We start from the raw sequence: 128387 nt of genomic DNA, 5'->3' as shown, positions 1-128387 counted from the left end.
AAGAAAGAGATAAAAGTGGTAGAAGAAAAAACTGGCAAAAGAAATGAGAATGATGCAAGAAAACTATGAAAAGAAAGTTAATAACTTGGCAAAAAGAGGCACAAAAATTCACTGAAGAAAAGAACTCCTTAAAAGGCAGACTACATCAAATGGAAAGGAGGTACAAATATTCACTAAAAAAAAGAACTCCTTCAAAAACAGAATCGGCAAAATAGAAGAAGAGGCACAAAATCTCACTGAAGAAAATAATTCCTTAAAAATTAAAATTGGGCAAGTGGAAGCTGATGATGCCATGACACATCAAGAAACAATAAAACAAAATCAAAAGAATGGGAAAAAAAGTAGAAGGAAATATGAAATATCTCATCAGAAAAATAACTAACCTGGAAAACAGAAGTAATTTAAAAATTCTTATACTACCTGAAAGCCATGGTGAAAGAAAGAGCCTAGATATCATATTTCAAGAAACTATCAAGGAAAAGTGTCCCAATATCTTAGATCCAGAAGGTAAAATAGACACTGAAAGAATCTACCAATCATCCCCTGAAACAGATTCCAACATGAAAACTCCCAGAAATATTATAGCCAAGTTCTAGAGCTCCCAGGTCAAAGGGGAAATGCTTCAAGCAGCCAGAAAGGAATAATTCAAGCCATAGTCAGGATCACATAAGATTTACCAGCTTCCGTGTTAAAGGATCAGAAGGCCTGGAATATGATATTCCAGAGGGCGAAAGAACTGGAATTACAACCAAAAATTACCCACCCAACAAAACTGAAATATTCCTTGGGGGAGGGGGAGAGGAAGAACAGATGTTTAAATGAAATAGAGGACTTTCAAATAATCCTGAGCGGAACAGAAAATTTAACAGTCAAACAGAAGACTCAAGAAAAGCATAAAAAAGTAAACATGAAAGAGTAATCATAAGGAACTCAATAATATTAAACTGTTTATAACAGCTAACAATGTTATCAACATTAAGGCAGTTAAAAGTGGGTTACATAGATAAAGGCATGGGTGTGAGTCAGTTATGTTGGAATGATCTCAAAAAAAAAGGGAGGAGAAAGATGGATGTACTAGGAAAAAAGGAAAAGGTGGGGTAGATAGGGGAAATTTTTCTCACATAAAAGATCTGTACAAGGAAAAGCTTTCAAACTGGAGTGGGAAATGAGGGCAGGGGACAGGAGTGGTAGATGATACTTGAACTTTGTTCTCCTTGGAATTGGCTCAAAGAAGGAAAAATATGCACACCTAGTTGTGTATAGAAATGTAACTTAACCAAGAAGGAAACAGGCAGGGAAGGCAATACGAGAAAGATGGGGATGGTAAAGGGGAGGCAGATTAAGGGGCAGTGGTTAGAAGCAAAATAGATTTTTGAGTACGGATAGGATAAAAAGAGTGAGAGAAAGAGGAAGAAACAGAAGATAATGGGATGAAGGGAAATACACAGTAATCATAACTATGAATGTGAATGAGAAGAGCTCATCCATAAAATGGAAGCAGATAGCAGAATGGATTACAAACCAGGATCCAGCAATATGTTGTTTACAAGACACACACTTGAAACAAAAAGCTACATTCAGAGTTAAAATAAAGGGCTGGAGCAGATGCTAATATACTTCAGCTTAGATAAAAAAAAAAAAGGCAGGGGTAGCAATCATGATCTCAGACAAAGCAAAAGCAAAAGTAGACCTAAATAAAAGAGATAAGCAGAGAAACTACATTTTGCTAAAACGTACCATAGGAAATGAAATAATATGAAAAAAATTTGCAAGTTTCTCTGATAAAGGTCTCATTTCTCAAATATATACTAAGTACACAACTGAGTCAATGTTTGAAAAATGACAGCCATTCCTAAATTGATAAATGATCAAAGGATATGAAGAGGTACTTTTCAAAAGAAGAAAACAAAGCTATTTATACTAATATTTTTAAAATGTTCTAAATCACTATTGATTAGAGAAAGGCAAATTAAAACTACTCTGAGGTACCATACACCTCTCACCTATCAGAAATGACAAATGCCGGAGGAGATGAGGGAAAAAGAGGTACACTAATGAACTGTTGGTAGAGTTGTGAACTGGCCCAACCATTCTGGAAAACAATTTGAAACTATGCCTAAAGGCTACAAAACTGTGCATGCCCTTTCACCCAGCAATACCACTACTAGGTCTTTATCCAAAGAGATCAAAGAAAAAGGAAAAGGACCTATATGTACAAAAAATATTTATAGTAGATATTTTCTGTGTGGGCAAAGAATTGGAAATTGAGGGGATGCCAATCAATTGGAGAATGGATGAACAAGTTGTGGCATAGGACTGTGATGGGATACTATTGTGCTGTAGGAAATGAAGAGGGAGGTGGTTTCAGAGAAAAAAATGGCAAGACCTCTATGAACTGCTGCAAAGTGAAGTGAGAAGAAATGGGAGATCATTGTGCACAGGAACAGCAATGTTGTGATGATGATCAACTGTGAAAGACTTGGTTACTTGGATCAGTACCCGATTCAAGGCAATTCCAAAGGATTCATGATGACAAAGTGGAATCAACCTCCAGAGAGAGAACTGGTGAATTCTTGGTACAAATCAAAGTATAATTTTCTCACTTTATTTTTCATGGGTAATATGGAAACATGTTTTGCATGATTTCACATGTATAGTTGGTACCATACTGATTATCTTCTGAGTGAGGGGAGGAGAGTGTGAGAGGGAGGTGGAGAGTTGGGAACACAAAATTTAAAAAGAAAAGAATGCTAAAAAATAAAATAAAAATTTTAAGAAGAGGCAAAAGGCAGTCTCTGCCTTCAAGAAGCTTACAATCTAATGGGGGAGGCAACATGCAAACAAATAATATACAAAGCAAGTTATATGCAAGATATATACACAGATACATAGATACATAGATAGATATGGATATAGATATATACACACACACCCCTATATATATAATATGTATATATTATAAATATATACAGGATGTATATATCATATATATACACACACAGTATATATATTATATACACATATATAAAATCAATAGGGAATGATTAATAGAGGGAAGGCACTGGAATTAGGAGGAGTTGGGAAAGGCTTCCTGTGGAAGGTGGGATATTAGTTAAAACTTAAAAGAAGCCAGGGAAATCAGTAGTTAGAGCAGAGGAGAGAGAGCATTCCAGAGATGGGGGGGGGGCAGCCAGCCAGAGAGAGGTTTGGCCCAGCACTCTACCCACTATGTCTCTGATTCCATGAAATTAAAGCAAAATGGCCCCATAATGTTTGAGGTATGTTCTATCATTTTTTGAGGTTGACATCTTAGAAGACAAATACCCCCCTTTGTCTAAGAGAGACTTCTGGTTTGGTTTTACTTTGAATCCCTCCTAGTGTGTGTTAACAGGCTTGTGACAACATGTATTGACAACATGTGACAGCCTTGATTCCTTCCGAGAATTCCAGGACTCTTTGAGCCAGGCATCCATGCAGAATCAAAAGCATCAAACCTATAGAATGTTTACTGTGGTAGTCACATGGTTGATCATGGTCAGCTCCATATAGCCTTTGAAGTAAAGGTAAGTAAATCAGTGAACAAGCATTTTTAAAGCATTTACCACATTCCAGGCATGGTGCTAAGCCCTGCAGAAACAAAGAAGGCAAGAAAATAGTTTTGCTTTTAAGGAGCTCACAGTCAATCAGGGGAGACAATATACAAGCAATATGTGTAGAAGATGTGTAATGTAAAAGGTGGGGCATCCAGGTGATACAATGGATAGAATGCTGGAGCTTCAGTCTGGAAGACCCAAATTCAGACTTCTTTTGGTTCTGCGACCCTGGACAAATCACTTATCCTTTGCTGCCTCAGTTTCCTCATTTGTAAAACGGGGATAATAATAGCATTTCCTTCCCAGAGTTGTTGAGAGGATCAAATGAGATAATATTTGTGAAGTACTTTGTGAACCTCAAGGCACTATAGAAATACTAATTATAATTATATTATTTATTATTATTATTATTAATCTCAGAGGAAAGGCACTAATGTGGGGGACAAGGGAGAAAACCAGGAAAGGCCTCTTGCAGATGTTAGGATATGATCTGAATCTCAAAGGAAGGCAGGAGGGAGACATGTTCTAGGTATGGGGGACAGCCAGTAGAATGTCAGTGTCAGGAGACGGGGAAAGGGGCCAGGGTGGTGTTCGTTGAGGAACAGCAAGACCAGTGACTCTGAATCAGAGTATGTAGAGAGGAGAAAAGTGTAAGAAGACCAGAGACGGCAAGGGCCCGAGTTGTGGAGGAGTTTAAAGGCCAGACAGAACATTTTCCATTTCATTCTGGAGATAACAGGCAGCCAATGGAGTTGACTGAATGAGGGCAGGGGTCACATAGTAGGACATGTGCAAAACGAAAGATCTTTTTGTCAGCAAAGTGGAAGAAGGACTGGAGTGAGCAGACACTGCAGATAGGGAGACCCACCAGCAGCTGTAGCAGTAGTCCAGGCATGGGCCGCTATGTGGCGCCAGAGTGCACAATGGGCTGGGCCTGCAGTCAAGAAGACTCCTATCTGCATTCAAATTCAGCCTCAGACACTTATTAACTGTGTGACTCTAGGCAGGTCATTTCACCCTGTTTGCCTCAGTTCCTTATTGGTAAAATGAGCTGGAGAAGGAAATGGCAAATCACTCCAGTATCTCTTCCAAGAAAACCCCATATAGAGTCATGAGGAGTCAGACATGATCTGACAACAAAGGCGTGAGGTAATAAGAGACTGCACCAATATGGTGGCAGTGTCAGAGAAAGGAATGCATAGAACATGTTGAAAAGGTAGAGATGACAACACTTGGCTACAGACTGGATTGTGGAGGGAGGGAAAGTGAGGAGTCAAGCATGACCCCTAGGTTTCAAGGCTGGATGACTGGGGGGGATGGTGGGTACCTTCAACAGTAATAAGGAAGTTAGGGAGAGGGGAGAGTTTAAGTGGAAGAAGACAGTAAGTTCAGGTTTGGACATACCGAGTTTCAGATGTTTAGGGAACATCTTATTAGAGATGTCTCATAGGCAGTTGGTGATTCAAGGCCAGGGGTCAGCAGAGAGGTAAGGGCTGAATTTCACCCATAGTTACCCAAGACATTCCCATGCACAAAATGTCATCTCCCACCACTATGCTCTTGCAGGCTGCCTCACCTCCACTTCTTCCTGTTCCTAGCTTCCTTCAAAGCACCAGCTCAGATGCAACCTTCTCGAAAAGGTCTTCCTGATTGCCCCCTCAGTAGTTAGTTCCATCTCCCTCTTTTTTTTTTTATTCAGAGCCATCTTTCTTGTGAATTCAACAATCACAAAGATTTCAAGACATGAAGAAAAGGGAAGAGGCTTGTGCCAGAAACCATGAACTTCTTCATACAGTGTTTTTCTTTAAATATATAAGTTGAAGCAAGCACTAACAAAGTTCTCTAATTGATCCCCCTTCTGCACCTCCCTTCCCTTCCCTCTGTGTACCTTTTATACTGCTTCATTTATATATTTTACATGCCTGTTGCTACCCTCCAACGCCTCCACACACAAGTCCTTCCTTACAACAAAGTAAAACAAATCAATATATTGCCCTCATCTCATTGTGTATGTCTGGTCCTATAGCTCCTGCCCTTCAACCCTTCTCTCTGCCAATAAGCGGTCATCATCAGTCTTCAGAATCCAAGATTGGTCAAGACTTTGGTCAGAGTTCTGAGGTCTTTCAGAGATGTGTTTACATTCTTCTGGTCTTCACATAAATTGTTCTCCTGGTTCCAGTCTCTGCACCTGTTCATACAAGTCTCTCCATTGTCTCTGAATATGTCATATTCCTAATTTCCTCTGAGGAAGAGGAGGGCTCTCTCTCTCTCTCTCTCTCTCTCCCCACTCGGGATAGGTGGGAAGGACACAAGTGTCAGAGCAAGGAGGAAGGTGAGGGACAGTAACTCTATCTCTTCAAGCCACATTGTATTACTTTGTATGTACTTGGTATTTGCTTCTCTGTATGCATGTTGCAAATACCCAGTAGACTACAAGACCTTTGAGGGGAAACACTGTTTTGATTTTTAATTAAGAGGGGAAAGGGATTGTACTGGGAGAAGAGGAAAGGAGGAAGCAGAAGAGAGTTCATGAAGAGGCATAAAGACCTATTACAGTAGAGGGAAAGAAGGGAGGGAGATGAACATTGCTTGAACTTTACTCTCATCGGATTTGGCTCAAGGAGGGAATAACATACTCAGGTATGGAGATCTAACTTGCCCTGTAGGAAGTAGAAGGGGAAAGGGGAAAGAAAAGAGAGAGAGCTGATAGAAGGGAGGGCAGACTGAGGGAGGTGGTGGTCAAAAGCAAAACTCTGGAAAGACAGTAAATACGGATTGGAAACTAAATAGCCTAATGCTAAAGAATGAGTGGGTCAAACAACAAATCATAGAAACAATCAATAACTTCATCTAAGAAACTGACAATAATGAGACAATATACCAAAACTTATGGCATGTAGTGAAAGAAGTTCTTGGGGGAAATTTTATATCTCTAAATGTTTACATGAATAAAATAGAGAAAGAGGAGAACAATGAATTAGACATGCAACTACAAAAAGCTAGGAAAGAAACAAATTTAAAATCTCCAATTAAATGCCATTAGAAATTCTGAAAACCAAAGGAGAGATTAACAAAATTGAAATTGAGAAAACTATTGAAGGAATAAACAAAACTAAGAGCTATTTTTATTTCAAAAAATACAATAAAAGAGATACACCTTTAGTTAATTTGATTTTAAACAAAAAGAAAAAAGAAAATCAAATTACCAGTATCAAAAATGAAAAGGGTGAATTCACCACTAATGAAGAGGAAATTAAAACGATGATTAGGAGCCATTTAGCCCAACTATTTGCCAGTACATTTGACAATCTTAAGGAAATGGATGAATATTTACAAAAATATAAATTGCCCAGATTAACAGAAAAGGAAACAAAATATTTAAATGATCCCATTTCAGAAAAAGAAATTGAACGAGCCATCAATGAACTAGCTAAGAAAAAAATCTCCAGGGCCAGATGGATTTACAAGTCAATTCTATCAAACATTTAAAGAACAATTAAATTCAATACTATATAGACTATTTGGGAAAATAGGCAAAGGAGCCTTACCAAATTCTTTTTATGATACAAATATGGTGCTGATACCTAAACCAGGAAGAGCCAAAACAGAGAAAGAAAATTGTAGACCAATTTCCCTAATGAATATAGATGTAAAAAGTTTAAATGAAATGTTAGCAAAGAGATCACAGCAACTTATCATGAGGATAAAATACACTATGACCAGGTAGGATTTGTACCAGGAATGCAGGGCTGGTGTAATATTAGGAAAGCTATCAGCATAATTAACCATATCAACAACAAAACTAACAGAAATCATAAAATTATATTATCTCAATAGATGCTTTTGACAAAATGTTGACAAATTTTGACAAAATAAAACACCCATTCCTATTTTAAAAAAAAACACTAGAGAACATAGGAATAAAGGGAGTCTTCCTTAAAATGATAAGTAGCACCCATGAAAAACCATCAGCAAGCATTATCTATAATGGAGATAAACTAGAAGCATTTCCAATAAGATCAGGGGTGAAGCAAGGATGTCCATTATCACCACTGTTATTCAATATTGTACTAAAAATGTTAGCTTTAGCAATAAGAGAAGAAAAAGAAATTACAGGAATTAGAATTAAAAGTCACTAAAGTGTGTGTACTCTTACTTATGGACACCATTAGTTGGCTCTGTAACTCAAAGAGATCTAAGAAAAGGGAAAATAACTCAAACATATAAAAGTTTGATAGCAGCTCTTTAGGGGGAGGCAAAGAACTGGAAGCAAAGGGAATGCCCATAAATAGAGGAATGGCCAAATAAGTTATCGTATATGAATGTCATGGAATACTCTATGCCACACAATAAAAAAAAATTATGAAAAGGAAGGTTTCCAAGAAACCTGGGAAGGCTTTTATGAACTAATGCACTGTGAAATACACAGAAAAAGGAGAACAGTTTAATAATAACATTATAAATACAAACAACTTTGAAGGACTTGAGAACGCTGATCAATGCCATAGCCAATTATGATTCTAGAGGACCATTCAAGAAGAACGTTACTTACCTCCTGACACAGAGGTGAAGGCCCGCAGACAACAAATGAGACATACATTTTTTTAACACCACCATTTGAGAATTTGTTTTATTGATTATGCATATCTGTTAGAAGAGAGTTTGCTTTTCTTTTTTAGGATGTATGGGGAGAGGTACAGAAAACAAATATTTGTTAATTTTGTAAAAATTAGTTAACAAAAGTAAATACATGAGTCAACCAACCAACAAGCATTTATTAAGTGCCTACTCTCTACCTGATTGTTTGCTGTGGTTGGGTTATGAATACAAAGAATGAATAGATGTGTAAATTATAAAAGTTTCCTGGGAGCTTGGTTAACATAAATCAGTTGAGTAAGGTCTTATCAATCAAGGAAAGCCAATAAAATAAGTGGTATGATGAGGATGGGATGCCTTCCCCCTCTGGAAGGATGACTCATAATGTGAAGGAAGAAAGAGCTCAGATTTATAAAGAGAGCAAGTGCTTCATTAGGGAGAAATTTTACTGAATTATGTTACCTGGACTTTTGGAACGAAATGGAAGAGAGTTTACATCCGTGGAAGGATACAAAGACCTCAAAGATACAAAAGGAACAATATTTGGGTTTAACAGTAAAAATATGAGCCTTCAAAACCAGCCTTGAAGATAAGTAGGGATTTTTTTGTTTGTTTCTTTATAAAGACTGGGCCTCTCTATCACTCAGGCTGGAAGTTCAGTGGTCACTCATGGGATTGATCTCAATGCTGATCTGTGTGGAAGCTTTAACCTGCCCCATTTTTCCTAACTGAGTCATTTTGCCTCTGTGTAGTCAGCCTGGTGCCCCACCCCTTCCTGGGATATAATACTATTCAATTCAATAGCAGAGTTCCTAAAAAGCTTTGTGCAAACTGAACTTTTACATATTTACTGCTAATAAGTGCCTTAGCTATCATTTCCCCTTTCTTGGCCTCAGCTTCCATAACTGAGACCACATGAATGCTGGAATTTCTTCCACCTCTCAAATTCTTTGGTTCCTCATCTGTTGGATTTAATGGCCTTTTCAATTTCCTTGCAAATCTAAATCTATAATCCACTTTAAGGAAACTGTGTAATAAATCATTTTGGAGTGCAAATAGTCACTCCCTAATGTCCCTGTTCCATAACTTCTAGTTTTATTGACACTGTCATCTGCAAAGGTCCAAAGGTAACAACACCAACCTTGAGTATGCTCTGACTGCAGAATCCTGTGCCACCCACTGCATGGAGAAGCCTAATGGGAGATGAAGATCACTGGCATTTGGTCCAAGAATCTTAGACATGCTTGGAAATTCAAGGTTCAAACTATGGGTTCATAGCCTCATAGAGAAAGGTCATCTGGTCCAAGACCTCCTTCCTCACTTGACTTTCAAATGAGAATACCAAATTCCAGAGACATGTTAGGACCACAGATTTAGAGCTAGAAGGGGATGTAGAGGCCATCTAGTCCACCCCCCCAACTTTTACAGATGGAGAAACTGAGGGCCAGAGAGGTTAAATTACTTTCCCAAGATTACAGAGATAACAAATGTCAGAATCAGGATTTGAACTCAGCTCCTCAGATTCAGAATTTACTATTCCTTCTTATGCACTCTATTGCCCTCATTTGGGCATCTCTGAGAAGGGCACTCCCTTGTGACAGGCTAGGGTTATGGTGTGTCCTAATCATGCAGCAGGTAAGGTGGTGCAACAGGATCTGCTAACACCTAAGTCTCTGAAGACCATAGGTTTTGGTTTCAACTCTGCCTACCAACTTGTTGTATGATATCAAGCAAGCTCTCAGGCCCCCCTGCAATCCCAAATGTCTTGAATAACTTATGGGACCCAGGCTAAGGCCTCCAAGCACTTGGAAGGACTCTGGTTTAGGGGACAGGCAGTACAGTGCAGTAGAGAGAACCCCAGGCTTGCAGTTAGAAAAGCTGGGATGGGTGATTATTAGGGGGGAGAGCCAAGATAGTGGATTAGGGGCGGCCACCCAGCTGACCTCTCCTGACTCCTGCTATTTCTAAACAACTTTCAAATCATGCCCCAAATCAAATTTTGGAGCAGCAAAGCCAACAAAAAGTTGGATGAGGTATTTTTCTGTCTTAAGAAAACTGAAGAGGTTGGCAGGAGAAGACTGTAACATGGGATTGAGGTCCATCCTAAGAATACACACATGGCAGCAGCAATAGTGACTGCAACAGCAGGAGCAGCAGCTTTGGAAGCTCTTGGCACAGAGGTGGTGAGAGTTCAACAGCTGCTCACAAAGAGATTACAGGACACTTTTGCTGGCACTGAGAATAGTGGGTGCTGATGATCAATTTTATTGCCCACACACTGTCCTGGGTCAAAGTTCCAGGGCACAGAGGAGCTCTTGGGGCTGGTCACAAGAGAGCAGGGGTCCTGGTCACAGTTCCAGGGCCAAGAGGAGTACTGGCACTTTTGGCTGCAGGAGACCAGTGACCTTTTCTTGCTAGAGACCAGAACACAGACCAGGAGAGCAGTGACCATGCCTCTCTCAGAATCACACCACCTTGGAAGCACCAAAAAACTTGCAGACCCCCAGAACTACCTCTGAAAATGTCAGCATGAAAAAGCCTAAAGCTTGGCACAGTGCCTCGCCACCCCAAGGTGAGCAGAACCCAACTTTCACATCAAGTTCAAAGTCAAGAAACAGTCTACAAAGATGAGCAAACCACACACACACACACACACACACACACACACACACACACACACACAAGAATTTGACCATTAAAAGTTAATATGGTGACAGGGAAAACCTAGACATAAACTCAGAAGAAGAGAACAATTTAAAAATAGCTACTAAAAAAACTCGAAGAAAAGTGCAAATTGTATGGAAACAAACAAGAGGTCCTAGAAGACTCAAAGAAAGTGATGAGTAGAAGAGGAAAAATTGGGAAAAGAAATGAGAGTAATGCAAGAAAATTATGAAAAGAGAATTAACAGATTAGTAAAAGAGGCACAAAAAATACTAAAAAAAAATACTTTCTAAAACAGAATTGTCCTAATAGTAAAAGAGGCATAAAAACTTACTGAAGAAAAGAACTCCTTAAAAAGCAGAATTGGCCAAAATGGAAAAAGTGGTTCAAAATCTCACTGAAGAAAATAATTGCTTAAAAATGAGACTTGGGGAGCAGCTAGGTGGTGCAGTGGATAGAGCACCAGCCCTGAAGTCAGGAGGAACTGAGTTCACATCCAGCCTCAGACCAAACACTTGACCCTTGCTAGCTGTGTGACCCTGGGCAAGTCACTTAAACCCCAATTGCCTTAAAAAATCCCCCAAATCCCCAAGAAATTAGACATGGGAAAGTCAAAGCTAATGACTCTATAAGATAGTAAGAAATAATAAAACAAAGTCAAAACCATGAAAAAATGGAAGAAAATACGAAATATCTTATCAGAAAAACCTGGAAAATAGATTGTGAGAGAGAATTTAAGAATCATTGGACCGCCTGAAAGCCATAATGAAAGAAAGAGCCCATGGCAAAGAATTGGAAATTGAGGGGATGTCCATCAATTGGGGAATGACTGAACAAGTTGTGGTATATGAATATAATGGAAAATTATTGTTCCATAAGAAATGGTGAGCAGGTGGACTGCAGAAAAACCTGGCATGACTTGCATGAACTGATGTTCAGTGAAGTAAGCAGAACCAGGAGAACACTGTACAGAGTAACAGCAGCATTGTGGGATGACCAGCTTTGTTACACTCAGCTCTTCTGAGCAATGCAATGATCTAAGACAATTCCAAAAGACTCGTGATGGAAAATGTTATCCACATCCAGAGAAAGAACTAAGGAATCTGAATGCAGATTGAAGCATACTATTTTCACTTTTTTGTTGTTATTGTTTTTTATCTTTCTCATGGTTTTCCCCTTTTGTTCTGATTCTTCTTTCACAACATAACGAATGTGAAAGTATGTTTAATATGACATGTATACTCTATATCAGATTGCATGCTGTCTTGCGGAAAAGGGAGTGGAGGGAGGGAGGAGAAATTTAGAACTCAAAATCTTATAAAAGCAAATGTTGAAAACTAAAAATAAATGAATAAATAAATGGATTTTTAAAAAGACTATAAAGCTAAAAATATTTTGTTCAGATATTATATTTTGAGATACCATATCAGATATCATATTTCTCATATCACATCAGAATAACATATCAGATATCATATTTCAAGAAATTATCAAGGAAAACCACCCTCATATCTTAGATCCAGAGGGCAAAAGAGAAATTGATCACCTCCCGAGAAAGATCCCAAAATGAAAACTCCCAGGAATATTATAGCCAAACCCCAGAGCTCCCAGGTCAAAGAGAAAGTGCTTCAAGCAGCAAGAAAGGGACCATTCAAATATCACGGAGCCATAATCAGTACCACACAAGATTTAGTGGCTTTCACGTTAAAGGAGCAGAGGGCTTGGAAAATTATATTCTACAAGGTAAAGGAGCTAGGATTCCAACCAAGAATCACCTACCCAGAAAAACTGAGTATAATCCTGGGGGTGGGGGTGGAAATGGATATTCAATGAAATAGAGGACTTTCAAGCATTCCTGATGAAAAGGGCAGAGCTGAATAGAAAATTTGACATTCCAACAAACAACTCAAGAGAAGCATAAAAAGGTAAACATGAAAGAGTAATCATTAGGGACTCAACAAAGTTAAACTCTTTGCATCCTTATATGGCAAGATGATAGATGTAACTCCTAAGAACTTTATCATTATCAGGGCACTTAAAAGGAGTTTACATAGACAGAGGGCATGGATATGAGTCAATTATCCTGAATGATCTCTAAAAAAAGGTGAAAGGGAGAGAAAAAGGAGAGGGTCCAGTGGGAGAAGGAGGAAAGGAGAGAGACAATAGAGAATTTTTTTTCACATACAAGAGGCATTCAAGGAAGAGGGATTTTTTTTGTTTTTAGTAATTGGGGTTAAGTGACTTGCCCAGGGTCACACAGCTAGTAAGTGTCAAGTGTTTGGTCTGAGGCCAGATTGGAACTCAGGTCCTCCTGACTTCAGGGCTGGTGCTCTATCCACTGTATCACTTCACTGCCCCTCAAGGAAGAGTTTTTACAAAGGAGGGGGAAATGGTTGGGGCACGCAATGCTTAAATCTCATTTTTATCAGAATTGGTTCAAAAAAGAAAGACTATATATACACACTCAGTTGTATTTACAAGTGTCATGTATCCAATAGGGAATAGGAGGGGATAAGGAAGGGGTGGTGGAGGTGATAAATGGGAGGTACCATAAAGGGAGGCAGTAATTAGAAGCAAAATAGACTTTTGAGGAGGGACAGTAGAAAGAGAGAGAGAGAGAGAGAGAGAGAGAGAGAGAGAGAGAGAGAGAGAGAGAGAGAGAGAGAAGAGAATGGAATGGAAGGAAATAACAGTTAGTGATCATTACTGTGAATGTGAATGGGATGAGCTCACCCATAAAATGAAAACAGACAGCAGAATAGATTAGAAATCAGGATTCAACAATATGTTATTTACAAGACACACTTGAAACAGAAAGACACACAAAGGAAAAATAAAGGGATGCAGCCAAATATGCTTGAGCTCAAGTAAAAAAGGCATGGGTAGCAATCTTGATCTCAGACAGTGCAAAAACAAAAATAGACCTAATTAAAAGAGATAAGTAGGGAAAGTACATTTTGCTAAAAGGTACCATAGGGAAGGAAGTAATATAAAAAAAATTACAGCAAGTTTCAAGTGTCTCTTGTAAATAACATTTCTTGAATATATACTGAGTATAGAATTAAGTCAAAATTTTAAAAAATGAGAGCCATTCCTCAATTGATAAATGGTCAAAGAATATTAACAGGCAGTTTTCAGAAAAAGAAATCAAAGCTCTCTGTAGTCATGAAAAAAATGTTCAAATCTCTATTGATTAGAGAAAGGCAAATTAAAACAACTCTGAAGTACCACCTCACATCTATCAGAAATGACAAATTTTGGAGGAGATGAGACAAAAATAGGTACATTAATGAATTGTTGGTAGAGTTGGGAACTGCTCCAACTATTCTGAAAAACAATTTGAAACCATACTAAAGGACTATAAAATAGTGCCTACCCTTTCACCCAGCAATACCACAACTAGGTCTGTATCCCAAAGTGATCAAAGTAGAAGTAAAAGGACTTATATGTACAAAAATGTTTACAGCAGCTCTTTTTGTGGAGGCAAAGAATTGGAAATTGAGGGGATGCCCATCAATTTCAGAATGGCTGAACAAATTGTGGCATTTAGCTGTGATGGAATACTATTGTGCTATGGGAAATGATGAGGGGGAATGGTTTCAGAAAAACATGGCAACACCTATATGAGCTCATGAACGTGAAGTGAGAAGAACCGGTGAGATCGCTGTGCCTAGGACTAAATTTAGGCTTGGTAGAAGAAAAATCTCCCTAACCACCACAGATCTTCCAAAGTAGAATGGGCTGCCTTGGGAAGAGAGCGGCTCCTCTCCCTAGAGATCCACCAGCAAAGACTAGTTGACTGCTTGTGGGTCAACACATAGTATAATATAGTCTGGAGGACTATGCTGCCTTGTTGGTGTACTGGATGGAACGCTGGGCCCAGAGTCAGGAAGAACTAAGTTCAAATCTGGCCTCAGTTGGGACCCTGTGCAAGTCGATTAACCTCAGTTTCCCCAATTGTAAAATGATGGTAATAAAAGCACCGACCTTGAAGGGTTATTGTGAAGTAATATTTGCAAAAAGGGCTTAGCATCGTATCTAACACATAGTAGAGACTTTATAAGTGCTCATTCCCTTCCCTACTTGTTGAGTAAGGACAGCTGGGTGGTACAGTGGATAGAGTGCTGGGCATGGAGTGAGGAAGACCTGAATTCAAATCCGGCCTCAGGAACTTACTAGTTGTGTGACCCTGGGCAAGTCACTCAACCCTGTTTCCCTCATTTTCCTCATCTATAAAATGAGCTGGAGAAGGACATGAGAAACCACTCGAGTATCTTTCCCAAGAAAATCCCAAATGGGATCACAGAGAGTCAGACATGACTGAAAATGACTTCACAACAGCAACTTGTTAAGTTATATTGTAAAGCAAATTCTTGTCCAAGTATGGATTACACAAAGTGGCCTCAGAGAGCTCTTCCAACTTTAGGTTGGGTCATTCAGAGGACTAAGATGGGGGTAGATTTGAGAGTTGGGATTGGTGTGGAGCTTTGGATTGTGGCTGGCATTGAAGTTTGGGTTGAAAATTAGAGGTAAGATGTGGGTGATGAGATTAGGGCTGGGGTTGAGGTTGGCATAAAGGCTGGCCTTGATATTGAATATGACAGTTAGGATTGGATTGGGGATGAAAAAGGAAAGTAGAAAAGGCAATCCACATCTGAAATTGAACCACTGGGGAGAAGGATTATTTTTTAAATTTGAAAGTCACTTCAACTTTGCAAAGAAGATTACATCTATCTCTTCCAGTGTTTGCCCAATTAGTGGGAGGGTGTAATCATTACCCTTGGCTGGCTTCTACTTACAACCACATGCAGACATTTTTATGAATACGTCCTAGGTTCTGTGGTCTCAAGTGGAAGGTTAGTGGAGAGAGAACCAAATTCAAAACCTCTCCATACCATATTGATCTGCCTGAAAGATCAGAGTTGACTTTAAGGTTTAAATCCTGTTTCTCCAGAGTAGCAAACCATTTCAAAGGAAATCAGAAGAGGAAAACTCATTCTCACACAGCAATAAATACCGGGGCTGAAATCAGGTCAATTCAGTTCAACAGATCTTTCATAAGCACCTCCTATGACATGTGTAGAAAGCACTCTATCAGGCTCTCTTTGTATAATGAATGGCCTTGTCCCCAAGAGGAAGGAAAATCTTAGGGTTACTTTTTGACCAAGACCAGCTTCTGCCTTTCCCCTAGTTTATTATCTATCAGGGGATAATGGCTAATACCCAGATAACTAGGGAACAGGGACTGAACTCATTAGAAGGTGAACTCCTTTTGGGCATTTTCTTTTTATCCCCCATTCTTAGCACGGTGACTGGTATAATATAACACATACTTGACTGACTGATTTCATTGATCTAGGGAACTCGCATAAAAGGAAACTTCGTCTAGAAATGTAGGCAGCCACCTGCTCTGAGATAGAGTTATCGGGACAGCTGAGAAATAAAATAACGCTTCCAGGGTCACATAGCAATTAGTGTGTGTCAGAGGTGGGATGTGAACCCAGGTCTTCCTGGCTTGGAGGCTAGCTCTAGCCACTGTACCATACTCCTTCTCTCATAGATAATTCTGATTCCAAAAAATACCCGACTGAGGTTGAAAGAGGTTCATCAATTTGACTAGGGTCACTCAGTGAGGAAGTTTCTGAGGCAGGTTTGAACTCAGCTCTCCCTAACTCCACCTGGCACTGCCTCCTAGGCAAACTAAGGTGAAGTGACTTGCCCAAGGTCACACACTAGTAAGTGTCTGAGGCTGCTTTTGAACTTAGGTCTTCCTGACTCCAGGCCCAGCACTCCATCCATTGATTCACCTTGCTGTGTGAGAAGGGGGAATCGAAACTCAGGTTTCCCTAGCTCTGAGTCTGGCTTACTCTCCACCACTTCTCTCCCTAAAGGAGAATAAAATAAGGCTGGAAAAGAAGATTTCAGACAGACCAGAGGTCCTGAATTTGAGACTCAGATGGGGCCTGGCACCCATCATGACCAACACAATCCTGCTATGTACCATATACCATAAGTGGTATCAAACCAGCCTTTACTTGAAGAGCTTTCGTGATGGGGAACTTACTACCTCTCCTGGGGCTCAGCCTTAATTGCTAGGAAGTTTTCCCTGACATCGGATTGAATTCATCCTCTTCTAACTTCTACCTGTGATTCCTAGTTCTGCCCACCCAGACCAAGGAGAACAAATCGAATTTGTCCTTTACATAAAAACACAATCATCATGCCCTCCCTGAATCTTTTCTCTTCCAGTTAAACACCCACTCATTCTTATTAAACAGGAGCTCATCGTTCTGTTTGGTGCCTTTGGACGCTCCCCCAACTTCTCAATGTCATTCTTAAATTGTGGCACCCAGACCAGAACGTGTTCCTCCAGATGAAGCCTGATGAAGGCAGGGTGCTCCCTGTTCCTGGAAGCCAGCGCCCACTCCATGGAGCCCAAAGACTGCATTAGCGCTTTTGACTGTTTCATCATACGACTGATTTATGTTAAGCTTGTGTCCATTAAAGTCCCCATTACTTTTTCCACAGCAACAGCTGTCTAACTATGCCTTCCCCTTTTATACTTAGGAAATTGAGTTTTGGTATCCAAGTGTAGGGCTTTACATTGATTTCTGTTAGATTTTGTGTCATTAGATTCAGCCCAATGATCTAGCCTATCAAAATCTTTTTAGATTCTGATTCTATCATCCAATATGTTAGTTATCTGCCCCCTTCCTCCCAGGCCAAGCCCCATTTTGTGTCATCTGCAAATTTGATGACATCTCCTCTGTGCATTTATGCAGATCACTGATTAAAATCAGCCCAGGACAAGTCTGGAACCCTGAGGGATTCTACTAAGGCCAGCTAGGGAGCACAGTTGTTAGGGCCCTGAATCTGGGGTCAGGAGGACTTGCATTTGAATCCAGACTCAGACACTTACTATCTGTGTCAAGTCACTTCATCCCTGTTTGCCTCAGTTTACTCAACTGCAAAATGGAAATAATAATAGCACTTCCCTCTCTGTGTTGTTGTATAGGTTGAATGGCATAACATTTGTAGAGTACTTAGCACAGTGCCTGGCACATAGTAGGTGCTATATGAGTCCTTATGGGTCAGTCGGATGGTTGAATGGACAAAGTACTGGGCCCGGAATCAAGAAGACCTGAGTTCAAATTCTACCTCAGACACTTACACTATTTGACCTAGTCACTTAATTCTGTTTGCCTTAATCCATGGAAGAAGGAAATGGCAAACCATTCTACTATCTTTGCCAGGAAAATCCCATGGACATTATTGGTGTGCCATGGCCCATGGGGTCATGAAGAGTTGGCTATGATTGAACAATAACAAATGCTTATGTCCTCCCTCCCCTGGAGATCTGCCTGGTACCATGTTGGTATTGAACCACTAACAGCTAATCTTTGGGTCCAGTCATCCAGTGATTTCTGGATCTAAGTAATTGCTGTTCCACATCTCTCCACCTTCTCCATGATAATAATGAGATTCTTTACTACAAGTTTTGCTAAAACTTAGGAAAATTTGTCCACAGCATTTCCTCCCAAAGAATGAGTAATCCTGTCAAAAGAGACAATGAACTCAATGGGGCCAGTGGTGTTCTGGATGATACCAAGCTGGCTCTTTGTAATTACCACTTCCTTCTCCACATGTTGGCTAATCTTTTATCATCCTCTCTAGAATTTTCCCAGGAATGGAAGCCAAGCTCACCGACCTCTAATTGGAAGACTCTGATGTCATCACTTTCTTGAAAATGTGGACTGCATTGTCCCCTTTCCCACCTTGTAGGCCATTGCCATCTTCCATGATCTTTCAGATATCACTGACGGTGACCTGGCAATCCTATTCACCACTTCTTTCAGCACCAAAGATATTGTTCACCTGGGCTAGATGGCTCAGTGGACACAGCACTGGGTCTGGAGTTAGGAGACCTGAATTCAAATTTGACCTCAGACATTCCCTAGCTGTGTGACTCTGGGCAAATCACTGAACTTCTGTCTGCCTCATCTGTAGAATGTGAACAATAATAATACCAACATTCCAGAGCTGGTCTGAAGATCAAATGAGATCATATTTGTCAAGCACTTAGCACCGTGCTTTGCACATAGTAGGTGTTTCATAGATGCTCTTTTCCTTTCTTAGTATCTCTGTACTTATATTAAACACCAACTTCATGCTAGTCAGAATGGTTCTCTCATTTCTAGTGTGAACCTGAAATGCCTGATTGAAGAGTGTGTTTGCATTTTATCCTGCAGACCACGGGGAGCCACTGAAGAGTTTTGAGTTCAGAAGTGACGTGGTCGTGCCTTGGTCACAGAAAGATTATTTTGGCAGCTAGGTAAGGAATAGATTCAAGAAGAGAGAGCCTTCTTGGAAGAAGAGAGACCACTTAGGAGGCTACTCTGAGAAGTGATACGGACCTGAGAGATGGGTGTTAAAAAAGGGGAGTGATTCGAGAGATGCTGTGGAGTTGAAATCGACAGGACTTGGGGATGAATTGGATATGGGGCTGGAAGGGATGGAGGGAAGAAGACTCTGAGATTCTGAATCAGGTTGGCTGATTGTCTCAAAAAGAAGGGAAGTTTGGAGGAAGGGCAAATTTAGGTGGAGAAGAGGAATTCTGTTTTGGAGGCACTGAATTGGATGCAGCCTGGCAGTGGACTGCAGGGTACGGAACATCGATATGGATTTGAGCTCAACTCCCACATCAGATATTTACTAGCTTGATGAATCTGGGCAAGTCACTTCATACTAAAGAAAGTAGCTAGCATTTAGATAGCATTTTAATGTTTGCAAAGCACTTTATGTCATCTCATTTGGCCCTCATAATAACTCTGTGAGGTAGGTACTATTATTATAGTGCCCATTTTGCAGATCAGGAATCTGAGGCTCAGAGAAATTAAGTCTAGGATTACACAGCTAGTTAATGTCAGGGGCTGTATTTGAACTCAGGTCTTCCTGACTCCAAGTGCACCAATCCACCCATTGTGTTACCTAGCTGTATACTTAATCTCTCTGGACCTCAATTTCCTCATGCATTAAAGGAAAGAGTGGATATAATGCTCCCTAAGGTCTCTTCAAGCCCTACACATGTGATTCTCTGTGCCAGAAGGTCACTGAGAAAGAAATGTCCAAAGGGCAGTTGGAGATGTCAGATAAGAATTCAAGAGAGAATTTAGTGTTAGAAGTATAGACGTGAATATATCGACAATAAAGAGAAGAGTATGAGACACATAATTGATTGGGATCACTGAGATAGAGTGGAGAGAAACAAGGCGAGAAGAAAAGGACCTTGGGGGGAAACCAGCACTTAGGGATTGGAAGATGGTTGATGAGTCAGGAAAACAGCCTGAGAAGGAGGGATCAGAAAGACAGAAGAACCAGGATAAGAACATTGTGGAAGCCAAATAGAGAGAGGAAAGTCTTCATTGGGAGGGTCTGGATAGCAGGGTCAGAAGGCCAAGAGGAACAAAGAAATGTGAGGGCTAACACAAGACCATGACATGGTGTCCAGAGCATGTAGCCTGTACGTAGCATCTCACTCTTGACTTAGCCCTCGAATGACAAATTACATTTATTCCTGCATCCCTCTAGTTCATCTCCCTGTCTCTGTTTTGGTGTGAATGCTCCTGGTCTGCCATAAGACAAGCAAGGGCAGCTTTAAGAATAAAGAGGAACCTTTCATCAGTGATGAAACACACCTCAGGAAACAGGGGACTGACTCTCATGGTGGTATCTAGGTTTTCTACCTCTGACTCCTCTCTATCTTACTCTTTCTGTTCTGGCCAGTGTCTATAAGCCAGTGAGGTTGTGGCCCTTTCACCACTGTCCCTGGTCCTGGTCCAGATTGGCAACATTGCTCCCTCCCCTTTTTCTCTGGGCAGTGGTAAATGCTTATAGGCCCTCACGGGGGATGGGGGGAGGAGGTGGAGGCTGGTGAATGGCTTGTGTTCAGGAGTTCTGAGCTGCTAAGTCTGCCACCAACACCCCCAGCTCCCAAGTTGCCTAACCAGCAGTAAATTGGCCAAGGTCAGAGACACAAAGCAGATTAACTGATTGGGACTGGGGTCCTGAATGAGTGGTTGCTATGCTCCTAGCCTGACAGATATAGGGAGACCCAACCTCAATAAACAAACAAAAATTAACTTTAAGTAAAAAAAAAAAGGTGTTTTCTAGCAGCTAAAGGAACATCACGTGCTTGGTGTTTAATTGATAAACAGTTTACAGTCACACTGCTCTGTCATTTTCCTTTACGATTCTTTCATTGGTCTTAAAAAGGCAAAGTCCTATTTATAGATTCTCACATGTCACTGGCTTTGCAGTTATAGCTCTGAGATAAAATGAAATTTTGTGTGAGTAGGACATAGGGGAGTGTGCAATGTAGTGAAGGACAGTACAGTGTTGCGACTACAGAATTATTGTTTGAAAAATGCCACTAGTGTAGTCATTCGGCAGTTAGGTGGCACCATAGTGCATAGCGCACTGGGCCTCAAATAACACCGCAGATACTTCCAGCTGTGTGACCCTGAGCAAGTCACTTAACACTGTTTGCCTCAGTTTCCTCATCTGTAACATGAGCTGGAGAAGGAAAAGACAAACCATTCCAGTAACTTTGCCAAGAAAACCTTGAATTGGAGTCACAAAGAATTGCACACAACTGAAAATGACCGAATGAAAAAAAGTTCAGTTTAGGGGTCATGTAAACTCTGAGAAAGTGAAAGTGAAAATCCTAAACTATAAGAGAATAACTGAGATTGAATTCCATTTAGCAAATATTTATTAAATGTCTGCTGTGTGATACATACTGAGGACACAGAGATAAAAATGAATACTCCATCCTCCTATACACATACACACACATACACATCAGAGCACATGTGCTTACACACACACACAGTAAAACATAAGCTTCTTGTAGTGAGCTCTGGCTTCAAATTCAGTACCCTGTTTTACAAGTCCTGCAGGTGAGAAATGACAAGATGAGCCTGAGAAATCCCTTGATATCCACCCCAGCTCAGTGTTATACACACTGTGTGACCTTGACAAACTTTGGTTTCCTCATCTGTAAAACTGAAGCAACTATGATTTGATCATCTACCCTACAGGATACTTGTAAGAAACAAATGAGCTAATGCATAAGAAAGCACGATGTAATAAAAAAACAAAAAAGTGCCACATTGATATTTCTTCTTGTTGCCACAAAGGGAAAAGACTTCATTATTTCCCCTTCCTTATGCCAGTGGGCACTGTCCTCCCCTCCCAGCCCCAGACACTCTGGACAGTTGGATAGATCACCCATGCTCCTGTACCAAGTGACCAGGCACTCCAGTTAACTCCCCCTATACCTACCTTATTCTTTTTCGCTGCACACTGCTTCCAAGGAGTTAATAATTCAGCAGAATCATAAAACTTCCAACCAATAACCTCCGACCAACATTTGAAGGGAACGAGCCCCCTATAAAACCAGACTCTCAGGGCCAGGCCAGGCAGTGTTTTGAGAGAACATCCCTCCACCATGAACTTCTCAGGAAAGTACCAGCTCCAGTCCCAAGAGAATTTTGAAGCCTTCTTGAAGGCTGCTGGTAAGTGCTTAGGAAACAGCCTTTGGGCATCAAATGTTGGGATCAAAGGGACAGGGGCATTATACTTGTGGTTGCCAGAAGGGATGAACTTAAAATACTAACAGGGAATCTGCAGCAAGTGAAATAATCCAACTAGTGAGGCTCTGGGCAGGCATTCGGGAGCTTGGGTTGGGTGTCAGGGTGAAGAACAACAGAATGAGGAGTCAGATCTGAATGTGAGCCTTGGCTCTGCTCTTAATTCATTCGGTGACATGGATTGCATCATCTCACTGCTCTCAATGTTGGCTTCCTCATCTGGAAAATGGGGATAATAATACTCCCTACCTCCCAGGGCTGTCAGGAGACCCAAATGAGATCCTTTGGCTCTTAGATGCCTTCTAGGTCTGAATCTCTATTGTATCAACCAGGTCTACCTGATGACCTCATACGGAAGGCAATGGATACCAGGGGAACGTCCGAAATTGTACAAAATGGAAATCACTTCAAGTTCACCTTAACAATGATAACCAAATCCAGGTGATGAGTTCACTGGGGGAGGAGTGTGAGCTGACCTCTCCACTGGAGGAAAAGGTCAAGGTAAGAATATAACTTAATTCAATTTAGGGCATGTATTCATTAAGGTGCCGCGTATTAGCCTCTGGGCTAAGCCCTGGAGGAGATGCAAAGATTAGCTAAAACTTGGTCCATAACCCCCTGGAGTAAGCTTGCAGCCTGCTAGGGAGATAAGACACAAAAATATCTCTGTTAGCCAATGTGTTGCAAGATAGGTAGATTAGATGAAAAGCAGTCTGGTGGAATATGGTATAGAGGACCAGCCAGGAAGCAGTGCCTCCAGCCCATGCTGGCTGTGTTCAGTAGCTGACTTGTTCCTTCATAACCCAGCCCCTCCTACATTTTCAGTCTTCTCACACCTTACTCCCTGATACATACTCTGCCATCCAGTGACCCTGGCTTCCCAGCTGTTCATGAAACGAGACCCTCCATCTCTCAGCTCCAGCATTCTCCCTGTCTATCCCCCATGTCTGGAATGCTCTCACTCCTCCGCTCAGACTGCTGACTCTGCTGGCTTCCTTAAAGTCCCAACTGTAATCTCCCCCCACTCTTCTACAAGAAACCTTCCCCAACAGCAGATTTTCACGATCTAGCCAATAGCCCACAGATGCTCAGATTCCTTAAAAGTAATATGGCCAATCTTCAATCAACCTTGTCTTTGGCTGAAAAACAAAACAAACAACTTTCCCCAACCGCTTAGTTCTAGGGCCTTCCCTCTGTTAATTATTTCTCACTTATCCAGTCTATAACTTGTTTGTACCTGTTTGCTTATTGTTTCCCCCATTAGATTGTAAGCTCCTTGAGGGCAGGGACTGTCTTCAGTACTTAGTACAATGTGATACATCTTAGACGGTTAATAAATATTTATTGACTGACTCACAGACAGCAAAAGGAAGAGAAGAGAAAAGGGGAGAGGAGGAAAAGTAAGGAAAGGGCTAAGAGAACTAGAAAACAATCCAGCCAGTGAAGTATAGAAACAAGAAGTTCTGCAGGGAATCTGGCTTGGCCACTTACTCGAGGGGTGTGCCGGAGCCAGCTGAAACCGGCAGGACAGCGCCAGCCCATTGTTAAATTTTAAGTGTGAGCATTTACCCCTCAGAAAATAGCAAACGCTACAAATCAAGGACTGATTTATTGTTTTATTGATTGCCTACTTTAAAGTGATGAGAAGGTGTTAACACTGCAAATAATACTCAAATGTTAATACTACAGATTATAATGGAAATTTGTGTGTACATTTTTTCCCTCCAGAAAACCAGTTGTTGCACATTTACCAGTGCATCCCTGGCTCACCCCCAATCCCTAGGGCTTGCCAGAGCTAACTCTTCTGTCTCCCTACAGGGTGTAGTGAATCTAGAAGGAGGTAACAAGCTGGTGACAACTTTGAAAGGAATGAAGTCTGTCACTGAACTCAATGGAGATACAATCACCACCGTGAGTGATCAGGTGTTTCTCTTCCTGCTTGGTTGTGGGGGATGGATCCAAAAAGCATTTCGAGAACACGTACTAGGTGTCAAGTACTGGGGCTGCCAATAGAATAAGGGAGGCAGTGCCTGCTCTCAAAGAGGAGGGAAGAGGGGATGAGGGAAAGACAGGTGAGGGGATGGAGGACAGTAGGGAGGAGGGAGAAAAGAGAGGAGAGGGAAAACATGGAGGACAGTAGGGATGGAGGACGGAGAGGGGAGGAGTTATTGCCCAACACCCTGAGTAAAGTAACATGTAGCATTTATGGCAGACTCCCAGGGAGTTGGGTGGGTGACCCCTAAGGCTCCTTTCAGCTAAAAAGCCTTGATCCTATCATCCCTCCACCCCCAGTCACCTAATCCTCTACCCCATTCCTGTTAATCCCCCTTCAGGCATTAAACCCTTTTCCAGCTGGCATCTCTGTCATCCTTACACTGTGAACATTGCTGGGAATATTTATATTTTTTAATGGGGCCCTCGAAGACCCCAAAGACAGCCTCCCCAGGGTTCCCTCAGGAGGCATGGACAATCCAAACAAAAACCCAGAAAGATTGCCAAACCTATCTCTAGTATATCTAACATACTGGGGTCATTGACGGGTATGACATGCTGATATACTGCAAGACATTCCAGGAAAGATTAACACTGGATTTCTTCTTGGCTTTCAGACCTTTACCTTGGGTGATGTTGTCTGCAAGAGAATCAGTAAGAGAATTTAGACATGTCTGCTTTTCATTTATGTTTACTGTGTGAAATTGGTACAATAAAACATGGCTTGTTAAAAAAATACTGTCTTTTGAATGACTTTACAAGCATATGTTTATTCAAGGTTTTAATGATGCCTTTTATTCTTACATCACAACCATTTCTGAATTCACTGCACCTGCCCACCCACCCCCAATGAGCCCCACCCTATAACAAAGAAAAGCAGGCAAGCAAAACCAAACAACAAAGTGACTCCATTTGCTAGTATATACACCCTTCTGCACCCATAGTTACCCACCTCTCCAAGGAATGGAGGGAGCCAGAAAAAGTGAATAGTTTGAAAGATTTTTGCAAATTATCATTCACCTAGAAAGAAATGGTGCTGACTTTGGGCTTGATGGAATAAGTTGTTACCTTGTAGGGTGATTTTAGGGGGGCTTGTGACTCATGTCCCCCCATTCCTCACCAACACCCCCACAAGCACCATTATTTCTATTTCCCTAATTCTGTACCTAAAATGCGTAGGTAAGAATCATACCTTTAGATCAAAGTATTTTGAGTCCAAAAGCTCTTGGTTACAATGTGTGTATGTGTGTGTATGTGTGTATGTGTGTGTGTAGGTGTGTGTGTATGTGTTTTAAATGAGAAGGGTATTTTTTAGACCAGCTATGTAGAATAGGACCTTGAAGACACCAACTGAAGGACCCATTTTTCTAGTAAACAGTGAGGAAGATTTGGGTTATGAAGCTCACATCTGAGAGGGGAAGCCTAATTGAGGAGCACAGCCTTAACTTCGGCAAGGCAAGTGGACCTGTGTCCCAGGATTTAAAAGGACAACATGCAGTCAGCTCTGACAATCCTTTGGCTGCATGAGAACCACAGAGATGTAACCTGACTTACAGAATCACAGAATTTCAGGGGTGGAAGGAATTTCAGAGGCCATCTAGTCCAAACCATAGCTGAAGAAGAAGATTCCCTCTACATCACACCTGATAAATGATCATCCATAATTTGCATGAAGACCTCCAGTGAGAAAGAATCTGCTACCTTCCAAAGCAACCATGTCTCTGTTTCAAGCAGCTGGTGATGTAATGCTTAGGGTACTTGGCCTGGAGTTAGGAAAACCTGAGTACAAATCTTGTCTCAGATACTTCTTAGCTGTGTGACCCTGGGCGAGTCACTTTGCCTCAGTTTCCTCATCTGTAAAGTGGGTTTGATAATAATAGCACCTGCCTCCCAGAATTGCTGTAAGGATCACATCAGACCATATTTGTAAAGTTAGCAAGTGTCTGGCACTATATAAATGCTTATTCCTATCCTCTTTTGGATTGCTCTAACAGGCATTTTTTTCTTACATCAGAAATAAAGAAGAATAATCTGTGAAATTTGGAAGCTATGATATGGTTGGCTTGGGTAACCTCCTTCTCTCTTCTATCTTCCCCACCATCCTATGTGGCAGCTTCCTCAGAGTAACAACAACAATAATAACAACTAATATTTATATTATACTGTGAGGTTTGCAAAACTCTCAGGAGGTAGGTGCTATTACGATCCCCATTTCACAGATGAAGAAACTGAGACACTGAGAGGTTAAGTGAATTGACCAGGGTCATACAGTGTCTGAAGCTAGATTTGAACTCAGTCCTTCCTGACTCCAGGTTCTGCATTCTAAACACTGCACCACTTTGCTTGGGTGCCTCAGTGTCTATTTCTCCCTATACAGGGTTTTGTGCTACTTATCTAAGGTGTAAGAAATTCTAGCTACAACTGTGGTAGGAAGTCACATTTGGGAGCATGGAGGACAGAACAAGGTGAAAAAGCAGGGAAGGAAGGAAATTAGCCAGGAGTGCCTCCCCTGAGGCACCTAAGAAGGCTTCCTCCCAAGGTTGGGAGGAATGTGGTGGGGCAGAAGAGCAGATCATCCCAGCCCACTCTTCATGAACACTCACTTAAGGAACCCTCTGGATTCCCTGTTGCTTGAGCAAGGATGCTGAGGGTGTTGCATCACTGTCCTGACCTCTTAAATCACCCTCCACCCCATGCTTTCTTTCAAAAAATCTTATCTTGATTCTTCCCTACAGAAGAATGAGTGGCCAGGTTGGTGAAATTGGAAAACAAGGCATAGTCCCAGGCTCTGGATTGTAATAAAAAAGCTCACCCTTCCCATGGGAGTGCTGCCAAAAAAGGCAGGTTGCCCACAGGCTACTAGCCAAGTGCCCAACTGCCACCTAAGGAGTCCAAGTCCTGAAAACCCAGCCCCAGGGAGAAGCCTTAGGTCACCTTTCTAAAGCCCTCATACCCACTTCCCTCCCAGATCCAGATGCCTGCTGATCACAGCCTGGAGACAGCTTCCACAAAGGAAGGGGTTTAAAGGATCCAGCCAAGCAATGGATTAAGCTAGGGCTAAGGACTTGCAAAGTATGCAGACTTTCCTTTTGTAAAATGTAAGCCACTTGAGGGCAGGAACCATTTTCATCTTTGCCTTGATGTATCCCAAACTCCTAGCACAGTGCATGGTGGAATATTTTGGAATTTCTCCCCTAACAAAGCTCCAACCTTTCTGCTCATGTGACCCTTCCCTCACTCAGGGAAGCATCTGGATGGTGTTTAGTGGGGAGATGAGAGGGTTATAATTAGAAGGCTCTCAAAGGACATTCACAAGGAGGGGGGCTGGGGAGAGGATGGCATATTTTTTTCCAAGGCAAATCCAGCCAGGTTCTGATAGAATCCATGTCCCCTGGCTCTGCCCTTTCCCAGAGGGCAATCTGTCTCTGGCAAGGGTGGGAGGGGTGCCCTAAAGGAGGAATTTTAGTTTGTAGATGTAGTTTGAATGTTACATTTGGATTTTGTACAGGTATCCCAGGGCCTACAGGCATGAAGCATACTTTAAACTAATTCAAAAAATAGAAAGCCAGACAGCTGCAGATCTTATCAGCTATTTTTACACTCGCCTACTCTATTCCATCCTCCCCACTCACAAGCATCACATTCCTGCCAGAGTGGCCCACTCTTATGGGGGAAGGGGTGCCCAAATGGAGGGAGTCCTCCTGTCTTAGAGAGTGCCCTGTCTTGCAATTTACAAAGGGCCAGTGGGAGACAACCCTCTGGAACTTCAGCCCTGGATCCAATTCAATCCATCAATAATGTAGCAAAGTGTTGGAGATGACCAAGTCCCTGGCTTCAAAGACCCTATATTGTACTTATATTCTGGAACACAGAAAGAGGTTGGTATATATGCAGGGAGAGGGCAGGGGGTTGGGGATGACAGAAAGAGAGAGGGAGAGAGAGAGAGAGAGAGAGAGAGAGAGAGAGAGAGAGAGAGAGAGAGAGAGAGAGAGAGAGAGAGAGAGAGAGAGAGAGGAGGGTTGGGAAAGGTTTTCTGCAGTACTTGAGCTAAGCCTTGATGGGAACTAAGGATTCTTAGAAGGTGAGGGAGGAGTGTATATCAAGCATGGGCACAGTCTGAGGAAAGGCCTGGGGAACATGGGGAACAAGAAGGTCAGGTGGACTGGAAGGTTGGGCATGTGAAGGGGAATCATGGAAAACAAGTCTGAAAAGGGTAGGCTTTGGAGACAGGTTATGAAAGGCTTAATGTCCAACTGAGGAGGCCATAGGTTATCCCTAGAGGCGATAGGGAGCCACTGATTCTCAAGAAGATCTATGATAGGTTCAGATGTGCTTTGGAAAGATGATTTCCCAGAATTTCAAACCATGGCACCATTCGTTACTTAAATTCCTTCACTCTAATCTTAGAGGCAGACTCCTGGCCCCCTCTCAGTGAGGCAAAGTATTTCAGAAAACAGGGAAAGAGGGAAAGAGACCTTATTTAAGGCATGGTCTAGACAAGGAAAAGAGAAAGTCGAGGAAGTATTTGGGTAATCCTGGTAGGTCCTGCTATGGAGGGAAAGGGAGATTTGTTTGTTTGATTGAACAAACCAGGCTATTGTCCTGCCTGTCCAAAAATTAGGTACCATACTTCACCACATTTTTCTCTATTGAGATAATGGCTCTATGAGCAAGTGAGTTACAGGGAATTTTGCTTACCTGAAATCCCTGGAGATTATGAATTAAATGCCCTTTCTATATCCTGGGACAAAACCATCTTTAAGGTAGGTCCATCTTCCACGATCTAATTCCTTACGGATTTAGGAAGCTCAAGAACACTGCATTGCAGTCTGAGGACCTGGATTCAATCCAGGCTTTCCTAGCCATGTAATACCTGTATGTGACCTTGGGTAGGCAAGTGCCTTTGCACCTCAGAAACTCAGTTTCCCCATCTGTAAAATGAGGGGGTTTAACTAGAGATCAAGGGTTCATAGAATCCCAAGGATATAGTTAGATTTTGGGTGGTGGGGAGTCCATAAACTTGGATGGAAAAAATATTCTATCTTTGTTTTCACCAACTTCTAATTGAAATTTAGCATTTCTGTCAAATTTAAAACCATTATTCTGAGAAGGGGTTTCATAGGCTCCACCAGACATCACCAAAGGGGTCTGTGATACAAAAGGATTAAGAATCCGTGGACTGGTGGATCTCTAAGGCCCCAGTCACCTCTAAAGTTGCAATCCTGTGTGGTCCTGTGAAGGTGCAAATTTATCCATTAGATTGTAAGCTCCGTGAGGGCAGGGGCTGTCTTTTGCCTCTTTTCGTATCCCCAGCACTTGGCACAGTACCTGGTATGTAGTAGGCACTTAATAAATGTTTACTGAATTGAAACTGAATTGTACTGAAATCCATGGGAAGTTAAAACAGAAACAGACACCCTTTAAAGAAACTGCTAAGGTAGGCAACCTTCCTGATTCCTACCATACAATCAATAGGCATTTCTTGTCTGTGCACCAAAATTAGTGATGGTGGAGTTCCTTCTGGCTTGTATTACTACCTTGTGTTTTATCGAATGTTTATTTATTTGTATTTCTTTATATTAATTTTGTCTATACACATACAGGTATGTATGCATATGTATAACATTACATTTATATATGTATATATTTCTATAGATGCGTGTATAGAAATATGCATTAATATATACAATATTGCATGCGTAGATGTAGGTGTATTATGTATATATATTTAATGAGGCTATATGTGTGTGTATGTATATGTGTGTGTATATGTATATGTGTGTGTGTGTGTGTGTGTGTGTATACAAGTATGTTGTCTCTCTCATTAGAATGCTCCTTCTTTCAAGTATGGTTGACTGTTGCATGCCCTCCGGTAGTTTCTTATTTTAACTAGTTATTCTTGCTAACTAGGTGATCAGCTGACTTGTTCTTACCTGGCTGGAGGAGTATGTATGTGTTCTCATGACTAAAGGTAGCAAATTTTAAAATTTTAAAATTATGGAATTTCTCAAGTTCATTATTTAGAATTTCTGCCCCCTCTAAAACTCCTTTGCCTCATCCTAGTTACAACTTTGCTAAAAGGGCCCTGAAATAATTGCATGAAATGTCAAGATATAAGTCATTGGAGGCAGGAAACAAACTTTCAGCTAGGGCCTAGGAGTTCCCAGATGGGGTTATATCATTTGGATGACCCAATATGATTACAGCCCTGGATTTTAGGGGGAAAAAAACCCTCAAATTTGCTTGCTCTGAAACACCGATTTTTACTGCTACTGCTTCAGTTAACTACAAAATTATGTGAGCCAGAGACACAGCATAATCCATGTCTCTGGTACTGGCAAATGGTGAGCAGATGGTGTCTTCCCGAAAGGCGGGAATATTGGGGGAGACAGCTCCAGCAGTGAGGCATTCCAATATGTCACGTGTGCTGCACACACACACACACACACACACACACACACACACACACACACACCCCAAAGGGACAGTGAAGAAAAGGCAGACGTCTCCACTTTGGAGAAGCTGCTTTGGGGAGGCTGCCAGGGTTGGAATCCTGGCTCTGCCACTCGTTGGCTATGTGACCTCAGGGAAGTTAATTAACTTCTCTGATCCTCAGTCGCCTCATCTGCAAAATGGGCACAATAGAGAATTGTTTCACAAGATTATCCTGAGGAACAAGGGAGGAAAGATATGCCGAATGCTTTGAACACTTTGAAGTGCCCTGTAAACTCCGGCGTTATCGTTCAGGGTTGAAGTGGTTGGTGAAGCCTGGGCTATCGCCTTCACCAAGAACAACATCATCATCATCTGCAGTGTTGTTTCCTGTCTTGGTCCCTGACCCAGGCTGACCCCCCTTCTCTCAGGATCAGGGACTTGCTCTCCTCTGCCTGGCTGAATCCTCCCCATGAAGGACCCACTCAAATCCTGGTCCCCCTCTGCAGTCGCTCAGCTCCCTGTCTAAGCCTGTGAAATGTGCCATGTTTTCGAATCCAGGAGAGACAGGGAGAAAAGGAAGGGAGCAGAGGGTGAGCCCATTAGAGGAATATCTGAGGAATTTGCCCTGCTGGGTGGAAAACAAGAGAAAACCAGGTCTGGTTTTGCCCTGAGATGTAGATGGGAGGCAGAAAGGCAACTAAAGAGGTGCTGTGGATAAAGCCTTTGGGTCCTGCCTCAGACACTTGCTAGCTGTGACCTCCTGGGTCTATCATTTAACCCTTTGAGCCTCAGCTCCTCATCTGGGAGTGGGGGGAGGGGAGGATGAAGAAGGTAATAAAAGCACCTCCTCCAAAGTCTGTTGTGATGCTTGGATGAAATCACATTATGTAAAGCATTTTGCAAGCCTTATTGCAAGTACTTTAAAGGGCCCTAAATATCTCATTGATTTGTTATCCAAAAAAGAATCTTCTAATCTCATAGGAGCATAGGTTTCTAGCTAGAAGGGGTCTCAGAGATCATTTAGTTCAGCTTGAATTTTACAGATGGGGAAACTGAGGATCAAAGCATGAAGTGATCTGTCCAAAGTTACACTAGCAGTAGTAGAGGCTAGATTTGAACTCAGGTCCTCTGACTCCAAAGTTTTTTCCACTGTACCCTACTCTCTCATTGAGCTCTCACTGAGCTAGTGGAAAAGGTGGGGAGAAGAGGGACATTCATGCTTTCATTCCACAAGTATTCATCAAGCACTTACCATATTCAAAGCACAAAGACAAAAATTAAATCAGTCCCTGCTCTTAAGAGACTTCCACAAACCTATTTCAGTACAGCCACCATTTTCTATAAGGTTCCAGTTCTCAGAGCATAAAATGTCACAGGTCCAACCACACCCACATTCTTCACAATTCCATTGGAACATGTCCACAAATACGGACAAGCCAACATTCTTCAGAATCACACATTGTACTAACAAACAATAGGTGTCACAGCATGCTTGCTAGAAGACTTGTGGAACCTTCGTTCCCACAGCCACCCAGCCCACCATATTCCTTTCTCCCCACCCCACCCCCCTCCCACCCTGCCTTTGGAAGGATGCAGCTGCTCCTTTTCCCTATCCCTTCAGCACCAAATGTCCCCTTTGAGCAAGTTCTCATGGCTTCTTAAGAAAGGTGGGCATGCCTGTGTCTGAGCTTGGCTCTGCCATGACCTGCATCTTCTGGTTGCTCAGGGTGGCCTCTCGCATCTTGTAGTACATGAACTCATTCTGTCGGAACATGCGCAGCTCCATCTCTGACTGGACGCGCATGGCCTGTGAGGAAGCAGACACCCCCAAGGGTAGGGGTTGGGGAGAGAATTTAGGAAAGTCCCAGAGTTGGATTTCACCCAAGAGCTTGTAGGCATCTACCGTATGGCCCTAGAAGCAGGGTCTCCTTTTCCAGAGGGGAGAAGATGAGCACCACCCAGATACTGAACTGGACCACTGCTGGCTCTAATGCTCTATTGATCATAAGCCCCAACCAATAGCCTAGCATTGTGGGAATCTGCTTAGCTTTCTGGGCAGTGAATTCTTTTGTGAGTCTCTAAGGACTATTGCTTTGCCCAGGTTTAAGGGATTCTTCTCAAAGGAGAGGAATGTGTGTCTTTAGGGATCCTCAAACAAGGTCTGCTAGACTGCTTGACTCACACGTGGAAAGCTCTCTATGTATCAACTCTCCCTTCACCTTGACTCCCTAACACTACCTACCATGACCTTCAGACCAACTAGGCTCATTCCTAAAGGAAGGAAGGTGTGGAATCTTGACCAGTCAACCAGATATGAAGCTTCTATTGAACCATCCCAGGGAGATCGTCTCAGACTCTCCCCTACAGTATCAACGTGGCCATAGTAACAGATAACACAGTTCATGGGATAGGAGAGAGGGAAGCAAGAGAAACATACAGACCACTTGCTCCCTAACCTAAGCTCCCAATAGGTTAATAAACCAGTCAGGGATGTAGGCACCAAAAGAATGGAACTGTCCCAGTATTCCAGATAACTGTGCACACCATGATCTTCAGGGGGCACCTGAATCAGAAAAGGCCATGGTGGATGCCACCCATGCCCATGCCCATCTACCAAAGGCAACTGGGGGTCAAGAACATAAACAATAGCATTAAAATAAACTAAAGCTTTGGGGAATCAGGTCGAGTTAAAAACTCAGCTCCCTGGTCCTGTCTGCAGACTCCTCAGTCCTGAAATTCCTGCAACAATAACTGGTCTTCCTGCTCACCTCAATTTCTTGCAGAACTCTGCACACACACTGGTACAAAACTGGACTGGCTTCTCAGGCTACACTTGCTTCCCTCTAAGCTTGGCCCCCACCTCCTCTGCCCCAGGAGTGGGTAAAAAGGATTGCCCTTCCCCTGAGCATGGGTTTACTGTTGTGTGGTTACTATACTTATGCTGCTGATTAAGTAATCATCCAGTCTGAGAGAAACAATACCTCCCCCCAAAAAAATTAATTAATGTCAGGTCCAAAATGGGATCCCACAAGGCTCAAACAAGAGCAGAAGCCAAGCAGGGGTAGGCTGGTAAATGTTTAACAACTGGCTTTTCTCCCCACTTCTCCATGCCCTCCCAACCCCCCAATGCAGGGTGTTAAGTTTAACCTGAATTATTAACATTTTTCTCCATCACTTTTTTAAGTCTAGACAATCAACAAAATAATAATTCAAGCATCGATTTATAGATTTTGCCAATTTCCAGGTGTAAATGGTTGCACTGGCTTCAGCACACCCCTGACTGGTCTTGTGGGATTTCTTGTTCTTGGAGTACGGATATCTGGGGATGGGAGTAGAGATTTGTAGCCAGGGAGGCAAAGTACAGGATCTCAGAGCAGACTAAGGATGCCACCAAAATGACCATTTATTCCCAGAACAATGCTTGGTACCCAGCAGGTACTTAATCAATGCTTGTAGAATTGTTAAATCTATCTCCCCCGAAGTTTTGGCCCTTTATAGTGCTCTGCCCCAGTTATCTCTGCTATGATATCATGGTCAATGATCAATTCACCATGCCCCATTCTCACCCAGATGCCCGGGCAAGCCTGTAAACTCAGATATCCATTAGTAAGGAATTTGGTCTACCTATTTCTGACACTTACTAATGTATTTTGCACACAGCAGGCACTTAATAAATGTTTGATAAGTCCAAAAGGTCTCTGATAAAGTATCAACAGTGGTGCAGAGGATAAAGTACTGGGCCCGGAGGCAAGAAGACTCATCTTTGTGAGTTCAAATCTGGCCTCAGACACTCATTAGCTGTGTGACTCTGGGCAAATCATTTAGCCCTGTTTGCCTCAGTTTCCTCATCTGTAAAATGAGCTGGAGAAGGAAATGGCAAATCACTCCAGTATCTTTGCCAAGAAAACCCCGAATGGAGCCACAGAGAGTCAGATATGACTGAAAAATGACAGAACAACAACTGCCCATAGGAGACTGCTTAGTGTAGTCCTGAATTTAGAGTCAGAAAGACCTGAGTTCAAATCCTGCCTATGTGGGACTCTGGAAAAGTCACTTAAGAGTCTCTGTGACTCAGTTTCCTCATTTGCAAAATGTACGTATTGGACTAAATGACCCCAGAGGTGTCTTATACTGCTGGATCTATGATCCTATTAATCTTTATATGCTTCAGACAAATCTTAAGTTTAAAACATTGTAATCTGCTTTGGGGAAAGGCATTACCAGGCCAACAGTTCCCTATGTCAATGAAATCATGTTTCTTTCATGGATTCCTATGGTACCAACTACACTCATGTTGCCACTGAGCCCGGTATATTTGCCTGAAGCTGATTAGAGATGTTAGCTAAGGTATGAACAATCAGCAAGTACTTATTAGGCACCTACTGTATACCAGATACTGTGCTAAGCACTGGGATACAAAGTTATGTCCTAGCATCGCTTACTGATAGTAGGGATTTTAGAGGTCAATGAGTCCAGCCCTGTCATTTTACAGAGAAGAAAACTATGCTCCTATTGCAGTTTTTCAAGACAAGCCATGCACTGGGTAGGCATTAGGGGGTCACCTACTTCTAGGTCCTTAGTGATTGGGTGAGTGGGTCCATGAGTCACCAGGAGTATGGCATAGGCTTTGCATATCATTCCATGCCCAGTTTCGATGAGCCCAGCGTGCCAGTGAGTCAGTCCTGCCCGCATGACAGCCATGCCCAGCTGGGCATTGTTAGGGTGGTAGAGCTTCCTGAAAGGGCACAGAGAAGTAAGTCATCATGTCAGAGAGGAAGCTCTGGGAAGGATGAAAAGAGCCAGACTCTCCTCCAGGATCTGACCCCAAGGGAGGACATGTCTACCTAGCAGTAGCCCGAATCTCTCCTCTTTTTTTTTATCAATACATCAACACATTAAAATCACATAGTAACTACATTTTAACTTGGTTTGGGAAACACTCAGGTGTGCTGTGGGCCGCAGGCCTTGTGTCTGACACTTCAGCTCCAAAAGGAGATTCCTCATCATTCCTTATGAAATCGCCCACTCCCTATCTCTAAGGGAAGACTCTGGGAGACTTACGGGAAGGAAGGAAGGAAGGAAGGGATTTATCCAAAATGACTATAATGTTAAAAGGCATAGAGATGCTTTGAGGCATGGGGAAGAGAGAGAGAGAGAGAGAGAGAGAGAGAGAGAGAGAGAGAGAGAGAGAGAGAGAGAAGGAGGAAAGGGAGAAGGAGAGGAGAAAAAGCAGGGGAAAGAGGGAAGGAAATAGAAGAGAAGGGAAGGGAAAGGAAGGATGGAAGGAAAGGGAAAGAAGGGGAAGACAGGGAAGAGAAGGAGGGAAGGGAAAGGGAAGGAAAGGAAGGGAAAGGATGGAAGGGAAGAGAAGACTGGAAGGAAAGGAAAAGGATAGAAGGGAAGGGAAGAGAAGGGTGAAGAGGAGGGAAGGGGAGGGAAGGGAAGGGAAGGAGGGAAGGATAGAAGCAAAGGGAAAGGATAGAAAGGAAGGGAAGGGGGAAATGAAGGAGGGAAGGAAAGGGAAGAGAAGGGGAAAGGGAAGGGAAAGGGAGGGAAGGGGAGGGGAGAAGAGGGAAGGGGAGGGGAAAGGAGGGGAGAGGAGGGGAGGGGAGGCACACCCAAGCCCAGCCCTAATTGCCTACATATAACCATCGACCATCCTCTTGGCGTAGTCCGAAGCCTCCTGGAAACTCTGCAGGTAGGAGAGCACTTCGGAGGCGATGCTCAGGATGCGTAGCACATGGATGTTGGTGTCGGCCAGCACGGACTCCTGCTTTTGCAAACACTCTCGACATAACTTCACCACCTGGAACAAGGTATCAGACACTTCACTGACAGACACAAATGTAAACCTCCCTGGGGGTGGTGCTGCTGGCTACTTGCTGCAGGGCCCCTTCCAAGCTGCTGGGACCTACAGACAACTGCCCGCCTTGCGCATGGTTTTTGACCCATGTTCCTTTCCACCTGGTACAGTTTAATTCAACAAGCGTGTTTGGAGCACAAGGATTGAGCTAAATACTGAGGGGCATGCAAACCAAACAAAAATGGTTTCTGGCTTGAAGAAGCTCATCAGCTGAGGGGAGGGCTCACATTTCCATAGCTCATCTTTAGCTATTCCTTTGTGACGCTCACCTGCATTGGTGGAGGGACTTTTGACGCACAGGGCCAGTCCCCATCCCAATCCTTTACAGTTTACAAAGCATTGTCTGTCCATAGGCTCATGGTTTGGGAGCTCAAAGGGATCTTAGAGGCCATGTAGTCCATCCCCCCCGCCTCCGCCCCACCACTACCCTTCTTGTTTAACAGATTAAAAAACCTGAGAAACAGAAGCCAAGTGACCTGTCCAACATCTCATAGCTAGAAAGTGTAGGAGGTAGGATCTGAACCTGGGTCGTGGAGACTTCAAGTCTGGCAGTCATCCACTGTGGCTCACTGCCTCCTGCACTTCCTCATCTGATCCTCATTCTAACATTAGGCAGCTAATGTGAGTATTAGTATCCTTATTTGACAGATGAAGATACGGAGGCTGAGAGACAGTTGACTTGTCCAAGGATGCACAGTTACTAAGTGGCCAAGCTGGGGCTCAAGCTCAGGCTGTCTCGTTACAAGGGGCAGTGGTTTTACTATGACTCCACATAGTCACCAGTTGTTTGAATCAGGTACAGCTCATGTTCTTGTCCTGGTCTTCAAGGCTTCTTCCATGAATCAGCCAGTTGAATGTAAGCTCTTTGAGGGAAGGTTCTTCCTTTGGGAAGGGGAGCAGCTAGGTGGTGCAATAGTACATAGAGCTCTGGGCCTGGAGGCAGAAAGACCCATTTTCCTGAGTTCAAATCCAGCCTCAGACACTTACTAGCTATGTGACCTTGGCCAAGTCACTTAACCCTGTTTGCCTCGGTTTCCTCATCTGTAAAATGAGCTGGAGAAGCAGATGGCAAACCACTCCTGTATCTTTGCCAAGAAAACTCCAAATGGGGTCATAGAGAGTCATATACACAACAGCATCCTTTCTTTTTTGCCTCTGTATCCCAAGTATCCAGCACAGTAACTTGCATGTAAGAGAAATGGAGTTTTTAAAATTATTATTGAACTGAATCATTCCACCCTCCGGAACATTTTATCTTCTTCATGCCGCCAATATTTGTTGATACGTCTTAACTAGGAGGCAGAGACCCAAGGAGGTCGGCAGCAGCATCCTGCTTGAGCCCACCTGGTGACTGGTCCCTAACTTTGGGCTTATTCTAATCCCTCTTTGACAAATTCTGTGACTGTTGGCACAGTCCTCAGGCCTCAGCTGACATTTGATCTCCTCTGGTTTCCCCAGATAGAACAGCTCCAGGTATTCAGGAGAAGCAGCCCCCACAACCAGCATGGCTCTAGGTAGTGGAAAGAGAACGTGGGTTTGAAGTTCAAGAATCTGAGTTTGAAGCCCAGCTTGGTCACTTGGGCAAGAGACCTGGCCTCCCTGAGTTTTAGCGTCCTCATCTGTAAAATGAGGATGTTGGACTGCTTGAGTTCTGAGGCCCCTTCCAGGCCTAGATCTGTGATTCTTTGAGAAAAGAAGGAAGGAAGGAAGGAAGGAAGGAAGGAAGGAAGGAAGGAAGGAAGGAAGGAAGGAAGGAAGGAAGGAAGGAAGGAAGGAAGGAAGGAAGGGAGGGAGGGAGGAAGGAAGGAAGGAAGGAAGAATGGATGGATGTATTAAGCATGTATTATATACCAGGTACCATACTAAGTGCTGGGGATACAAATATAAGCAAAAAGAAAGGCAGTCTCTTCCCTCAAGGGGCTCACACTCTAATGAGGGTAAAGGGTGGGGGGTTCCCTGGGAAAGGAATGAGCAGCTCTTCTACAAAACAGAAGTTCCAGAAGGAACTCATCAACAGGAGAAGAGTGCAGGCTTACAGAGGGTTATTTTAGATTGAGAAGGATGCAGAGATGCCTGGATGTTCCAGGGCAATGAGATCCCAGGAGCTGAGGAAAGCCCAGGATGAAACAGAGGCAGAGGCATGGTTTCAAAATCAGGAAGCCAATAATAAGGCAAATTGTTAGGACAGCTGGATGGCACAGTGGATAGAGCACAGGCCTTGGAGTTAGGAAGCCCTGAGTTCAAATCTCACCTCAGACACGTACTAGCTGTGTGACCCTGGACAAGTCACTTAACTTCTCTCAACTTCGATTTCCCCATCTGTAAAATGGGGATCCTCATAGCAACTACCTCCCAGAGTTGTTGTAAAAATCATCCTCATAGCAACTACCTCCCAGAGTTGTTGTAAAAATCAATCAAGATAACATGTATACACTGCTTTGCCAATCTCAAAGCATTATATAAATGATAACTATTACAGATGAGGAAACTGAGGCTGACACAGGATTCTAACTCAAGCCCATCCCTGGGATGCTCTCCCTCTTTATCTCTACCTCCTGGCTTCCTTCAAGCCTAAGTTAAAAATCCCACCTTCCACAGAAAACTTTTCCCAATCTCTCCTAATGCTAGCATCTTCTCTCTGTCAATTATCTCCATTTAATCTGGTGGATAATCTGTTCGTACATCGTTGTTTGCTGTGACCATGCTGTTTCTCCCATTAGAGTGTGAGCTCTTCAAGGACAGAGATGGTTTTTGCTTTTCTTGTATTCCTCTCACTTAGCACAAGTCCTGGCACATGGCTTGTGCTTAATAAATGCTTGTTGACTTAACTACTCACTGTGCTATCTGCCTTCCCAGCTCCCATTGACATTAACTATAGGGCTCCATGTTGTTGTCATCCCTCACCTAGGAAAACCAACTTTGGGATTTCAGATTAATAGCACTTTCATCACGCCCCACTTCCCCCACTAGAATGTAAGCTTGAGGGTAAGATCTGTCTTTCTTTTTGCTTTTGTATTTGGATCCCTAGGACTCTAGAGTAAAACTAGTTACTCAGTTTTTGGGATAAGCAGAAGGTGTGGTGGTCCCTGTCTCCCAATGGCCAAGTTGGGATACCAGCCATCTCCAAAAGGGACATCCCCAAGGCACTTGGGTCTCCATGGTCCCAAAAGCTATTTCAGAGGTTGGCCAGGTGGGTAAGGAAGGGGTCAAGGTCTCAGTGAATGGGAGCCTAAGAGGACAAGGATTATCTCTAGCACCCTCTGTTCCTGAGGGAGCCTCCATCCCCTATCCCCTTCACCCCATCCCACCCTGTCCATTGGGAGAGTCAAGCTCTTACTTCATGGTACAGCCCTTCTGAGCGAGCCTTGTCAATCTTCTCTAAAGTGTCCTTGGAGAACTGGGTCACCTCCTTCACCACATCCTGAGAAGGCTGGAAAGAGAGAGAACAGCTGAAGTTAAGATGCTTGGGTGGAAAGGTAGCCACATTCCTGCAGTAACCACGATAAGACAATGTGTGCACCACCCTCCCTCCCCAGAGAGCCTATCCCTCTTCTCTAAACACAAGGGCAGGGCACCTGGAATAGAGAACTGGCCTCCCAGGCTTCCAGCTTCCTTATCAATCCTCTTTACTGCCCCATAACTCTGAGAGCCACACCCTACCCCCATTGTCCATCCTGATTCAATATCCTTAAAACTGGGCTTTGATCCATTCACCCAAGGACAGGATTTCAATTCCACTTAATTCAGCAAACATATATTAACTAAATGCCTACTACATGGCATAGTAAGAAAAAAAAAAGATAGCCTTAAAGCCAGGAAGATATGAGATAAAATATCACTTCTGACACATAGTGGCTTTGTGACTTTGGCAGTGGGGTCAAACACAAATAGAAAAGTGGGACTGCATATTGATTTAGAAAACCACAAATCAACATTATCTGTATTGTATTATATTTTTTTATTTTGTTGAACATTTCCCAATTTCATTTTAATCTGGATCCAGCCACACTCAGGACTGTGGTGGGCTGCCAGCTGCCAGCAGGTCTGGAGTGTGTAACCCCTCTGCTTGAGTCAACTCTCTAACACTTTGAGGTGCAGAGGAGGTATAGACCAGCACTGATACAGGGAGTTTCCACATCTGGCAACTTCCTAGAGGAGGGAAGGAAGGAAGGGGAGGGAAGCCAAGAGAGGGAAAAGTACTAAAGAAGTGGCAGAGGAGAGGAGGTTCCAGAAATTATTTCAGTAAGAGAGGCTTGAAGGCCTGAGCCAAGCTATGAAGAAAGCTAAGCATCCTACCCAGGGTGGCTGAGCCTTGGAATCAGAGAGAAATCTGTCATGTGACTCAAAAAGTAAGGAATGTAAAATAGAACTAGAAACCAGAAGGGGAAGATGTTGAGTCATGGACAGCATCAATAGCTCCCTACCTAGTTTCATTCTAAGAGTCACCAAAAGGTCTCCTTTGCCCCCCAAAAATGTATGACCACATTGTCATATAGTCTGCTAAGGAATTTGAAATTCCCATCACCACTCACCAGAGGCTGTTAGGTCCTGTGTCTGACATTAACACCTAACAGTCAATTTCTCATCATTTGATGGGTTTTTGAAGCCCTGGAACATAGGGCTGATCAGTTTTGAAGAAGGCAAGGATAGAAAGTCCACAGCTCCCAAAGGGTGGGGTCATTGGCTTGTGTGACTCTCAGGAGTAGCCTGGCAAAAGGACTTGGAATTGGGCAGATCTTATTTTCAGGGAACTCTCTTCCCTTTCTAAGCCTCAGTCAACTCAACTGTAAAATTCACCTGTAAAGAAGAGGATTAAAATAGCACCCATCTACCAGAGCTGTTGTGGGGCTCAGGAATAGTTTACCTTGCTATAAAGGTTTACAATGCACTTTCCATACACATGAGCTGAGCTGATCAACTGAATACATGTATGTAAAATGATCTGCACTCTCCCCAATTGATAAATGGTGAAAGGATATGAACAGGCAGTTTTCAGATGAAGAAATTAAAGCTATCTATAGTTACATAAAAAATGCTCTAAATCACTATTGATTAGAGAAATGCAAATCAAAATGACTCTGAGGTACCACATCACAACTATCAGAGTGGCTAACATGACAAAACAGGAATATGATAAATGTTGGAGATGTGGGAAAATTGGAATACTAATGCATTGTTGGTGGAGTTGTGAACTGATCCAACCATTTTGGAGAACAATTTGGAAATATGTCCAAAGGGCTATAAAATTGTGCATACTCTTTGACCCAGCAATATTACTTCTAGGGCTGTATCTCAAAGAGATCATAAAAATGGGAAAAGGACCCACATGTACAAAAATATTTAGAGCAGCTTTTTCTGTGGTGGCAAAGAATTGGACATTGAAGGGATGCCCATCAATTGGGGAATGGCTGAATAAGCTGTGGTATATGAATGTAACAGAATACTATTGTGCTATAAGAAATGATGAGCAAGTGGACTTCAGAAAAACCTGGAAAGACTTGTATGGACTGATAATGAGTGAAGTGAGCAGAACCAAGAGAATGCAGTAACAGCCACGTTGTGTGATGACTAACTTTGATAGGTTTAGCTCTTCGCAGCAATGCATGAATCTAAGATAATTCCAAAAGACTCATGATGGAAAGTGCTATCCACATCCAGAGAAAGAACTATGGAGTTGGAATGCAGACCGAAGCATACTATTTGCTCTTTTTTCTTGTTTTTTTTTTCTTCTTTCTTGTGGTTCCTCCTATTGGTTCTAATTCTTCTTTACAACGTGACTAATGTGAAAATATGTTTAATAGGAATGTATATGTAGAGCCTAAATCAAATTGCATGCAGTCTTGGGGAGGGAGGCAGGGAAGGAGGGGGAGAAAATTTAAAACTCAAAACTTATGGAAGTGAATGTTGAAAAGTAAAAATAAATTAATTTTTTTTAAATGATTTACACTTTATAGATGTGAGCTATTATTATTGTTCTTCCCTAGGGTAGGGGCTAAGAGTTTCAAGATGGAAGGATGGTGGTGGGAGGAACAGAAGGAGGATTAAAGAAATGTCCCCCTTATTTCACCACTCAGTCCAGGGCCATCCTATCAGATCTGAGATTTGAGGTATTTAGGCAGGGACTTTCTGAGCCCAAAGGTTGCTATTAAACCTTCTTGACTTATACCCTCTGGACCTCTCTCTACACATTGTCCTGTAGGAGCCTAGAGCTGAAAGAGAACTCAACCAGCTTGTCCAATTCTGTCATTTTATAGGGCAGAAAATGGAGGCTCCGAGAAGGGAATGACCTCTCTTCAGTGACACAGGTAGTCAGGGCACCTGGGATGGGCAGGTAACATCTTACTCAGCCTAAGTAAGTGTATAGAATGAAGGCTGAGAACATCACCCTTGGCTCACTCAGGTAGATTTGGTCACTTGTCCTGGGGCTACTTAGAGTCAAGTGTCACCTTAGGGACGAGGACTGGATATGTGATTTCACCAGCAGAGAGATTTCTCTCTACCAACCCAAGAGTGCTGAAGGGTCATTCAGGCTAAGTGAAGGACATACCTTAGGGTCCTCTTTCACTGCCAGGAAGAGGTCATCTTTTATCCCCTTCACACAGTGCTCACATGTGCAATCGAAGTAATATTGTTTCTTCAGCTGCTTCTTCCGTTCTTGGCTGATGTTGAGAAAGTCTACATAGGACACGGTCAGCTCCTCCCCTTCTGAGATCTTCCCCAGGGCCCGAAGCTCAATCCTGGGTTAGGACAAGAGGTAAGACAAGAAACCCCAAGTGTAGGCACCTCCGCACAGTGCTTGACACACAGTAGGCACTTAAATTATTACTGGCTGGCTGGCTGGCTGGCTGACTAATTCTCCATGAGTAAACCTAAGGGCTTTGGGGCTTTGTCCTACGGTACTGAAATTTAAAAGATACCCATCTGGTAGCCACTGTAATAACTAACTCCACCTCACACTCACTTGGATTGGTCTCAATTTCATTATTTTCCCATCATGAACTACAAAGTTGATTTAAGATGCTTTATTGTGTTGCTTGCTCTGGACACCAAAATTCCCATATGGCTCTACATTTGTGGTTTTAAGTTCAGGAATGCCTGGTGATCCCAAGGTTCAGGTATTAGACCCATTTACCGACAACCTCAGAGAAATTGATTTCCCACTCAAGAATAAAGATGAAGTACACACATACACACACACACACACACACACACACACACACACATACACACTGCAATTCAGGTAAAATACAATACAGGCTTTTTGCACAGGTGCTAATTTGAAATGGAAATGAGCCAAGAGACAAAGGCCATATCTGTGCCCATGAACTTAACCAATGGCAATTCGTTTTGTTTTGTTTTTTGTAATAATAACCTAATGAGGTTCATTGGAAGACTAATCAATTTATTATTTTGTGATCAGGCCCAAACAGAATGGAAAATGGTTGGTGTGGTCATGAGGCCAGAAATGGTGTTTCATTGACAGCTCTGGGGGTATAGTCAACTCTTGATTATCCAGGACAAAGAAGAAAAGTAGAAGTAGAGATAACTTCCAACAGTAGATAACGCAAAAATCATTTACATTTTGTTTTGAAGAAGCTCTGATTGACTTATGTTTTTTCTCCATTCTTGGCTGACCCCCAACCTTAACCTTCACTCTTGACTTAGCTCTAGTTTCAATCACCTGGAATGGCCCAAAGATCCCTGCAGATAATCAAACATGGACAATCAAGAGTTGGCTTCATTCCATCATAGTATATTATTTGCTTTTATAATGTGCCATAATATGCATGCCTTCCTGAACACAGATTCCCCCTTCAACTGACCTATCCTATCTGGACTTTACTTCCAATTCCTTTACCCACCATTTAACCATGGCACCATCTTTCAGCATAGTGGCCAAAGCGAAGCCCATTCTATAACTGACATCCAGCTTAGCCAATCATCATGAGGAACAGCCCATGGAACTCTGTCATGCAAATCAGCATTGGCCCATAGAACTGGAGCCTAAAAGAAATCAAGATGGGATTGGTCCTCTGCCTGTTTGGTTGCCAGATGCCTCAAAGGACAAACCAGGGCATTGAGAAGGGAGGGAAAGAAGGATAAAAATTGGTCGAGGGCCTTTAAAAAATCAGCATGGCAAAATAGAGAGCTGGTTTTCAAGGAAGAACTGGGTTCAAATCCCACCTCTGACACAAATAGGCTCTGTGACCTTGGGCAAGTCATTAGTCTAAAACTCTGTGTCGAAAAGAAGGTGCCAACCTTCTTTGGTAAAAGGAATGTCCTCATCTGGTAGTTCCTTAAGCCAATATCACCAACCCCTGCCGTTATCTGACGCTATCAAAAGGCAAAGAAGAATAATAGCACCATAGAGGGCATCTCTGCAACATAAGGCCAGGCTTCCAGGTGAACAGCTAGCCCAGGTGCATGATGGGAAACTCCTATGCTAAAGCATTCATTTGCTCATATATGATCATTGCCACTTTGTGGCACATGCAGCAACCAGTTATTAGGGGTAAAAAGATCACCCAAACTGGGATCAGTTAAATGCCAGGCTTTTGTGCCTTCCCCATTGCTGGGCTTCCTACCGACCTGCTGTGAAAAGAACTGGGAAGGGATATGGAAAAGAGTTGATCTCCGCCCATTAACAGTGACTCAAAAATTGGGCTGAGGGTAGTAGGATGAGATGAGAATTTGTCTGTCCAACACAAGTCAAAACCTTCTGCAGCTAGGTGTCAAAATGGTTAGAGCACTGGACCTGGAATCGGGAAGACCTGAGTTCAAATCCTGTTGCAGGCACTTACTAGCTGTATGACCCTGGGCAAGTCACTTAACTCTTATTTGCCTCAGTTTCTTCAAGTGTAAAACGAGGAAAATCATAGCAACTACCTTCCAAGGTTGTTGTTGACGATAAAGTGAAATATTTGTAAATGCTTTGCAAAACTTAAAGCATTGTATGATACTAGTTATTATTATGATGATGATGATTATGATTATTATGATTATTGTCATTTGTCTTGATCCAGCCAAAATCCAGTGGTTAGCTAGGATCAAGATTTCAACTGCTTTATCTCTACTCACTGCCAAGGTCACAGAAGCAAAGTCAGAGGATGGGTATGACTCCAGATTCTTCTGAGTCCAGGATCAGAGCTGTTGCTACTACATCAAATGGAAGGCAAGCTCCTAAAAGGTCGAGTCTCTCTTTTTTTTCCCTTCTGTATCCCCAGCACCCGTACAGTGCTTTGCACATAGTAGGACCTTGACTGAATTGAATAATTGAAATCAACCCAAACATACCAGGTCACAATTGTCCTCAATCAGCAAAGGGGACTCTAAAGAAAATCAAACCTCATCTCAAACATCAAAACACATTTCTGAGCCATTTTACTGGATGAGAAATAGGAGACGTCAGAGAACACACAATCCTTTAGTATGTCAGTAAGATAACCAGTCTTCATTTTATGGTAAGCAGGCTTAAGGGAAGGGGTTCTTAACCTGCTGTCCATGGACCCCCAGGGAGTCTGTGGATAAATTTTAGGGGGTCTGTTAGCTTTTTAAAAAATACTTCAATAGTTGTATTTCAATATCATTAGTTTCCTTTGTCATCCTACAGATTTTTTTGTGCATTTGAAAACATTATTCTGAACAGGAGTTGGTAAGCGGGCTTCACAGACTTCCAAAGGGATCCATGGCACAAATGAAGGTTAAAAACCTTTATTCAAGGTGTCATTTTGTATTTTGTGTAACTAGATCTTTTAGATCTGGAAAGATTCCATGCTTGTCAGTCAAAGGAAAGAGAGAAGTAGAATAGGAGAAGATGGAGGAGAAAGGGACAAAAGGACAGGGAAGGTCCTACGGGAGTTGGTGGAATGGAGAACAGCATTATTTCTTCTTAAGTTGCACACAAAATATGGCAGCCAAAGGATTTGGGACTGAGCAGGACTTTGGGACAATGGAAAAGGAATTGTGAATTTGAACACACAGCCAGCCTGGGAGGCTTGGAAGAGGACTGGCCCACAAGCAGACCAAGCAAGTGAGGGGAGGGTCGGAAGAACAGGTGTGTGCTTTGACAAGACTGACCCACCTCATCTGTGTGTGAAACATAGATTTCACAGCCTCATGACTGAAAGACAAAACAGATAGCGCAGGTGACTTATGAGCAACCTCACCGGAAACAAAGATGCTCAAGTTGGTTGGATACACCATGGTTAGCATGCGTGAACAGGATCAATAATTCCAGCCAGGCTCCCATGGTCACAAAGCTCTCCTATCACCCCTCCTTCCCCGATGTTGTAGGGTCATTTTACATTCTCTGTCTACTTAGGTTCACTAACTGGATAGAAGTCTGAGAGGAAATGGGCAATGATGGATGAGAGTTTTCATTTGGTTCTAAATCTAATCTCATGCTCATGGGTGGCAGAAAGATATATGCATCCATCACTGAATGGAAGGATCCCTTTTTGAAAGAGATGACGTAGTAAAGGAACAATTACTGTAATGATCAGACTCATCATGATATTGGGTCACAGTCATCATCCCCACCGGGTATTTGCAATTTTTAGAAATTTGGAAGCAGGGAAACCTGTCCCGTGACTACTGAAAAGGCTTCTCTTTAGTAGAAGAAGCTGGGGTTGGCATAATTACTGCTATCTAAAGGTAATAAAAAGGATAATGTTCAGTCCTCTTTTGAAGTTGCTGGTTGACCTTTAGGAATTTGCTCTTAGATTTTTAAAATCAATTGCCAGAAACATCTTAGCAGGTGTTACCCCACCTTTGCCACCCACCCCAGGCAAAGATCTACTCACCTGCCGTTGTTGAATATGACGGTACAGTTGGGCCAGCAGTCATGGTTCACCAGGCAGAGGTTGGGGAAGATGCCCACCCCCACGGCCTGAAGGCCCCTCTGGTCACTGAGAGTGAAAGCATTGCAGTTGATCTGCCCAATGGGAGGAAAGAAAATAGTACAGCAATCATAAATAGAGTACTACAGAGAACCAAGAGGGGAATGGTGGACGTTGAGGAAGATATAGCCTCTAAAGCCAAACTAAGGGAATTCTAGTCCTCAGCTTAATTTCATGTGGCTTGCAATCAAGCTATAAACATTTATTAGGCCCCGACTATGTACCATGTACTGTGCTAAGTTCTAGGGATACAAAAAGAAGAATAAACATGAATGTATAATCAACCGCATAATGAATTATACCTTTGTGATTATAAGTACTGATGGAGTACATATTCTAGAATTAAGTGTCACTTTCTCCATTAATTCTCAGTAAATACCCTAACGGTCATTGAATAAATTAAAACAAATCATCATTATCATTGTAAACCTTAGAGCAAATATGTGCATGAAAGAAAGAAAGAAAGAAAGAAAGAAAGAAAGAAAGAAAGAAAGAAAGAAAGAATGAATAAGCCCCCAAAATTGCTTTGGAAAAGACTAGAATTTTTCTATTATTCCCATTTACTGCTAGAAAAATAGCATAGAAAAGGGAGGTGGCTCATGGATCCAAAGCCCCCAGTGAGCTGAGGCCCCCTGTCTCTGGGATCTCTGCCCAGCAGCTGGTATGAAGGTCCTTGTCTAGCTTACTTGGTCCCCAGACCATGATCCTGTCTACATTGTGATGGGAAACCCAATAGTAGCCCTTTGCTTGTCCTATGTCCTGTCCCATGTCCTTGGTTCTCATGACTTCTGAGTTTTACCCTCTATCCCCCCAGGTCAGGGGTTCTTAATCATTTTTGTGATCAAGTCCCCCCTTTAGAAGTCTATGAAGCCTATGGATACTTTCTCAGTAGTTTTTTTTAAGTTAATAAAATATATAAGATTACAAAGGAACCAGTTATACAAAATATGGTTATCTACCTACTTGTCTATTTTTCTACTTGTCTATCTGTATATCTCTCTGTTTAACTATCAAGTTCTCTGTTTATCTATCTGTCTGTCTGTCTGTCTGTCTATCTTTCTATCTATCTTTAAATTCATACACCCCAGGTTAAAACTTCCTGCCCTAGGTCATATTCCATAGCTAACTGTGAAGGCAAGATACATTTTTCCTAATCGTCATGCTAGGGAAGAGATTGCCATGACCATGATGGTGGCAAAGCCCAGAAAATAGGAGGGAAGCAATCAACTGAGCATCCATCGTGGCTGACCAATGCATTTTTGTCCTTCTCCAACCTTCTCAAGCTCCACATGCCCCCCTGTCCTCTCCCAAGCCTTGATCTGGGAGCCTCAGAGGCCCAGGTTTCTCAGTGCAGACTGTCCCTTCTCAGTTTGGACTTCACAACTGATGCCAGGGGATTTTATTTCCCTTTTTTCCTTTATAGGAAATTCAGCATTTTAGCCCCTGGGATTTGTCATGCCATTTTAATTTTGTGTCCTTGTGCCCAGAAACTAAAGTAGGGGTGGGGAGGAGGGGTGGGAGGGAGATGTGAGCAACAGGTGCTTCAATAGGAGCCAGAATCAGCTGGGAGGACAGAGGAGTGAGTAGGCTGTCAGGGATTGAGGAGGGGTGGGGGAGCGACTCCCTTTACAGGAGCAGCACAGAGTGATCTGCCTTTGTTACAAGCAGAGAAACCATCACGCAATCTCATGGCTTCTTCCATTTGGGGGAGGAGAAAGAGGAGGAGAAGGAGAAAAGGCAGGGAGAGGAGGAAGGAGGGAGGAAGAGAAGTAGGGGGAAAAGAGGAAGAAGAGGGGAAAGAGGGGGTAGGAGAATGGGATAGGGGAGCTAGGGGGGAAGGTGGAGTAGGGGGATGGGGAAGGAAAGTGAAGAGATGGGAGGGGGAAAAGAGGGAGTAGGAGAGGGGGAGGAGGAGGAAGAGGGGGAAGGGAACCAGAGGGAGCAAGGGAAATGGGAGGAGAGGTCAGGGTGCCATACCACTCCGAATATATGTGAGATATACTGCATGCTGAATTGCTGGCTCTGGGGGGGCCAGAAGTTCAAAAAGCTGTCCACATCCATTCGAAGGTCTTTCTGCTCCTCTTCCCCAAAGTTGTCCACATGATTCTGCAGGTCATCCACGGAGACCAAGCAACCTTCCGTGAGTCCAGTGCCCTCTCTCTCTACGCGCCACATGATTCTGGCCGCCAGCCTATGGATGATGATGATGATGATGATGAAAACAATGATGAAGGTGGTGATGAGGGGAGTGGTAACTGAAGCATATGAGATTCGTGAAGCGCTTCACACACATTATTTCACGTGATCCTCACAGAAGCCCTGGGAGACAAATGCTACCAATATTGTTGTCCCATTTCACAGACGAATCAACCAATAAATATTCATTAAGTGCCTCCGTGCCAGGCACTGTGCTAAGCACCAGGGACACAAAGAGAGGCAAAGGTTAGTTCTGATCCTCAAGTAGCTTACAATTTAAAATGAAGTTGGGGTTCAAAGTTACTAACTGTCTAAGGCTGGATTCAAATCCAGGTCTTAGGATCAAAAAATCAGAGCTGGAAGGGACCTTAAAGTGAGTTCAACTCTCATATTACAGAAAAGGAAACTGAGAAGAAAGATGAAATCTTCCTGGCCCCAAGTCCAGCACACAACCCACTGTATTAGGCTGCTTTTCACCAGGGAACGCAAGGATGCTAGGTAGATATTTAGGTAAATCACAGGTCAGAAGAACCCACAAAAAACCCAACCCACAATCATTCCATTGGTCCCTTCAGTATGTCTCTGTCTCTGGCAAGTCTTGAGGGGGAGGGGCTGGCCACGAGGGGAAACGTGGGGCTGTCTCCTGAGACATCCACCACCAACGTTACAATCCAAACATTCAGGGTTCCCTTCATAATTCACTGTGGCTCTGTCTTCTGGACATTTATCTAGACTTTTAAAAAAACAATTTCAATTTTCAGCACATAGTAGGTCTCTTAGGATTGAATATAATTCAATAAACATTTATTAAGCATTTCCTATATGCCAGGCACAGTGCTAAGAGCTAGAAAGTAGAAGAAAAACAGCCTGGGTGTCTTCAGCTGTCTCACTGTCAACCAAACTTCAGGTGTAAAAGGGGGTAATCAAGTGGATCATCTTACCTAAGGTCCTTCCTGATCCCTGCCACCCCCTAGGCACTGCTACCCTCTTCCAATTACTATGCCATTCGGTCATAATTACTTAGACCTCTGGGCAAGATCAAGGTATACCCAGAGAAGTTCAGGGACCTCCTTTACACCCTGGGGCAACTTGTAAGTCCGCAGTTCTAGTTCTGGCACCTTTGAGGCCACAATGGTACCTGGCATGCTTTTCCCAATCTTTTTCTCCACCTTGAAATCCAATGAGTATTTCCTGGCTCCAAGCCTTGGTCCTTGACTGATGAAAAAAGACCTGGAATCCTAGGATAAGGAATTGATGTGACTGATGGAGGTGGGGGGGAGTTTGGTCATTTATGGGCAGGGGAGGAATGATATGTGTCAGATCCAGTGAGGGGGGGAGTGGTTCAGACAGTGAGGTCCCCTACCTCTGTCAGATAGGCTCTCCCCCTACTGGTCTCACCCGCTCTCCTCACTTTTAAATGGTCAAGTCTGACTGTTTGACTATTTCGCAAATGCTGAGTCCAAGTCCAAGGTTCAGTGATTGGACCCTGGGTAGTAATTACAGTTAGTTCCTAGAACTATATTGGAGGAATAGGGAAAGGCAGGTCCATATGCTGTAACTAAGGACTGCACTATCAGGTGATCGGGAAGAATGTGACTTGACAGGCTGAATGCCAGAACTCCTGATTTCTGTCTACCTCGCCCATTCACTTCAAGTCCCTTTTGCAATCCTGTCTCCCTGTGAAGGGGGCTGCTGCCTCCACCTTCAAGGTTATCATTTCCCAACAGTTGTATTCAGTCTGACATTTAGCAAATACCTACCACGTGTGAGGCCCAGCACCAGCAATAGCAATTTTCCACCTCCACACCTTTATACTAGTGGCCCCCCCTGCCTCAGAGAAGCCCAAGATACCCTGAAGCACAGCTCAGTGGCTACCTCCTCCTTACAGACTCCCACATGGGGAAAAAAAAAAAAAGATCAATCAGACTCCCACATGGGGGCTTTCGGGATCCCCGTAGCCATCAGTACTCTCTCTCCCTCTCTTGAAATTTCATTGCACATAGTTTCATTTCATTTCAGTACATTTCATTGCACACAGACAGAGAACCATGTGATTCCTGGGCGGTCTGGGCCTCCCAGCACTACCTGTTAACCCTGTATGCTGACATGATACCTCGGTGGGGGGTGAAGGGTGGCCTGAGATCAGTCTTATCCCAGAAGGTAGATTGTCCTTAGACAGCCACCAGCCATATTCTTGTTTCATTAGTGATCAGAGGCTATGAATAGAAAGAAGCCATTCCTAGGGCTCCTGGTTACTAGGAGCCAAGCCAACAAGCACATGGAGTCCTGGGGGGGGGAGGTGTGACATTGAAGCCAGCCACCAAAATGAGCCACGGACTACAGACCCAGAGGAGCCCGGAAGCTAGGGACGTAGGTACATCGAGCTTGCTACCCTTCATGTCCCTAAGGAGAACCATTCTTGTGCACGGGCAGATTCTAAGAACTGTCCACCGGTCTGGGGTCAGACTGTAGAGCTGGCATGGTCTGGGGGTTGGAACTGGGTATGTGCCTCCCAGCCAGCCCTTGACTTTGGTGTGAGACTCCCATGTTGGGAGGTACATCTCTACCTTGGTATGTGCCTGGATCCAGCATCTCCAAGCTACCCTCACCCTAGTCTGTGTATCATCTCCCCCTCCCATAACCCTTTCCATATTAACCCTGGATGCACTACATCAGCAACTCTCAAAGTCTGGTCAGAAGCCCCTCCTCCCCCCTCCCATCCCCTAGATCCTTTTCAGGGGAGTATGCAAAGTTAAAATTATTTTCATAATAATACTAAGATGTTTTCATTTCTAGATCATACTATCGAGATAGTATCATGTTATATTTATTATATTCAGTCATTTTCGGTCATGTCTGACTCTTTGTGACCCCATTTGAAGTTTTCTTGGCAGATTGGTTTGGGTTGCCATTTCGTTCTCCAGCTTATTTTACAGATGAGGAAACTGAGGCAAATGGGATTAAGTGACTTGCCCAGGGTCACACAGCTAGTATAGGCTTTAGGATAAAATTCAAAATCCTCTGGCATTTAAAGCCCTTCTCAATCTGAGCCCATCCTCCCTCTCAATAATTAGTACACCTGACTCCCTTTCACGTACCCTATTTCCAACTAAATTGGCTTGTTATCCATTCCCCATATATCCCCCTAGTGTATCCCCATGGGCATCCCAAGATTCCATTTCCTGCTTCCAGCTGTGCCCCATTCCTGGAATCCTTAGCTTCCTTCAAAATTCAGCTGTGATGTCACTTCCCACAGCAAGCCTATCTTGATGCCCTCAATATCTAGTGCTTTCCACCAGAAATTACTTGGTATTTTTCTGGTATATATTGTGTAATTACTTATGTTTACATGCTGTCCCCCCCACACACACGAACAGAATGTCCGCTCTGTCTTGGTATCCCCTGCTCTAGCACAGGGCTGGGCATACAGTCGGCGCTTAGTAGATGCTTGCTCACTGAAGGTACTTTCAATAGGCTAGATGCCTTGATTTCTTTGAGGCTGTGGGTCCCACAGGCCCACACTTGTTTTCAAGGCTTCCATCTCCCAATCTAGGGCTGCTGGCATCCAGCAGGCCTCATTATTACCCGGGCGCACCTCACATCCCACCACCCCTTGGTCCCATGCCACCTCTGCCTCAGTTCTGACCTGATGTTTTCACTGGGTGGCTTCCCATGCTTCTTGATGGCAGTGCACTCATTCTTGTGGTTCAGCCAGGCATCCTTTTGGCAGGTCCTGTCACAATAATGGGCAAACTTGCACTGCCCACATCGCTGGAGCTTCTCCTGCCTTTTGAAGCAGGTGTGGCACACGACCTGCGTGAAGCTGGAAAAAGAAGAAGGAATCAGCAGGGCAAGTCCCGTGCCAGGAGGTGCCCACCATGGGGATAGCCAGCATCCAGGTGGGTACAGAGGAGAGATGGAAGACCTCTCACTCCCTAACCCACACTATCTGATTCATTGGAACAAATAAACCCAGGGAGTGACAGCAGGGTGACAGTATGGTCAGTGGTATGATCAGATTTAAGGTGATTCCAGAGAGATCCATAGTGTGTGACCTGAATAAGTCACTTAGCCAATTGGTACCAATCTAATGGCAACTCTAGGCTGTATCAGAAGAGAGACTTTCTGTGCTTATCAAGGTCTAGATCAGACAAAACAAATCAAACCCCACAGACTGGGGGTGTGGAAGTGAATGGAACATATATATTTATACAGGGGGACGGAAAGATTTAATGCAGTTTTAAGCATTGATAAGACTTAATAAGCTTTAAAATTGCACTAATACTTTTGGAACACCCTATAAGATATACATATTTATGTATACATTATATCTATACAATATACGTATTACATACATGTGCATATTTTTATGCATTATATAAACTATATGTCTAGTGTGTACATATTATACATATAACAAAAATAAAATAACATTTCATAGCATGTTATGTCATATGGCATTAATATAATAATAACAGCTAACATTTATATATGTGCCAGGCACTGTGCTAAGCACTTTATACATATTATATCATTTTATCCTCATGACATGCCTGTAGACACATTTAGGCGCTATTATAATCACCATTTTACAGATGAGAAAACTAAGGCAGAGTTATGTGACTTGCCCAGGGTCTGAGGCCGTATTTGATCTGAGATCTTTCTGACTCCAGGTCCAGTGTTCTATCCACCAAGTAACTTATTTGTCCCCAGTGTTCTGTATGTATTACATATTGTATACATATATGGGAGAGGGGTGCGTGGAGTAGTGGCCAGAGATCTGGCCTTGGAGCCAAGAAGACCTGAGTTTCAGCCCTGACTGACATAGTGTCTTGTGCAATCCTGGGCAAGCCACTTGTACTAAAAGCAAATCGTTACAAGTTGCAAAGAGGGCACTAGTCTACACCATCATAGGGAGGTCCCTCCCCTTAGAGTTCCTTCTACTATACTGGATCACAGATTCAGTCCCTATCCTTATATTACATATAAAATAATCACATATAGTCCCCATTTTACAGATGGAGAAAGAAGTACAACAAAGTTAAATAACCAGCTTCGTGTCACACAAAGCGATACCAAAAGTCGGAAGGAGCCCTGGGGCTGCTAAGTCCTGGGCTCCCTATTGGAATACGGTACCTCAGACCCAGGCAGCCCTTCAGGTTTTCTAGAAGGCAGCCCCTGAAATGATGCAAAGGAGCTGAAGGTTGGCAATAAGGGAGTAAACAGGAGTTACGAAGACTTTGTAGCCGAAGCCAGAAGCTTGGGACAAAGATGTGGATCCTTGTTAGCAGCAGAAAATAGATGCGAAGACAGATGAAGTGCCCAAGGCTGTAATTAACTAGTTGGATGTTCTACGCTCTAAAAGAAGTGGCCGCTTGGATGTGCCTCAGAGAGCTGACAAACTTCCCTCTCCCGACTGAGACAAAAGCCGCCGAGGGGAGTGGCTGTATGAAAGAGCCAAGGTCTCTAGACTCTAAAGGAAAGATGGCATCTTCCCATAAGGTAGCACCTCAGACGAGGACTCCTGTAGAGGAGAAATAGGTGGTGGGTAGCAGTAAGTATAGCCTGGTACAGGAGGTGGGAAGGTTGGGGGTGGAGATGGGGAGGAGAAAGACAGAGGCAGAGAGACAGGGAGAGAGAGGGGAGAGGCAGAGAGAGAGGAAAGGAGGGTTGAAGAAGGAGTGAGGGAGAAAGAAAAAGAGAGGGAGAGAAACAAAGAAGAAAGGGAGGGAGAGAGGGAGAAGGGGGAAGAGACAGAGAACCAGGGAGAGGGAGGGAGGAAGTGAGAGATGGGGAAGAGAAAGAGGGAGAGAGCAGAGAGAAAGAGAGGAAGGGAGGTTTAAAGACTGAGGGAGAAAGAAGCCGAGAGGAGGAGAGAGAGAAAGAAGAGACAAAAGGAGGGAGAGAGGGAAAAGTGGGGTCGGGGGAGAAAGAGAGAGAAAGGGACAGAGACAGGCAGGCAGAGACAGAGACACAGAGGGGCAAGGAGCAGCAGCGACATAATGCCCAGAAAGAAAGGACGCGATTATTCCATCTTTTAGAATGCAAGGACTAGCAGGAAGTAGTTTGTATTTTGTTAATAACATAATAAGACTTAATAAATTCTTGTTAACTTGACTGACCCTTGTAGGTAGAATTAAAGAGTATGGGGCTGTGCTTCTTTTCCTTGAGATCTAGAACTGAACTACTTTATTTCCCAACAAGATCATTTCTCCTTGAAAACAAGAACTGTGGCTCATACTTATTTTCTGTCCCCCACATTCCTCCTTCCCCCCCCACCCCGTCCCACAGACAAATCTAGTCCAGCTGTAAATACAGTCAATGCTCAATAAATTGGGGGGATTGATTAGTTGGGAATGATTTTGAGGAACTCAAGATTTTTAAAAACAGAGTCATATATCTAGAGTTAGAATGGACCTTAGAGGTCACAGAGTCCATTTTACAGATGAGGAAACTAAGGCTCAGAGTGCCCAAGGTCACAGGTGGTAAATGGCATCCTAGCAGTCTTTCCACTATGTCACAGTCTCCAAACTATAAAATAAGGGTTAGCCATCACACTTAAGTAGCCGCACGTGTTGGATGTTTCTGGTAACAGCTGGTGCCTGGACACAAGGGAAAATCAGCAGGTGGCAGGATAAATGAGCCAGCTAGTTAAAGATAGAAAGAGATTCAGAAGGGTTTAGACAAATTCCTTGGTGATTGCTTCATAAATATATGTATTTGAGTTCTATCTCTAACCTTTACAAAATCGAGGGAGTAACTGCCATGCAGATGTGCCCTGCCTGGACAGATATCCAGAAGGAAGATAATATACCAATGGACTTATGTGGCAGAGTGAAATGGGCACTGGGTATCACGTTAGTTAGAAGGTGGTTTAGAACTTGAAGATCTGGGTTTGAATCCTGACTCTGCTATTTACCACCTAGGTGACCTTGGGCAAATAATTTTACTTTATTCCATTGTATCACCTGGGAAACAAAAGGCTTGGTTTCTAAATCCAATGACACATTGACTTTGTCTGGGCCAAGACCTTTTCTTCTGGCTGAGTAGAGCATGGATTGACCCTGGAGCCAAAAATCCCACATTCCAATCTCACATCTCTTACCACCTGTGTGACCTTGGTAGAGTGACTTAACCTCTCTCAGCCTGTTTCCTCATCTGTCAAATGGAGAAGTTGAACCAGTTGCCCTAGATGGCCTCTTAAGTTCCTTCCAGTTCTAGATTTCAGGTCCTACATGTTTCATTCATTCTTTCAACTAGCATTTTCAGCCCTTGGCCAAGAACAGTCCTCATATCTCTTAGGACCAAGATAAGACATGGCGCTCTAACAGAAAGAAGGCTGGATTTTAGAGTCAGGGGCCATTAGGTTCAAACCCTAGTTCTGGTCCTTCCTGCCTGTGTGACCTCAGATAAGTCAATTCTCTGGCCTCAGTGTCCTTATCTGTAAAATGAAGGAATTGGACCTATGATCTGTTAAGTTCCTTCCAGCTCTTAATCTCTGGTCCTTTGCTCTGTAAGCAAAAGGCACAAAATGGATTGGACAGCATTTATTAATTGCCTACTGTGTACCAAAGACTTGGCAAGGTGCTGGTGCAGGAGGCAGCACCCATAGATCAGTGGAAAGAGGACTGGCTTTGGAGTCCAAGGGCCTGGATTCAAATCTACACTCAGCCATAATGCTATCTGAGGACCTCGGGTTGGTTCTTTTACCTCTTTGGGTTTCAGTGTCCTCCTCTGTAAAAATGAGAGGGTTGGGCTAAATTACCCTTTATGCACTAAATCTATATTCCTGGGATACAAAGACAAAAACCAAACATGCCCTGCTTCAAGAAGCTTATGTTCTTTTAAAGGGGCAGTGGAGTGTAGACAATGAAATGGATGAATGACATGAACAAAAACAAATAGAAAATATATATGTCAGACACACAGCAATTTGGGGAGGGGTCTAAAGGAGAGCACTAGCTCTACTCCAGAAAGTGGCTTGGTTCAGGATGTGCATGGAAATGCAAAGCACCTTGCAAGAAGAGCCAGGACCCTCTGGAAGACAGGAGCGAGCTCAGTCTGCTTTTCTGCCCACATTTCTCTCATTCACATCCTAACCTGTTGGAAGCACAGCCTTCATGTTGCATTATATGCATGCACCCTGGGCTGCTCCACTTAAATCCTGGTTACGGCTCCCAGGTGTATCAGGAGTGAAATGCCCTCTGAAAATACTCTCATCTTCAAGATAGGGCTACACACAGGGAATCAGAGAACATCAACGCTGTTGGCTTTTCTCTCTGTGGTTGTTTTCTGGTAAAGGGACCCTCTCTCATCCCCACACTTCCCCAACCCCCATGGAAAGCTTCCCTTTTTTCTATTTTTCTTGTTTTTATCTCTCCGGTGGATGCTTCTTCCCTTACAAGGAGTGAAGCATCAAACTGCATCTTCCTGCCCCCTTAACTCTGACAGCTGATGGAAAACAGTCTAAGTCTCCAGGCCAGCTGCTCCCCACTCCCCCACTGTCACATAAACCAAAGCCTGGGTGGATGCACTGGGATTACTGCTGGGCTGGCTCCCAAGAGCTGACATTGGCAATAGAGTGTCTTTCTCCAGTCCCCGTTTCTGGTGCCGGGAAGCTGGGTCACATGCTGAAGGTCCCCCCACTTTGCTCTGGGGTGCCAGTCCATACAACTAGGTCCAGTGCAGCCTAGTGTAGTGGGTGCTAACAAGGCAAAATACAAGGCTGAAGCGAAGGCAAGCACTGCTGATGGTTAGCAATCCTGCCTTTGTTAAACAGCTTTAGACACCAAGGACCATCAAGCATTTGTTAACCATGCACCACATTGCAGGCACTGCGCTAAGCACTCAGGCTTCCATGAAAGGCGAAAACATGGGCCCTGCCCTCAGAAAGCTCACATTTTGTAGGGGAAAAGGAGATGCCTCCAGAGCAGAAGTCCAGGTGGTGGGTCTGGATCAGAAACATGAGAATGCCCCTTTTTGATATGGCTTAGGTAGGTCTTTTGATGCCACTGAAGCAGAAAGTTTTCTGCCACAATCAAAGCCTCTCCAGGTGAATGGAACATTCTAAGGCTTGTGTTTGGTTGCATGCCCTTTAATTACCCAGTGTTATCTCTACACTATGCTGAGGAAGGAAGGAAGGAAGGGAGGAAAGGAGGGAGGAAGGAAGGGAGGGAGGGAGGGAGGGAGGAAGGAAGAGAAGGAGGGAGGAAGGAAAGACCTAATTTGTGCTAACTTCTCTGGGTCTCAGTTTCCTCAACAGTAAAGTAAGGGGCCGGACTAGATAAGCCCTGAGGTCCCATCGAGCTTTAACTCCATGTATGATCCTGCTTCTGGCTCCTCCTGGCTGGGGGCCCCAGTCGAGTCAGTTAACATAGCAGAATGTAGACTCCCCAGCAGCCAAGCCTGCTTCACTTTTGCATTTGTGCACCTTGCTCATGGTACAGTGTTTGTGAATAGCCATTTCTACCAAGGTACGTGAGAGATGCTTAATACGTGATTGTTGACTGACTTCATCTCTCTGTACCCCCAAGCAATGATCGAAGATTAGAAATCCTGGAGCAGATACCAACTTCCTCAATCAAGGGAGCTCACACACCGGGAGTGCCCCAGATTAAATTACATGTTTGGATCCCCACCCCCCAAAAAAGTTGTTTAGCTTCTTTCCCGCTGCATGCACAGCTCTGTTCTAGGCAGGCATGGTGGAGTTCAGTAAAAAGAGCCTGGATTTAGAATCCAAAGACCTGGGTTCAAAATCTATCTTTGCCACTTGCTCCCTATGTGACCTTCCCATCTTTCTAGCTCAATTTCCTTGTGTTCAAAATGGAGAAAGTTGGACTAGATTCAATTCAAATCAGCAATCCCACGTTAATCATGGACCAGATGCCAGAAACAGGGCTAGGCTCTAGGGATACAAAGACGAATAGAAAACAGTCCCTGTCCTCAAGAAGTTTACATTCTACTCAGGTGTGTGCAAAGGTCCCACCCAGCTCTGACTCTGACGTTATGATCCCATCCTGGATTGAACCAATGATCTGTTCAATGAAGACTCTTTCCATGCTGTACTTTCTAGTGAGGTGTCATTTGTGAGAAAGGACAGGGATGATACCATGACACCAACCTTGGATGTTTGGGGTTAAGTGAAGATCTCATATCCTTTTAGCATCCTATAGTGGAACTTCACCCAGGACTTTCTCTGAACCTGTTTACATTTGCATCCAGATGGGTCATTTATAGCCCATATGTGTTGTTCTCCCCTCCTCTCCATGAGCCAACAGTGACTACAAAAAACTCCATTCTAGGTGGTTGCACACACCCAGTGGCTGATCTCCACATTAGATGCACAGCCATAAACATTTCAGGCTGAGAGGCTGGCAGCCTCCACCATTCCTGGCTGAGCTCAAGACCCATTTGATTTCCAGTACGCCTGGCAAACCCTTAGTTCTACAATCAGTCAGCCAGCCTAGTGGTGCTAATATGCCCCGAAATGCATTACAACAATAACTCAAGCAGGCATATGTTTCCCTGGACCCAATCAATCTCTTAGGAGCTAGCCAAGTTTCCATTTAGAGGGGAGGGAGGGTAAGAACAGGAATGCAGTAATTCATTGGCCTTGATGTTTCTTATCCTTACATCTGATGAGTCAGGCTTACCCAGAAAAGTATTTTATCACCTATGTTATAAGCATCATTTCCTTTCTTTGCCAATGACATTCGCATTCATGCATTTGTATATTATCTGAGGTTGCTCATTGACAGGAAACAGTCTTAGCTCACAAAGAAACTTTATCAGTTTATTATTGTCTCTGGGATTACTTCCAGAGCTGTTTCCCTCTATCATAGCTACAGTCAGCCAACAAGTATACATTAGGCACTTACTATATGCCAGGCATGGTACTAAGCAGTATGGATGCCAAGAAAGGCAAAAACATAGTCCTTGCCCTCCTTAAGGCAGCTTAAGAAGCTCCTGTTCTATTCTAATGGGGAGGCGGAGACAACAGGTAAATAACTAGTTACATACAAGAGATATACAGAGTAGACAGATGATAATCTGAGAGGGAGAGGCCATCACAGCTGGGGGGGAGGGGCTGAGAAAGGCTTCCTGCAGATGGTAAAATTTGAGCGGAGTCTTGAAGAAGCCAGGGAAACTAAATGGTAGAGATGAGGAGGGAGGGCATTCCAAGGAGGGCAAAGGTCCAGAAGTGTGACATGGACAGTCATGTAAAAAGTATGTGTATATATAATATACACATGCGTATAAAAACACACGCATGTTCACACATACATATACGTAAATGTGTATGTGTATTTCTCTCAATTGATAAATTAAATCTTAAAATAAATTAATCTATAAATATACTTTATATTTACATGTATTTAAATTATATAAATGTATATATAATATGTACATATGCACACATACGCATATATAATTATATATAAATTGTGTATGCGTGTGTGTTTGAACTGGCCAGAACTAAAGGAAGAAATACAAACCGCAAGTCACACATGTATCCAGGGACCACTCAGTGTAGCTGGTATTCCTAAAGTACTTTAAGGTCTCCTAAGCACATGCATTGTCTCATTTCTTAGGATCATAAATTTAAATCTGGAAGGAGCTCTAGAAGTCATTTAATTCCTCCCTGACTTTCATTTTACAGATAAGGAAACTGAGGCTCAGACTGGACTATGTGTTACACAGCCATAAGAATACAAGGCAGGATTTGAACTGAGGTCTTCTTGACTCCAGATCTAGTGCTCTAACAAGTATACCACTAAGCCATCTCCAAAGAATCTGACACCCAAGAAATTTTAGTGAGTGGCCTGAGGTCACACAAGTAGTTATCATCAGGGGTGGGATTTGAACCCAGACCCTCTGACTCTAGGGTCAGCATTCTTTCCATTGTAATATGTTGCCTTCATAGTAACCCTATTACAGTTATTTTTAGCTGATAGATGAGGAAATGGCAGCCAGGCTATGTGACTTGCCCATGGTCACACAACTAGAAAGTGTCAGAGGAAGGATTTGAACCTAGGTCTTCTTAACTCCAAGTCTTATATCTTTTCTCTTATCGTAGGCATGTGTATGGAGTGTGCTAGGTGTGTCCAGGTATACCCTAATGTATCAGCAGCCTTAAAGTGGTAGAGATGCTTAGGATCCAGAGCCTGCTTGGAGAGGGCTGGAGAAGGGAAGGGAGGATAATGGCTTTCCCAATCTCTGATAACCCCTTTTGGTATAGCCACGGCCGCCATTACTCTGGCTTCCTTTCTCCACTTCTTATCCGTTTCCCCTCTCCCCAGTGCTTCCCCAGAGGCTCAGGTGCAGGTGAAGGAAGCAGGTGCACCTAGCGACTTTATGCCAGCCCCCAGAGCAGTCCCCTCTAAGACTTTTTTGAGGCCCTCTCCATGGTGCTGCCTCTCCTTCTCCTGAGGTACTTCTGCTTGGAGGAACCCAGTGCCTGTTGGGGTCACGTGGGCTGCCTGTCCTTCTCCTTAGCCTCCCCAGAAGATGACTGGTTACTCCAGCCAACTGCAGCTGGGTCAGACAAAAATAATCTCAATGTGTTTTTCTTCTTCAACAACCTTGGCCTCTCTGTTTTCTCAACTTTGAGGGAGATACTTGAGTATGTAAGGAGAGTCTACTGATGTGTCCAGAAAGGGAAACCAGTTTGTTTGGGCCAATGTTTAGCTAAGCCGGTAGCCTTCCTCATTAGGTCTGGGCTCAAGCTGGCAAAAATAAAATCACTTGGAAAATATGACTGGTTTTTCCAACTCCACCTCCTAAGACTTCAAAACAGTTCAGGGTAAGATGCAGAGTGAGAAGGGGCGAGGCTCTGAATCAGCCGGTGGCATGTCCAGCCAGGAGCCGGCAGACTGCTGGATGGCTTTGGGCAGGTCACGACTTCCCAGCACCTGTTGCCTCTTCTGTAAAACAACAGGGTCAAACTAGATGGCTTTCCACATCCTGGAAAACTACTGAAATTTGAGGAGTCAGTTTTTGGTTCAAGTTAAAATTCAGATCAGTTCAGCAGGCTTTGGCTCCTTTGAGCTCAGAACTGTGTTTGGTGTCTCTGGAGAAAAGTATTAAAAGATAGTAGTGGGCAGAGCTGTAACTAAGGAGGGGCCAACAGAGCTTTACCACTGGGTGCTGAAGTTAGGGGGCACCAAATCCATAGGTCATGGACCACACTTGAGTTGTTATTCAACAACATAGAAACAATAGAGTTTAGCTGAGCAAGAATTTTTTTTTGAGGGGGATGGAGGTCTAGACCTATGTTTTCACTAAGTACAGGGGAATTCCTGGTATGGAAACTCCCTCTATCAATATAGACTAGAAATTTGGTTGCAAGTTATAATCTTTAGGGAGAGTACTTACCCAGAGTCAGAGCTAATATGTCTTAGGGAAAGGATTCAAACAGAAGTCTTACTGAAAGATTGGTACTTTCTCCAATGTACCAGGCTTCCTATCAGTTGGCAGGAATAATTAACTAGTTAAAATGGGAAGCTATAGGATACTGCCTGGGATGAACTCCCCTCCTGCTCCATTCTATTCTCACCACCACCACCACCACATGTGTTACCTCATAACTGATGGCCCCACAACAGAGGCCTCGTATCTCCCCTGATTCATCTCCCACCAAAGAAAAAGCATTTTTCACACTGCGGCATTTGCACTAGGTTAAAAAAAAAATCTTCTGGTTATAGCTCTCACAGCAAGACTTGGCCAGCATAGAATATATGTTCCCTTCACTCTGTCTGGATGATAACTAGCATTTATATGGTATCTATGTGCCAGGCACTGTGCTAAGCACTTTACAAACAGTATCTCATTTGATCTGCCTACCTGGGAGGTAAGTGCTATTATCATTCCCACATTTTACAGGTGAGGAAACTGAGGCAAATAGGGTTAAATGACTTGCCCAATGTCACACAGCTAGTAAGTATTAAAGGCCAGATTTGAACTCTGCTCTTCCTGACTCCTGGCCCAGAGCTCTAGCCACAGTACCACCAAGTTGCCTCCTTTCTTCTGTCTGTCTTGAAATAGCGCATTTCCTTATCCTGACTTGGACGCCAATATCATCCCTCTCCAGGAACCATGCAGCTGTCCTTCCATTGTTATCTGGAAGTCCCTTGCAATATCTATAGTGGTGTTTCCATCTCAGCTTGTAATCTCCTAGACTATTCATGTCTGTGTGTGCATCTCTGTGTGGATTTCCCAAAGCAATCTTCTCATGACTTGAATGTATCCTATTCCTTCCAAAAAACATTAAAGGCTAAAAGATCCAGGGCAGGAAGGGACCTCAGGAAGATCATCCATCAGTAACCATCCTATAGCTTCCATTTTAACTAGTTAATTATTCTTGCCAACTGATAGGCAGTCTGGCATATTGGGTAGAGTACCGATCTTTCAGTGACTTATGTTCGAATCCTTTCCCTAAGACATATTAGCTATGACTCGGGCCTTCTTGACTTGGCTAGGTGACACACTGAGCCTGGATTCAGGAGTTCAAATGCTACCTCAGACACTTACTAGCTGTGTGACCTGGGCAAGTCACTTAACCCTATTTGCCTCAGTTTCCTCACCTGTAAAATAAACTGGAAAAGGAAATGGCAAACCACTCCAGTATCTTTGCCAGGAAAAACCCAAACTGGATCACATGAGTTGGACATGACTACTTGACTGTAACCCCAGCACTCAATCCGCTGTGTCCCCTAGCTGCCTAATGTAAATCCAGGTGCTCTAACTACAAATCCAGAACTATTTCCACGACCTTTAAAAATAAGATAATATGTGGTTAAGGTCAAAAATAAGAGGCACTCAATAAACATTTTCAAAGGAATGAATATCCTCTAGCGTAGTTTTGAATGGCATTACACATTAAAGAAATAAATGAAAATCTTTCTTACATCATCAGCATCTTCACTTATTCATTCATTCATGCCAGAAGCATTTATTAAGCACCTATTGCATAAGGGCCTCATGAGCAGGGATTGTTTCATTCTTCATATCTCTATCCCCAGCACCGAACACAGTGCCTAGCACATAGCAGGTGCTTTAAAATAGTTGTTGAATGATGTCTTGCAAGCAGAGAAGCAGCTTGGAGTAGAATACAGAAGGCTGTCCTTGGTGTCACCAGGGCAAGTCATTTCACTTTTGCCTGCCTCAGTTTCCTCAACTGTAAAATATAGATAATAATAGTACCTACCCCACCAGGGTTATTTTGAAGATCAAATAAGACCAGTTTTGTAAAGCTCTCAGTAGCCTTAGGCAACTACGGTACAGATAACTTCCAATCTGTATCAATGAAGGAAGTTTCCAAACTGAGAGTTCCCTACACAGGACCAGAGTAGACTAGACCTCCCTCGTAATAGGTAAAGGCACCGTGCTGGGACCTGGTGATAAAAAGACAAAAATGGAATACTCCCTGCCCTCAAAGAACCTTCATCATGATGTGCTTACAGAGTTCCTAACCTTTGTCCAGGGTCTTCGCTCTCTTATGTAAACTGCAATCTTATCCAACTAACAACCTCAATGGAATCTCAGCCGGCCAGAGGACCACGCTTTGCTGGGATCCTGAACGTCTTTCTACCCAAAATCTACTGAATGGGCCAACAAAGAAATGATCTTTAGTATTGGGGTTTTCAGCCTCCCTCTCACTTAGGTTTCATCAATAAGAACCAATCATTACTGCAGATCCAGTCACATGCTCCTCTCAGCTGCCAAAGGTACTTTCTTAGCAAAAAGTCACTTCTCAGTAAGCTCCACTGGTTCCCTATGCCCTCTGGAATCAAATTAAAATCCTTGTTTAGCCTTTCAGGCCCTTCCTGCCACCCCAGCCTTAGAACGTACATATGTCTTTCCATCATTCTATTTCCCAACTTTACATTGGCCTTAGTGTTGCTCATACAAGACGCTGCACCTCCCCACCCCATTCTTTCATCCTAGCTGCCTTCATGGTGAGAATACCCTCCCTCTTCACGGCCACCTGATGGCTTCCCTGGTTTCCTTCAAGACTCAGCTCATATCCTTTCTTCAGGAGGTTTTTGCATTCCCTCAGTGGCTGATGCCTTCCCTCTGAAATTACTATCCATCTACATCCTTTCTTCCTTTTTCTTCCTTTTTTTCTTCTTCCTTCTTTCTTTTCTTTTCTTTCTTCCTTCCTTCATCCTTTCTTTTTCTTCTTCCTTTCTTTTTCTTCCTTCCTTCCTTTTCTTTCCTTCCTTCTCTATATATACATATAGAAAATATCTATATATAATATATGCAGCATAGATAGAAGATGATCTCAGAGGGAAGATATACAGCATAGGTGTATATATGATATACATCATATATATGATATGTGTGTACATACATACATATAGGTGTGTATATGTATACATACACACACAGTTGTTTGTATATTGTCTCCCCAATTCAAATGTGAGCTTGTTGAAGGGAGGAAAAATGTTTTTGCCTTTCTTCACATATCCCCAGTACTCAGCACAGTGCCTAGCACACAGTAAGCATCTAATAAGGACTTGTTGACTGTCTCTAAAACAAGCCAGCAATGTGAATTAGGAGGGGTTGCTTTATAGGGTGGCTAAGAAAATAAAACTTTTATAGGGTAGTTTAATTCATCTCTCCCAGGTCTCCTCCCCCCGCCCCTCCCTCAGCCTCCAAGGGATTAGTTAGGCTTTCAGACATCACCTGCTAGGGAATCATCAAAGACTTGCAATCTGATCAAGGACCCCTGGGTCCAAACCTTCCTTTTTTGAAAAGTCCCTGGGTGGGTCAGACACCACCACCTTCATCTGAGGAATGAAGAGCAGGCTCAAACAGCGTCCAAGTTAGTTAACCTCTCAGTGCCAATGCTAAAGTGTCCATGGGCTTGAATTGCCCATCTGCATTGACAGGAAGGAGTTTCCATGCACACCAGTATACTGCACCCATGAAATAATAAAACTGGACAAAAAAAAAAAACCTGTTCTGATCCTTACTCCTACCTTAATGTGGAGAGTATACTGCACTGGATTAGGCACCAGAAGACTTGGCTCTGTCTCCTTAGCCTAGCCCCCTCTCTCCTCGGGTTCTGCTCATGAGGGTGATGATCCTGGGGTGGTGGGGTCATAGATCAAGAACAGGAAGGGCACTCAGGTGTCCTCTAGTCCCATGCCTTTCATTTTACACATGAGGGGACTGAAGCTCAGGTGGGCTAAGTCACTTGCTCAAGGTCACCCAGGTTGTAAGGTGTCAGAGGAGTCAGAATTTGAACCCAGGTCCTCTGACCATAAATCCAGCACTCTTAAGACTCCATTGAAGCATTTGCATTGGCTCCATCCCAGAGCCTTTATGAGGCAGCCAGAGGATAATGTTAACGATGACCATTTCACTTCCTCCAATAGAAGCCGGGGGGGGGGGGGGGGGCTGTCCTACTTTTTTACTTGTATTCTTATTGCCCATGAATAATAAATGCTTGTTGACTCATTGTTTGAGCTCGTATTCAATCTCTCTGAGCCTCAACTTTCTCTTCCACTCACCAACCCACACATGCCTGTTGTGAGGATCAAATAAGATCACGTATCTTCGTGTATGTAACACTCGAAGAATGACCTACTATCAGTAGGAAGGATTATAATCAGTTATAATTGAATATTATAATCCTCAGATGTTCTAACTGGCATTGATGCGGCATTTTTATGTTTACAAAGAGATTTATCCACATTACATCATCTTCCTGGATCCTCCCAACCACTGCTTTGGATATCATTAGCCCCATTTTAGAGATGAGGAAACCGAGGCTGAGAGAGTCTTAAGAGATTTGCCCAGAGTCACTCAGTTATGAGAATAGGAAACGGGTATTGAGCCTCAGTCTTCTGGACTGCAAGTCCAGCACCTTCTCCTCCAAGCAGTCAGGTGGTGCACTGCATAGAATACTGGATCTGGGAATCAGAAAGGCCTGAGTTCAGATCCTGCTTCTGACCATTACTAGCTGTGGGAGGCTAGGAAAGTCATTTAATCTCTGTGCCACAATTTTCTCATCTGTAAACTGGGGATAGTAATAGCTATTATATAATGGGGATAATAATAATGATAATAATAATAATGAGGAGGAGGAGGAAGACTAGGACAGCTAGGGGGCACCATAGTGCACAGAACTTTGGGCCTGGAGTCAAGAACTCTTCCTGAGTTCAAATCTGGCCTCAGACAATTCCTAGCTGTGTGACCCTGGGCAAGTCACTTAACCCTGTTTGCTTCAGTTTCCCCATCTGTAAAATGAGCTGGAGAAGGAAATGGCAAACCATTCTAGTATTTCTGTCAAGAAAATCCAAATGAGGTCATGAAGAGTCAGACATGACTGGAAAATAACTAACAATATCCTCAGAGAATTGTGAGGACCAAATGTGATAATACTGGTAAAGCTCTTTAAAAACCTTCAAGTCCTATATAAATGGTAGCAATCATTATTATATTATTATTATATTATTATTATTATTGCATCACACTGTCTCTAGCATCTGTTTGAGAATGTGTTTAACAGTAATGGCTTAGCCTTTAGACACAGAGCTAAAAGGGACCTCAGAAACCATCTTGTCCAATGCTTTCATTTTATAGATGCTATAATTAAGGATCAGGGAGTTTCACCAACTTGCCCCTGGATTGTCTTAGAAGGGTGATCTGAACCCAGGTCTTCTGATTTCAAAGCCAGCACACTGTCCACTGAACTACACGATTCCCTGCATAGGTGGACATAAAACCAGGGAGACCTCATTTCAAATCCCACCTCCAACATTTACTAGCTGTGTGACCTTGGGCAAGTAGCCTGACCTCTCTGGGCTTCAGGCAATTTATGGACAAAATCACAGTTCATTGAGGTAAAGCTTTGCACGTTGTTATGCATTCTCTTAGGCTAGAAAGTTTTTAAAAAAGTCTTTCCATTCCCCCTTCACCGTCACACCCATTTTCCCCTCCCTTTCAGAGTCACCACAGCCACAGAGAAAACTCTGGCCCCAAGGAGAATCTCTGAGGTATCTGTTCCCTCTCCTACTGTGCACTGTGCCATAGATCTTTGAAGGAACAAAGTCGCCTGGAATTTTTGTTCCTCTTCCACAGGCTTTTCTTACAAGACAGCAGCAAGTGATCCTAACATGCCCCTGAAGAATGCACCAAGGACAAGGCCAGGAACAAAGACACCTGGTGCTAGCCCCAAACGGTCCTTCACTAGGTCTAGGGCTTTGGGTAAGTCATTTGTGCTGTGTAATGAGGGGATGCACAAGATGGTCCCCTAAGATCCCTTCTAACTTGGACAATTTATGAGTATGTCGAGAATAAACAACTATTGGACTTTGGTAGTAAAGGAGCAAGGGCTAGATTTGGAGTCAAGTCAAAGGACCTGGGTTCAAATCTCAGCACTGGTGCTACCATGGAACCTTGGGCAAATCACAATCTCTCTGGGCCTTCATTTTCTCATCCACAACATGTGAGGGTTGGATATTAAGGGAGATGTTTGCAAAGCGCTTTGCAAACCTTAAAATGCCTTAGTTATTACTATTGCTATTATTTTTATTATTCTGACCTCTAGTGTTCCAGCTCTAAATCCCATGATTTCTCATGATTCTAGTTTTTGGTCCCCCATGGGGTATCACAGTCTGGCCTCGTTCATCTCATCCACTAAGCCCACCCCCCACCAAAACTGGCGACCTACCTGTCAAAGACTACCGCAGAATAAGCCCGCTCGGCAAAGACAACATCAGCGGCCCAGAGCTCTTTGGTGGTCTTAAGGCCCCGGCCTTTGCCTTCTGAAGTGAACACTTCAACTTTCTCCATGCTTCCTATTGTCATTGCAGAAACCTCCCTGGCCCAGCACAGCAGATCTTAGCTGCTGTTATTTCAACACCTTTGGCATCCCAAAGACCAAGTCCATAAATGGTCTCGCCACCGCCCCTTCCCTGCACAGCCCTCCTTCCCACCCCTCACTCACCTCCTCCCCCTCTGCCTGCTGCACCACTGTCCACAGGGTACGGGGTAGGGTGGGCAAGGCAGAGGGGAGGAAAGGAGAGTATCCCCACCCTGACCCCAGCTGTCAGGACCAGTCAACGCTGAAAAAGCAAGGAGGGCTCAGGGACTAGCTCTATTCACCACTTGGATCTGAAAACATTTAGCATATGCTTTCCCAAGCTGTGTGTACATGTTTGGAAAGCCCAGACCTTAATTCATACTCCTGCTTTGCGAAGTGCTGGTTCACTGGGATATTTTTAGCAGCCAGATGCTTCTGTCTATCAGGAGGCAACAGCTGAAACAGTGGCCTGAGGAAAAGTGGTATTTGCTGGGGCCCTTTCTAATACCATGATCAGGAGAGATCAAGGGATTTGAGCTGGGGGGGAGAGGGACAGCAGCTGCTGACAAGGGCACCAAACCCTCCCCCACTGGGGATGTAGGAGCCGGTGGAGACAGAGCTAGAATGGAAGTCAGAGAACCTAGACCCACATCCCAGCCTTGTCCTCTAAGATCCATGTGACCTCAGTCAAATCACTTAACTTTCCCGAGAATATAAATGGTCTCATAATATCATAGCTCTAGAGCTGGAAGGGACCCCAAAGGGCATCTACTCCAGTCTACCAATGGGTCCTCTCATTTTACAAATAAGGAAACTGAGGACCAGGGAAATGAAATGACTTTGCCTGAGGTCACAGAGGCCGGATTTGAACACAGGTCCCTAGACTCCAGCTCTGGTGTTCTTCCCTTGGGTACAGCTTCCTCATCTGCAAAATGAAAGGGGCTGGAAAAGATGGCCTCCAAGGTCCTTGGCTGTATGCATATAATCCTCTGGGATCACTTTTCTGTGTGTGTGTGTGTGTGTGTGTGTGTGTGTGTGTGTGTGTGTGTAGCAGTCTTGACCTGTGACTTCATCAGTGTAGAAAACTCCTGATAGGAAAACTCCATCTGCCAATGTGGAAGGCAACTTAGAATCTTAGGCAGTTGCCTGGGTCACTGAAAACTTAAGTGATTGTCCGAGCCAGAATGTGTCAAAGTCGAAGCCAGTTAGGTCTTCCTAACTTTACAGGATCACAGATCATAAATCTAGAGCTAGAAGGGGCCTTTAGAGGACATCAAGCTTGATCCCCTAATTTTACAGATGAGGAAATTGAGGAACAGAAAAGTTAAGAGGCATTTCTTAGGTCATCCAACTAGCAAGAAGGAGAACTAGGACTCCAAATGTGGCACATTGTCCATTGTACCACACGGCTGATACTCCATCTGACACCCCATTATCTCCCCTCTTACAGAAGGGAAGGGATCTCTTTCTGAAATCAAAATGGAACACCCTTGCATTTCAGAAATTTACTTATTTTGCATTTTTAGTACTTAACTGTGGCATCTCAAAGACCTCATTGTCCTATCTAGAGCAAGGGTGACTTAAGGGACACATAGGATTATAGTAGGAGCATCTATTATAGCTGGAAAGGAGCTGGGAGGACATCATTGGAGTGCCGTGTTCAAGAAACAACAAAGAGGCCAGTATAGCCAGATTATAGAATGGGGGGGGGCAAGACTAGGAAGGGAGGAGGGGACCAGGTTGTGAAGGGCTGTGAATGACAACAGAGGATGTCATATTTGATCCTGGAGGTATAGGGAGTCATAGGAGTTTAATGATTAGGAGGGTGATGTGGACAGATATGGCAGCGGAGTGAAGGATGCACTGGAGTGCTATGGTAGGAACAATGGATCCTAAGCCCTCACTCCCACTTTTATGAGAGTTAGGTTCCTTTTGCCTTAAAAGGTATTAAAACCACCCTCAAGACTCAGATGATTTGGGAAACTAAAGACCAGAGGACCACCATGGGCAACTCAGAGGCAGGGGAATTTCATTCAGCTAAACTTGGGGTATTCTGAATGCCTATCCTTAGTGAATAAACAACCTTCTACTTGGCTAAGGAAAGCTCTTTGTTAACTACTGAATAACCCATAGCCTTGCTGCATTCCAGTATGGGACTTAAACCACCAGGAGATTAGCCTAAGCCAGGCCCAGCCCAGAACAAATGGAAAGAAACTTAAGGCAGGAAGCCAATTAGAAGGTTCTTGATCTGATGGCAGTGAAGCCTTGTACCTGACTCTTCAGGCTTGACAATCTAGAAAAATAAACATCCAACTGGTCACCCATTTATTATACAACTATTTTAAAGTCTGTCAATCCTTGTCAACCTAATGGGTTATTTACTTTACTATTTAGAATGTTTTGCCTGGATGGGGGAATAAAGTCTTGGGTGGATATGAGAAGGAAAGGTGCTGAACTGAATGTAAGGAGTTCCTCCCTGAGCCCTCCCTACATAGATGAAATCGTGTGTCTGCTTTTTAAAAAAAAAAAAATCAGTAAGCAATAGATAAAGTGGGACCTTGTGTTCACTCCACCTCTCAGACAAGGTGTGAAAATGTGTCCAAGGGTCTTGTTTGTTCCCTTCTCCTGTTTCCATCAAGGACATCCCTAGAACATATGTGAACTATTCTCACAATGATTTTGTAAGGATCAGAAAAAAAAAGACCAGCATGGGGTCCAGAGTAATTGATGTCTTTTTGAAAACCATACCATGGAGACAGTAATATCTAGGATTTTTTTTGTACTCTTCCCATCTTTGAGAGATCTTCTTAAAAAATCAATCCTTGAGAGCCTTTCCCATTGTAACATTCTGAGGACAGATTTTTTTCTATGTGCTTTTGCCTTCTTTATATTCTTAAATACCATTTCCACTTCCTCTTATAGCCTTTAGGGTACTTTTGTACTGGAATGTTCCAAATAAGTCCAAATAAGATGGTTCCCCTGCCAGTAACAGTAAATGGACAGCTATAAAAATGCTGACACATCCGTTCCATTTTGCATCTATCTGTTGTCTTCCAAAGATTCTTGGGTTGATGTGGTTGAGTTAGGTCTCATATCAAGCTTTCTATAGGTTTCACCCTCCACTACCTTCCATTCTTTTGTGATTTGGACTTAGGTCTCAGATTTCACAAGTATTTATTAAGTACCTACTAGCACCAGGCACGTTCAAAGGGATTCACAAATACTATCTCATTTTATCCTCAGAACAACCTTGAGGGGAAGGTGCTGTTATGATCTGTATTTTAGAATTGAGGAAACTGAGGCAAACAGAGATTAAGTAACTCGCCTAGGGTCATAAAGCTAATAAGTGTCTGAGGCAGGATTTGAACTCAGGTCTTCTTGATTCCAAGTCCAGGGCTCTATCCATTCTTCCACCTTGATACAACTGTGAAACAGTATTATTTACAAGCATATATCCATGGTTACAAAGAGCTTTGTACACAAGATCTCATTTGTCCCTCACTATGCCCTAAGAGACAGGTGGAACACCAGAGTTTAAGCCACTTGTTACAGTTACCCAGTGAATCAATGGCCAAGTCAGGCCTCAAGCCCAGCTCTTCTGACTTCCAATCTGGTTCTCTTTCTGTGACAGCCTCTCTGGGAGTATTCCTTTAAAAATACACTGGGGTCGAGTGAGGCCCCCACAAAGCAGGGACAGACTCTTCCTTCCAGTAAGTGGGCCTCGGATAAAAATAGCAATGCAATAGCAGGCTTCCCTCTCCATGACTGATAATGCCTGATAATGGCAGTCCGTGAGAGCCTGGAGACACTGCCTCAGCACCAGGCAGGAGCCTTTTGCTTGAAGTGTATACATCACTCAGCCTGGTGCCAGACAGACATACAGGGATTGTTTGCTAGGTCTCCTGGTCTTCATCTTTGTTTGAATGGCCCAGAACACACCTACCTTGGAATAATTAGTTTAAAAAGCACATGCCTTTTGAAGGATTTTTAGTCCTTTGGAGAATATAAAAGGGAGTGTTGGGGTTACATGTAGGTGTGTACGTAGTGTGCACATCCTCAGAAGGAAGATGGGCTGCTATCAGCCTTTGAAATATGGATGTACTAGATGGCTATGGGAGGACCACTGAACCACTGACCTTACAGCAATCCAAATGGTTTTATAACTGAGAACAAGATTAAATTAATAGTAACATGGGATCATAGATAAGAGGGAGGCATTCCTAACATTTTTCTGTCATGTCAAGTCAACCAAAAATTTAGCCAGCACCTAGTATGTGCCAGGCACTGTGATAAGTCCTGGGGTTATAAAGAAAGTCAAAAACCAGTGCTCGCTCTCTGGTGATGCCCATGGGTCCCTGCTAGGCAATACAAGTTTAAATGCATAAAATAAACTACACAGGTTACAAAGGAAACCAATTATATTGAAACAGTTATGAAACATGTTTAAATTCATAGACTTCCTGGGCTACAGCTCTAAGGGACCCCAGAGATCCCTGAGGCCCAGTCTCCTTATTTCTCAGCTAAGGAAGCTGAAGTACAGAGAGCTGGAGGGATTTGCCCCCACTTGCACAGGGAGGAGCCAAACATTTAGAGCTGGCAAGGACTTAGAGGCCATCTATTTCAACTCCTTCATCTTACAGATCAGGAAACTGAGGCCCAGGGAAAGAGATGGTAAGTAACTTGTTAAAGGTCATACATGCAAGTAGGATAAGTCCTCTGGAAGAAGAAGGCTGAGAGAGCTTCCCTCACTCCATGCTTCCAGATGCAGATTTAAACCCAGGGGTACCTAGGTGGTGCAGTGGATAGAGCTCTGGCCTTGGAGTCAGGAGGATCTGAGTTCAAATCCAGCCTCAGACATACAGCATTGACTGGCTGTGTGACCCTGATCAAGTCACTTAACCCCAATTGCCTCACCAAAAAAAAAAAGATTTAAACCCAACCTTTCATGTTTCCTCTTTCAACTATTTTCTGTTTTCAATAGTATTTTAAGTTTAATTTTTTTAGATAAAAATTTATTCTCCATTGTCTTACAGATATGTCTTAAACTGTGATCAAAATGCACTATGGGAGAAGGCCCAGCTCTGGGGCAGTTTTATATCACAGAATATGTAAGCTGGGACTGGCCCATTTGGTGTTCTAGAAACCATTCAGGGACAGGCCAAGCCAATACTGACGTGTTTGATGTTAGCAACAATCCAATAAATCATGTAATAAGCAAAGAACTTCAAAGGCTTATTTTTTTTTGGTTTTTTTTCTTATTTTATTAATTTATTTTGATTTATCAACAATCACTTCCATATGCTTTTGAGTTGAAAATTTTTCTCCCCCTGCCTCCCCACCTGCCTCCCCGCCACCCTCCCCAAGACAGTGCACAATCTGATATAGCCTTTACATTTACATTCCTATTAAACATATTTTCACATTACTGAAGTTGTAAGTAAAAATTAAAACCAATAGGAGGAACCATCAGAAAGTTGAAACAAAACTCAACAAAAGGTAAAAATAAGTGATAGCAATTCGACTTCCATAGTTCTTTCTTTGGATGTGGACAGCATTTTCCATCACGAGGCCTCTGGAGATGTCTTAGATCTTCATAATGCTGAGAAGGGTTCAGTTTAACAATATTAGTCACTGTATAACATGGCTGTTATTGTGTACAAAGTCCTCTTGGTTCTGCTCACTTCACTCAGCATCAGACCATATAAGTCTTTCCAGGTTTTTCTGAAGTCAGCCTGTTCATCATTTCTTATAGCACAATAGTATTCCATTACATTCATATACCACAACTTGCTCAGCTATTCCCCAATTGATGGGTATCCTCTCCATTTCCAATTCTTTGCCACCACAAAAAGAGCTGCTATGAATATTTTTGTACATGTGGGTCCTTTTCCCATTTGTTTGATCTCTTTGGGATATAGCCCTAGGAGTGCTATTGCTAGATCAAAGGGTATGCACATTTTTGTAGCCCTTTGGGCATAGTTCCAAATTGTTCTCCAAAATGGTTGGATCATTTCACAACTCCACCAACAATGTATTAGTGTTCCAATTTTCCCACATCTTCTCTAACATTTATCATTTTCCTGTTTTGTCATGTTGGCCAATCTGATAGGTGTGATGTGGTACCTCAGAGTTGTTTTGATTTGCATTTCTCTAATCAATAATGATTTAGAGCATTTTTTCATATGCCTTTAGATGGCTTTAATTTCTTCATCTGAGAACTGTCTGTTCATATCCTTTGACCATTTATCAATTGGGGAATGGCTTGTGTTCTTATAAATCTGTCTTAATTCTCTATATATTTTAGAAATGAGGCCTTTATCAGAGAGACTGGTTGTAAAAATTCTTTCCCAATTTTCTACCTTTCCTTCTAATCTTAGTTGCATTGGCTTTGCTTGTGCAAAAACTTTTCAATTTAATGTAATCAAAATTATCCATTTTGCTTTTCATAATGTTCTCTATCTTCTGTTTGGTCATGGACTCTTCTGTTCTCTATAGATCTGATAGGTAAACTATTCCTTGTTCTCCCAGTTTACTTATGGTATCAGCCTTTATATCTAAGTCCAAAGGCTTATTTTTTATAAATAAATGACCCAAGAGTTTATTTGTCTAAAATTTCAGTTCTCAAACCTCTGGAGCTAGATTCCTCAGTAATCTTTATGCAGAGAAATGGGGAGGGGAGAGAGATGAGAGAAAAGAAGGAGGGAGGACCTCACCTGGGAGGAATGGAAGGGAGGACAAGTCAGTGGAAGGAAACCTCCTACTCCAAACCAGCCCCAATAGGTGGAAGTAGGTACGATCTGTGAGGACTGGGTTTCTCTCCTCACTTCCCAAGAGAGAGTTCTGACAGTAAGCCACCACCGAGATACCTAATGGTTACAAGGGTTAGAAATCAATGCCAGGGCTTCATCTTCTACCACTCCAACTCCTACCTCCATAAAGGCAGTAGCTTAGAAGAATTAGCAGCAGATAAGTCCTATCTCCACTGATCTGATGATCTGAATCTGCCTGCTTGATTCTTAGTTAAGGTGCTGTGTTCCACAGGCAAGGCACTCAAAACCTTGTGAATTAAGGATTTGCTCATCCAAAGGACCACCCTTCTTTGACCAGAAGTGTTTTTTCCTTCATTTGGTTTTTTAATTTATTAATTTTTTAAGATGCCCTGAAGGCTATTTATGGACCAAAGAAATGCTACATCTCAACTACTCAGTGCTGATGAAGCTACACAGATCAGTGATAAGGGCATGATTCTGGAAAGACGGGCTGTACACTTGCAAAGTTTTCTCAACAGACCATCATCAACTAATGTTGAAGCCACTGACCTTATACTCAGGTGGAAGTCAATCCTTTTCTAGTCAAACTCCAATGGAAGAAGAGGTTTTGAATGCCATTAGAATCCTCTCATGCGTCAAAACACATGGTGCTGATTCTATTCCAGCTAAGATTTACGGGGGCAGGGGTCCATCGCTCAAACACAAGCTGATGGAAATCTTCCGGGTTATATGGCAAGAAGAGATTATCTTCCAGGAGATCAAGGGTGCCTCCACTATCCATCTATATTAAAGGAAAAGGAAATAGATTGTCCTGTGACAATGGAGGGGGGGGTCCTCTCTCTTAGTCACTGCTGGCAAGATTCTTGCCAGAGTCCTCCTTAATGGGTTGATCCCTCCCTGGAAGATGGTCATCTACCTGAGAGCCAATGCAGCTTCATTAATGGCCAAGGAATGGTCAACATGGTGTCTGCTGCCTGACAACTGCAGGTGAAATGTGAGAAGCAGAATGGAGGCTTTATGTACCTCCTCTTTAGGTCTGAGTCCAAGTGTTCCAGGACAAAAGGGACCCTTTGAAGGCGGTCCTTCGAATTCATCTGTGAGCAGGAGAGAACCACAGAGTTGTTGTGATCCAAGAACTCAAGAGCAGACTGAGTCCAATCAGTTCTTGTCTGAGAAACCAGCTCTGAGATGCTCCCTGTGTCTCCCCTTCACACGTGATGCCCGTGAGACCCTCAGGCCACTTCTAAACTTTGTGGCAAGTCAGCATTCAAGCACTGCGTGTTGGTGGCTCTCTTGTCTGCCTGGGCCCACTGAAGTAGCCTGGCATCTTGCCTCAGACTCGAAAGGTCCCAGGTCTCATGTCAGGATTCATGGCTTGTGTACTGAACTCCAGAACGGAAAGTCAACGCTCCTCCAAGCAGGTGTTGGACCACATGACTTCTAAGGCCCCTCCCAACTCTGAGATGCTATGATTTCCTTCTTTGGACCCAGTAGGCTCTGCCACAAACACCAAAACCCATCATTTTACAATGTTCTCCCTTACTCACTGGTCTCAGTCTTCCCCCGAGAACACCACAGAAGCTCTGCTCCTTCTCAACTACCCCAGAAAACTATAAGCTCCTTGAGGTCACACTCATTCTTTTCTTTCTTTGCCTAGTTCCCAGTATGACACTTTGCATGTAGTGATCACTTAACAAGTGCTTTTCAGGTTGGATTGGATTGTGTAGGGGTTATAATTTCCCAATCTACAAGAAAAACCACTGGGGCAGAGCTCTAAGTCAATGGCACTTTATTAAAGGGTCCATGAGCCCCTCTAATGAAGTGGACCCCAGGCCTTCCTTATGGTCTGAGATACCCGCTTCTTCCAGGTCCTTATTTTTTATAAGGCATAATACCAGATTTGATACTCAAACACTCCAGAAAGGCTACACAAAACGCAGGATCCCATTAGTTGACAGACCTTGCTTCATGTCAGTGGGGCAGGGGAGGGGAGTATCTTCGGTAAGGCAAAGCATGGGGTATCTCCACTGACTAAGTGGTCTTAAGATGGTCACTAGCTCATATTGAACAACAGAGAGGGGTCCAGAGGTACTAAAATAAGTTGGGGAACTTTCCATACAATTGAGTTACCTCCACCATGCTGGGCTTAGTCACCATAATAAGGAAAAACAAGGAGGGGGAGCCTCTAGTTAGCGTCCTATGAATAAGCAAGTAAACTTACAATCTGCAGTTCACAGATCTTGAGCCTAATGTGCAGAACTTATCATCACTACCCCCATGGAATCATGTCAAACTGATGAACACTGATTGGAATAGAGTAGGGTTCCAAAGGAATCATTTCTTACAGATGGACCCCATACTGAAGCATCTCTACCTCATATCATTAAGTCAGTCAGTAAGTATTTATTATTGTTCTTCAGTCATTTCTGAATGACATGTCTGACTCTCTGTGACCCCATTGGGTGTTTTCTTGGCAGAGATACGGGAGTGGTTGGCTTGCCATTTCCTTGTCCAGCTCATTTTACAGATGAGGGAACTGAGGTAAATAGGGTTAAGTGACTTGCCCCGGGTCACACAGCTAGGAAGTGTCTGAGGCCATATTTGAAGTCAGGAAGATGTCTTCTTGACGCCAGGCACAAGGTGCTCTATCCACTGCACCACCCAGGTGCCCTAGTCATGTTGGACATCCCCCAAAAAAAACTAGGGTTAGGGGAAGGGAGGAGGCAAAGCACATAGTTTTCTCCACTATTACCTTATGATAGTTGAATGATAACTTTAGAGAAGGTGGAGGGCAGTGTAGACTTGGGACATTAGAAATGCATGTGCACAGAAAAACTTTATTTTCTATATAGAAGTGAGAAAAAGGTAATAAAGATCCAAATTATTAGCAAGGAGGCAACATGAAGTAATGGATAGAATCAGAAAGACCTGGGCTCAGTGTGACCATGGGTAAATTATCTCCACTTCCAGGGCCCTAGGCTTTCACTAAGTCTATCTAAGTTACAGATAAGTTGCTGACCTGTATCAGTGAAGGGAGTTCACACACTGGAACACCCTCTCAGGTCTGGACCCTCTTGCCCCTCAAATAAAACAAAACAGTCTACTCAATTTAAATCCTAATCATTACTATTGGGCAGCTACAGGGGACAGTTCCTTTAAATAAAGAACAGGGAATAGAACCTTAATTAGGATGTCATTTCCACTTCTTAATACTCACCTTCTTGTACCTCTATCCAAACATCGTCCATCAGCAACATATGAGAAGGAAGAAAGAGTGTCCCAGGGTCTCCTCCTCTTCAGAGGGCATTTTCCCTTGTTATAAATCACAACCTCCACAATAAGAAAAAGGGTATAATCCTCCACAGACACACTGCGCTGGGTGTGAAGGACGCAGTGAAGCCCAAGGCACCGTTCTTATTCCCGAGCTTACAGTCTAATTGGGAAGAGAAACTGTAGATGGAAGAAAGCTAGGTGTCCAGCCCATCAGCACGTGAGGGCCATAGGATGGTAGAAGGGCACAGCAGCTGGGAGGGGCGTTCAGATGGAGCCTCGTAGAGGACGTTTGATTTCAGAACAACAGCCAGCATGTAGATAGCGCTTTAAGGTTTGCCAAGTGATATACAAATACTTTATTCTCACAGCAACCCTGGGAGGGAGGTGTCATGATTATCCCCATTTTACAGATGAGAAGACTGAGGCAGACAGAGGTGAAGTGACGTGCCCGGGGTCAGCTAGCTAGGCTAGGATCTGCACTCAGGGCTTCCTGACCCAGGCCAGGGTTCTATGCCACATGGCACTCCCTATCTGCCTCATTAAAATTGTCTCCCTCTGACCTCCAGAATCAAAGACAAAGTTCTCAGGCATAGAAAGGCCTTCCCACCCTGGCCCCTTCCTCCCATCAGCCTTTCCACACATTGCTCCCCTCCACATGCTCACCGTCCAGCCACCTTGGCCACCTTGCTGTTCCACGCACCTGTTACTTCTCCCCCCTCCACGTCCTTGCACCTCAAATCTGGAGTGCCCCCTCCTCATCTCCCTGGCTTCCTTCATGACTCATTTCCAGTCCCCATCTTCAGCAGCAACTTCCATCCAGGCTGTAGGCATCTTGGATGTGCCCAGTTCATTAAAGTAAGAGCTTCTCGAGGGCAGGTGCTGGATTTGCCTTTCTTTGTATTCTCAGAATTCAGTACAGTGCCTAGCGGTATAAGCCCTTAATCAGTACTGGACAGATTGAGTCAACCAGGAGGAGTAAAGGCCTTGAATGCCCAAGTAAGGCATTTAGGCTTTACCTGTGAACTGTAGGCAGCCTGTTTTCTCACCTCATGAGAGGTCTGTGAACCCCAAATAGCTACAAATCACATTTTACAGGTGAGAAGGCCGAAGCCCAGAGGTAACTGACTCATCCACAGTTGCACAGAGAGTAAGTGGCAAAGCCAGGCTGCAAACCCAGCATGATTTCTCCGACCCCCCCCCCCGGAAGTGTTTATAGTATGTTACAGAAGACTTGAGTGATTTCTATCTCAGGCTTGGGCGGGCAGATTCTCACAAGATAGATTCTAGCTACCAGAGCTCAGACTAGGAATGCAGATCCTTAGGCCAAGGAAGAGGGACCCAAAGAAGGAGGAAATTTGTCTTTGGTGTCCTCCCCCACCCCCATCCTGTTCATTTCAGCTAAGCAAGCTGTTAGCTGACAAATAAGTCTTACCAGATAAGGACTTAAGTTATTATCCCTTTCAAGGTGGAGTCTACAGTGCCGGGCTGGGGCTGCTCTCTCTCCCCAGCAAAGCCCTGGCTCCTTGGCTTTCCCTCCCACCTCTCAGACCTTCAAAGGGCTGCCTACAGCTATTCCTCAGAGGCGTACCAGGAGGATGCCAGAGCTGCTCATTTACTGGTTCAGCCTCACAACCCTGAGACAGGAATTGAAGATCATTCATTCTCCCCTTTGGAAAGGTGAGGAGACTGAGACTGGGGAAGAAAATCTGTTCTAATTTAGTGACTTCCAACCTTTCTGAATTTGAAGAACAATTCTGTGTGGCATCTTTACTGGTATGGAATAAATCAGAAGCACAACGCTCAGTTAGCATGTGGAAGAACAGATCCTCGCCAAAAGCTTGGGAACCTTTGCTCTGAGTTGTCAAGTTACAGAGGAAAGACGAGAAGATGCAAGCAGCCTTGGCCTCCCATCTCACCGCCTCCTGTAGTCAAAGCGCACAGGGCCTAACTTCCTGCACTTACCTGCTCCTGCCTGAATGTTTTCCACGGCTTCCCATTCCTCTTGGGCTCTGAGCACCTCCACACTGTCACCTGCAGCTGAGAGAAAAGGAGACCTACCAATATTGGAAGAAGCCTGAAATGTAACATCTAAATTACTGAGTAAGTCAACACTATCGCTGTATTTTAAAAGGAGGAAGGGTTCTTGGGGGGCTGCAAGGACTTCTTTAATTCACGCCCTCCCACTGCATCCAGGGCCATGTCTAGTCATACGGATCTAAATCTGGCCACTGGACCCAGATGGCTCTGGAAGAGAGAGTGAGGTTGGTGCTGGGCACAGCCCTCTCTCACTTAAATCCAATTCACTTGCAAGGCTTGGCATCACGTTCCTGATGCCCTGGTCTTCTTTGAGAATGAAGGACAAACAAGAACAACAATAATTTATACCACTAGTTTGGGGTCCAATTTGCTGAGCTGACTCTCCCTATCACTGAATTAGACAGGAATTTGCTCTGCCTTTTCCCCAGCCATGTCTATGAAGGTAGCCCCCGAAAAGCCAAGACCTAGCTCAATGCTGAAAAGAATTTTCTCCTCACAACAATGGTCTGAGGCAGGCTAAAACAATTACTGCCCTTCTGCATCCAGACGAGAGGATTGCACAATAACTGACTTTTTTTTTAAAGGATGTATTTTCCGTTGTCAGTGAATAACTATGATGACAGGAACCTTTGGTCCCCTGCTCCTCAAAGTCAGGAGATACAAACATTCCCGCCTAGTTCCTGAGGTGTGCAGTCCTTCTCCACTGTTGCCTGAGACACTAGAGGGCAGGAATAGCCCCAATCCTGACCCACTGAGAAAAGCAAAGAGAAATGTCAGAGGTCACAGCCCGTTAGCTCTGGCACAGTAGAGAGCAGCAGGGAATATGGTGGGACATTTCTAAACATTCAATCCCTAGGAAGTCCAATCGCCAGTTCAGGGCGTAGTTTTTGTGTAGCTGACACTGATGTAGCTAATGCTATGACGTGTGTAGGTGAAACAGCTAAAGGAAAATGCTTCAAGGAAAGTAGAGAGAGGCAGGAATAAATGCTGAGGCCAAGGCTGAAAGGAACTGAGCCCCCTCCCAATTTTCATGAGTGGTCACTCGAGTAGCAAGTTAGAACCAAAATGAGAGCCCAAAGACACACTTCTTCTCTGGAAGGAGAAGAGGTGGGAAAGAAGCAAGAGGAGCTAGGAAAGGCATTTGTGGCATTGGAATTGTCAGGAAGGCTGGTGGCTCATGTGCAAAGACCCTAAGGGCTGGATTCAAACACAGAGAAAGGGGAACTGAGCTGAAGTAGGATCACAGATGTCAAACTGGAAAGGACCTCAGGCATTCCAGCACAACCACCTCATTTCTCTGATGAGGAGATTGAGGTTCAGGAAGGTTCTGTGATTTGCCCAAGATCACACAGGTAGGATGTCTAAGATGCAGGATTCGAACCCAGGTCCTCTGACTCTATTCCCCTGCAAGATATTGCCTTCCCTGAGCAGCAGCTCTGAGAAGGAAGAGTAGAAGGTATCTCTTCTATCTTTTTGCGTTCTTTTTTGTATATTCAAATGTTTATGGTTGTTGATGATTGTTAAGTTCCTAATTAAAAAAAATAAAGATCTGGGGAAGTGATGAAGTCAAAAAGATGATGTCTCTGAGAGAGGGACCTGGATTTTAGGTCACAACTGAAAATACAGAAATGACGGCCTCTGGGCCAAGAGCAACTGCACCTCAGCAAAGGTTGGTAGGGATGGATTTACTTGGAGTCTTGTACCTCTGGTCAAGAGGGTTTGAGAGAGAAAAGGAGGGGAAGGGATACACTGGGTACAAGTGTGTACTGTGCAGCACACAGCAAGGCTCTTAACTGGCCCAGAAGGGACTGGACAGGGATTTTCAGGAGGTCTGTGACTTATGATGAGAAAAAAAATCACAACCTTGTTTTCCACTAACCTCTGACTGAAACAGCATTTCCTTCCCTTCAATGGTGAATTTTCAAAAGCCCATGTTATCCAGAGAAGCCCATGACATAAAAAAGGCCAAGAGCCCTCGCCACAGAGGATGGCTAAATCAAGGAGAAAGAAGCCCCTGAGACATCCACAAGTCCACAGGAGACACTCCAAGGAAGGAGCCCCTGGTGAAGGCCACGGCCTCAGTGGACCCCCTCTAGAATGGAGCAGAGCTGGTGGACAAGAGAAGTGCACGGAAGCAGGCTAAGAGGGAAATCAGAGCTCACAGGCATACGTGCAGCATGGTGGGTCAAGCCCTGCTATATGAGCACACCCACAGAAGGAAGGGTTAGTCTTTGTAAAAGAATACAGAGGTAACTGGGTTGGAAGTAACTGGGTCAGAGGTAAATGGGTATCAGAGTACAGACTGTTGGAACAGGAGGGCACACTGTCTCAAGACCTCACCCATTCAGGGGCCCTGGGGGTGGGGGAGCATGGTAGGCACCAGAGAAGCAGAACTATGGTTAGAAGACACACACCCTCAGACAGAGGAAGCAAAGAGAAAAGCAGGCTGGGAAACAGTTAAAACCTGGCAGAGGCATGTTATGGATGGAGAAGGTCTTCAACTGTCCAGGTATCTGAGGGCGCTCCCTCTCTGCCAAAAGTGAAGTGCTTACTAATTCCTGAACAACCTTAATGGTAATTTCATCCTTCAAAAGGTAAAGGAACTAATGAAGGTAAACCCTGAGTCTCCCTGCCATTCAAAGGAGAACATGGCTGCTGGATGGAAATGAGGGCTCTGGAAGGAAAGGGGAGGAAAAGGAAGCAGACAAGTCTGATGTACAGCAAAAGGCTTTATGGGGTTCAGAGAAAGGACAGGTAGGGTCTCATGGACTAAAATTCTACAGGGAAAGTCAGGAATAGCTCAAGAATGAGATCTTAGAGAAACAATGCCCAAGGGACAGTCTTGCCAAAATGCATGTGGAATTTACCAACCAACTTAGATTTTAAGAATCTAAATTGGTGCTGAGTGGACCTATTTGGTAAATTTAAAAATCACCTAACACTCAAAAATTCTGCTGGCCCCAGACCAGGCTTCCTACTCTATTCAACTATCCACCAGGACAAGAGGGCCTACCCACGGTGAGCACACTGCCATCAGCTTTGCTGCCACATGTCTCCTTCTCCTGAACTCCCCTCACCCCTAGATTTCCCAAGGCTTGTTCTGGAAACACTAATAAAATCAATGCTACCATCGTGACTGGAATGGAGGTGATATTCCACTACTCCAGTTACAATCTCCCTAACTGCTGAAAACAAAAGTCCCTTCCTTAGCCACCACTCTCCTACGTGTAGTATATTCTCCCATTAGAATGTAAGTTTTCTGAGAGGGACCATCCCGTTTCTGTCCTTTGTTAAGTCCCCAGACCCTTGAACGGGGCCTACCACCTAGAAGGCAACATCTATTAAATGCTTGTTAATTAAGAAGCCACGTACAGAAGTTGGAAACAAGGGCAGATATCAAAGGATGGATACACAAACATGGCATGGTCCCACAGAAGCCCTGGGTTACTCTAGCTCAGAATAAGCTGAGACTGGTGAAGAAAGTAAAGGACAATGGAAAGGTGGTTTTAAAAAAATATACTGAGAACTAAAGGTGGGTCAAAGCAGCAGAAGGATCAGAGAGGACAACAGAGAGAAGGCAATGACTGAATTTTTATTTTGCTTTTGGCCAGAATGCCCTCTGGACTGAGAGGGACAGGACAAACACTGCTAACAGAGAAGTGATTCCCAAACTCAATGAGAAAGTCAAAGAGCTCCTGGGCCCCCTTGACAAATTCAAGCAGAACTATATCCTTGGGGGCTGAAAAAACGAGCACGTGTGACTGCTCAGCCACTATCAGGCATCTCTGGAAGGCCACAGGGCAATCATGTAAAGAAAAACACCACCAAGAGACTTAGGAAGTCAGCAAGAGGGAATGGAAATCTTGCTTCCAGAGGACTGATAAGACACACTTACAGAGACATTGTACAAGAGACCCGGAGGGCTGCAAACGCTGCCTCGGGCTGGGGGGGGGATTCTCTCTGCCACAAAGGAGGGCTCTAGGGTGGAGATAGGGTTACTGGAAAATGATAATGATGTTGGGGAAAAAAGGAAGCAAAAATACTAAAAACATTTTTAAAAAGAAAGACTGTGGAGGAAAGAAAATAGGAATAGAGAAGGTAAACATCCCAAAATTTTTTAAAAGACAGAATAAGTCTGCCAACTACAGGCCAGTGAGCTAGTAGCTAGGAGTCAGGATCTGAATAGAGGCCAGCTCACTTTAAGGTCACTGCTCTTTCCCCTAACCCACAGTTACCCCAGGGTTGAATACAGGCCAGCTCACTTTAAAGACACTGCTCTTTCCCCTAACCCACAGTTACCTCAGAGTTGAACACAGGCCAGCTCTCTTTAAAGACACTGTTCTTTCCCCTAACCCACAGTTACCCCAGGGTTGCTAATTTAGGGCGTGGATCTACCTTAATGACAATGTCAGAAGGTTATTATCTATAAGGTGGGGACTTTGCTTCCCTATCAAAAGTTCCAGAGTCAACAATAGAGCAGAGATGGTAAATGTTAATGATTAAAGTATATTCTTCCCAAAGTGCCCCTTGATTTTTGGGACAGAAGTCCAATTCCTGAGGGGTGAAGTGAGACTGAAATAAGGCTAATGGAACTTGAAAGCCTGCATAATCAAAAGTAATGATGTGGCAATATGGAGAGCTAGGAGACATACATACATACATATATATATATATATATAAATGCTTGCTGAATGACTGATCTGTGGGCACTTCTGAAGGTCAAAACTAGAGAGATACACACAGGTACACACCTGATGGCTGGAAGGAAGCTGTCTTGCTCACCAATTTGTAGAGAGGACTCAACAGAAGTCCTCATAACCCAAAGGAAATAAAGAGAGAAATCGGTTGACTAGGCACATGTCCACCTCCCAGACATGATCCCTAATTTAAATGATTTAAAAGTTGAATGCTTATAAGTGTCCCAATGCATCTTGACTCCAATGTGCCTTAAAATGGATTCCCTTCTCAGGAGGCAACTTGAAAAAAGGGGAAGAGAAAACTACTGACCTGCCTCACATTCTACTCCTTCATTTTACAAATAGGGAAACAGAAGCCCGGAGGTCACAAACATGGCGAGTAGCAGAGCTGAGCCTTGAAAAGGGGCCCTCAGTTCAGGGCTCTCTTCCATGTCCCACAGACTTCCCTCCAAACAAGCCTCCTTCAAGGTCTGATGCTACCAGGACCAACCATACCCCTCCAGACACTTGGAACTCCTAGAAATATTTACAGTCTGTACTACACAACCAGCAATTGGTTACACGTTATCTTGCTTCCCCAACTGGACTTTTCAGAGAATCACAGGCTCTCTCAGATTTGGAAAACACCTCAGAGATCATCTAATCCAAACCATACCTGAGAAGTAGTTCCCTATGTAACACACCTAACAGGTGGCAGCCTCCATCCAATGAGGACCATTTTCTCACCCAGCACAGCCTACACATCCCAATCATTCTGAATGCGCTGAGAGTCATCATCCAAACCCCACTGCCCATCCCCCATCACCTGATTCCTCATTCCCATCTCCTTCAACCCTCACTGAAAAATTCCAATCAAATACCACCCACCTTGCACTGTGCCCTCTGGAATGCCTGCTCTATAAGCAATAAACTTCCCTTCACCCTAAATCTGTTCCTCTCCCACTGCTTCCATCTGGCTGTCACTGAAACCTGGCTTTCCCTAATGATAACAGACTCTTCGGCCACCCCTTCCAGTACTGGCTGTACCTCCACTCATTCCCCTCAGCTCACTGGTCAAGGCAGGTGAGTTGCAAGGCTCCTTGCTCACCACTGCCACTTCCAGGGTCTCTCCATACCCCCGCCACTCATGCCATTCATCTCTACTATACAATCAAAATCCCAGTATAGTTGAGTTTTGTCACTCCCGGCAGTTATGTTCTCTAAAGTCATGGTGAATGATGAATTAGCAAATATGAAACTACTGCTCCTGGGGGAGATACAGGGTTAGGTTCCTGTGAGCCTCTGGTCACATTTACTGAAGCACTTTTCAGAGCAGCCTCCTGGACAGATTGCTGAATTTTCTTTTCCTTTTCTTGGTTGTACCACATTGCTAACCTTGAACTCAAGCCAACAGCACTTACTTTCTTCAAAAGGTACTTCCCAGCCTTCTTCTATTTAGGAACACTAACACACTGTATTTGGGGGCCATTTTAAATGACAAAATCACCAAAAAAACCCACCTTGGAACAACGTGGCACTAAATAGACTGGGAAAAGGACACTTGTTTTTAGAACTGAAACAAAAAAAGCAGAGCATTACTTCATTCTACCTCAGCTGGAAACAGGTTGGATAACTCAGTTTTAATCACTCTACACATGTCCATAAATGATGGTGAAAACACTGCAAGTTACAAATAAATTTTAGTAAGCTGGACAGTACCCAAATACAGAATGCATGAACAAGGACCAATTGTAGCTTCTGTCTGCAAACTCCAGGTCACTTCCCTTCTCTCCTCAGTGGGCTGGGTACATGGTTCATAGCTGTTCTCTCCTTCCCAACTCCCACCCTCACACAAGGAGACTTCGACATCCACATGGACTCTCCCTCAAATCCCCTGGCCACACACTCAGTTCCCCAAGCCACTGACTTCCTTTTCAGGTCACTGCTCTCTCCTGGTTCTTCTCCTACCTCCCTGGTGGCTCCTTCTCTGTCTCCTTTGCTGGATCTTCCTACAATTCATTCCCTCTAAGCACAGGTGTCCCTCAGGGTTCTGTCCTGGGCCCTCTTCTTTTCTCTCTCTATACTACCTCCCCTGGACATCTCATCAGCTCCCATGGATTTAATTACCGCCTCTATGCTGATGATTCTCAAATTTACCTATCCTGCCTCAAACTCTCTGCTGATTTCCAATCTAGCCTCATCTCTAATCGCCTGTCATACAGCTCAAACTGGATGTCCAGAACAGAACCTACCTACAACCCACCCTATCCCCCTACCTATCTTCCCTATCTGTATTGAAGGTAACATCATTGTCCCAGTCCCTCAGGCTTCCAACCTAGACGTTACCCTGGACTCCTCACCGTCTCTCACCCCCCATGTCTAATCTGCCAACTTCACCTCTGCACCATCTCTCTTGAACATGCCCCCTTCTCTCCTCTGACACTGATGCCCTTATCCTCCCATGCCTGGACTAGTGCAATAGCCTGCTGGCAAATCAGCCTGCCTCAAGTCTCTCCCCACTCAGCCCATGTTCCAAACAGGCACCAAAGTTATTTTTCTAAGTGCAGGTCTGATCACATCACCCTCACCCTCACTCAGTAAACTCCAGGGGCTCCCTATGGCCTCCAGGATCAAATACAAAATATTCTGCTTGACATTCAAAGCCACTTACAACCTCCCTCGCCCCCCACCTTTCCAGTCTTCCTACACCTCACTCCCCAACATGTACACTTGGCCACCAAGATGCTTGGATTCCTTGGTGTTCCACATACAAGACTCTCCATCTTCTGACTGTTTTTTGACCATCAGGACAACATTTGCCATTTTCTGATCTTATGGAGCTTCTCCCATTTTCCATGATCTTTTTCTGGCTGTCCCTCATGCCTGGAATGTCCTCCCTCCTTCTGTCTGCCTACTGGCTCCCCTGATGTCCCAAGTAAAATCTCCCCTTCTACAGGAAGCCTTTCCCAACCCCCTTGGTTTCTGTACCTTCTCTCTGTTATTTCCTTCTTCTTTTCTACTTAGCTTGTTTGTGTGTTCTATCCCCAATTAGATTTTAAGCACATAGTGTGCAATGAATTAATTAATCTTTACTGACTGTCCAATCTTCACCTAAAGATCTGCAGGGATGGGAGGCTCACTCTCTTTGAGGCAGCACATTAGAGCACTCTGGTAGGAAGGTTTTCCTTGTATTCAGCTGAAATCTGCTCCCATGCATTTAATTACCACCTCTATGTTCATGATTCTCAAATTTACGTATCCTGCCTTGGTAAATTTCTCCTCCTGACCCTAGTTCTATCCTCCAGGACCAAGCAAAATTAGCTCATTCCTCTTCCCCTTTACAGCCTTTGAAATATTTGAAAACAGAAATTATGTCTGGCCTCACCTCTCTGCCCCTCTCTCCCCCCACCCCCATTTTCTCTTTTTAAGATCAGACATCCCTGGCTCCTTCAACCAATGTTCACACTCGGTCTCACATTCTCTCCCAATCTGGACACACTCCAGCCCATCCATGTCCTTCCTAAAGCATGGCACCTGGGACTAAACACCACACTGCAGACACAGCCTGACCAGCTCACAGCACATGATGGCTATCCCTTCCCTCATCCGGGTCACTGTATATTAACATAAGCATTTAAGACTAGTTAGCTTTCTCCAAGTCCTTGAAAGCAGGGAAATCTTTCAATTTCTTGTGCCTCTTGGTTTCTGGGCACAGTGTGCTCTCAACACATGGTCAATAACAATTTCATAGCTATAAAGCTAGAAGGAATTTCAGATGTTATTTGGCTGAACTCCCTCGTTTTATGAATGAAGAAACTCATTGTGGTCAATTTCCTGTAGGTTTCTATATTTTTCTAGTCCTCATTTTATAAATCCTTTTTCTCTCTTATCTAGTTTAGCCCCACCAAGACTGGAAAGATCTACCCAGAATTCCTAGGAGTAAATCACCTATCTTGCTACAGAGTAGCTAAATAAATAGAACACTGAAACAACATAGAAACAGCTTTATCCAAGGACTGGCTACTGTAACCACTGTCAACAGGTACTCAAGACTTTGTGAAATTTACATGAAAACTAGGTTTATTACAAGAGAAATGAACATGCACGTGGAACCCAGAGTTCACAATCCATACAGTAGTCTGCATATTTATGTCAGCAAGACAAAGGAAGGAGGAAATATCAGAATGTCTACCTTCAGAGGCTTAGCATGAGATGGGAAAGATGTAGTAAAGGAGGGAAAAGGACAAAACCCCTCACAAAGGGGAGGAGCGAGGCGAGGGCAAAAGCCACATTGTTTTCCCTTGGGAACAGCTAGACCATGAAAACAGGAGGGTCTCCTTATCTGCAAGGATCCAGCTACACAAGCCTGGTGCACTGACTGCAGTCTGATTTGACTCACAAGGATACACAGGGAGTCCAGCTGGGGATGCAAATGACAAATTATGTCGGCTGGGGGGCTTCGTCCTTGACACATTCAGGGCCTCCTTCATACTCTGGGTCCAGTGTTTCTGGAAATTATAATAACTCAAAAAGACAAATTCAGGGGACTCCTTAACATTCCTTACTATTAGCAACATTAGAATATTTTAAACTAGGGCTGAGCAAGACAACTGAGACAAGCTGATGGTCTCATTCAAAGAGACACCAGAGAATCTAAGAGTTATCCAGACAAAGTAAGGTGTTTAATAGAGATGCGGCAGCTGAAACAACACAGGACACCCGAAATCTAAGAAAAATGGATATTTCCCAGGTTTCTAACACAAAGAAACATGTAGCTATAGGAATAGAAAACTAGACTTTAACCTCTAGGAGGGCAGAGATTATGTCTTCCCTAAACGTTATTTCTTCCCCAATGCTTAGCACAGCAATCTACACAAATTGGATGCCCACCAAATGTCTGATAAATTGAACTTGGATGGAAATGGTAAGTTCCTCAAATGGAAGAGCCTCCTGGATGGGAGAGGGTTTAAATGTGATTAATTAGAGTCAGTAGACTATAAATCTTTTACCACATATTTCTAAATTTCCATTTAGGCAGTGGATGTTTTATCTTCCGTTTGCTCAAAAACAATATACTCTATACTCTGGTCCCCAGGTAAGAGTACTTACCTGTTCATCTTCTCTTTCTTCCCCATTAGGAGGACAGTAAGCTCCTTTATTCATGTCTCAAGGGTACTCCTTCAGGAAAGCCTTGGGAACTCAGTACAACACAGCTCAGTACAAAATTTCTGGCAAGATTGGAAATTGAGAAGCCACAGGTGACAGGTAAAAAAATTAAGGCCTCTGTCTTTTCATTGGTCATGCAGGCTGAGGCAAAAGAAACAGGACTCACAAGAAATCAAAGGCAGCTGGTGACAGACCAGGGGCCCGCAAGAGGGTCCTCAAGCAAGGTGCGAATCCTGCATCAGGCCTGTTTCCCTCTTTGTAAAACACTGCGTGAAGGTGGTCGGTTGGCGGGGAGGTGCCATGGCCACAGGCACGTGGGTTTTCAGAGCATGTCACTGGTGGGAGCCCACACCCAGGTAGATGAAGTCACCTGCTACTTAATCTACCCCTGACCTCAGTTTCCCCACGTGTCAGACTAGGGTGTAGCTCCGAGCCCCCCCAGAGGGGCTGTCGGGCCGAACGTGGTCGGGTTCTAAGTGTCTGGGCACCCTGGCTCTGTGACCTCTAGCTATGCAGCCCCACTGTCCCTCACAAAGAACCGCCTGGAGCTTTGGTTTGTTGGGAGTACAATTACTCCTCGAGCTCTTATCCCTCGCCCCCGGCACAGAATAGCTGCCTAATGAGCGCACTGGCCATCCAAAGCCTGGGCACATCCCTTCTCACCGGATCCCACCGTCCTCCTTGAGGCCGTCAACCTATGCCTCATCTCCCCTTTCAGATAAACTCCTTGGGAAACGGGCTGCTCTCAGTTTTTGCCTTGCTCTCTTCTCAGGCCCTTACAAACTGACTTGCAACCTCTTTTTTTCAGCTGAAACTGATCTCTCCCCAATGACCAGATTCCTTGTTTTAAAAAATTAAAAAGTTTAAACAAAAATCTATTTTTTTCTTCCTGCCACCATCCCCTATTGGGGGGAAAAAAAGGCCTCTTGTAACAACCATGCTGTCAAGCAAAACTAATTCCCATGTTGGCCACATGAAAAACATGTCCCCAGCTGTACCCGGAGTCTGTTACCTCTGTCAGGAGGTTCTGTTAGTCCTCTGCAATCCTCCGTGGGCACTGCATTCACCAGAGTTCTTATGTCCTTCAAAGCTGTTTGTCTTAACACTGTTCTCCTGCTTTAGGTTTCTTCACTCTGTGTCATTTCATTTAAGGCTTCCCTGGCTCCTATTATAGTATCATATTTATATTTCATGATTTTTTTTTCAGCCATTCCTCACTGGATGGGCACCCCCTTAGTTTCAATTTTTTACCATCACAAAAAAAGAGCTGGTAGAAATATTTTTGTGTGTGTTGAGTCCTTCTGCTCTGTCTTTGACCTTTTTGGTTATAGGCCTAGTAGTGGGCTCATAACTAAGTGACTCTTTAGGCATGGTTCCACATTGCTTGCCGGAATGGCAGAAGCAATTCACAGCTCTGCCAGCAGGGCATTTAATGTGCCTGTGATGTTCCAACACTTGTTATTTTCCTCTTTTGTCATCTTTGCCTATCTGATGGATGTGAGGTAGAACCTCAGTTACAGTAATTTGTATTTTTCTAATTATTAGTGATTTTGAGCATTTTTCCATAGAGCCATTGATAACTTGGGTTTCTTCCTTAGAAAACTGCCTCTTTTCACCACTTACCAATTGGGAATGCCTTTTATTATAGATTTGAACAAATTCCTTACAGATCTTGAAAATGAAATTCTTATCAGTGAAACTTGTTGCAGAGATTCCCCTCCCCCCGTATGTTTCTCTTCTAATTTTAGTTGCACTGGGTTTTTTTATACAAAACCTTTTTAATTTAATGTAATCAAAATTGTCTATTTTAGATCCTCTCTAGCCCACATTTGGTCACTAGTTCTTCCCTTTACTTTCTTCCTTGCTTCCCTGATTGTTTATGATGCCATCCTTAATGTCTCTAAGTTATATATCCATCAATGATCTCTTAATTGTCAGGTCTGTGGCCTAATCCCCCACGGCCTCTCTGGAAGGTATTGACGACCTTCTCCTCCTGGAAATTCTCTTCTCTCAGTTCTGGTGGCACTGCTTTCCCTTGGTTCTCCTCCCACCTACCTGACTGCTCCTCCATTCCTTTGGCTGGATCTTCACTCCTGTCACACCTATGACCTCTTGGTGTCCCCAAAGCTCTACCTTGAGATCTCTTCTCTCTCTACACTCTCTCACTTGGAGGTCTCATCAGCTCCCATGGGTTTGATAATCACCTCTCTGCAGATGGATTCCCACATCCCTAGACCCAGCCCTAGTCTCCTGAGCCCCAATCCTACATCACCAACTGTCTATTAGAGATTACAAAGAGGAGATCCCATGGGCATCTCAAATTTAATGTGTCCAAAACTGACCTTATTCTCTTTCTCCCCAAACACACCCATCTTTGGAACTTTCCTGTTACTTTAGAGAGAACCACCATCCATCTTCCCAGCCTCCCAGGCTTGCAACCACAGCATCGTCCTTGATTCCTCACTTTAATTACCAGTCAGTTGTCTCATCTTGTTTTTCTCCTCATCCCATCTCTTCTATAGTTTCCCTTCTCTCTGCTCTAGCCATCGTCCTAGTTTAGACCATCCTCACCTCTTGCCTCTACTATTAAAGCTTTCTGATTAATCTCCCTGCCTCAAGTGTCTTCCTACTCTAATTTATCCTCCATTCAGCTACCGAAGTGATTTTCCTAAAGCTTAGATCTAATCATCTTCCCTTTTCCCTTCCCTTCTCCCTTTTCCCATCCTTTCCTGATTCTATTCAATGGTGCCCTGTTACTTCTAGGATCAAGTATTGATTCCTCTGTTTGGCCTGTAAAGCTCTTTATAATTAGGCCCCTTCCTAACTTTCTATGATTCTTATCCCCTTCACACACTCTACATCTATCCTAGCCATGCTGGATACTTGCTATTACTAATTTAAATAATAACAATAACTCTCCTCTGTGCTAAGAGCTTTACAAATATTATCTCATTCATCCTCACAACAACCCTGGGAGGTAGGTCCTCTTGTTATCCCCTTTTCACAGATGTGGAAATTGAGGCAAATGGAGGTTACATGGCATGCCCAGGGTCACACTAAAGCTAGGAAGTGTCTGAGGCCAGATTTGAACTCATCTTTTCCAGCTCTCTGGGCACTGTGGCAATGCCAGCTTCTTCCAGTCAGTGATGCTCTGTCTCCTCACTGCGCCTTTACACTGGCTGTTCCACAAACCTTGAATGTTCCCCCTCCTCACCTCACCCTCTTCTGCTCCAGTGTCACCTTTTGAAGGGGCCTCTCCTAGTCTCCCAACTCCCCTCCCAGGTTACCTGCCATCTACTCCATATGTACCTATATCTGTACAAGTTGTTTTGCCCATTTAACTTCAAGGTTCTCAAAGGCAGGGCTGCTTTTCTTGTATCCTGAGCGCTTAGCAGAGCCTTAGCAGGCCCTTAATCAATGCTCTTTGATTTTCTATTGACTGAGTCCAAGGCCAGCGCTCTCTACTCTGCTGACTTCCAAGCCTCATCTCTGTTTCCACACTGACTAGACAAAAAGACTAGGGATGCCAGGGGTCTTCTTGGGCCAAGTCTAGCACATAGGCCTTGGGGAGAGGATGGAGAGATGTAGGTGTGGGATGGATGAGCAAGGGGGATTTGGAAAGCATTAACTGCCCAAGGAATCTGAAGCAGTGGTGGGGGGGATATTTAGCCTAGAGAGGAAAGGCCTTAAAGAGAGGCATGATGGGTGTCTTCAAGTATCTCAAAGGATGTCACTGAGAAGAGGGATCAGACTCACTCTGTCTGGCCCCGGAGGGAAGAGCCAGGAGCCATGAGTTGAATTTCAAAGGGGCAGATGTAGATCTGATGCCAGGAACACTTGCTCCAAAGTAGACTGGGCTGCCCAGGGCCTTCCCTAGGCAGGGCCCCTTCCCCAAAGCTGAGACACCCCTCATTGGATGTGTTAGATGTGGACTCAGGGGCCTGTGAGGGCCTCACCTCTGAGATTGCAGAGTTTAGCAGAGAGGACATTGGATTTGCAATCCAAGGACCTGGCTTTGATTCCTGGCTCTGTTATATTTATGTCCAGGCTGTCCCATAACATTTGTTGCTCTATTCAGCAAACATTTCTTACCTGCTTGCCTTGTGCAAGGTACTTCACCTTCTCTCTGCTCCTACATTGGTCCTCAGTCCCTAATCCTATGGTTGTTGTTATTTGTGCTTTGTTTTTGAAGAAGACCGTGAAATCACGGAGGTGATGCCATGACATGCAAGTGAATTAGATTTAAGTAATGGAGGGCTGTGCAGGGTCACCAGCTTCACTGTCTCCTCCTGAGCCATCTGGGTCCAGTGGCAAGATATAGATCAGGACAAATGGAGATGGCCCCAGATGGAGTGGGAGATCTTGGCCTTTTTTTTCCCTATTAATTAATTAGTTAATTTTTAGTTTTCAACATTCATTTCCATAGGATTTTGAGTTCCAAATTTTCTCCCCATCTCTCCCCTCCCACCACCCCAAGACAGCATGCATTCTGAATACTCCTTCCCCCAATCTGCTCTCCCTTGTATCACATCCCCTTCTCTTATCCGCTTCCCCTTCCCCTCCTATTTTCCTGTAGGGCAGGATAGATTTCCATACTTCATTGCCTGTATATCTTATTTCCCAGTTGCATTTCAAAAACAATTTTTAACATTTGTTTTTAAAATTTTGAGTTCCAAATTCTCTCCCTTCCTCCCTCCTCATGCACCTTCATTGAGAGAACAAGCAATTTGGTGTAGGTTATACATGTGTAGTCATGCAAAACACTTCCATAATAGTCATGTTGTGAAAGACTACCTGTATTTCCCTCCATCCTATCCCACCCACCCCCTTATTCTATTCTCTCCTTGGACCCTGTCCCTCCTCAAAAGTCTTTGCTTCTGATTACCCCCTCCCCCAATCTTCCCTCCCTGCTATCATCCCCCCTCTCTTATCCCCTTCTCCCCTATTTTCCTGTAGGGTGAGATAGATTTCAATACCCAATTGAGTGTTTATGTTATTCCCTCCTTCAGCCAAATCCATGAGAGTAAGATTTGCTCATCCCCTCTCACCTCCCCCCTCTTCCCCTCCACTGTAAAAGCTTTTTCTTGCCTCTGTTATGTGAGGTAATTTATCCCATTCTACCTCTCTCTTTCTCTCTCTCCTTCTCCCAGTATAATCCTCTTTTGCCCCTTAATTTTATTTTTTAGATATCATCTCTTCATATTCAACTCACCTTGTGCCCTCTGTCTATACATACATACATACATATGTATGTATATGTATATGTATATATGTATATATATTCCCTCCAAATACCCTAATACTGAGAAAGGTCTCATGCATTACAAATATCATCTTTCCATGTAGGAATGTAAACAGTTCAATTTTAATAAGTCCCTTATGATTTCTCTTTCTTGTTTACCTTTTCACACTTCTCTTGAGTCTTGTATTTGAAAGTCAAATTTTCTATTCAGCTTTGGTCTTTTCATCAAGAATGCTTGAAAGTCCTCTATTTCACTGAATACCATTTTTTCCCCTGAAGGATTATGCTCAGTTTTGCTGGGTAGGTGATTCTTGGTTTAATCCTATCTTTTGACTCCAGAATATTCATATTCTAAGCCCTCTGATCCTTTAATGTAGAATCTGCTAAATCTTGTGTTATCCTGATTGTGTTTCCACAATACTTGAATTGTTTCTTTCTGGCTGCTTGTAATATTTTCTCCTTGACCTGGGAACTTTGGAATTTGGCTACAATATTCTAGGAGTTTTCCTTTGGGGATCTCTTTCAGAAGGTGATCACTGAATTCTTTCAATTTCTATTTTACCCTCTGGTTTGAGAATATCAGGGCAGTTTTCCTTGATAATTTCTTGAAAGCTGATATCTAGGCTCTTTTTTTTATCATGGCTTTCAGATAGTCCAATAATTTTTAAATTCTTCTCCTGGATCTATTTTCCAGGTCAGTTGTTTTTCCAATGAGATTTCACATTTCTATATTTTTTCATTCTTTTTTTTTTTATAATTTCTTGATTTCTCATAAAGTCACTAGCTTCCAATTGCTCCATTCTAATTTTTAAGGAAGTATTTTCTTCAGTGAGCTTTTGGACTTCCTTTTCCATTTGGCCAATTCTGCTTTTTAAGGCATTCTTCTCCTCATTGGCTTTTTGGACCTCTTTTGCCATTTGGGTTAGGCTATTTTTTAAGGTGTTATTTTCTTCAGTATTTTTTGGGGTCTCCTTTAGCAAGCTGTTGACTCATTTTTCATGATTTTCTTGCATCACTCTCATTTCTCTTCCCAGTTTTTCCTCTACTTTTCTTATTTGCTTCTCAAAATCCTTTTTGAGCTCTTCCATGGCCTGGGACTGATTCATATTTTTCTTGGAGGCTTTGGATGTAGGAGCTTTGACTTTGTTGTCTTCTTTTGGTTGTATGTTTTGATCTTCTTTGTCATTAAAGAAGGATTCTATCTTCTGACTCTTTTTGTGCTGTTTGCTCATGTTATCAGCCAATTACTTGACTTTTAAACTCTTTGTTAAGGTAGGGGTCTCTTTGCAGTGTAGAGGTTGTACTGTCCCAAGTTTCAGGGGTTTCGTGCAGCTGTTTTCAGAGATACTTCTAGGACCTGTAAATTTTCAGTTCTTCCAAGGTGGTATGATAACGGTCAAGGTGTTTACTCCTTTCCTGGCCTGTGCTCTGGTCTATGAGTGACCACAAGCACTCTTTTCTGCCTTGGAACTGTGAGGAGGATTCTCTCTACACTACCTCCACAAGCTCCACCATGGCAGTGCTCCTCTGTGCCCAGGACCACCACCCAGAACTGCAACCCAGATCCAAGCATGGGCAAAGCAAGAGAATCCTGCCTCAGTGCCAGCAAAGAGATGCCTGCCATCCCCTCTGATCAACTACTCAATCCCCCCACTGTCTGTGGGCCGAGAGCTCCGAAAGCAGCTGCCACCACCCTGGGGCTGTGCCAGTGCTGAGGCCAGACCACACTTCTCTCTCAGGTCCAACAGACTTTTCCTACTGACCTTCTAAGTTGTCTTTGGCATATGTGGGTTGAGAAGTCTGGAAACTGCCACAGCTGCCAGTAATTCAGTCCCATAAGGCCTGCTCCAGGACCCCATCTTTGCCTGTGAAGCCCATGCTGAACTGTGCTCTTCTCCTAGCACAGTGCAACACACCTTTCCTATCAACCATTCAGGTTGTCTCGGCCTGTAAATTTGTTTTACTCTGTCTTTTTGTGGGTTCTGCTGCTCTAGAATTTGTTTAGGGGCTTGGGGGACAGCTCAAGCAAGTCACTGCTTTTACTCTGCCATGGTGGCTCCACCCTCTTCTCCCCCCACTCTATTTCTTAGCCAGTATCAAGTAGTTTTGATGATTGCTGCTTTATAATTCAATTTAAGATCTGGTACAGTTAGGCCACTTTCCCTTACATTTCTTTTCATTAATTCCCTTGATATTCTGGACCTTTAGTTCTTTCAGATGAATTTTATTATCGTTTTTTCTAGCTCTATAAAATAACTTTTTGGTACTTTGGTATCATACTGAATAAGTAATTTAATTTAGGTAGAATTGTTATGCTTATTACATTAGCTCAGCCTACCCATGAGCAACTGATATTTTTGTAGTTATTTAGATCTGGGTTTATTTGTGTGAAAAGTAGGCATTGACAGTTTTAAGCTAAAATCTTTAACAGCTCTCAGTTTGATTGAGGCAGCAACGAATCAGCAATTAAGGCTAGGTAAGAAATGGAGCAAAGAATGGCCTCTTTTACCTAATCTAAAAATAAAAATCGGGGGCAGCTAGGTGGTGCAGTGGATGCAGCACCAGCCCTAAAGTCAGGAGGACCTGAGTTCAAATTCAGCCTCAGACCAAACACTTGACACTTACTAGCTGTGTGACCCTGGGCAAGTCACTTAACCCCAAATGCCTAAACAGTAAAAAAAATAAAATAAAATAAAAATAAATAAATAAATAAAAATCAATCTGGGAGGGGAAGACCCAGAATCCTATGGTATTGTTTGGACTCAGCTTCTGTTATCTGATGAGTCAGGACCTCCTTAACTGTGGGAAAATTTTCACTGCAACAGACTATGCCAATTCAGACTACATATCTCACTGCCTTTGAGACAGAGGTTTGGTGACAATACTTGTACTGTGGCTTTTCTCATTGTATGCAGCCAGAGATGCTTCCTTAGTTTCCATGTTCCTCCTCCCACTCATCTGGTACTGTCTCAAGGGTTGACACACTATCTCGCCCACACTTCGTTTTACAGCTTTCTCAGCCAGCCATGTGCCAGACCGGCTGGATGTCGTGGTGATCGGGAGCGGCATCAGGGGTCTGGCAGCAGCGGCCATCCTCACCAAAGCAGGAAAGCGAGTCCTGGTGCTGGAGCAGCACACCAAGGTGGGTAGCTCCTGCCATACCTTTGGCCATCATGGTCTGGAGTTTGACACAGGTAAAGTGGGTCTGGGGAGGAACTGACATCCTCTGCTTCAGGGCACATGTGAGGGTGGCAGCACAGGGTAGGAGAGAGAAAGCTGAACTCAGAGTCACAGGACTGGAGGCCAGAGCTGGGCTCTGCTTGCTACTGCCTCCCTGGGCCTCAGTTTCCATATGTGTAAAATGAGGAAGATGGGACCAGTCGGCCTCTTGAGGTCCCTTCCACCTCCAGACTAACGACCTTATTAAAGTTCTGCTGCTGTGGCCCCAGGTGAGTTGGATCAGGAGTTAGAGGAGACCAGGCTGAAGCTGACACTGGGCATCCTCGGTGGTTCAGCCAGTCCCTCTCCTTCCTAGGGACTCTTTTTTTCTTCCAACACACAAGAATTCTCCATAGCCTTGTTCATGGTTCACACATAGACCAAACAGAGAGACGATGTGCTTACAGCAGGGGAGGTTATCCTTACTTCTGGGTCAAGCCCAGGCAACAAGCCTTTTTAAAGTCCTAACTCTGGGCCAGCTCCACTACTAAGTGCTAGGGACATAAATACAAGCAAAAAAAGACAAGCCCTGCCTTCAAAGAGCTTACATTCTAATGGGGAAAAGGGATGGGGTGGAACTTAGCTGATCTGGCCCTTCCTCAAAGTGGAGGTTTGGAGAGGCACTCACCAATGGGAGAAGGGGACCCTGGGAGGGTGGGTCAGGCAGAGAAGGTAGCTGAGTCACCAGGGGCAAAGTCAGGAGAATGAAGGCTGGCTAGACTGGGTCCCTTCTCAAAATGGAGGCTCTGAGAAGAGCTGACCAGTGGGAGAAGGAGGCCCCAGCACTGTGGGGAGAAGACAGCAGAGCACTAGTGGCAGAGTATGGAGAGTAGGAAAAACAAACAAAACCCAAGCTTTTATTAAGCGCCTGCTGTGTGCCAGGCACTGTGCTAAACCTCTACAACTATATTATCTCATGTGATCCTCACAGCAGTCCTGGGAAGTAGCTGCCCAGTGAAGGACAGCTGGTCTTGGGCTTTCCTGTTAGCGAAGGCTGATCCCAGGGTTGACGTATGTGAGGGGAAGTTTGGGAGCTTCCAGCCACCTTCACGTCATTTTAGGTCACCTTTCTCTACCTGTGTGGGGTTATGCTCAGCGGGATACCCATCCCTTGCCACTGTTTGACAGGAATCCACTATGTTGGGCAGTTGAAAGAGGGCAGCTTTAACCGCTTCCTCGTAGACCAGATTATGGAGGGGCAGCTGGACTGGGCTCCCTTGGACTCCCCCTTTGACGTCATGGTGCTGGAAGGGCCCAATGGCAAAAGGGAGTTCCCTATATATGCTGGGGAGAAAGCCTATATTCAGGGCCTCAAGAAAAAGTTTCCTAATGAAGAAGCCGCCATTGACAAGTACATAAAGATGGTGAAGGTAAGACTGGGATGACCTGGGAGGCTCTTCCCCGCCTGCAGAGACCCAGGAAGGGCCAACATTGACCTACAGGGGGAGGGGGGAGATTGAGGAGGGACAAGAGTTCTGGCTCCAACTACTTCTCATCAGGACATTGGAGGTTTGCCTGGCACTCCCATGCCATGCCCTCAGGGATTTTCTCCTTTACAAGCACTGGGGGCTCCCATAAAGACAAAGACATGATCTGGCAGAGGTGGGCAGTTAAGTCTTGGCACCTAACAGGTCACTTAACAGTGGTCTGCCTCAGTTTCCTCATCTGTAAAATGGGGATAATACTAACCTCTACCTCCCAGGGTTGTCACAAGAACCAAAGGAGATAATCCTTGTAAAGCTCTTAGCTCAGTGCCTGGCACATACTACATGACATCTAAAAGTTATTATTAACCAAACTGTAGTAGGCTCTAGTTTATTAGATTAGCTCCTGTCACCTCACAGGGTCCTGAAGAAAGGGGATTTGATGGAGGGAAAGGGGGTTCAGGCCAAGTTGGGAGCACTGAACACTGCTGTGGAGAATGAGCCTTCTGTGGTCTGTGGGCAGTCAGAGTGGGAGGGAGCACAGCCCAAGGGCACTGGACAGAGGGGGTAGGGGCCATGACAGGAAAAGGAGACCCAAGTTGTGGTGGAAAAACTCCTCAGTTTTACCTTGAGTAGAGAAGGGCAGGGCTTATGTCAATGTGTTCACCAGGGAACAGCGCTGGTTCTTACTAAGTTAAGGATTAAAGAGTCAAATGTTCAAAATGCAGATCTTTATAAGAATGACTTGGGAAGTACTGGGAGGGACATCCCTTTAAATTCAGGATATGCATCTTCCCCAGACTGCCTAGTGATCAAAATCTGGCCCGTGTCACTGGGGCCTCAGCTCTTTGGGCTGGCAGGGGCAGGGATGCAGTAACTTCTTTCTCCCTGGGTTCCTTTCTTTCCCCAGGAGGTAGCAAAAGGATCCTCTCATATGCCCCTGTTGAAGATCATCCCTTTGCCCATGGTGAAGGTGCTGGACAGTTTGGGGGTGCTGGCCTTTCTTGAGAGCAGCCACCCAGAGCTTAGCAGATGTGCTCAACCAGCTGCCTGCCTCCCAGGAACTTAAAACTGTGCTCAGCTACATCTTTCTCACCTATGGTATGGACCTTGGTCTCTGGGGATACTGAGGGTAAATGGAACAGCCAGGGGTGAGGGGTAGGATAGCGGCCTGCATGGACAGGCTGCTGCTCTCCTGGCTCTCCTTGCTTTGCTGTCAGTGGGGGGAAAAGGAGTTTATGCCTGTGGCCCTCAAGAGCCTATTAACAAGAAGACTGGTCATTTGTAGGCCACTAGGTGATGCACTGCATAGAGCACTGGACCCTGAGTCAGGACGACCTGAGTTCAAATCCAGCCTCAGACATTTACTAGCTGTATGACCCTGAGCAAGTCACTTAACCTCTGTTTGCCTGAGTTTTCTCAACTATAAAATGGGGATCCTAGTAGCATCACCTCCTAGGGTTGGCTTGAGGAACAGTGACTTCATATTTGTAACTTGCCAAGTACAATGCCTGGCACACAGTTGATGCTGTATAATTCTGTCTTCATGATTATTCTTGTCACTCTACCAGCTTAAATGGGCCAACGTGGATTAGATTACAAATCCATTGGCTTGGACAGAACACTAGATGTCACCAGAGGAGCTGGGTTCCGGTCCTAGCTCTACCACAGAACAGCTGGGTGACCAGTAAGCACTCAGTTCACCTGTGAGCCTCAGTTTCCCTAATGGAAATAATACTCGTACTACCAACCTATTAAATTTGTTCAGAGATAATAGATGTGAAGTGCTTTTTAAGTCACAAAACTCTATACATGTGAGCCATTCTTTTTTACTCTGTTGATGTCATAAAGATCCTTGCTAATGCTTCTTCATCATGTCAAAGAATTTGGGTTCTACTGTCACATCCACCACTTGGATTCAAGGCCTCATCATCTCTCACCCAGACTATTGTTGTGACCTTTGCTTTCCCTGCCTCAAGTCTATACACTTACCATCTTGTTGCTAAAATGCATCTGACCACATCACGGCCTGACTCAAGAGACTCTGAAGTTCCTCCTCGTGGCTGGGATCAAACAGAGATTTCACAACCTGTCTGTAACCTACGTATCTAGCCAGCCTTATTAGCTACGTATTAGTTATTCCACTTCCTTGGCACTCTGCAATATAGCCGAGCCAGACTTTTTGTTGTTCTCATCTTTTCTCTAGCTGTCAACCATGCTTGGAATGTGTTCTCCTCAGCTGTGTTTCATAGAATCCCTCACGTCCTTCAAACCTTACACCAAGCACCACCTTTCCATGAAGCTTTTCCCGATCTCCCCAGCTCCTAGTGCCCTCCTTCCCCCACATCCTTAGCATCCATTTCACATGATGGACTCCATGTGTGCATTTCTGTGTAAACATCTCCACCAACAGAAGATAGTAGGTACATTTTCTTTTTCGTCTTTGTAGCCCCACTGCCTAGCAGAGGGCCTGGCATATGATGTTTAGTAAAAAAATATGTTGACTGATTGACCCTTTGCAGACGTAAAATCATACTATTGTTCATGATCCACATACTTACCTTCTTTGTGAGGTGATTCTAGCACAGAATTGGTCATCCTTTACCAAGCCAGACTACAGATAAATAACTCCAATGTTCATTTCATTTTCATTTTTCATTACCATTTCTTAGCAATATTCCACTGTAATTTATATGGAAACACATTTGGCTAGAAGCATTTGAGGTTCTGTTGCCAACTGATGCTGTGTTCACTAGGTGGTTGGCCAGGCAGCCACTTGTATTTTCTCCTTGAAATATAACTTCTGAGCCCAATTTCGTGTTATGAATGTTTTGCTTTTTGTTGCAGAACCCCAATGATTTAGTAGAATCACAGCATTTTATATGTGGAAGAGATCTCAGAAATAATATCTAAGATTCATTCCATTTTTAGTACTAGCCTCATTGTATTGCTGGGGGGGCTTCAAATGAGGTAATATATGTAAAGGGCTTTGTAAACTTGAAAAGGCCATGTAAATGTCAGAGACCATTTTTATAGTTAACGCTGGTTGAATCTTTGCCAGGTCTCTAGAATTTGCCCTCAGACCATTAATTCTTCCGAATTGTTGGGTTTGACACTTATGTGAAGTCCCAACAGTTACTGACTTAATAGCTGAGTCTTCCTATAATTCTTTTACCTTTAAGTACTTAAATGCTATGTCATTGCGCATATCACTAAATGGGAGTTGCCTCAAAGTGAGACCTGGGAAAGAGCTTGGCTTAAAAAGGCCAAGTCCCCCAGTGCGTTCAGGCCATCTCTGGTAGTCCTGATCTGATCTACGTCTTGCCACTGGACCCAGATGGCTCTGGAGGAGAGAGTGAAGCTGCTTACAAGTCATGACATCACCTTCCTGATGTCAAGGTCCTCTTTGAAACCGAAGGACAAATGATGAGTGAACGAGTGTCACTCTACCCCTTAAAAGTTCCCTTCGTTCCGTGCCCTGGAGCTCTTGCTGTACTGTGAGATGTGGCTGTCATCTTGAGATGTGACATTCCAGTCTTGGGGGAGAACTCTCCCATTGCCCCAGAGACTGTTGAAGTTCCCAGGTTTGGTTGTTCATAAGGTTCCTTGGTAGATTAGGGATTGGGGAAGATTCTGGTCCTGGAGGTAAATTTATGAAGCTCGTTTTGGAAGGGATTGTCATCCTGGCCTGTAAGGTGTGAGTGACAAGCCTAAAACACTTACCTTGCTTTTCTCCCACAGGTGTTCCCCCAGAGAATGCCAGTTTCTGTATGCATGCCATGCTCATCAACCATTACCTTCGAGGAGACTTTTACCCTCGGGGAGGCTCCAGTGAAATTGCTTTTCACCTTATCCCAGTGATTCAGTGGGCTGGGGGTACAATCCTTTCTAGGGCAACAGTGGAGAGTGTGCTGCTGGATTCTGCTGGAAGAGCCTGTGGTGAGAGCTGGGGGTCCCATCAGAGAGTGGGGGTAGGTGGGACAGACTCAGAAAAGTGAGACAATAGAAGAAGGATTGAGTAGAGGCACCAAGAGGCAGGTGATGGGCTCCAGAGCTGGTTGCCACATGGGGACTGAATGCTGATCTGCAGCCAGGGTCCAGAGTGAGGAGTATGGCTTTGATGGGACCCATCAGAGAGCAGGGCTCCACCAAATCCTTCATTGGTGAAATAGTTATTGAAGGTTTCCTATGTGCTAAGATACTCTGCTAAGGGCTGTGGAGTCTACAGCGGTGACTAAAGCATGGTACCTGCCTTCAGGGAGCAGAGAATCACATTCAGAAATAGTTATGTAATCAGCACTCATTTTTAAAGTACCTGCTTTGTGCCAGGTATGCAATGAATGCATATGAATGCAATGAAACAACAACAAAAAATGCCCTTACCATCAGAGAAATTACATGCTGTCAGAGATTCCATATACATTTAAAAAGGGCATGCAAGATCAATGTAAGGTAAAAGTCTTCTGTGAGGGGAAGGATGAGCTGCTGGGAGACTGACCTCAGGGAAAGGCTTCAGGTAGGGAGTGGCGCTGAAGTAGAATCTGAAGGAAGCCAAGTAAGCCCAGAGGCTAAGTGGAGGTAGGAGTACCTTCCAGGCAGGAAACACAGCCTCATCCAGGTTAGGTGGAGGGATGTGGGAGGTTGGGTGTTAGGTCCATCTATCAGGGTGGGCCATAGGCTGCAGAAAGGGGAGTAAGGCATAAGACGCTGGAATAGCCACAGGAGAGCACATGTAAAGGCTAAAAAAGCTAAAAAGAGGACAATAGATTTTATCCTAGGGGCATTAGGAGCCCCTGGAGTTCATTGAGCAGGGAAGCTATGTGATTAGGCTGTGTTGAGCTTGGATTTGAGATGGGGAGACCAGTTGGCAGGTTGTTTCAGTAGTCCAGACCAGAAGTGGTGAGGGTCTAAGATAGGGTGGTGGCCATTTGAATTGAGAGAAGAAGGTGGATATCAGAAATATTGTGGAGGTGGACATGACAGTATTTAGCACCTGATGGCTTATTTGTTGTGAGAGAGAATGAGGAATCATTGATAATGCCAAAGTTGTGACAAGGGTCCCAGATATTGGTAATAGGAACCAATAATTGTAAGTCCTAGGTAACCAGAACATAAATTAGAATATGATAGGGGTCATTAGACAGGGACAGACCAAATACTAGGGGAGTTCTAAGGACAGGAATGGATTACTTTGGCAGAAAAGTTTTCATAAGATAGGTAGCATTTTCAGTGTGCGTGAAATTGAGGCAGAAATGGGGTTGGGGGGGGGGATGATGCCAGGAAATAGCTTGAGCAAAAGCAGGAAAGTGGGACATGTATAGGGAACAACAAATGGTCCAGTATTACTGTATCATATAGGATTTGAATAATGAATGAGCTTTTATAAAGTGCCTAGAGAGTCTTAGAAAATGTTCAGGCAGCTAGGTGGCACAGTAGATGGAGTGCCAGGCCTGAAGTCAAGAAGCCTTCTCTTCCTGAGTTCAAATCTGGCCTCAGAAACTTACCAGCTGTGTACCTCAAATCATTTAACCCTGTTTGCCTCAGTTTCCTCATCTGTAAAATGAGCTGGAGAAGGAAATGCAAACCCCTCTAGTATCTCTGCCAAGGAACCTCCAAATGGGGTCATTGAAGAGTTGGACACAATTGAAAAATGACTAAATAACAAAAAAAATGTTTACTGTGGGCTGGGCTTTGTGTTCACTACTCAGGATACAAAGAAAAAGAGAAAACAACCCCTGCCTTCACAGGGCTTGTAGTCTCTTGTGCAGGGTAAGATTGCTTCTGCATACAAGATACATACAAAGTAAATGGAAGGAACCTCAGAGGGATGATCTAAGCGCTGGGAGACTAAGAAAGATCTCCTATAGAAGGGGCATTGGAGCTAAGTCTTGAAGGAAGAGTTTTCAAAAGAAAACCACTAAGATTGGCCAAGTGATTGGATATGTGAGATGAGTAAGAGTGAGGAATCGGGAATGACACTCATGGCTACAAGCCTGGCTGCCTGGGAAGATGGGTGGTGGTTTCCTCAAAAGTAATGGGGAGGTTCAAAAGAGGGGTGCTTTGGGGAAGAATGAGAATGAGGTCAGTTTTGGACATGGTAGTTTTGAGATGCCCATGGGATCTCTTCTTTGTAATGTCTGGTAGACAGTTGGTGATGTAGGATTTGGGCTTAAGAAACTAGGGCTGGATCTAGAGATGTAGGAATCATCTACAGAGAGGTGATCACCAAACCCATCGGAGCTGATGAGATCTCTAAGTGAGAGTGTAGAGAGAGAAGAGGCCCACAGGCAGAGGTTGGGGGACCCCAAGGGGTGTGACAGGAATGAAGATCCACCAAAGGAATTGAGAAGGAGTGGGCAGGTAGGTAGAAGGAGAACCAGGAGAGAGCAGTGCCACCAAACTGAGAGAAGAGTGTTTCCAGGAGGAGCCAGGGGTCAGCAGAGTCAGATGCTACAGAGGGCTTAGACAGCGTAAGGCCACTAGATTTGGTAATTAAGAAACCATTGGTAACTTTGGGAAGAATAGTTACAGACAAATGATGAGTCTGGGGGGTTTAGAAGAGAGTGGCAGGAGGGGAAGTAGAGGCACTGAGAGGAGTCAGCTCTTCTAGGAGTTTAGCTGAGGAAGGTAGGAGATACATGGGGTGATAGCTGGGAGACGGAAGGATCCCATGGGGAATTTTTTCAAGTTGAGGCAGACATGAGCATGTTTGTAGGCAGCAGGGAAGAAACCAGTAGATGGGGGAGAGGTTGAAAATTAGAGAAAGTGGGGATGATAGTGGGGTGGCATTCTTCTAGAAAAAGCAGGAGCAGATGGTGTCAAAGGTCCATGTAGAGGGATTGACCTTGGCAAAGAGAAGAGGCAGCTGTTCCTCAGAGGACAGAGTTACAGAGGAGATAGTGAAGCATGCTGTCAGAGGGCACTTCAGATGAGTGACTAATTGCTAATTTTTTCAGTGAAGTACAAAGGGAGATCTACGCTGAGAAGGTTGAGGGAGAGGCTGCCATGGGAGGTTTGAGATGAGAAAGTTTGAGTCAGCCCCTATGGCAGATGGGATAGGAAATTGATTAGAAGAATAGAAGCATTGCCTTGCTATAGTGAGATCCCAGTCCTGAGATTAGGAACATACATTTTTAGGTAATCTAATCAATGGGGCTACAGATTAGAAGGGAGAGGACCACATAGAGTTCAGTGGATTCACCCAGGGTTGGAGATTTGGATGGAAAGAAAGTATAGCCAGATCAGGGTGATGGTCTGGGAAAGTACTGAGGGGTACAGGCTTGGTGTTCACAGTAAGGATGAACTATGGTGGTAGGAGTGATAAGACACTGGGAGATATGGATGAAAGATTCTGACCAGTTACAGAAATTTCAGCACTCCTGAACATGGAGGTGAAACATTGGTGGGTGATGACAAGACCCAGGGCAAGACCTACCTGTTCTGTCTGCCACTCACATGGAGTGGAGGAGAAGGTTATAGAAATAGAGTAGATTGAGGAACTCAGGAGTTAGGGTGTTTGAGGGAACTTCCTTAGAATGAGGGGAAGAGGTGGGAAGAGAGATCATCCTGGAGGCTGGAAGACAATAGCCACTGACATCTTGATGAAGCACCACATCTGTCTGTCCTGAACTTCAGAGGAGGAGGATGGCAGTGGAGGGCCAGTCCCAGTGGCAGCAGGGATCAGGACTGTGGCTCCTCCCTGGGAATCAATGAGTGGAGGGATCTAAGGACAATCCCAGTTAGCACTGGAAAGAGAAGCCAGGCATGTTGTGTGATTCAGACGGCCTGATCTCAGTGAGGGCTGGATGGAGGCAGGAGAAAGGGGTTCAGATGAAAAGAAGCTTGTTCATTTTAGGCCAGGACTTCCAGGGAACGAGGTGGACATGACAGTTTGGTCTGAAGGGGAACATTTGGGGCAAAGGGCTGAAGTGCATAGGAATGAGGGAGCAGACTGCTGGGTTTGAGGAGAGTGATTTGTTCTTTGGAAGTCAGGGTTTCTGCAACAATGGGACAGGGAGAGGAAGAAGAGCTGGGAGTGAGTCTAGACAGAGGGCCACAGGTGGGGAGAGGGCCAGTGATGAAGGTAGGTGGTTGGAAGGTTTAAGGTATTCTCTCTAGGTCGAGATGCTGCCCTCAATTCCCTGGCCTCTTGGCGGGTGTTGCTGTGTTTTAGAGACTCCAGGAAAACCCGCTTCACGTCAGGCTCGAGCATTAGTGATCCTGGCCCCAGCCAGGAGGGGGTGGACTGTCCCAGGGGTCCAACTCCAGGCCAGCCTAGACAGGGCCTTGAGGCAGGAAGGGTGGGATGTTGTATTGCCTGGTGACAGCTGCTGTGCCTGCCACTGTGGGGCTGGAGGCTGGCAGCAGCTGGCAGGAACCCTTAGCCTTCAGTCTGTGACTTTGTCTTCCCCTAACTCCACCTGTGCCTGGACGCAGGACAGCAGGGCAGTAGTGTGAGGCTTCATGTCCCATAAAGCCTCTTCTTGTGCCCCCAGTGCCCAAGGATCCCCAGTGAGGGCTTCCTTCATTTCACCTCGGCCTCTGATACTTGCAGACCCATTAGCAGTCACTGATACCTTAGCATGAAAGAAGGATTCAGGAGCAGGCTTTGTTACCACCTTGGGTGCCAAGAAGAAGGAAGGTGACTAGAGAACAGAGAATTGGGGCTCCTGAAGAAAAATTGGCTCCTGTCCAATTCTACTAAGGCTTCTCCCTGCTTAGGAGACAGGGTGGGCCTTTGGAAGCTGTAGCATGAAGGATCAGGCCTTTGTGCTCTACAGGGCCGGGGCGTGTCTTCCCAGACTTCATCCAGTCTCCTCTGTTCTGCAGGTGTCAGCGTCAAGAAGGGCCATGACCTGGTGAACATCTATTCTCCCATGCTGATCTCCAGTGCAGGAATATTTAATACCTATGAGCGCTTGCTCCCTGAGAAGGCCTGCTGCTTACCAGGTAAAAGCCGCTTGTCCTTCCCTGCTCTACTTCCAGCCTGGCTCAGCCTGTTCTGCAGGCCCCCTAGGGAGGACGGGTCACTGCTTCCCTCAAGCTCTCTGCCCAGGCCAAGCCTGAGATTTGGGTGGCAGCTTCCTTTCCCATGGTCCATGAATCCCAGCCATCCTCCATTTTTCTGATCCTTCTCATCCCCTTCTTCAACATGGACTCCTCTTCCTGTCCATCTCTCCCTCTTCTCTTGGATGTCCATCTGCTGGTCACTATCACTTTTATAGCATGTGGCAGTTTCCACAACACTATATAGATAATTCTCTTATTTGATCCTCCAAACAATCCTGGTAGGCAGTTGCTATCATAATCCTATTTTGCAGCTGAGGAAACTGAGGCAAACAGGTGAAGTGATTTGTCCAGAGTCATACATCTAGAAAGTGTCTGAGGCTGGATTTGAACTTGGGTTTCCCTGACAGAAAGCAGGGCAGGCTTGGCAGCTGTTAAGCAACAGTCATTTACAGCATGCCCTTGGTTTTCTAAACCTATACAGTCCTTCACGTCATCGTGTGCAGGCAGAACAGACCGTGGACAGACATTTGTAGGCCTTTGGACAGGCTGGGTATCTGTCCAAGCTCATACACACATTTTTAGATTTTTGGATTGATGGTAGAGAGTTCAAGTTCTGGGAGAGGCTTGTGAGTAAGGAAAGGTAGGAGGATTAGGGTCCCTTGATCAGAGGCTTAGAGGCCAGAAGAAACTTGTTTTGGTGGGAGATAGGCATCGTGTTTGAGACATGTAAGACACCTTAAATAAAGTGGGGTGGCAGCGAAAATCAAAGAAGGCCACAGGCATGTACTGAGCACCTACTGTGAACCAGGCACTGGGCTGGGTGCTGGAAGGATAAGGGATTTGGAATCGCAAGACCTGCATTGGAACCTGGGCATTTAGCTCAGTGAGCTAAAACCCACCATCCCTCTGAACAAGGGCGCTTTGGAGAAGAGGAGCAAGGAGACAGGCCCATAGCCCAAAGACTGCGTGTTAACCCTGAGGGGCAAAGAGGCGACAGAGGGTAGCAGAAGAAGGAAGCTTAAATGTGTGCTGGCAGAGTTCTGTTTTTGTTGAGAAGCTGGACTTCCCTGGACGAGTCAGAAGAAGGGGATGGTGACTCAACAGTATCCAACAAAAATCGTTTTAGGAACTGTACGTGCAGGACGGAGGGCCCAAGAAGTCACATCCTGTGACCCGGGGGATGTGTCACTTGGTTTGCTGAACCATTTTCTTTTTCAGTCTTTGCTGTAAGCGAAAATTTGCTGAAGAGGGGAGGGGGAGGGGCCTGTTTGGAAATGGCGGTGATGTCAAAATGAAAGGGGCCAAGTAAGTGAAAGGTTCACCTGGATGAGGCCCATCTCTGGAGAAAAGTAGGGAGGCTCTACGTCCAGGTGCTGTGGAGAAGGAAAAGATAAAACTGATTTAATTTTAAAATACTATTTGTTCCCTTTTGTTTCATATCGCCTTCACTTCCAAGTAGATTCCTCTCCCCTCCTCAGGGAGCTCTTGTAACAAAAATGTTTAAAAGAGAAAAAAGCATTTCAGCAAAGCCAATCAATAAACATTTACTAAGTGTTTACTTCTAGGTCCTTGGATGTGGCCTTTTGACTGACTCCAAGTTTTACAGAACAAATTCTTTTATTAAGGGGATTTGTTTTGTGAAGTTTGGATTCAGTCAAAGGGCCATACCTGAGGACCTAGAGGGCCACATGTGGCCTTGAGGTCTCAGGTTCCCCACCCCTGGCATACACCATCCATGTTGTTATGGCTTAGAGGACAAGTTCTGTCTCTTTAGGAAGAGCCTCATATCTGCTGCTTAGTTTGAAGTGTCCTCTGCATTCTTCTACCATCTCACCTCCGGACACAGGTCAAGATTTCCCTCTGGCACTTCAGATCCTTTCTCAAGTCCCTTGACCTTTAATCAACGAAATATGTTAGATAGTAGGCACAGTGTCCTGATCCACTCACAAGAAGTGAGGGTGTCCAGCATGCTATCCCTCAGGTAAGATGGGTAAGTTTCAACCACCAGGCAGGCTTCTCTGAGGTCAGGACTTTAACCAACCCCATCTGTAGGCATATACATGACCACCAATCTATCTCTGGGTCCTCAGGTCACTGGTCTTTTTGACAGGTATACAGACCCAGCTGGGCATGGTGCAGCATGGCTCGTCTATATTTAGTGTTTTCATCTGCCTCCAGGGCTCCAAGAGTGACCTGGGTCTGGAAGCCAAGAACCATTACATCTACTTTGACACAGACATAGACAAGGCATAAGACCTAAAGGAGGGGAGTGGGGGTGTGGGGGTGGCCCTTGATCCATCCTCCTCTTTCCTAAAAGCTGGGCAGAAAAGGGGTCCCAAATGGATTCAGAGCCTGAGGTTTCCACAATCAGTTGGTCACTCTTCATCTTTGAGGTCAGGGCTCCTTCTAGAAGCTGCTGTATCTTTTTTTCCCTTCTATTCCCTGAGGCATCTTCCTCTTTCCCTAGCTGCCAGGATCAGCTGTTGGTCTGACCTGTTAAAGTTGTCTCTGGCAGTATTTTTGGATCCAAGGAATCTGTCCAGCTCCCCTTCTACTAAACTGTCCTGTTTGGGGAGAATGACTCCTGTCCCCTTCTTGTAAGAGGGTTCAGACGCCACCTCAGAGGCTCCATTGATTCAAACTGTAGAGGAACCAGCCACGTGGCCCATCTCTTCTCTTCTCCCCACAGGATGGAGAGATACCTGTCCCTATCCAGGGACCAAGCTATGGAACACATTCCATTTTTCTACATCACATCGGCATCAGCCAAAGACCCAACATGGGAGGACAGTTTCCCAGGTGGGACAGAGGCCACAGAAGAGGGGAAGGAAAGAGGGTAGGATAGGCCCAGCACCAGGTATAGTGACCAGAACTCTGTCTCCTCAGACAAATCCACACTAATGATGAGTGGTTTGAGGAATGGCAGGATGAGCCCCAGGGCAAGAGAGGGAGTGACTATGAGGCCCTAAAGAACTCCTTCCTAGATGCTTCCATGTCTGTCTTGATGAAACTTTATCCTCAGTTGGAGGGGAAGGTACAGGAGTGAGTGGGAAGAGGGAAAAGAGGGTGGGTCATGTAAGTGAGTGATAGAGAGGGAGCTGAACCTTTACCATCTCTCTCCTTGTCTTGGTACGACAGAGGGGTCCCAAAGGAATGTCACACTGGGGGTGAGGGGAATATAGCCACACTATTGCTCTGACTCACCTTGGAGTTGTGCAGACTGGAGAGAATGAAAAGAGAACAGAGATGCTGCAGTCTGTGGGCACTACTGGATTTCCTCACCTCAGCTACCTTCCTCACCTCCTCAGGTGGAGAGTGTTTCAGTAGGGTCCCCACTGAGCAATCAGTACTTCCTGGCTGCCCCTCATGGAGAGCTCTATGGGGCTGACCATGACCTGAGCCATCTACACCCCGTGTAATAGCTGCAATGCGGACCCAGACCCCCATCCCTAATCTCTACCTAACAGGTATGCTCTCTTACTCTGCAAGGATTTCTGCTGTCCCTAAGTCCCCTCCCATACTCCAACCTCCCATGTGCCCCTAAACCTAACTCCCTTCATCTCTACCCAGGCCTTGCCTTTAATATAAGTAATAAGCATATAAGGGAAATCAGGGATATAGGGTTGGGGCGAGTGATGGGGAGAAGGAACAAGTCATGTGTGGTGTCTCTAGACAGTCCCCTTGGATTTCCAGGATTGGTCTGAGTAAAGTGACTCCTTAGCACTTGAGTTCCACTTCCATCTTTAGCAAGTAGCCATTTTGTGCTGACCTCATTAATTTCCCCAGAAGAGAAGAGAAGAGAAAGAAGGTGTCTATCACAGACCAGAACCCAGGTCCTTCTTCTCCTGAGCATTGGTGCTAGGCGGACAGATGTAGCAGTATCTTGCTGCTTGGCACAGGACTGGGGTTGACAAAATTGTAGAACTTGAATTAGGAGGGAGTTGAGTGGACATCTTGTCCACGTTCTACATGAAAAGAATCCCCATTACAACATGCCCACAAGTGATTGTTCATTCTCTTAGTGAAGACTTGGGGAGAACCTCCAATCCAACCCATTCCAATCCAATAAACATTTATTTAGTGCCTACTACATGCCAGGCACTGTGCTACGTGCTGTGGATACAATCCATAAAAAGAAAGACAGTCCCTGCCCTCAATGAGCTCACACTCTACAGGGGTATACAACATGCAGAAGGAGGCAGCAAAGGCAGGGGGGGAGACCAAAGGGTGCCCAGTGAGGGGAGCACCTTGTTCTGTAAAGTTAACACCAGGCAGGGCAGCAGATGCAAAGTGGAATGAACTGAGAATCCAGTTTCTGCCCTCTACAAAGGAGGACATTGGGTGAAGTTTAGTATTCTGCCTTCCAATCATAGGGGAGAGGAGGCTGAGGGCTGTAGTGTCCATCAAGGCTTGAGTTAGCAGCTTGGTTGGGATTAGAAGTGATGAACTCAACCTGGGAGGGGCAGCTTGTTCCAGGCAGATGCACCCCCACCACTTTTGGATAGCTCTTGTTGTTAGGAAGGTGTATCTGACATGACTCCCATGACCCTGCTTTTGCTTTTGCCTTCCAGGGCAGGATGTGCTCTCTTGTGGTTTTTTTGGGGCCTTCTATGGGGCCATATTGTGCAGCAGTACCATCCTGCAGAAGAATTTGTACCAGGACATCCTGAGGCTGCAGTCCCGGGTCTCAGCTTCCCTGCCCAAGAAGAGGAATTAGCACAGTCCAACCGGACCCTCTATGGCAAGGGAGTCCTTGGTCCCAAGTGAGCCTGAGAGAGTAGGGAAGATTCCAGGACCCTTGACTTATATAACCTGTAATGTAACCTACTACCCACTACACTGTGCCTTGTGGAAAGGAGTAGCCACTCAATAAATAATAATCATTTTCATAGTAATTGTTGGCTTGATTTCCAATGTATATCCCAAGTGAAGTTCTTTTATTTTAGGCCATGGTTCTCAGAGTCAGGTCCCTGAAGCTCTGCTAGCTGTGTTTGGGGAGTGGTGTTGCTAGCCCTACTTCTTTAACATGGATCTTTGGGATTAGGTACACAATGTGTAGTAGTAAATGACCATATGACCTAATGTTTGATAAACCTAAAAATTCAAGCTTTTGGATATAAGAACCCACTATTTGACAAAAATTGCTGGGAAAACTGTAAAGCAGTTTGGTGAAAACTAGGCACAGACCAACATCTCACACCATATATCACGATAAGATGAGGTCAGAATGGTTACATGAGAAGCAATAGTGTTTGTAGCTGCAAAGGATCAAGTGCCCTTGCTAGATAAGAGCCAGAGCACAGACCAGGAGAGTAGTGACCGCACCTTTCTCCATATAACAGCACCTTGGAAGCACCAAAAATTGCCAAACCCCCAGAACTAACTCTGAAAACAGCCGCATGAAAAAGTCTGAAACTTGGGATGGTGCCTCCCCTCACCACCCCAGGCGAACAGAGCGCAACTTTAACATAAATTTAAAGTCAAGAAATAGGCTGGAAAAATCACCAAACAACAATAAGTTTTGGTAAAAGGGAAGGAAAATTAATGGAGGCAGTGGTCAGAAGCAAAACACTTTTGAAGATGGATTGGGTAAAGAGAGAGAGAGAGAGAGAGAGAGAGAGAGAGAGAGAGAGAGAGAGAGAGAGAGAGAGAGAGAATAAACAGAAGAAAACAGGATAGAAAAAATGCAGTTAGTAATCATAACTATGAATGTGAGTGGGATGAACTCACCTATAAAATGGAAGAAGATAGACTGGATTAGAAATTGGAATCTCACAATAAGTTATTTACAAGAAACATTCAAAATGGAAAGACACATGCAGAGGTAAAATAAGGGCTGGAGCAAAACCTCTTGTTTCAGATGATGTTTTTTTAAAAAAAGGTAGCAATCATAAACTCAGAAAAAGCAAAAATAGACTTAATTTAAAAAGAGATAATCAGGGAAACTATTTTGCTAAAAGGCACCTTTGACAATGAAGTAATATCAGTAACAAACATATAAAAAGTAAATGGCAGAGCATCCAAAGTCACAGGAGGAAATAGCAGAACTATATTAGTGGGGGATTTCAATTTTCTCCTCTCAGAGCTAGATAAATCTAATCATAAAGAAGTTAAGGAGATGAATAGGATTTTAGAAAAGTTAGATATGATAGACCTCTGGAGAAAATTGAATGGGAATAGAAAGGAGTATACTTTTTACCCAACTGTAGATGGCACTTTCACATGTATTAAGACATAAAAATTCACAAATGCAGAAAAGCAGAAATATTAAACGTACCCTTTTCAGACCATAATACGATAAAAATTACATTCAACAAAGGGCCTTGGAGGCAGAAATTAAAAATTAAAAACTAAATAATCCTAAAGAATGAATAGATTGAATACCAAATCACAGAAAGAGTATTTTCATTAAAGATAATGAGAACAATGAGACAACATGCTAAAATCTGTGGATGCAGCCAAAGTAGTACTGAGGGGAAAATTATTGTCTCTAGATGAGTACATCACTAAAAGTAGACCAATAGATTGGACATGCAACTAGGAAAAAGAAAGAAGAAAACCAAATTACCAGTATCAAAAAATGAAAAAAGTGAATGTACCACTAATGAAGATGAAATTAAAGTAATTATTAGGACCTTATTTTACCCAATTATATGCCAGTAAAACTGATAGTCTAAGTGAAATGGATGAATATTTACAAAAATATAAATTGCCCAGATTAACAGAAGAGGAAATAGAATACTTAAATAACCCTATATTAGAAAAAGGCATTGAACAATCCAGAAATGTAATCCCTAAGAAAAAATCCCCAGGACCAGATGAATTTACAAGTGAATTCTACCAGATATTGAGGTAACGTTTCTAATACTATATAAACTATTTGAAAAAATAGGTAAAAAAAAGGAGTCCTACCAAATTCCTTTTATAACACAAATACAGTTTTGATAATCAGGAAGAGCAAAAACAGAAGGAAAACTCTAGGCCAATTTCCCTAATGAATATTAATACAAAAAAATTTAAATAAAATACTACCAAGGAGATTATAATAATATATCACAAAAATCATACACTATGACCAGGTGGGATTTATACCAGGACTGTAGGGCTAGTTCAGTATTAGGAAAACTATCAGCATAATTGGCCATATCAGTAACAAAAACAACAAAAATCCTATGATTATATCAATAGATACAGAAAAAGTTTTTAACAAAATATGACACCTATCCCTATTAAAAAACACTAGAAGCCATAGGAATAAGTGAATCTTTTGTTAAAATGATAAGTGAGACACATAACACTTACTAGCTGTGTGATGCTGGGCAAGTCACTTAACCCTACTGCCTAGCAAAAACAAAAAATGAAAAAAAATAAGAAAATGATAAACAGTATCTATCTAAAATCATGAGCAAACATAATGGGGACAAGCTAAAAGCCTTCCAATAAAATAGGGGTGAAGCAAGGTCATTATCACCAGTATTATTCAACATTGTATTAGAAATGCTGGCTATAGCAATAAGGCATGAAAAAGAAATTGAAGGAATAAGAACAAGGAACAAGGGAACAAAACTATCATGCTTTGCAGATAATATAGATGGTACACTTAGAGAATTAATTAAAATTAGCAGAAACAATTTCCAACTTCAGCAAAGTTACAGGAAATAAAATAAACCCACATAAATCATCAGTACTTCTATATATCACCAACAAAACCTAGCAGGAAGAGATAGAAAGAGAAATTCCATTTAAAATCACTGCAGACAGTATAAAATACTTGGTAATTGACCTGCCATGACGCACACAGAAAATATATGAACACAATTACAAAAAAATTATTCACACAAAGACAGATCTAAACAATTAAAAAATAGTAATTGTTCATGGGTGGGCCAAGCCAATATAAGAAAAATGACAATTTAACTTAAGCTAATTTACTTATTCATTGCCATACCAATCAAACTACCAAGTTATTTTATGAGCTAAAAAAAATTTTTAAATTCATCTGAAGAACAAAAAGTCAAGAATATCAAGGGAATCAATAAAAAATATATATATATGAAAGAAGGTAGCCTAGCAGTACCAGATTTCAAGCTATACTACAAAGTGGTAATCATGAAGATAATTTGGTACTGGCTGAGAAATAGAGTGGTGGATTGTGGAATGGATTAGATACACAAGACATAATGGTAAATGACCAGAGTAACCCAGTGCTTGATTAACCCAAAGATCCAAACCCTGTTCCCTTGTGACCACAAGTGTTCCTTTCTGCTCCCAAGCCTCTGTCTCAGTTGCCTCCAAGGCCCACAACTGGTGCTATCACCATGTTGGCTGTGGCCAGCCTCATCCCCATGTCACAGACTTCTCCTTCCGACTCCTCAGTCGTCTTGGGATAGAAAAACATCTTATCCTGACCCTTGTTGGCTCTGCTGTTCCAGAATATGATTTGAGGTATAATTTTAAAATTGTTTGGAAGAGAATGTTGAGAACTCAACCGGGAATGCTACCTCTGCTCTGCCATCTTGGCTATCCTCCAAACCATCTTTCAAACACCTGTGAAATTAGCACTGCTAATGCCAGGCCTGACCATTTCATTCACTGTGGCCAAGAAGCCCCAGGGGCTCTCCTGCCTCTAGTACCAAACAGGGCCTGGTGCATATTAAGCCCTTAATTAATTATTAATTAATGCTTATTGACTTGACTCACTTTTTGGGGGGGGCTTTCCAATTGAGAAATTTATTTAAACAGATCAAATAAAACAAGTGCCTCTTTGTCTCTGCACTTAGGGGAACATATTGGGCCTCTTGGTAGTAAAGCATGGTTTGTGCTGGCAACGCAGAACTCTGTGGGGCAAAGGGAACTTGATTTTGGAGTCATGAAACAGCTTGACTACAGGCCAGCAGCACTTGCTCGCAGGAATTTCTTCCACTTTCATGATCTGGATGGAGTGGGCCCGGGCATGGTAACGGGCTCCCATATCCTTGTAGCACTGAGTGACAGCACCAGCAGTGCTCAGGTCCCTGTACTCCCTGCACATGTTGTGGGTTGCACTCCTGGAATCATAGCGCAGCCAAATGCCAAAGTTTTTCACCCTAACAGGGGACTTTTCAAAGACCTGTCCACAGTATACAATTTCTCCATTAGACTTCTTCATCTTTTTCAGCTGGGAAATGAAGTACCAGAATTGAGACTTTGCTACAACATGATTAGGAGCAAAGATCTGCATCCAATAAAGAGGCAGCACTGGACTCTTGGGAGTAGGTAGGCAGAGTCCAACTACCTTATATTCTCTCAGGGCACCCCAGGCCTTCATGGTGCTGCTGCCTTGCTCCCCAACAACCCGCAAAAGGAACGACTTGACTGACATCTAAGGCCCTCCACACCCAGGTTGCAGCCCACCTTCCCAGGTTCAGAGCACTTTACTCTCCTGGATGCACACTAAGCTCTAATGCACCTGACCTTCTTTTTGTTCCCAGCACAGGTAATTCTATCTCCCTTCTGCCTTTGTATAGGCTCTCCCCCCTGCCTGCTGTATACTCCCTTCTGCTGTCTGCATCATGGAACTCCTTCAGAGCTCAGCTCAGGTGACATCTCCCACAAGATGCCTAGGCTGATTACCCTCTTCCCCCTGAAGACTTCTCCCCACCACAATTACTTTGTATATATTTTGTATTTCTTTTTGTGTATCTGTTCTTCCCCTCCTCCCCAAATGTTTCTTGAGGAAGGGATTTGTGTCCCTAGGACCAAGAACCAGTGCCTAGTAAGCACTTAAATGCTTCCTGAATGAATGAATGGACCACCCACTAAAAGTACAGGTCCATCCTATCTTCTAACTCCTCCCCTGGAGCCATCCCTGGATCCTCCAGGTAGGGGTATATGCTGTGACTTAAGGGGATTTGTAGAAGGTTCCTGTGGGTCAGTCACTGCTAAAACAACAGATGCCTTTTTGTTGTTACCCATGGGAGTATGGGTAGAGGAAGCCAGGGACAAGGGAGAGAATACTAGGATAGCCACACTCAGACCAAGGCTGACACCTTCAATGCTAATGCAGCCCTCCAACCCCACCCCCAATACTGGGCCTGGGACTGATACCTCCAAAGCAGGCAAGGAAAAAGGAAGGAATACAACGAGGGTCTCCTCCAGAGAGACTTGGGTAAGATGGTCTTCAGGCCATGGCATGAGGAGGCATGTCTTATGTAACGTGCTTGTGAAAGGCTGCTTCCAAGACTTGGCAACTCATTCTGTCAAGGTCTTGCTGGGATTCCTAAATTTATCTTCCCTCCACTTATCAGGCCAGAGCAGATGTGTTATTCAGGAGGGTGAGGTCCCACCTGTGAGGTCCCAGGGAAGGAGATGTCAATCAACTAGGAAACTGAAGGTTTCTAGAAACTTCTAGGCAGAGATGATCCAGATGGGAAAGGTTCCACAGAAGGGGCAAAACTAAAGAGGGGTGGAGGGAGGAGGACTAGGTAGGAGGAGATGCCATGACTAATGCAGAGGGGCTTGTCGGATGGAGAAGTATTAGGTCAGAAGAAACAAAGTTTTTTCCAGGCTACAGTAGGTAACCGAGCCCTGACTTCTCTGAGGACCGAATCACCAGGTATTTACTGACTCAGGCACCTGATTCAATCTCCCTGCTCCCTCCATTCTGGTAATCCCTGGTGTTTTGGTGATCAGCCGCCCTCTGTCATGATAAGAGCCTGGAGTGTAGAATCTCTGGCCACCTGCCATTGTCTCATGACCCCTTCCTCCCCACCAGTCCCTGTGATTGAAGTCTCCTAAGCCCAGGGGAAACCCCCTTTCCTCTGCTGCTATTCCCTACCTGAATCTTCATCCTCCTGGGTTCTACCCCTCTCCAACCACTGTCCTCCTGTTTCCCACTTCCATTATGCACTGCGGACCCCTGCCCCTAACCCCCACCCTATCATTAGCAAACCAGCTTTTATCTAGATCTCATCCTGTAACTGTTGGGGTTTTGTTTTTTGAAGTAACTTAAAGTTTGTACCTTGACAAAATGATAAATCAAATGACCATTTCGGGATTTGGGAGAGATTATATTAGCATTGTTGGGAGAATACTTAAGAGAAAAGTAGATTTATTTAATTTGACTTGATCAAGATTGACCACCAGGAGGTTCTGATTGAAGGCATTAGAAGCTGTCAGAAAGCTAAGAGAAGAAACTCTGGAGAAAAGCTATAGACAGGATAAGACTAACAGTAGGAAGAATCATCAGAAACCAGTCAGTCAAGTCACAGGGCTTCCAGCCAGGACGGCTGGTTTGGCAGCTGCTTTGCTGGGAATTTACTGATTGGCAGAGAGGAACTGCTTGGCTGATTGGCTGGAACATCTTGCCACTGTGTGAAGGGGGGGGGTGTAGACAGTAGACGGACACCTTCCCTGTGGGGCTGCCTGCACTGCTCTCTACCTCACAGTCTGGTTCCAGGGAGTAACAGGAGGAGAAACAGCTGTGCATCTGTTTTCCTGTGAGCTGTGCTTTGCTGTGAGACTAGAGGTCTGGAGCTGAGGGAGGTTCTAAAAGGCAGGCAGAAATGAGAAAGAAGACGGGCTAAGAATGAGCGACAGCCTGAACAAATGCAGTTGGGAGGTGGAATTTCTTCTGAACCAGGGAACCACCAGGAGGGAAGATCAGTCTGGAAACATTGTGGAGGGATTTTAGGGCCAAAAAGAGCAGCTTGTGTTTTATCTTCAAAGTAACTGAGAGCCACTGAAGCTTCCTGAATCAGCAGAGTCACATGATCCAGTCTGCCCATTAGAGATATTAAATTGCATGGAAGGTGGGTTGGGGGAGGGGAGAGACTGGATCTAAGGAATCTGACTAAAAAGCTGTTGCAATGGTTCAAGAGAATGATGATGAGGTCTTGGACTAGGAAAGTCATCATGTAAAATAGAGAGAAGACAGTATGGAGCAGGTAGAGACTGTGGAGGTAGATTGGGCAAGATTTGGCAATGAACTGAAGCCCTACTGACAGGAAAGAGCATTGGATTTCCTTATCTGTGTGCTGGTAAAATCCCTTCAGTAGGATGGAAATTCTGTGACCACATGGGACAGTTTCTTGATGTTTTCATCTTCCTAGTGCCTAACACAGCCTTAGCAAATGTTTGTAGAATTGAAATAAGGAGGTATTAGCAATTCTTCAGACCGTAGGTGTCAAACATGGTGCCAACAGGTGAAATACATCTAAGTGTTGCCTGAACCAAATTAAAACGCAATTGGGAAATATTTAACCAAATCAATAAAAGTACAATAAAACATAGATAACATTACATTTTAAAACCAAGTCAACCTTGCAGCTGTAGGGATCCTTGTGTATTGATCAGTAGCCTCCCTTCCTGTTTGAGCTGGCCACCACTGCTGTAGCCCAACATGCTAAGGAGGAGCTGGTTAAACCCTTGACAAGGCATCATCTCCTTCACAAGGTCAACCTCTTCCTTGGTCATTATTTTACTTTTGCCTCAAGGTCCCAGGTTCTAAAGCTGCAACTTCAGTAAAGCAATAATCGATCAAGAATTGATAGTTCATTACTTCTGAGCTTCACACCCAAGTTCTTTTAAAGGCTTCCCATGGGGGTCTGCCTAGGCACACGGGCTTTATCTCTCTACTGTTTTATTTAAGTAGTCTGTCCCATAACTTAGCAAAGACTACTTAATTCCTGACTGTGCAAAACCTTCTTTCTCTCACCTGATCCCTGGTGCATCATCCAATGGTTTTATTGCTTGGACTCCATGTTCTACTCATCTTTGTATTTTTCAGATCTCTTCTCCCTCTCTGGTCCCTTGTGTTGCAATTTTTCCTGAGCTGGATACAGCACTGATTGGTAGGGACATCCAGAGCCTGGCATAAAGGTTGTCTTACCCAAAGCCAGAAAGGGATCCTGGTGCTGGAACAACACATCAAAGTACATTTTTACTATCATACTTTTGGCTAAAAAGACCTAGTGAAGTGGTGAAAATCTTCAAAGCACCTGCAAACCCTGAACTCTATTGATATACTAAAAGTGTGATACCCAACCCTAAGCACTTTCTCCCCTGGGGACTTCCATGCACAGAAGACTGCTGTGAGCTGCCTGGTGGGAGGGGGAGAAGGCGAGAGGCAACCTATAGCCACCATCCCCCTGCCATGCATCATGCCTCGGTTTCTTCTGTCTCTTTTCATCTTTATTCTTCCCCATCTTAGGTGAATGAGTATCCAGAGATGGAATTGACCAGGTCAGTGTGTTGTAAGCTTCAAAAAATCAAAAGAGCCATCAGAGATCCCCTCAGTCATGAGTGTCTACGGCAGAGACCACTGCAGATGGCAGCAAAAGTGGCCAAGCCTAGGGTGCAGCCTGTGTGGCAGCTGAGCGACCCGACTGAACCCGCCTAGCGGGGATTAACCCATCCACCAAGAGAAGGAGGACTGGAACGAGTTAGGCCAGCTGAGCAAGGGAGTGACTTGTCCATCAAATCACTATGCCCCAAAGCAAACGTGATGGAGAATCAGGAAGGGAGAAAAGGGTTGATGCCACTGTGCAAGACAGGGAGATCCAACCTGGGGGAAAAAATAGAAATTCTGGAAATAAAAATGATGAACAAAATCAAATCAAAAAGTGAATTAGATTAATAAAATAAGGGGCTGGATTTTTTTTACAAAATGAGCTATTCTTAGGCTAATTTGATTTTTTAAAAAGAAAAAAGGCAAATTATCATTACGAAAAATTTTAAAAGAGAAATGAGGCCTTTTAAAGAGAAAACTGATGTAAAATTTTTTCACAGTTATGATTATTAATGGGGTATTTCCCTCCATATTATTTCTCCCCCTGTGTATCCTTGTCTCTCTCTCTGCTTTCACCCTGTCCCTCCTCAAAAGTATTTTGTTTCTGACCACTGCCTTCCCCACTCCTCCCTTCCTTCTATCAACCACACCCACCCCCTCTCATTTCCCCTTGCCCTCCTATTTCCCTGGAGGTGGAGGGGGCACTGCTCCAAGCTTTAGGTTTCTTGTGTTACTGTTTTCAGAGCTAGATAGGGGTCTCCCCTGTGGCCACAAGCTCTGGCACGCTAGTGCTCCCCCTCGCTCTGAAGCGGTGACCTGGAATCACAGGAATGGCAAAGTAACGGAGTCCTGCACCCAGGGCCAGCAAAGGGACCCCTGCAATCTCCTTCTGACCAGGAATTTCCACCCTTGCTTCAAGATTTTCAAGACTTGTCTTCTTGAAAGCCAATGAATTTTGGTGTGGCAGAGAAGCATGTAGTGTTCTACTCCCATTTCTTGGAAACTTTTAAAAATACAGTGACTCAGAGATGTTGATGACTTTTGTAAGTTTTGACAAACAATCTTTCAAAGTGGTTGGAAAGGTCTTTGCTGCCAATGCATGTGTCTGTAAAAAACCATGAGTGATCATGTTGTAAAGAGTTACTCTTTTTCTCTAAAGTGGCAAAAACCAGCATGTCAGCAGCTCCCTCTGTGCCAGGAGTAGAATTCCTTTTTTTCTAGTGAGATTTTTGTTTGGCAAAATAAAACTTTTCATCATTTCCAGAATGTCAACAGATCTTTGTTGTTTCCAAAAAGGACTCACAAATTAAAAATTCTTCTTTGTCGGGGTTAGCATATATATAGTGAACAAAAGCAGACATCTGGCTATCCTGAGAAAATACTGGAAAGGGAGTGATAAGGCTGTGAATTCCTCAATGACTTGTTTCAAAGCTGTTAAAATGAATATCAAGTATTCTAAAACACATCCTACCATATAGCAATAAAGCCACTTTTAGTTTTTTCCTCTGTTCCAGTCCACAAGCCAATTAGGTCATTTCCAGCGTTCATCACTTGACTACAATTTCCCCAATAGTGTAGGGCTTCTGTTGTTGGGCAAGCTGGTAAGTGACTTTTATAGGATGCTTCAAGAGAAGATTTTTTGTGAAATTGCAATCCCAAGTTTTGGAAGTGCTTCAGTTTTTTACAAATTGAACTTTCTTTAAATGAAAATAACCCGCATCTTTAGATGCATTTCCAGGATGGATAGACATGAAATGCTCTTTCAGTTTTGCTACCTTTATATTTCCATTAGCAAGAATTTTTTCAATTAAAAAAAAAGTGTCACGTTCAGTAACACAAATAAAACCATGTAATGCATACCCTCCACCACACATCCTTTTCTTCAACATTTCAACTTCAACTGGGTCTGTAAAGCTTATAAAATGAAATTAAAATATTTGAAACAACTGGTATTTTTGAAATGATGTTAAAGAAATCTGCTGATAAATTCACACAACAAATGCTTTATATGTGAGTTAGGTAAATAATAAAATATGGAACAAATTTGCATGACAAGTAAAATAAGGCAAAATTTATAATTTATTAAGTTTTAATTAATGGCTTTTAACCTTCTGATAGACACAAGCAGATCACAGTAGTAGCTCAGAAGTCATGCTGTCCCTGGAATTTGGTTATTTGCACAGAGCCCGTGGCTTTCTGTTCCTTCCTAACTATGATGTAAACCTGGTTCATATGATTGACATTGGATTCTCTCCTCATTGATGAAGACTGATTTCTCAATGTCCCTAGCATGCATGAAGGGCAAAAAGAATTAGTGAGAGTGAGAGAGAAGAAAGATCTGGCTTCTTCTGGACTCCAGCTTCAAAAGAGAAGATGTAACATTTCAACTTCTCTTCAAGTCACTACAGAGAGAGAAAGACTGGACAGAAGCCGACATGAGAGGAGCTGGCAGTCTCTGTCACATCTGTGTTCTCACCTTGCTACACTAGAGAGTTCTAGGAATTTTCCCTGGGGTGGGATCTGGGACTCTTTCTGACATTTGATGGAAAGGTGGCCAAGCCTTGGATAAAGAAGTTGGAGGCCTCTTTTCCTGCTAAAGAAATATTGATAGGGAACTGTTGTTTGAACCTAAAAACTATATCCCCTAGACTAATAATATTTAAAGAAGTAAACAGATAGAATTCTAGCCCAGTATCTCTTCTCTCTCTCCAAGGAGAGCAAAGCGGCCAGCTTCTGGCCCCAATCTCTTGCTTCCCCTCCTGACAGGAATCAGTCTCCTTTGGAGAAGGGTGGGAGGAAGAGATACTTGCGATGTCTATTCTGTGAGCTACATTGAGATAGAATCATGTGGATGCACACAATCTACATGGACAAAATGAAAACAGAAGAGAAACAAATACTTGTCAGCCCATTTCTTGGAGCTCAGAGGTAAGGGGGAGAACAGGGGAAGGAAGTCCTTCCCGTCTCATTCATTCAATTCACGGGGCCCATGCTGTGGGCGAATTGTGACCTTCACCCTCTGGAAACAGGAAAGAGTGAAACTGTCTAAGTCTGGCAGTTTTTAAAGACATGGCTTGTTGCAGCCACACAATCAAAGGAGGCTATCTCCACCTATGTGGTAGGGGATACAGAGGCCGCCATATTAGGCAATGTGGACATGCTCCAAAGGCCCCCAAGGGTACTTTTAAGCTAGGAGAACTAGGCAAGACCAGACAAGCCCAGGTTACACATGTAATGCTATTTTGTACTTTGTGTGTTGTTATAAATGTATCAATATTCCATTTTCCTGCTATTAATATGTGTTATGTTGTTATTTTTCTTCTTATTGAAAATAGTATGTTAGGTGGCACTTTGCATTATGATACGATATGTGATTATATATTTTGACTTAATGTAACATTAATGTGGATTCAATGTAAACAAATAATTTTCAATGGACTGAACATCTCTGGGCTTAGGGAGAAATGTAACATCTGTTTCAAAGTCCTCTTGTATAGAGGCTACATTTTCTGTTATTGTTGCCTTAAGAGCCAAAGGAATACTGCAGGAAAAGGCAGTTTTTACTGTTTGGAGAGACTGTTGCGAGTGAGAGCTTGAGAGAAAGTGAGTATTGTTTTCCTGTCATCGTTGCAGAGAAGCTGGAAAAGGTGGTAAGAAAGAAGGCAGAGCGGCCTCACTTGATTGTGCTACTTTAACCTTTTTCTTGTGAAGAAGATGAAGTAAATCCTGGTGAAGAGATATTGTTACCTGAATGAACTGAACGACGTGGAACAGTGTTCTCAGGAGTAAAAAGAAGTCATCTGCCATTACTGCGAAGGTTTGAAGAGATTATAATTGTGATCATTCTTACAGCCAAAACATATTAATTAAATATTTTGTCATTTTTTATTATTTGCATTGCTAATAAGTTATATTTTTTAGCAATAAGCTTAATATTTATTTAATCCAGGAGAGGAAATGATTTAATATAAAGAGAAATATGAGCATTATTGGGAAAGGAGGTTTCTTCAATTCATTCAATAAATATTAAACTCAATAAAGATTGAATGAAATAGAGAGTTCAAGCCTGATTAATGAAAAAGAAGTTAAATTTTTAATTAATAAATAAGACAATATTCAAACAAGATTGTTCTAGAACTCAAGAGGATAAGGCTAATTATAGGAATGATTCTAGAAGTATCTTGAGGTCAAAGGATATGAACAGGAAGTTTTCAAAAGAAGAAATCAAAGCTATCAATAGTCATATAAAAATGTTGTAAATTACCAATAATTAGAGAAATGCAAATTAAGTTTTAGATACCACTTCACATCTATCAGATTGGCTAACATGATAGAAAAGGAAAATGACAAATGCTGGAGGAGAGGTAGAAATATTAGGCCACTAATACACTATTGCAGAGTTGTAAACTGGTTCAACCATTCTGGAGAACAATTTGGAACTATGCCCAAAGGACTTTAAAACTGTGCATACCCCTTGACCCTGCAATACCATTATAAGTGTGCATCCAAACGAGATCAAAGAAAAACTAAAAGTTCCTATATGTATACAAATATTTACAACAGCTCTTTTGTGGTAGCAAAGAATTGGCCATTGAGGTGA

The 128387-nt window shown here is 43.8% G+C and overlaps 3 protein-coding genes and 1 pseudogene across 4 annotated transcripts; 2 read left to right on the top strand and 2 right to left on the bottom strand.

Annotated features, from left to right (window-relative positions):
- Window positions 1-22242: 22242 nt before the first annotated feature.
- Window positions 22243-25204, top strand: FABP1 (fatty acid binding protein 1). The gene is given in 5 exon segments (XM_020969514.2): window positions 22243-22429; window positions 22837-22926; window positions 22929-23005; window positions 24323-24415; window positions 25114-25204. Coding segments are annotated over 5 exon segments (378 nt in total). The 5' UTR covers window positions 22243-22362; the 3' UTR covers window positions 25165-25204.
- A 7104-nt stretch (window positions 25205-32308) lies between these two features.
- Window positions 32309-69795, bottom strand: SMYD1 (SET and MYND domain containing 1). 2 transcript variants are annotated; one of them, XM_020969512.2, is made up of 10 exons: window positions 69573-69794; window positions 53535-53711; window positions 49670-49883; window positions 47597-47727; window positions 46876-46914; window positions 43342-43531; window positions 40132-40224; window positions 36574-36737; window positions 35498-35666; window positions 32309-32738 (listed from the first exon to the last, which is right to left on the bottom strand). In XM_020969512.2, exons 1-10 carry the CDS (start codon window positions 69707-69709, stop codon window positions 32580-32582), a joined length of 1473 nt encoding a protein of 490 aa, XP_020825171.1. In that variant the 5' UTR covers window positions 69710-69794; the 3' UTR covers window positions 32309-32579. The 2 variants fall into 2 exon arrangements, with proteins under 2 accessions (XP_020825171.1, XP_020825172.1); XM_020969513.2 differs by lacking the exon at window positions 46876-46914 and having other exon boundaries at window positions 69573-69795.
- A 17668-nt stretch (window positions 69796-87463) lies between these two features.
- On the top strand, window positions 87464-115409 carry LOC110196366 (all-trans-retinol 13,14-reductase-like). Its single transcript, XM_078149113.1, is given in 11 exon segments — window positions 87464-87543; window positions 91780-91850; window positions 99880-100062; window positions 101216-101457; window positions 102422-102507; window positions 102509-102612; window positions 105253-105450; window positions 110341-110460; window positions 113210-113319; window positions 113829-113987; window positions 115092-115409. Coding segments are annotated over 10 exon segments (1305 nt in total). The 3' UTR covers window positions 113940-113987; window positions 115092-115409.
- Window positions 115410-119296: 3887 nt separating this feature from the next.
- Window positions 119297-119827, bottom strand: LOC110196342 (large ribosomal subunit protein eL20 pseudogene; annotated as a pseudogene).
- Window positions 119828-128387: the final 8560 nt, after the last annotated feature.

This window comes from Phascolarctos cinereus, unplaced genomic scaffold (assembly GCF_003287225.1).
Source record: "Phascolarctos cinereus isolate Bilbo 61053 unplaced genomic scaffold, phaCin_HiC Scaffold_2;HRSCAF=192, whole genome shotgun sequence".
Taxonomy (NCBI): domain Eukaryota; kingdom Metazoa; phylum Chordata; class Mammalia; order Diprotodontia; family Phascolarctidae; genus Phascolarctos; species Phascolarctos cinereus.
Note: the sequence above shows the minus strand (reverse complement) of the source record. Positions and strands in the feature narration are given on the sequence as shown.

Coding starts and splice junctions, on each gene's coding strand:
- SMYD1 (XM_020969512.2), bottom strand. CDS start 69,709: ATGACAATAGGAAGCATGGAGAAAGTTGAAGTGTTCACTTCAGAAGGC. Junction 53,712..69,572: donor TCTGCGGTAGTCTTTGACAG/GTAGGTCGCCAG, acceptor TTCTTTTTCCAG/CTTCACGCAGGTCGTGTGCC. Junction 36,738..40,131: donor CAGAAGGGCTGTACCATGAA/GTAAGAGCTTGA, acceptor ACCTTGTTCCAG/GTGGTGAAGTTATGTCGAGA.